The following is a 143,573-nucleotide window of genomic DNA, read 5'->3' as shown; positions in this document are numbered from 1 at the left end:
AGGAAGGGCCATTCAGAGACTGTCCCACCTGAGGATCCATCCCATATGCAGCTACCAAACCCAGTCACTATTGCTGATGCCGAGAAGTGCTTGCTGACAGGAGCCTGATATGGATGTCTCCTGAGAGGCTCTGCCAGAGCCTTATTGATACAGATTAAGATGCTTTCAGTTAACCACCAGACTGAGGACTGGGACCCCAATGGAGGAGCTAGAGAAAGGACTGAAGAAGCTGAAGGGGTTTGCAACCCCATAGGAATAACAATATCAACCAAACAGACCCCCCCCCCAGAGCTCCCAGGGACTAAACCACCAAGCAAAGAGTACACATGAGGGGACCCATGTTTCCAGCCTCATATGTAGCAGAGGATGGCATTGTCTGACATCAAGAGCAGGAGAAGCCCTTGGTCCTGCGAAGGCTCATTTCCCCAGTGTAGGGAATACCAGGGTTTTGAGGTGGGAGAAGAAGCATCCTAATAGAAGCAGGGGGAGGGGGAGAGGAGAGGAGGGAACCTGGAAAGGGGATAACATCTTTTTAAAGATGTATTTATTATATATAAGTACACCGCAGCTGTCTTCAGACACACCAGAAGAGGGCATCAGATCTCATTACAGATGGTTGTGAGCCACCATGTGGTTGTTGGGAATTGAACTCAGAACCTCTGGAAGAGCAGTCAGGGTGCTTAACCACTGAGCCATCTCTCCAGCAACATTTGAAATGTAAATACATAAACCATCCAATAAAAAAGTCTCTTAAAAGATAGGAATCAGGGGTTGGGGATTTAGCTCAGTGGTAGAGCGCTTGCCTAGCATGCACAAGGCCCTGGGTTCGGTCCCCAGCTCCAAAAAAAAGAAAAAAGAAAAAAAAAAGATAGGAATCAAACAAAAACAAAGCAAAACAGAAACCTGACTGGGAGATAGCTCGGCTGGCAAACTGCTTGTGGAAGCTGGGACACAGTGCAGGGGAGAAGGAGACCTGAGGCTCTCAGGGGCTTGGTAATTGGTGTGCTCCAGCTTTAGTGAGGAATCCCATTTTCTTCCTTCCTTCTTTCCTTCCTTCCTTCCTTCCTTCCTTCCTTTCTTTCTTTCTTTCTTTCTTTCTTCCTTTCTTTCTTTCTTTGTGGTCCATAATTTCTTTTCTTTTATTCTTCTCTCCTATATTACATACCAACTGCAGTTTCCCCTCCCTCCCTTCCTCCCAGCTCTTCTCCCTCCTCCTCTCTCCCTCAGATCCCCTCCTCTTCCTCCTCCTCCTGTTTTCCATCAAAAAGAGGAGGAGACAGAGGAGGAGGAGAAACTGGCCTCACGGGGATATCCATTGACAAACCCCTTGTATCAAAGAGGGACATGGCCACCCAGCAGGAAGAAAAAGGTCCCAAGCACAGGCAAGAAGGGTCAGAGATAGCTCCTACTCCCACTCTTGGGAGTGAGAGATCTCGTTCCGAAAAATAGGGTAAAATGTGATTAAGGAAAACACCTAACATTGGCCTTTGACCTCCACACACATGCACTCATGTGCACCCTTATACACACACACACATACGGACACACACACATATGGACACATACACAAATGAAGAGCAGTGATGTGTTGATGGTCAAGTTGAATTAGACACTTAGCATCTATCATAAAACTCTCCAGCTATGAAATAAGGACAGCCTGGGAGGAGGGGGTATATCATTAGCACTCTGGTGAGTATTGTTCAACTGTAGTGTTAGTCACTAATGTCGAATCCTCCAGAGAAGCAAGCACGGGCCAGTTTCAGTTCAAGATTTACCCCTATCAACCTGAAGCAGGTTTTCATTGAAGACCAAGGATGGGACTTCGCATTTCTCACTGACTGGCCAGGAGAGTGGTACCTGGATTGAGAACTCCATTTTTAGCACACATGGTACTGAAGATAATTGTAATTAAGACATTGTATGAGAGATGATTAAATGAGCTGGTGCCTTTTTTGGGGGAAGGTAAAAGGAGCAGCTTTGATACGGTGTAGCAAGGACTAGATGTGAAGCAGAGGGCTTAGTTTCTCCCCACCCCCCACCCCACCCCCCGGAGCAGAGGACCGAACCCAGGGCCTTGTGCTTTGCTACGCAAGCACTCTACCACTGAGCTAAATCCCCAACCCCAAGGCTTAGTTTCAAATGTGGTTTTGCCCTTATGGGCCATGCATTTTCATTTAAGCTTCCTTGTCTGTGAGGCAGAGGGAAGGCCTCATCTGCCAGCAAGAACACTCACTCACCCAGAGAAAGTAAGCTCCCCCATCCCTCGCACTGCATCGAACACACACCCAGCACACACCCCACACACTGCTCCTTCTCTCCCTCTCTGAAGGAGTGTCTGGGTGTCCTATACGTGAGTGCCCAACAACATCATGTTTTCCAAGGGCAGCCAAGATGATATCGCTGGATAGGTATTTTCCTTTTCCTTGGAGAAGACGGAACAGTGCTGAACTTGCGGAAGAGTCCAGGCAGGCACGGCAGCGCAATATCTACCTCTGAGATGTCTTTGAAGACAAGTGGGAAACCTTCCTAATATGTCTCCAGAGCATCTGCTCTCTATTCGTTTGATTCTCTGATTCTGTCACCCATCCTGAGACCAAAAGAAACAGAGCTTTTTAATTACCTTTTGTGGATGGGGCACTAAGAGCTGAACAGTGGGCCTTATGCGTGCTGGGGAAATGCATGCCACATGCTGAAATATATCCACAGATATCTTTTTTTAAAGACTTATTTATTTATTATATATGAGTACACTGTAGCTGTCTTCAGACACACCAGAAGAGGGCATCAGATCTCATTACAGATGGTTGTGAGCCACTATGTGGTTGCTGGAAATTGAACTCAGGTCCTCTGGAAGAGCAGTCAGTGCTCTTAACCGCTGAGCCGTCTCTCCAGCCCCACAGATACCTTTTGACTCTTTGTTTTGAAACAGGGGCTCTCTAAGTAGCTCACACAAGTCTTGAACTTGAGATCCTCCTGCCTCAGTCTCCTATGGAACTGAAATTATAGGCCTGTACCCCCAGGCCTGGTTCTTCTACAAAGCTTACCTAGAAACAAAACTGTCTCTTTGCTTAGATAGACGTGTACTCATCAAACATCACACGACACCACCTCAGTGATAGAAAGCAGGAAAAAAGGAGTCTATTTACAGTGAGACTTGGGCAACGTCTACGTCTTATGCAAGCCACCTACTGTTTCATTGATGAGCTCATTGCACGTTGTAGCTAATCAGTAAGAAGTACTTCCTGGGTGAGGATGATGCCCATCTGAAGACAATGAGGTGGGCAGGAGGGATACAGGGTACAGACGTCCGCAGTGAGGATGCCGTCTGCAGGACACAGGGAGGCACTGGCTTCAGCTAAGTGCAAATGCCATTCACCCTGAGCCTTCATCTCACGTTCTGGGAATCTTGAGGGGATGGCAACTGGGCTTTTCCAAATTGAAACAGTGACTTCTCTGGTGTGCTTGGTGCAGAGATTCTGTTCCCATCATTCTGTTCAGCAATGGCGATGATCTCGAGGTACACACAGCTTTGTACCGGAGAGAGGTAGCTAATGTCCCACAATCTGAATACCGCTTAAAGGGAATGTGTTCAGTGACTTACAGGGTTGCTCACCCACTCCTCCTTCCCTTCTTCCTCCTTCACTCTTTTTTTCTCTTTTTTTAAAGTACTTTGCTTGAGACAGAGTCTTACTATGTTGCAAGCTAGCCTGAAATTCACTCTGTAACTTACCCTGGCCTTGAACTCATGATCCTCCGGCTTCAGCTTCTTGGGTATTGTGATTATTAGTGTGCCCGGTTTATATGGTTTAAAAATAATCATTATGCCCAAACCATTAGATTTTTTTTTAATAAATTATTTCCAGGAGCCCCAAGAGCATAGAAAAAGGCAGAAAGCGTCTAATCTGCTTCGGCTATCCTGCATTTCCGTGTGTTTAGTCTCCTGGGAACCGTTTTCATTCCATCACCAGGCAAATAATAGTCCCACATGCACTGGGTGCCTGCCTTCAAACACTTGTAATTAAGTCAGGGGGGCGGATCATACACATCCAGAATGGAAAATGCTAGTGCAATCCTAGTGTGTAAAGCTGTTAAACATCACTGTGTTCCTGTTCACACCATGCAAATCTGATAGCAGCTGGCGGAGAAGGCCAGGCTCTTTGAAAGCCTTCCCCTAAACAGATTTCGGAATGCCCACGTAGGCGCACTGTGTCTGTGTCGAGACCGAGGCTGGTTATTGAAGCCATGGGGAGTGACAAAGCTGGGGTTCCAAGCCTCTAATTCTGAGCGCCCTACACAGGTATCTGCCCTGATTGTGAACACGTGTTCATCCTACCTGGTCTTTACCATGGTAACGCACGCAGGCCCCCAACCAAGAGGCAGGCTAGACTTCTCCTTTGGAACACTGGTAACACTTTTTTTTTTCTTTTCTTTTTTTCAGAGCTGGGACCGAACCCAGGGCCTTGCGCTTGCTAGGCAAGCGCTCTACCACTGAGCTAAATCCCCAACCCCCTGGTAACACTTTTACGTTGGCTTCGGTCTGTGCAAGACAGCCTATTTCTTCAGCAAATTCTTAGTTGACGTCTGCTACGTGGCAGACTACAATATGCCTCAGCAGACTTAGGAGACAGTGGTGAATGAGACCATCTTCCTTTTCATGGGAATCATATGTTAGTGCAGGGGAAAGACAATAAACAAATGCACATCCCTCAACACAAAACAGAGTCTTCCATGAGGGGCCCGTTCTCTGCAGAAAGAAGCACCCATGTGCACAGAGAATTAAACACTTCAAAATACCAGAACCCCCTGTACATTCACGCCTTGGTTAACCTAGACCAAGTCAGGAAAGAGAGTCTTAAAGAGATGTCTGATTAATTCTAATTAAAGGATGATTACTCAGACACAATGAGATACATTAAATGTTGGTAGACTGGACAGTAAACCGTCCAGAGCAACTTTCTTATTTAGGAGTCTCCTGGTCACCCCATTTGTATTAGCTTCTTGAATAACTCCGTTTTGAGAGGTGACAGAGGGTTAAGGCTATCCTCAAATAGAAATACCGCACCGTACATTATAGTCTAGGAATCTTTGAAGCCCTTAGTTGGTCTCTTCCTAGCAAATTACCATATGAGGTTTCTAGTAAAATGCAGGGAATCAGCAAGTAACTTTGACTACTTGGAAAACCTAGATTACCATGTCTGAGGAACAAAGTACACCTTCACTTGTCAAGGACAAGGACGATTTAGGATGAATAGACACAGGGTTATTCACAGAGATCCATTTCATCAGAATAGACACTTGCAGGAATCTGATTTAATTGCTCTAATTTTGGAGTACAAAATTCCCAGGAGAGTTTTTTTTTTAATCACGCAAAGATTTTTGCATAACATTCTAAGAAAATAATTGGGGTGTAATTTACATAATTAGTTGCTTATCCCCTTATTTTCTCACATCCTTGGATCCTCTTGAGACTCCGAGTAGCCTCAGCTTAATTGGTTAGGGCAGTGATAGATGTCAATATTTGTGTGTATGTCTGTCTGTGTGTATGTGTGTGTGTGTTTGTGTGTGTGTGTGTGTGTGTGTGTCTGTGTGTGTGTCTGTGTGTGAGAATCTGTATGTGTGTCTCTGTGTGTGTATGTGTGTGTGTGTGTTTGTGTGTCTGTGATTGTGTGTGTGTGTGTGTGTGTGTGTGTGTGTGTGTGTGTGTGTGTGTGTTTTAGGCTGCAGATCCAATTTAATATTTAGAAATATCTGTAGTACCTGCAAGAACCTCTGAAAAAAAAATAGGTACAGAGAATTACATAGAAGAGGTAGTTAAGATATGAGCAGAAAGGATTAAAATAAAAGACAAACTATACATCCCTTAACCTCATCACAGCAGTTGCCCTGAAGGGGTTGAAAGGCAGCTAGTTGTCTTCCCGGATGTCCTTTCCCATCCACAGATGGTGGAGAGGGACCTGAAGTGACTCAGCTTCTTAGGACACTTGAGTCAGACGTACAGTTGTTCTCTGAATAAGATCAAGGCAAGGACCCTGTGACGGTTTGTATATGCTTGGCCCAGGGAGTGCAGGATTAGAAGGTGTAGCCTTGTTGGAGTAGGTGTGTCACTGTGGGTGGAATCAGTCTTCCACCAGCAGCCTTCAGATGAAGACGTAGAACTCTCAGCTCTGCTGCACCATGCCTGCCTGGATGCTGCCATGTTCCTGCCTTGATGATAAGGGACTGAAACTCTGAACCTGTGTAAGCCAGTCCCAATTAAATGTTGTCCTTATAAGAGTTGCCTTGGTCATGGTGTCTGTTCACAGCAGTAAAACCCTAACTAAGACAGACCCCAAGTACATTTCCTGGGAAGCACGTGCCCAGAGGTAGGGCTAAGAACTTAGGAACAGCCTCAGACAGGAAGTGACTAGTATTAGACAGGAAGTGATGGCTAGGCTTGGATGCACAGTCTTGTAGTCTCAGCATTCATTCCAGAAGTTAAAAAAGGTGGAGAATTTGAAATCAACTTTGACTTTAAAGTGAGATTGACTCTAAAAAGAAAGGAAGGATCAGGTATGGTGGGCACCTAACTTTGATCCCAGCACTCAGAGAGGCAGAGGTAGGTAGATTTCTGTAAGTTCAAGGCCAGGCAGTGTGCAGAGTAAAGGTCAGTCAGTGTTACAGAGTGGGGCTCTGTCTCAGAACAAAATAAAACGTACAAATAAATAAAAGTTTAAAGAAAGGAAGGAAGAGAAATGGAAACCAGGGAGAGGAGGCACATTAGATGTTGCCAGTGCAGTTCTGAGGATGACAAAATCAGGTTCTATTTGAACACTGTGTCCTAAGTTGATGTTGTGGAGTAAGTCCAGCCATGGACATTTAGAATTTAACTTTTTATCCGTAGGACTCTTGACCACATAGGTGACCATAGGTGACCAGCCAGAATGGTCCAAATAGGCGCCATCAGAGGGAAAATCTTGCAGGTCTCATGTCATGATGCTATGCAGTGAGAATTTATAGGTATTTTTGACAGATCAATCATTTTGGAAGAGTGGAACAGCTCTGATTATTAGGCACCATTGGTTCATTCTATATGCTTAGGACTTCAAAGCAATATTACAATGACATTTCTTTAAATGGTTTTTTTTTTTTTTCCGGAGCTGGGGACCGAACCCAGGGCCTTGCGCTTCCTAGGCAAGCGCTCTAGCACTGAGCTAAATCCCCAACCCCTTCTTTAAATGTTTTAACTGTAAACTTGAGATTTTAAAAAAAATAATCTAGCTTTTCCTGGATTATGATTGTTAAAGTAAATTTGATCATCTGTTAAATCTCCTAGGTTAGAAACTGTTTTCGGCTCATAGTTTTCTGAAATTTGAAGTGATTTGAGGCTGACCCACTTCCCAAATTACTTCCTGATCTGTAAGTGTAAAAACGTAAAGATGTGGCTTCTTAAGGTATCAAGGAGTGTGGGAAGTATTCGGAACAACCAATGTGATATCTTACAGGCGGAATAAATTGTTGTTTTTAATTTGGTTGATTTTATTATGTATTACAAATCAGTTCAAACAACCACCTTAGAATTACAGTAACCACACCAGTGGGTCCTATTCATTGTGTCTAATGCTTGGCCAGTGTGTTTTTATTTAAAAAAAAAGATCCTTCATTACAATTATAGAAATAAATGTTCGACAGTCTCTAAAATATATTTTTCTAATTAAAGTCATTGCTTGAAGTACCCAAAGGAGTTAGACAGCCCTACAGTTTTTGTTATATGTCAAAACCATGAATAGTGTTGTGACTTAGATCTCTGCTCCATGCACATTCTCACATCAGAACTAAAGAAAGTAATGTTGGTAACAGAATTTCTAGAATCTGTACACAGTAAATCTATATACAGTAAACCTATATACAGTAAGGGTATCTATATATAGTAAAATTTTACAATTATTCTTAAGATATAAAAAGTCACCGAATAATTTTCTATTAGAGTTATCGTCAAAGTTAGACATTTCAGAATAAAGTATGCTTAGGGCTTTCCTGGAGTATCAAGAGAATCATCTGTCTGTTTCAGAGAATACAGAGGGCTACTGGGTGGGACAGAGCAGCATTTAACCAGAGCACAGTGATGCTATACATAGCCATCTGTTTGCCAAGGGGTGCTTGTTCTGTTGGACAAGTGCAACAGGCAATCAAGGTAGAAGGCTTGTGGGTAAGAGAACATCAAGGAAGGCAATGGGCTTAAGATATGTCCCTGTGTTTTAATGAGAATATTTAAAATGAACATTGTCATTAATGTCCGAATATGGGCACTGTCAGTCATCTCTGTAGTTCATAGCGTTAACTAAAGTACAAAGAATATTAGGCACCCTTATTATGTTAGTCACGTTACTTTCATAAGGTGAGGGGATAAATCCTTTACCCAGAGGCCATCTAGAATACTGAAAACACGGTTAAAAGGCAAATTAATCTTGATTTTTAAAGTGCTGTGTAATGGGTGTAGCTTTAGGAGAGACATAAGAAGATTTTGCATGTGTAGGGTGGTGCTTAATGACAACACTCCATCTCTGTGACAACTTGGAGTGCGGATGGTCCGCACTGGTGACTGTGCAAGGCGAAGAGTGGCTGGACGAGGCTCGTGTTGAAAATGGAAAGACTGGGACATACATGGCACAGGAAGTGAATCGATGACTTGGAGGATGCCATGAGTGCCTGGGAGAGAAACGCAAAGGTCACATCTGCCTTTCATTCCCAGGCTGCTGGAAGAAAGAATGGACAGGGGTAGAGAGCCCTAGTACCAAATCAAGAAGAGATGGCATGTGGGAGTTTAGGAAGGAGAGAACAGAAGGAACAAGGCAGTTGTTCTCTGTCTATCCATTCATTCAATATACCACCTCGTTCATAATAGAGCTAAAGTCAGCTATAATCGTACAAGCTTTAAACTGAGGGGGGAATTGGTAAAAAAAAAAAAAGAAAAATAAGCCCAGCAAATATGAAATCCAGATGTGGTGTTAGTATATAACTTTGCATTCTTAGATACTATTTTGTGAATACTGGGCTGATGGTGTGAATCTGGCACAGGACTGCTGAATGGCACATGCAGACCCAGAAGCACAAAACCCACCCTACACGATTAGGATTGAACACCGCCGCCCCTCCACCTTCCGCCGCGGACTCCGCCTTCCGCCGCCGCCTCCCCCGCTTCCCCCACCCCCCGCCTCCCTCCCCCCCCCACCTCCTCCCCTCCCCTCCTCCTCCTCCTCCTCCTCTTTTTCCTTCTTCTTTCTTGTTTTTTTGTTTGCTTACTTGCTTGCTTGTATTTTTTTGAGACAAGTTTTATTCTGTCAGTACGGACAGTACTGGGATTTGCTCTGTAAACCAGGCTGGCCTTGAATTTGAGATCTGCCTGCCTCTGCTTCCAGAGTGCTGGGATCAAAGGCCTGCGCCACCACACCCTGGATCCCTTTCATTTCTTAGTGGATTTCTTGTTTTGCTGGCTCACTCACTCTTCCTTCTCCTGCACTGAGAGGAAAAAAGAGAAAGAGAGAGAGAGAAATCGGGATATGAGTGAGGAGAATATTTTAGTGAGATTTTGGGGAAAGGGGTTTTGCGGGGACAGTACTGTTTTTGTGTTTTGAAACAAGTTTTTTTTTGTATCCTGGATGCATTATACTTGCTATATAGCCAGGAATAACCTTGAACTTATTATTATTTTGCCTCCTTCTTCCTCCCAAGTACTGAGATTACAGATGTGAGCCACCAGGCCCAATGCATGTAGCATCGTGAACCTCACAGATGCAAGATAACCACTAGGCCACATCCCCAGCCCCAAACATTGGTTTGGACAGACCATGATGAATGAAAGAAGCCAAAGAACAGCACCAGGCTTTTGACCATCACCGCTAATCCACGTCTTAGTGATGCTCCCCCTCACTGCTAATCCACGTCTTAGTGATACTCCTCCTCAGCTCTTGAGGAGAATGGCCAGGGTTGCTTCTGTTCAAAAATCTCAGCTTATTATTGGGATTTTTCTCCTTGGATGCAGACTCTGAGACCGGGATAAGACAGGCTGGGGCTTAGTGGTAGAAACATGAGGGAGTCACCTGTAGGGAAGGTGGACTCGTAATGTACCTTCCAGCTGTGTGCTACCAACACTACCAACACGAGCGGAGCACACACACCCTGTCCTGTGATTAGGCCAAAAGCACAGGGGTCCTTGAAACTTTGGAAGAGAATTTAATCTACTTGGATCTACTTGGAATAGCACACTGAGGGCTGACGGATCAGTGTGTGTTCACTGTTGATGTTACAGCATAAGAAGCCAAGCCAAGCCAAGCAAGAACTGTTAGGAGGGCTAACTTGAAACTTACTTCTGGGTAATCTTGATGCTGCTGGTCCTCCTAAGGCCCTTGTGGTCCCAAGTGGATGCTGTGTGTCTTAGGAAGTGGAGTATTGGGGAGATCCCTGGGAGGCAAGTCCTTGTCGGGAGGGACCCTGGCCTTTCCTCTTCTCCTGGCTTTGCCTTTAGTCGATGAGCTGAGTCATTTGCTATAGCACCACTCCAGCCATGATGGCCCAAAGAATGAGGCCCACTCCATCACGGAATGTGTAAAGGAAACCATAGTTGTGAGCCGTAGGAAACCTTTTCTTCTTTATAATTTAATTGACTCAAGCATTTTGTAACGATAACATGAAGTTAACAAATAGTTTCCACATTAATAAACATGAATAACTACATTCTTAAGAGAACTCCAAGAACATTCCAAGGACCTTGATTTCTTGCCATTCCCTGAGACATTCAGTTCTCTTGGACTCCTTACAACCGTGCATCTTCAAGAACTAGAATAGTTGTGATCCTGACGATGAAAAGAAATGTCGTGATATTCTCTGGCTCCAATATAAAAGGGAGATAAGAAAGTTTGGCTAAAGGTTGGAAGCCTAAGCTGTGGCACAGCCCCTGCAGCTGGACTTGCTACCAAGGGAGCTCATGTCTTATAGACCTTAAGACCAACGTGCCTTATGTGCTTCTACCAAGATGGACGGGGCTATGCAGAGGAAGATGAGAGGAAGGTACATCTAATATCCTAAGTGACCTACACGCTTCCCAAAGGGAAAACAAGGATCAACAGGGCTCTGAAGATGAACTATCCTCTCAAGAGCTTTAGAGATGCACACCACCTCCATAAGCTTCCTTCTACCTCAAGTTCTTCCTTCTACCGAAAAAAACAGGTCCTGTTGAGCATACAAGGAGTGGAGCTTACCGTCCTCCATCCATTCCACTGGAGGGAGGCTCCTGAACCATCTAGGGCGATTAAAATCCATTTCAGCAATGCAGGAGTAAGCCAGGAACTGACTCTGAGCACACTGGTACTACTCACAACTGTCAGGCCCTGACTTAAGCCTCTGGGTTCACATGGAAGGCCCTGTACTTGATCCTGAGGACTTGGGGTGCTGTAGGAGAGAGGCGGGATTGGAGAAAAGCAAGGAGACAATCTGACCAACAACTTGCTCACAATCCCAATATCTGCCTGCAGCACAGGCCCGAGAAGCCCCATGTTTGTGATTGCCACACCTGAACAGGGACCCTCAGGCACAGATGTAGGGGAATGTAGAGAGTCTCTTCAAAGGAAAGAAAATTGTTCTAAAAACCTGATAAGCACGATAAGAGCCATAGTGTTACTCCAGAAATGGGGGATGAATCCCGCCCTGTTTCTCAACGAGCTGGCTGAAGACTGAAGAAAACCGAGGTTGCCTCAGCTGCTCTCTGCTCTGTCGTCACCTTAGATCTACACCACAAACTCATATTTTCAGCTCTTTTTTTCTTTCTGGCATCTGCTTGAACCTTATCAACGATCAGGTTGGGATCTTTCTTTGAGGACCATCTGAGCTTTGTGCTTTGCGACTACTTTTCAGAGCGGTGGTTTGAGGCGCAAATCTTAGGTAAATACTTCGGAGAAACTAATTGGATCAATGGTCTGTCTTAAAAAATTGGCAAATGACAGAGCTAAAGAAAGTCAACGCAGCCTTTTGTTTTTAAAGCTACCTTTACGGCTAACTATAGATTTATCTGTATTGCTACATACGCCTCTGTCTTTACATTATTAGTTACAAGGCACCAAATTAGCTGACGAGTAAGTGGTCATATAAATTTGGTAAGCGGTCCAAATTCCTTTTAGTTCATAGTGTAAGTTTTAAGGCGGGCATCCTGTTTCCGGCAGCCTCTTCTAGGCCTGAATAAACGGAGTAAGGGCAAGGGGCAGAAAGAAGAGATTTAATAAATGTAGCCATGTTGGAGAAGCAAAGAGGTCTGATGGTCTCGGGTCTGCCTTGGGGACTGGGAAGCTTAGATCAAAACCAGCTTCAGAGACGTCCATAGCAGGGACTGTAACTCACGGTAGAAGAGACAACATAGGTGATTGGTTCAAATCCTGGCCCCGGGAGAAGAAAGCATAGAAAAGTTAAGAGTTCAGGGGTTGGGGATTTAGCTCAGTGGTAGAGCACTTGCCTAGAAAGTGCAAGGCCCTGGGTTCGGTCCCCAGCTCTGAAAAAAAGAAAGAAAAATAAATAAATAAACAAGAAAAGTTAAGGGTTCAAAAACAATGCTTCTAAACTTCCCCTGGGATGTGCTCAACTTAAATTTAAGTTCTTAATTTCACATAGAGAAATAAAATTAGAACAGTGGACAAGAGGCGTGCATAACTGGGCCGACATCTTGGTAAAACCTGGTTAATCGCTGTCTCGGTTCTGGTTCTTCGAGGTCGTCCAGTGTCAACCCTGTAGTCTGAAGGGACAGACTGGTTCTCGGATGACAGCTCCTGCCCAGGGTGTAGCTGAGGGTTTGGGGCTGCTTCCGTTGTTCTGGGATCTAAGACTGGGACAATGACATCTCTGGTTTAACGAGCTCATGTAAAGCAAGTAACCTGAAGGGATGGAAATGAACAGCAAGGTAGGGCAGAGATGTAAAACTTCAGTCCTGTTTGGGGTTTAAGAAATGTAGTGGGGCCTCATGAGACAACTGGGCCTATGTGGGTCCTGCCCACCAAGCCTGGGAAGCTCGCTGAGTCTGACCTGACTACTGGGGCCCACATGGTGGAAGGAGAGAATAACGCCCTTCAAGCTGTCCTCTGACTTCTACACATGTGCCATAGTGTGTGCATGTCCACACAAATGCACACACACACACACACACACACACACACACACATACACACATACATACACATACACACAAATGCACACACACACACACATACACACATACACACACATACACACATACACACACATACACACATACACACATATACACACACATACACATACACACATACACACACATACACACATACACACATATACACACACATACACATACACACATACACACACATACACACATACACACACATACACACATACACACACACATACACACACACACATACACATACACACATACACACACATACACACACACATACACACACATACATACACATACACACACACATACATATACATACACTCACACATACACACACACACACACACACACACACACACACACACTACCAAAGACAATGCAAACAATATTAAAATTCTCCCAAAGGTCAGATGTGGCCAGGTTAGATACTTATTTTGCCAGTCAGTCTTCTCTCAGCATCAGAAGGAAGCTTGTTCCAGACCCCCAGGGTTAACTTTTAAATTCAGCTTTTCAACAACAGGAGCCGAGTACCATCCAAAAGGCTCAGGGAAGAAATTACAGGTAAAGAACAAGCCCAAAGTGAGACCCTTAGCCCTGAGAGCATCTCCATCTCCAGTGAAAACTGGTACAGCCTGGGTTTCCTATTGAATAAATTCCCAGAGAGCCATCGAGGCTCCCCGGATAACTCTTGACATGGCAAAGCAAAAAGGAAAAAAGATGTTAAGTTCCATTCCAATCCTGGAGCTTTATTCTCTACCTTAATCGATAATCTAGGACGTGTGTGTGTGTGTGTGTGTGTGTGTGTGTGTGTGTGTGTAAGAGAGAGAGAGAGAGAGAGAGAGAGAGAGAGAGAGAACAGGAAATAATCTACGTGTGTATAGAAACAAGTGTTGATGAGAATGTCCCCCAAACCAAATGAGCTCTAGCCTTGAAGATTGCCCTGCACATAGCCTAGGAGCAAGGCACGACATTGGAAGTTCTCACTTAAAATCGAGAAGACATTCCTAGAGCCATGTTTTACTTCTCCACCAAAACTAGTTGGGTAGGATGCTTGCAAATTACGGCAACTTGGGATGGCAAGATGGCTCAGTAGCACAAAGGTGCTTGTCACCAAGTCCGGTGGTCTGAGTTTGCTCTTTTAAGTTGTCCTCTGATCTCCACATGAATGTCATGACATTTTTGCACGCATGTGTACACACACATAAATAAATGCAAAAAAAGTCGTAGTGGCTAAAGCCGCACTGGTTGATGCGCCTTGCCAAGGACATAAGTATCTTCAGGTGACATGTACAGGTTTTCAGGGTTGATAGAGGCTGGCCCCACCAAGATTTAAAAGAATTCTCCACAGCCTTAAGAACATCTCAAAGATGCGGCTGTTCACACCTGAAAACTGTAAAGTTCTAAAGACTTGAAATTTGTCTTCAAACAAAAAAACTGTATTTGTTAACTTAAAATACAAAGATGAGTCTTATTTATAAAACCACCTGCAGTATTAACCTTGCTGTATGTCTTGGTTTTCTTCTTTGGGGCGTGTTGGTGTAAAAGACAAGCAGTTATTACAATTTCACACTATTACCCTAAAAAGAAAAAAAGAAAGAAAAGATGTAGAGGCCAGTGGTTAGGGCTGGAGAGATGGCACTGCTCTTGCACACAGGTTCAGTTCTAAGCAGTCACATCAAGCAACTCAGCCATGACTCCAGAGGATCCAGCGTCCTCTCCTGACCCGTGTGGGAACTCACACCCACATGCACACCTCCCCCAACATGCATAATTTACAAACAAATTTTTAAAAGGTGTAATTTTTATTTTAAAAATACAGATGTGCATGCGTGCGTGCGTGCGTACATGGATGTGTGCGTGTGCATGTGTACATGACGGTAGCTATCCTGGTAGGCAGAAGAGAGTACAGACTCCCTTGGAGATGGAGGTAGAGGGTGTAAGGAGTCCAACATAGATGATGGGACCTGGACTTGGGTCCTCTCTAGGAGCCATATTCACTATTACCCCTCTCTATCCCCCTATTTACCTGTAAATCTATCCCATGGTCATGGCTTTCCTAGTGCTTGCCCCTTGGGAGGTTGTTGATCGGTGTAATCAATCTTTGGACCCTATCTCTCTAACCAACATCCTTACAGAATTTGTGTTCTAGAGTACAGAAGGGTCAGACTAAACTCCTGTGATACAGGGATTACAGCCATGCGGACGGAGGCGGCCAGGCAGGCCTTCTTCCTCATCTATACAGAACAGGGAGAGCCCTGTGGTTCCTCTCAAGCTGGGAGATATCCCTGAACATAAAGGCAGTGGTTATAAAATAACAACGGGTCATCACCCTTCAGCTCCCTGCCCCAAAAGATTTCCGGTTCCACGGCTCTCAGAAAGAGTTGAAATAGGCGAATAAGGTGGAGTGCAAGGTTCAAGATGCATTTTAGAAAGGCAGAAAAATGAGCACACAAAGGAAGCTTCCCGCCAAAGAAATGGGCTAGACACCTCAAGACAGGCTACGTAGACCAGTCTGGAGTCATTGGCACACGTTCAGTGGCACTGCATTTCCTGTAGGTGACTCACTGTGGACTTCACATAGAGAGCATGTATGAGAAAGTCTATACTGTACAAATGATCCCCAAACCTGCACCATGTGACAGGAATGTCCCCCTACTGTCCCTGACCCCTCACCCGCCCATGTGTGTACCCATGCTCTGTGCACTGAACTGCTAACGCACCTGTGCTTCATCCCACTCCCTCCCTCAGGGATAAGATCTCTCTTCACAAATCCTTCTGCGTTGCCTGCCTCTTTCTTCGTACCTCCATCCAGTCTGCTCCAGGAAACAAGAACCTGGAAATCCTAGTGGGTGCCCACGGAATCCTGACATTAAAGTAGTAATTTTCTGGTCAACAGAGATCTGGAGAGGAGGAGGGAGCGCACTATTACCCACAGGCTTGCTGGACGGACTTGAGCCAGGCAGCCTCTAACCTCCAGCGGGGGAATGATGGATTATAGCTCGCTTGGCAAGCTCCTTGCTTGCAGCTGGGCTCTGCGTGAGCTGTAACAGTCAGCAAAATTTGGAGTGGAAATATCCGGGTTGCTAATCGAAGTCAGATTCAGATGTTTGGACAGTCAGCAGAGCCAAGGCCAAGAGTTTTTATTCTCATGTTACTGAAGTAAAGGGGCTGACCAGCTTAACTCCTTGCGTGGACAGATGTCATACCCTCCTCTAGCAAATCTAAAGTTATCCTCAGTTACTGTTTCTGGTTTACCCCGACAGTCTAGAGTCAGCCGAAAGGAAAGCTTACACTGAGAAATTGCCTAAGGCAGATTAGCCTGAGGATCTGTCAGTCCAGGACTGTTTCATTTAGTAACTGATTCACAGGGCCCAGCCTACTATGGGCGGTACCATCCCTAGGCAGGTGGGCGTGAACTGCATAATAAAGCAAGCCAGGCATGGTCCTTGGAGTGAACAAACAAGCAGCATTCCTCATGGTGTCTGCTTCCAGTTCCTGCCTTGATTTCCCTTCATGTATTGTGACCTAGCCAAACAAACCCTTGTCCCCGCCCCCCAAGTTCCTCTTGCTCATGTTTGTTGCAGAAACAAAATGAAACTACAATATTCAACTAACAGACACGTGAGCAACCAAGATTCCATGATTCTAAAGGCTGTGGTATAGAACAAAATGTTAAATAATTATTATTATTAGTGGTGGTGGTGGTGGTGGTAGTAGTTTTGGGAGACACAGTCTCACTATGTAGTCCTGTCTATCCTGGAACTTGCTGTGTAACCAAGACTGGCCTCAAACTCACAGAGATTCACCTGGCTGCCTCCAGATTGCTGGGATTAAAGGCATGTCCCCCAACATGCCTGGCGAGAACAGATCGTTTAAATTGAAAATTTTAAAGACATAAAAAGTAGAAATAAAATTCCTGCAGGACTTCTAACTTTATGAAATGTATCTTCTTGATGACCTCAGCTGTGTAAATTCACTGGAAAGTGTTTTCTAAAGTAAACCACTTATTGCACCTGATATACAAAGCTTCAACTGTGAGTAACTAAGATACTGATTCAACTGGTCCAAGCGATAAGGGATGGTTATCGGAATTATCAGTGCATCTGTAAGGTTTCTTTGTGTCTAAAAGACATCAACAAGAATTCATGAGTTTCTCCACTCTCTACCACACTGTATCAATCACAGCTTCAGACTGACCCCTCTAGGGGCTGGAGAGATGGCTCAGAGGTTAAGATCACTGGCTTCTCTTCTAGAGGATCTAGGTTCAATCCCAGCACCCACAAGGCAGTTCACAATGATCTACAACACCAGTCTCAGGGAATCCAGCACCCTTTTCTGGCCCCCTGGGCACCAAGCATGCACGTGGCACAAACATAAATGCAGATTTACAAAAAACAATGTACAGGGCTGGAGAGATGGCTCAGTGGTTAAGAGCACTGACTGCTCTTCTAGAGGTCCTGAGTTCAATTCCCAGCAAGCACATGGTGGCTCACAATCATCTGTAATGGGATCTGATGCCCTCTTCTGGTGTGTCTCAAGACAGCTACAGTGTACTCATATATAAAACAAATCTTAAAAAAAAGAAACTGCACACAAAAATAAATACAAAAAAATCCCAGCATTCCCTGTCATTTAGTCATCACTGGTAATAAAGTCATTTCCTACTTTTTATTTACCTTAGGATCAAAGATGACATCTCAAAGCCACACAGCCACCCACTTCTTCATAACTCACTAATCAAGAAAGTGACTATGTCCACACTCAGACAACCTCAAAGTACATGGGACCAGTGCAGGGAGGGGTAACCACATCTCCCATGAAGAACTATAGCTATAATTTTATACAATGTCGAAGCCACAGATAGTTTTTGTCAAGACTCACTCCTTTGTTGCCGTTTTGAGGCACGGTCACAGGCTCTAGCCTAGGCACACACGCAGCTCACTCTGGACCCCAGGCTTGCATTCCCGGTACCCTTCTGTCTTAGTGAGGCTTTTGTTGCTGTGAAGAGGCACCGTGACCAAGGCAACTCTTATAAAGGCAAAAGTCGGGACTGGCTTACAGTTTCAGAGGTTTAGTCCATTATCATCATGGTGGGGAGCGCGGCAGCATGCAGGCAGACATGGTGCTGGAGGAGCTGAGAGTCCTACATGTTCATCTACAGGAAGCCAGGAGGCTCTCTTCTTTAAACAGCCAGGAGAATGCTCTTTTCTGTACTGGGCAGAGCTTGAGTACTTGGAGGAGACCTCAAAATCTGCCCCTATGGGGTTGGGGATTTAGCTCAGTGGTAGAGCGCTTGCCTAGGAAGCGCAAGGCCCTGGCTGGGTTCGGTCCCCAGCTCCGAAAAAAAGAACCAAAAAAAAAAAAATCTGCCCCTATGGTAACACACTTCCTCTAAAAAGTCTACACCTCCTCCAATGAGGCCACACCTCCTCCAATGAGGCCATACCTCCTCCAATGAGGCCACACCTCCTCCAATGAAGCCACACCTCCTCCAATGAAGCCACACCTCCTCCAATGAGGCCACACCTCCTCCAATGAGGCCACACCTCCTACTAGTGCCACTTCCTTGGGCCAAGAATATTCAATCCACCACACCTACTTCCTCCTCCCTTGTGTTAAGATTTTAGACATGAACCACCACTGCTGGCTAAGATTCACCCTTAAACCATCCTTGTAAAATTTTATTAGAGGGACTCATCTTTGCAGAGAGAATTCCTAGTATACTGCAGTAAAACCATATCCTTTGGACAGAGAATCTGTGTTTTCGTTTTAAATAGGTGATGTTGGCACAGATCAAAAATGGAAGGACAGGGGCTTTACTGACTGTGAACCATGGTTCTAGGTTAGCCTCGGGATGCAGTATTCACAAAGTGAAGTTGGAGAAGGAGAACTGAAGTCTGAGAGCTTGCAGATGAATGGGGGAAATGCATTTGAAAAGAAGTGAAGCCACCCAAGCCCTAGATGCACCATTGATAAAATTTCACAAATTCCAAAGAAGGATTTCACTGTGTGGAATCTTGTGGATGGAACAGAGTAAAACAGTTTTACTTATCTTTAGCTTCCACAGCAATGGCGTAGTTTGGTAATGCTACAGGTGTGTACTGTGTGACAAAACTTTTTTTTTTTTAAGGTTTATTTTATGTATGAGTACACTGTAGCTGTCTTCAGACACACCAGAAGAGGGCATCAGATCTTATTACAGATGGTTGTGAGTCACCATGTGGTTGCTGGGAATTGAATTCAGGAATTCTGGAAGAGCAGCCAGTGCTCTTAACCTCTGAGCCATCTCTCCAGCCCGTGACAAAACTTTTCCTGGGGGCATGCAACACACACATCTGCTCAAACTAGATAGGGAACTCACAACAGACCAAAGTACAGATACTGTTGGGGTGGAAATCATGGCTTGCATCTGGACAAACCACACCAGGTCAACATGGTTCCATGTGGAGAGGTTTACTGGGATAGTGGAGACTGGGGTGTAGGGGAAGGGGGAGAAAGAAAAGAGAGGAAGAGGGCAGAAAGGTCTGCCTTTTTATTTGAAATGTGACCTAACTGCTCCCAGGTGAAGGTGGGAGCTGAACCAAAAGTATGCTGGGAATGTATGGTCATTGCCATGGCAACAGATTCACAGGTGACCAGGTGATGTCATTGCTGGAGGCAAAAGCAGTTCTGACACCAACAGATAGCAAGCACAGTAGGGCAAAGGTCCGAGCTCATTTCCAAGTTTGAAAGCTCACCACAACCCACCAATGCCTGACCTCAAAACTCCACCAGTCCTTGAGTTCAAAAACTCAGCAATCGGGGTTGGGGATTTAGCTCAGTGGTAGAGCTCTTGCCTAGCAAGTGCAAGGCCCTGGGTTCAGTCCCCAGCTCCGGAAAGAAAAAAAAAAAAAAACAAAACTCAGCAATCCCTGAGCTCAAAAATCCCACCAATCTCTGAATCTGAAATTCTACCAATCCTTGGCTTTGCACTGAGATCCCACCAATCCCCACCCTGGAAATCCCCACCCTGGAAAGCTCCCCCCTACCCCAAGAATCCCTACATTAAGCCTGCCTCCTGTCTTGTTACCTGCTGCTTCTCATCCAAGCAGAGGCAAGCACTCTCTTGTGTCTCTCCCAATAAATCTCTCAGGTGAGGTTTGTTGTGCAGTATGACTTTGTGGCATTCCTTGGTTCCCAACTGCTAGGATACCTTTACCCTCAGAGCAGCAACACTTACACTGGGGAAACCTTTCCCCTTTAGAGCTGCAACACTTACAACTGCCAGAGTCCACATTGTTGAACCAATGAGTTTTCCTGGGGTTACTTACAGGAATATTGGTTAAGGGTTACTTACAGGAGCTGAAATGACTCAAAGACAGTTGCATCACGCAGGCCCACCCCAGCATGGCTAACAGCTTACAAAGTTGGGAAACCTGGAGCACGCAGCACATCCTGCTGGCAGCTCAAAAGGTTTCAGAGTGTCTTTTCCAAGGGGCTCCAGTCTTAATATATTCCTGGCAGCTCGGCTGGTTTCTGTTTCTTGCAGGCAGCTGGTCTGGTCTCAGAGTCTTCTTTGCAGCTTTTCTGCTCTCAGAATCCTCTTGGTAGCCCTCTCTTATATGAGAGGAACTCTCAGCTTTTAATGTTTACTGTGGTAGGGAGAGACCTAGTGAGTCCGCTCAGTTTTAGGGACTTCCTAAAACTATTTTGAGTTGTTGACCTATCTACTTAAGGAGCTTCCCTGCAGAAATGTTCCAGTCTTAGAGGAAACTATTATACAACAGTGTACCAGAAAAGCTCTGTAGAAGACTAGAGGCTTAGTGTCTTAGGGTTTTATTGCTGTGAAGAGATACCATGATCATGGGAACTCTTATTAAAAACAAAACAAAACATTTCACTGGGACTGACTTACAGTTTCAGAGGTTTAGTCCATTATCATCATGGCAGGAAGCATGCAATGTGCCCTCAGATATGGTGCTGAAGAAGGAGCTGAGAGTTCTACATCTTTATCTGCAGGCAGCAGAAGGAGACTGTGCCCACAGTGGGCCTGGATGTAGCTTGAGCTCAGCTTTAGCATAGGAAACCTCAAAGCCCACCACCCCACAGTGGCATACTGCTTCCAACAAGGCCACATCTACTCAAACAAGGCCACCCTCCTAATAGTTCCTCTTCCTATGAGTCAAGCATTCAAACACATGAGTCTATGGTGGCCATTCCTGTTCAGACCACCACACTAAGCCTGTAAAGTGCCTGCTGCACAAACATGAGGACCCTAGTTCAGGTCTCCAGCACACATTTAAAAATCAGGACGTACTCATATACATCTATAACTTCAACGCAGGGAGGCTGAGATAGGCAGATGCCCAAAGCTGACTGGTCAGCCAGTCTAGTCAATCTGGGAAACACTGGGATCTTCAAGAGACCCTGTCTCAAAAGATAAAGTAAAAAGTGACCACTTGGGCCTTTACACACATGCACACGTGCATACGCACATGCGGGTGCTAGTATGTGACTAATATGACCAGCCTGGGGTGGTACACTGAACATTCCAGGCTCCTAGCAGCCTTGCCAACAAAAGGAGGCAGACAGCAGTGACAAAGAGGAAGTATTAGAACTTCCCTAACAAGGGAGAGTCTTCCAGACGCTTCCTTTCTGCCTCCTTCCTTCCCCAGCCCATGGGGTGTGGCTTCCGGAGCCTCACCAGGGTCTAGAATCAGTCTTTCCTCTCCTGTTCCGGCCACTCCCTCTGCATGCTTTATAGCAACTGAGAGCAAGGGACTCCAGGGCCCATCCCAGAGCTGCCCAACTGGAGATAGTCTTGAGCTCCTACGAGGTCAAAGATTCCATCAGGGGTGAGACCTTGCTCTCTGCATGAAGAATAAACTGAAGGGGAAGCTTGGAGAGTTGGACAGGAAGCCAGCTGTGCAGTTGTCTAGGCTCTTCCTGCCACAAAGCAAGAGTATTGCAGACAGCGGTCTTCCCGGGCATTCTCTGACCCACAGTTTTCCTATGCCAGTATTCCCTTCACCCCCGTCTGTTACGTTGCAAGGTCTTAGATACTTTTGTTTTTAAGGGGAAAGGATGAAAGCCTTAAGACATTTACAAGATCCTATTTTTGGCACTGTATCAAATTCTGGGGGAGGATGGCCATGGAGACAGGGTGGGGTGAGTTCAAAACGTTTCTAACATGTTCTGGCTTTGGGCCCAACATTGTTGAAAACTGCTCAGAGGAGACCTAGAGCACTTGGATTTGGGGCTTTAAGACTATCTTTGTTTAGATGTTCAAATTTGTTTAAATAGTTTCTCAAACAGAAACAAGGAAAGAACTTATTCAGAATTTTTCCCCCATAAAACAAACCCTTTCCCAAGCCTGGCTGACCAAATCACTCCAACATACTCTTCTTATCTTTATCAACTGTTTATCCAAAACAAGTAAAAGATGCAAGGTTCAGCTGGGATTTGTATCCTCTAGGTTTTGAACGGGCACTAGCAATTTTGTTTGCTGTTACATTTTAAGTCCTTCATGTATCTTATCTCTTCTTTTTAATGATCCTTTTTTGGGAAAAGGAACAAGGTTCAGTATAAAGATCAGGCTAGCTTCAAGCTTGTAGTCTTCCTGCCTCAGCCTTCCAAGTGCTGGTATTGTACCCTGACCTCCAGCCTGGCTTTTGACAGTCCTTTGCCTTATATTATACCTGTTCCTCAAGTACAGGCAAGAAGCTGGAGGCTCAATTGCCTGAGGGAGCTGATGTAGCAGGGCGGGGGGGGGGGGGGTTCTTTCTTTCTTTCTTTTTTTAACAATCTATTTACTTTTCATTTTATTTTACATGTATTGGTGTTTGGCCTGCTGTATATCTGTGTGAGATGTCAGACCCTGGAGCTACAGACACTTGTGAGCTGCCATATGAGTGCTGGGAATTGAACTCAGGTCCTTTGGAAGAGCAGTCAGTGCTCTCAACCACTGAACCACTGAGTCATCTCTCCAGCCCAAAGGCAGGGATTCTTAAACTTCCCTGCTTGAAACCCTTTTCACTTGAGAAATTTTTACACGAATCTTGACATACACATAGATAAAGTAGTTAAAACCCAGAGCTGTATGGATTTGACATTTACATGCCGACGCATAAAGGCCAGATAACATTAAAAGTCTTTGTCTTCTGGAATGAGACCACTGTGTTGCTAGGAGAACAGAGAACTATAGGAAAAGCTCTGTTCATAACGCACAATAGTCTTAACTCTGAGCCCAATCGCTTCACTGGGCTCTCCTTAGTCTTGCCAGAATGACACATGCACAATACAAAGTACTCGAATCTGTTACTGTTGCCAAACATTGGGTGATCGCCAACTCAAGAAGCTGTGGTTTTAGATTTAAGGGCTGATGAGGCATGGAGCTGGGATGCAAGTGTGGGTGTCTCCTTCCAGCCTGGCAGTGTGCTCCAGGGAGAGTTTACCAGTCGGGGTACTGGTAGGGAAGAGACTGTTTCATACTGCTTGTGGTTCCCATGATACAAATATCCCACCATTGCTGATCTCCAGCCACTAACTTGATTGCACTGAACATTTCTTGTGAAGAAATGTTACCAAATGTACTCTTTCTGACATCAGCTGTGGCCAGCTCACCAAACTCACCTTGTATGTTCTATCAACTTGTCATCAAATACCCTGAGGAACCTGGCATACTTGTCTTGTCACTTGACCACTCCTCCTGCTACACTCATTCCCACACAGGTCCTTCCCAGAACACCGCTAGTGACAACCCATCCAGGCATCACCCTGGAGGTTTACATGGTGTTTCTACCTTGACTTGCCCATAACCACTTCAAGGAGACACTACTGCTTTCCTTACTTCATTAAAAGAGAACTTAGAGATCCAGAGAGTTTTTGGTGAAGGTCACACAGAATACAAGTGCCAGACTAGTGCTAGCCAAACGCTTGCACCTTGAAGGTGACCTTTAGAGAAGGCGCTGAGAAGTTAACAAAGACCGGAAAGAGGCAGTTTCAGTCAAGTACTTTGGGCAGATGTTGTTTCCCTATACGATACCAAACATTGGGTTCTTGTATTGGTGATGGCAAACACTGCAAACATCAGGATACTGGCTGTGTTTACATCTTTAAAACACCTGGACGGTCCATGAGTGTGTGGTACACACCTTTAATCCCAGCACTTGGGAAGCAGTCAGGCAGATATCGGAGTTTGAGACCACCATGGTCTACAGAGTGAGTTCCAGGGCAGCTAGGACTATATAGAGAAACCCTGTCTCAGTTAAAGCCAAACCAAGATCAAAACATAACCAAAACTCAAAATCAAACAAAATTTTAGACATTTTATTAAAGCAGTTCTGACAGAAAAACAGATGTCTAGAATTGAGTCCACGGTCAGCTACCAGAAGTTTCATCTCTGAAACTATATACTTTTGAGTCTGATGGTCAAAAAGAGATAAGCTGAATTTATTATTTCTTAATTAATTTTGAGACGGGGCTTCACTATGTAGCTCTGGCTGTCCTGGAACTCACTATGTAGACCACACTGACCTCACAGAAATCCCCCTGCCTCTGCCTCCTTACTACTGGGATTAAAAGCATGCACCAACATATCCAGCTTGCGAAAAGTATTTTTAGATTTTTTTATCTTATTTTATGTGTATGAATATTTGCATATGAATGTGTGCATCAACATCTGTGCCTGCTGTCTGTGGGAATCCAGAAGGGGGAGTCTCATCCACAGAAACGGGGGGAGGGGGTGTGGTTCTAAAACTACAAGTGTTCTTAATCGCTGAGCCACCTCTCCAACACCTATAACTACTTTTTAAACAAAATTCATGGGCCTTAAAAGCATGTCTAGGGGTTGGAGAACTAGTTAAAACAACCTGCCTCCAACCAATAACAAAATAAAAAAATAAGAAAAAGGAAGGAAAGAAGGAAGGAAGGCAGACAGACAGACAGACAAACAGGTGTGGTGGCCTGTGATTGAAATTCCAGTACTAAAAAGATAGACCTTGGGGACTCATTGGCAGCCAACAAGGCTATGAGCGCTAGGCCAGTGAGAGATCCTTTCTCAGAGAGGGGGAGGGGAGGGGCAGGGAAGCACAAATACAGTCACCCACCCCACCCACCCATACACACACTAAGAAAGGAAGGAAAAGCATGCCTGAGGTCTACAATAGAGGTGTGGTGGTGCATTCCTGTAGCCACAGAACTTGAGAGGTTAAACATGGAAGAAAAAGATTTTGAGGCTAGCCTGGGCTACATAGCAAGACCTTGTTTGTTTGTTTGTTAAAAAAAAAATGGTGGGGGAGGAAATGTGTCAACTAGTTGTTCCCACAGTGCTGAGAGGCCCTGAGTTGCTCATGGGCCTGGCACTCCTGTCCCTCTGCAGCCTTTGATCAAGTTGTTTCTTCTGTTTCTTCAGCTTTTTGATTTCTTCTGACTTTAAGGTTTCAACAGATGGACTAAATATTGCTCAGGCCCCTCTAAGGGGGTCCTCACCTAGCATGAAATTGGGCCCATCCAGAAACAGGTCCAAGGAAGTCTTTTCTCCTTCATAGCTATGCAGAAACCATGAGCACGCTTAAATGCTTTGCGAGAAATCAAATCCTCCTCATTCTGCTCTGACCAGAAAGAATGTCGAGAAAGAAGAGCCTGGTTCTGCTTCCCTGTGGATGCGATAAAGTCTGAGACTTGCAAAGGAGCTTAAGTAGAACAACTTGTGTTAGAAGAATTCTTGGGTGCACTTACTATAAACAAAGGGTCCTTGGCACGAACAGAGAACTGAACAGCTGCAGCTGCAAGAGATTTGCTTAGACAACCAAAACATTAAATACTCTTGAGACAGGAGATAGGGGGGGGGGGGGAGAGAGAGAGAGAGAGAGAGAGAGAGAGAGAGAGAGAGAGAGAGAGAGAGAGAGAGAAGAGGTCCATCTTTCTCATCTGTGTAGCCCTTCTAGGATTAAGTCTGCCTATCTATAGCTAAAAGAACACTAACCATGACTGGATTTTCCCTTTATATGTCTTTCAGTTAAGTAAACACCAGGGTCTAAGGTTAAGTCACTAGACATAAATCAAATAAATGAAAACGAGGACGCTGGTGGGACTTCAGCTCCCCTGAGGATATTATACAAGCTAGTGGGAGTGACTGATGCAGAAAGAATTGCCTTTTAATGAGATTACTGTGGGTCCACATTGGAATCAGCTTGCTTGATGTGGAAAAGCCAGGGAGGCCGGAACACAGCGTCATGTATTTCTTGGTCCTCTTGCTCACCCTCACGGTACTGCAGCCATCCAGACGGAGTTTCCTGAGGCATCACCATGAAATCAACAGGACTGTGTTTCATGTCTCCACAGAATTCAATTAATCATATGTTACTAAAATAACTGCCACATGCTCAAAGCATGAAGTGTGTAATTCCATCATTTAGTGGGACAATAAATGTACAATTAACTGTGCCTATCTCTGCATAAAAGGAACCTTTGAAAGCATGACTGGATTTTCCTTTTATTTCTTTCGGCTTAAGCAAACACAGAGGTCTAAGGTTAAGATTATGAGACGACAGTGGTAAATTTTGCCCCAGATTTTACTAGTATATACTAAAAGTACTGTCGCTGTTATTTTAGAACACGGAATTGTCAAATTATGACTTTTCAACTTAAAAATAGTAAATTTATGTTCGACTAGAAAATATAAATAAAATGTGAATAAAACATGGGATTCTCACAAGGTCACCAGAGGAAAAGGTAGATTGGATCTGTATGTTCTAATATAAAACACTATATGAAATTATTATGAAATGACCTTAAAATGTTCTCAATTAGTATATACAAAATGCCGGCATTAAAGAAAATACTTTTATAAGAAGTATACACTACCGTGCCTAGAGTGAGGGCTCAATGGTCAAGGGCACTTACTGCTGGTCCACAGGATCTAATTTCAGTTCTCAGCGACCACATGTCAGCTCACGACTGTCTGCACCTCCAGCTTCAAGTGGTCCAACTTCCTCTTCTGATCTCCAGGCGTACACGTGGTTCACACATACATGCATACAAGCATAACAATTATACACGTAAAAGGAAATAAATGATAAAATCTTTTTAAAGCATATGCTAGCATACAAAACACGAGAGGATATGTTAACAGTAGCTATAACCAGAAACTGAAGTGGTTATGGGAAACTTGTATTTTCTATAAAATATTTCTATAGCATGTTATCACTGGGTTATTGTCTTGCTTTTTGTTTGTTTGTTTGTATGGAGGGTAGGTTGGTTTTTTTTTGAGTTAGGATTTCTTTATGCAAACCTGGCTGTCCTAGAGCCAGCTCTGTAGACCAGGCTGGCCTGGAACTCGAAAAGATATACCTGCCTCTGCTTCTAGAGCGCTGGGATTAAAGGCCTGTGCCACCACTGCCTGGCTTTTATTTGATTACTTAGGAAAGTATCTCCTGAGCCAGCATGAACTCACTATTCAGCCCATGCTGGACTCAAACTCTGAATCCTTGGGCCTCAGCTGGCATTAAAGGCATGTGTCACCAATCTTGGCAATACATTATCTTTTTATTTTTAATAGCAAGCATGTATCATCTTTGATATAAAATAATCACTACGTCAAACATCTGGATGTAGAGATAAGTCATGTCGTCTCAACACCAAATAATGATGATTACAATTAGAACAATACAAGTTAAAATCATCATGTAACACTTGTTCTGTACCAATCATCATGGCTGCATGCCCGGGGGAGGGTAAAATAGTGATCACACCAAATGCTGGAGCAGATGCAGCCAGAGCAAGTCATTTACACATCACTGGAGGCTGCAAGGGGTACGGCCACTCAGAGGTTTGCAAGTGTTGTTAAAAAGTTACACATACACTTAGTGAACGACCCAGCAATTCCACTTCTAGGAAAAGACCGACACTTATTTTCACACAAAAATCACACGCTATTATTTTTTATTGATTTATTCACAGTCATTGCCATCTGGAGGCAGCACTTGGTCCCTCAATTGGTAAATGTATAGCCTTGACACCCTGGTGTGGTGCAACACTTGGCCTAAAGTACAATGCTCCGAGCACATTTACAACTCCGTGAATGAAGGCCAAAGGCATTATGCTAAGTAAAAGAAGCCTGATGTCAAGGACTCTGTTCTCATTTATATGATGTTGTGGGAAAAGCAACACTGCCTGAGGGTTAGAGAATACAATGTGATGGTGGAGTACGAGGAAAGTGGAAGCCTTAGAGAAGTCCTTAGGGATGGAACAGCTAGCTGTGTCTCTTGACTGTAGTATTGCTCACAGGTCTCTAAGCATCTGTCGCTCTCAGAGATCTGTCCATCAAAATGAGTACGGCTGTATACAAACCTAAAAATACTGATTCAAAAAGAAACATGCTATCAAAATACACTCCATTCACGTTTTCTCTTTAGAAATCTCTTCACAAGTGAGCTTTCATTCTGTCGTGCGGAGGATGGGATCCAGGGCCTTGAGCATGCTGGGAAAGCTCTGCTGACAGCTGTGCATGCTGGGAAAGCTCTGCTGACAGCTACATCGCCAGGCTCCTCGCACCTCTGAAGCTATCCGGTGGCCTTGCTATGTCCAGTCAAGAGAAGCAGCTTTGAAACTGGCAGTCGCTCTACTGAAACCAGGAGGATGACCGAAAGTCTGGGAGTTCATAGTTACAGTTTGGAAAACTCCATACGACTGCAGAGGCCAACACTTCATCAGGGAAACTAGTCACTTGTGAGTACACCCCACGTTCAAGCCCTCACAGCAACCAACTCTCCTTTCATACTGGAGGAACGCCTCACCTTGTTCAATCATGTCTGCCTTAAGTCTGTACAAACGCTAGATAAATAGGTGTGTTACAGCCAGGGCAAGGTGTCTCTCCTATGACGGGTTTCTGGACTGAACTCAGTGTATCTGTTTAAGCTCAAACACGTAACTCATAATGCTACACTAGGCAGTACTAGAGTATCTGAGATTAATCTCCTCGGTTGTAAACACTGTAAAGTTAACACTGTTGTGTACACACACACACACACACACACACACACACACACACACAATGTATATATGCAATAATACCATTATTATTATTGTTGTTGTTGTTGTTATTATTATTATTATTTATTATACTACAGTAAAACAAAAGCACTGCTTTGGGTTGCTTCTCTTTTAAGTTTATGTGGAGAATAGAGGAGCAGTAAGACTGAATCCAGAGCAAGAAAAAGGGGGGAGGAAGAAGGGGATCTAGGTAACAATACAGAAGCAATGGAAAAGGAAGAATAGGGTTGGGGGACCTCTGGGTGAAGCTGGAAGGCTAAACTTTGTTAGATCCATTTCTTTTCAGACTCTCTGAGGAAGGATCCTACTTTATGCACAGTATTGTTATTGAGTACTATTAAAGAGTCGGGCCTAAGAAATTAGGCCTTGCAAATAAGATGTATAAACAAGCAGCTCTGTGTAGATAAGCCTGGGTAGTGAGTATGGCATCTTAGACTTTCTTAATTAAGTGGCCATTTCACACAGCTACTCACTCAAGGTCCAGGACAATGGGAACTACAATTCCTAAGTGCTTCCTATTGCTCATGGTCTACCCTTGTAATAGACCACCTCTTTCTTCCTGCTGGGAGCCCAGCAGCTTCGAACCTCTCTTCTGTTTCTTTGAGTCTGTAATTATTTACCATGGCTGCCAAGTGCTTCAAGTGCCACTAAAAGGAGGTCTTTGTATTCCTAAAGAGCATAGTTTCTGTGCATCAACTACAGCCACTGACTACCTGGGTGGCTCTGAGCATGTCCCCTGACCTTCCCACTAGGTTGCTGATGCAGATCTGTCTACAATGTTGGAATAAATTATGTAAAATAATACACATTAAAGTGTGCATTAGAAATCATTAACTTGGATTTTTCTCCTGCCTGGGTTGTGGGACTGAGCCATCCCTAGACCCTTGGACTTCCATTTACAGCTTCTGATGATCATTGTTGGGGATTTGGACTATAGACTGTATCTTTCTAAAGCACTTTGATACTAAGATGTGAACAATAAAGGCAACACCTTACTGAAGGAGGGTATTTAAAGGAAGTGTTTCGAGAGCCCCTGGGCAGCACCCCACGAGCGAACCTGAGCCTCGGGACCACAGGTAAGACCAACTTTTCTGCTGCAAGAAAGCTGCCTGGTGAGCTTGGGACACACGGAAGCAGAATTCCTCTAGGACCAGGCACGTTCTGTGTTTACCGGAAGTCCCACACCCGCGGATCCCGGCCCGCAGCAGCTCTCTGCTCCCAGACCCGGTGAGAAAGAGACCCAACCACCTGGTCAGGTGGGCACTCCTGAGGCTGCAGAGCGGAAGAGACCACCAACACTGCTCACCCCTGCCCACACCCCTGGCCCAAGAGGAAACTGTATAAGGCCTCTGGGCTCCCGTGGGGGAGGGCCCAGGAGCAGCAGGACCCCTGCCTGAGACACCTCCGGAACCTGAAAGAAACAGACCAGATAAACAGTTCTCTGCACCCAAATCCCGTGGGAGGGAGAGCTAAACCTTCAGAGAGGCAGACAAGCCTGGGAAACCAGAAGAGACTGCTCCCTGCACACACATCTCGGACGCCAGAGGAAAAAGCCAAAGACCATCTGGAACCCTGGTGCACTGAAGCTCCCGGAAGGGGCGGCACAGGTCTTCCTGGTTGCTGCCGCTGCAGAGAGCCCGTGGGCAGCACCCCACGAGCGAACTTGAGCCTCAGGACCACAGGTAAGACCAAATTTTCTGCTGCAAGAAAGCTGCCTGGTGAACTCAAGACACAGGCCCACAGGAACAGCTGAAGACCTGTAGAGAGGAAAAACTACACGCCCGAAAGAAGAACACTCTGTCCCCATAACTGACTGAAAGAGAGGAAAACAGGTCTACAGCACTCCTGACACACAGGCTTATAGGACAGTCTAGCCACTGTCAGAAATAGCAGAACAAAGTAACACTAGAGATAATCTGATGGCGAGAGGCAAGCGCAGGAACCCAAGCAACAGAAACCAAGACTACATGGCAGCATCCGAGCCCAATTCTCCCATCAAAACAAACATGGAATATCCAAACACACCAGAAAAGCAAGATCTACTTTCAAAATCATTTTTGATAATGATGCTGGAGGACTTCAAGAAAGACGTGAAGAACTCCCTTAGAGAACAAGTAGAAGCCTACAGAGAGGAATCGCAAAAATGCCTGAAAGAATTCCAGGAAAACATAAATAAACTAGCAGAAGCCCATAGAGAGGAGACACAAAAATCCCTGAAAGAATTCCAGGAAAACACAATCAAACAGTTGAAGGAATTGAGGATGGAAATAGAAGCAATCAAGAAAGAACACAGGGAAACAGCCCTGGATATAGAAAACCAAAAGAAGAGACAAGGAGCTGTAGATACAAGCTTCTCCAACAGAATACAAGAGATGGAAGAGAGAATCTCAGGAGCAGAAGATTACACAGAGATCATTGACTCAACTGTCAAGGATAATGTAAAGCGGAAAAAGCTACTGGTCCAAAACATACAGGAAATCCAGGACTCAATGAGAAGATCAAACCTAAGGATAATAGGTATAGAAGAGAGTGAAGACTCCCAGCTCAAAGGACCAGTAAATATCTTCAACAAAATCATAGAAGAAAACTTCCCTAACCTAAAAAAAGAGATACCCATAGACATACAAGAAGCCTACAGAACTCCAAATAGATTGGACCAGAAAAGAAACACCTCCCGTCACATAATTGTCAAAACACCAAACGCACAAAATAAAGAAAGAATATTAAAAGCAGTAAGGGAAAAAGGTCAAGTAACATATAAAGGCAGACCCATCAGAATCACACCAGACTTCTCGCCAGAAACTATGAAGGCCAGAAGATCCTGGACTGATGTCATACAGACCCTAAGAGAACACAAATGCCAGCCCAGGTTACTGTATCCTGCAAAACTCTCAATTAAAATAGATGGAGAAACCAAGATATTCCATGACAAAACCAAATTTACACAATATCTTTCTACAAATCCAGCACTACAAAGGATAATAAATGGTAAAGCCCAACATAAGGAGGCAAGCTATACCCTAGAAGAAGCAAGAAACTAATCGTCTTGGCAACAAAACAAAGAGAATGAAAGCACACAAACATAACCTCACATCAAATATGAATATAACGGGAAGCAATAATCACTATTCCTTAATATCTCTCAATATCAATGGCCTCAACTCCCCAATAAAAAGACATAGATTAACAAACTGGATACGCAATGAGGACCCTGCATTCTGCTGCCTACAGGAAACACACCTCAGAGACAAAGACAGACACTACTCAGAGTGAAAGGCTGGAAAACAACTTTCCAAGCAAATGGTCAGAAGAAGCAAGCTGGAGTAGCCATTCTAATAACAAATAAAATCAATTTCCAACTAAAAGTCATCAAAAAAGATAAGGAGGGACACTTCATATTCATCAAAGGAAAAATCCACCAAGATGAACTCTCAATCCTAAATATCTATGCCCCAAATACAAGGGCACCTACATACGTAAAAGAAACCTTACTAAAGCTCAAAACACACATTGCACCTCACACAATAATAGTGGGAGATTTCAACACCCCACTTTCATCAATGGACAGATCATGGAAACAGAAATTAAACAGTGATGTCGACAGACTAAGAGAAGTCATGAGCCAAATGGACTTAACAGATATTTATAGAACATTCTATCCTAAAGCAAAAGGATATACCTTCTTCTCAGCTCCTCATGGTACTTTCTCCAAAATTGACCATATAATTGGTCAAAAAACGGGCCTCAACAGGTACAGAAAGATAGAAATAATCCCATGCGTGCTATCGGACCACCACGGCCTAAAACTGGTCTTCAATAACAATAAGGGAAGAATGCCCACATATACGTGGCAATTGAACAATGCTCTACTCAATGATAACCTGGTCAAGGAAGAAATAAAGAAAGAAATTAAAAACTTTTTAGAATTTAATGAAAATGAAGGTACAACATACCCAAACTTATGGGACACAATGAAAGCTGAGAGGAAAACTCATAGCGCTGAGTGCCTGCAGAAAGAAACAGGAAAGAGCATATGTCAGCAGCTTGACAGCACACCTAAAAGCTCTAGAACAAAAAGAAGCAAATACACCCAGGATGAGTAGAAGGCAGGAAATAATCAAACTCAGAGCTGAAATCAACCAAGTAGAAACAAAAAGGACCATAGAAAGAATCAACAGAACCAAAAGTTGGTTCTTTGAGAAAATCAACAAGATAGATAAACCCTTAGCCAGACTAACGAGAGGACACAGAGAGTGCGTCCAAATTAACAAAATCAGAAATGAAAAGGGAGACATAACTACAGATTCAGAGGAAATTCAAAAAATCATCAGATCTTACTATAAAAACCTATATTCAACAAAACTTGAAAATCTTCAGGAAATGGACAATTTCCTAGACAGATACCAGGTATCAAAGTTAAATCAGGAACAGATAAACCAGTTAAACAACCGCATAACTCCTAAGGAAATAGAAGCAGTCATTAAAGGTCTCCCAACCAAAAAGAGCCCAGGTCCAGACGGGTTTAGTGCAGAATTCTATCAAACCTTCATAGAAGACCTCATACCAATATTATCCAAACTATTCCACAAAATTGAAACAGGTGGAGCCCTACCGAATTCCTTCTACGAAGCCACAATTACACTTATACCTAAACCACACAAAGACACAACAAAGAAAGAGAACTTCAGACCAATTTCCCTTATGAATATCGACGCAAAAATACTCAATAAAATTCTGGCAAACCGAATTCAAGAGCACATCAAAACAATCATCCACCATGATCAAGTAGGCTTCATCCCAGGCATGCAGGGATGGTTTAATATACGGAAAACCATCAACGTGATCCATTATATAAACAAACTGAAAGAACATAACCACATGATCATTTCCTTAAATGCTGAGAAAGCATTTGACAAAATTCAACACCCCTTCATGATAAAAGTCCTGGAAAGAATAGGAATCCAAGGCCCATACCTAAACATAGTAAAAGCCATATACAGCAAACCAGTTGCTAACATTAAACTAAATGGAGAGAAACTTGAAGCAATCCCACTAAAATCCGGGACTAGACAAGGCTGCCCACTCTCTCCCTACTTATTCAATATAATTCTTGAAGTTCTAGCCAGAGCAATCAGACAACAAAAGGAGATCAAGGGGATACAGATCGGAAAAGAAGAAGTCAAAATATCACTATTTGCAGATGACATGATAGTATATTTAAGTGATCCCAAAAGTTCCACCAGAGAACTACTAAAGCTGATAAACAACTTCAGCAAAGTGGCTGGGTATAAAATTAACTCAAATAAATCAGTTGCCTTCCTCTATACAAAAGAGAAACAAGCCGAGAAAGAAATTAGGGAAACGACACCCTTCATAATAGACCCAAATAATATAAAGTACCTCGGTGTGACTTTAACCAAGCAAGTAAAAGATCTGTACAATAAGAACTTTAAGACACTGAGGAAAGAAATTGAAGAAGACCTCAGAAGATGGAAAGATATCCCATGCTCATGGATTGGCAGGATTAATATAGTAAAAATGGCCATTTTACCAAAAGCAATCTACAGATTCAATGCAATCCCCATCAAAATACCAATCCAATTCTTCAAAGAGTTAGACAGAACAATTTGCAAATTCATCTGGAATAACAAAAAACCCAGGATAGCTAAAGCTATCCTCAACAATAAAAGGACTTCAGGGGGAATCACTATCCCTGAACTCAAGCAGTATTACAGAGCAATAGTGATAAAAACTGCATGGTATTGGTACAGAGACAGACAGATAGACCAATGGAATAGAATTGAAGACCCAGAAATGAACGCACACACCTATGGTCACTTGATTTTTGACAAAGGAGCCAAAACCATCCAATGGAAAAAAGATAGCATTTTCAGCAAATGTGCTGGTTCAACTGGAGGTCAACATGTAGAAGAATGCAGATCGATCCATCCTTATCACCCTGTACAAAGCTTAAGTCCAAGTGGATCAAGGACCTCCACATCAAACCAGACACACTCAAACTAATAGAAGAAAAACTAGGGAAGCATCTGGAACACATGGGCACTGGAAAAAATTTCCTGGACAAAACACCAATGGCTTACGCTCTAAGATCAAGAATCGACAAATGGGATCTCATAAAACTGCAAAGCTTCTGTAAGGCAAAGGACACTGTGGTTAGGACAAAACGGCAACCAACAGATTGGGAAAAGATCTTTACCAATCCTACAACAGATAGAGGCCTTATATCTAAAATATACAAAGAACTCAAGAAGTTAGACCGCAGGGAAACAAATAACCCTATTAAAAAATGGGGTTCAGAGCTAAACAAAGAATTCACAGCTGAGGAATGACGAATGGCTGAGAAACACCTAAAGAAATGTTCAACATCTTTAGTCATAAGGGAAATGCAAATCAAAACAACCCTGAGATTTCACCTCACACCAGTGAGAATGGCTAAGATCAAAAACTCAGGTGACAGCAGATGTTGGCGAGGATATGGAGAAAGAGGAACACTCCTCCATTGTTGGTGGGATTGCAGACTGGTACAACCATTCTGGAAATCAGTCTGGAGGTTCCTCAGAAAATTGGACATTGAACTGCCTGAGGATCCAGCTATACTTCTCTTGGGCATATACCCAAAAGATTCCTCAATATACAATAGAGACACGTCCTCCACTATGTTCATCGCAGCCTTATTTATAATAGCCAGAAACTGGAAAGAACCCAGATGCCCTTCAACAGAGGAATGGATTCAGAAAATGTGGTACATCTACACAATGTAATAGCTATCAAAAACAACGAGTTTATGAAATTCGTAGGCAAATGGTTGGATCTGGAAAATATCATCCTGAGTGAGCTAACCCATTCACAGAAAGACATACATGGTATGCACTCATTGATAAGTGGCTATTAGCCCAAATGCTTGAATTACCCTAGATCCCTAGAACAAACGAAACTCAAGACGGATGATCAAAATGTGAATGCTTCACTCCTTTAAATGAGGAAAAAGAATACCCTTGGCAGGGAAGGGAGAGGCAAAGATTAAAACAGAGACTGAAGGAACACCCATTCAGAGCCTGCCCCACATATGACCCATACATATACAGCCACCCAATTAGAGAAGATGGACGAAGCAAAGAAGTGCAGGCCTACAGGAACCGGATGTAGATCGCTCCTGAGAGACACAGCCAGAATACAGCAAATACAGAGGCGAATGCCAGCAGCAAACCACTGAACTGAGAATAGGCCCCCGTTGAAGGAATCAGAGAAAGAACTGGAAGAGCTTGAAGGGGCTCGAGACCCCAAAAGTACAACAATGTCAAGCAACCAGAGCTTCCAGGGACTAAGCTACTACCTAAAGACTATACATGGACTGACCCTGGACTCTGACCCCATAGGTAGCAATGAATATCCTAGTAAGAGCACCAGTGGAAGGGGAAGCCCTGGGTCCTGCTAAGACTGAACCCCCAGTGAACTAGACTATGGGGGGAGGGCGGCAATGGGGGGAGGGTTGGGAGGGGAACACCCATAAGGAAAGGGAGGGGGGAGGGGGATGTTTGCCCGGAAACCGGGAAAGGGAATAACACTTGAAATGTATATAAGAAATACTCAAGTTAATAAAAAAATAATAAAGGAAAAAAAAAGAAATCATTAACTTGGCTGGTGGTGGTGGCACACACCTTTAATTTCAGCACTCAGGAGGCAGAGGCAGGTGACTCTCTGTTAGGTGGAGTCCAGCCTGGTCCACGGAAAGAGTTCCAGGGCAACCGGGGCTACACAGAGAGACTCTGAAAGAGAAAAGAATCCACTAACTCGGGGCTGGAGAGAGAATTCAGTAGTTATGAATACTTACTGCCCTTGCAGAGGACAGGGGTTGGTTTCCCAGAACCCACATACATGGCAGCTCATGGTTCTCTGTAACCACAGTTCCAGGGGTACAATTCTCTGTCTCTTCTGGCCTCTGAGGGCTCCAGGACTAAATGTGGTACACAGACATACATGTAGGCTAAAGACTCATGCATATAAAATAAAAAATAAATAAGTCATAAATCACAAACTCCTCTGCGAATACAAGGGTTGTGATAATTTCATAAGATTTTGAATGAGAATCTTTAGCAGAAGTATGTCTAAAGTTAGACAGCTGCTGGTGGGACGCCCTGAAACACTTTGGCTCTTAGAAAATGATTCAGGGTTTTCTTCATGCACATCTATGAAATGTGCCCAACTATGACATTTGGCCACTTTAAACTGCTTTCATGTACATAATCTCTACTTTTTGCCAAACTTGGATAGAGTATAGACCATCTGACCCCACACTGATCCTGCCCTCTGCCCTCTCTCCTCCCAGGCTATACAATTATTATTAGAAATAGGTATGTGGTGGTTTGAATATGCTTGGCCCAAGGGACATGGCACTATTAGGAGCTGTGGCCCTGTTATAGGAAATATATCACTGTGGAGGCAGAACTTTGAGATCTCATATATGCTCAAGTCTGGCCAGTGTGATCCAGATCCTCCTCACGGCTTTCTTTGGAAGACAGTCTCCTCCTGGTTGCCTTCAGAGCAAGCTGTAGAACTCTCAGTTCCTCCAGTTCCATGCCTGCCTGGATGCTGCCATGCTTTCTGCCACGATGATAAAGGACTGAACCTTTCAAACTGTAAGCCAGCCCCAAGTAAATGTTGGGCTTTATAAGAGTTGCCTTGGTCATGGCGTCTGTTCACAGCAGTGAAAACCCTAAGACAAGACATAAGGATGATGTCAAGCCCTCATCCCGATCACTAGAACAAGGTTACCTTCAAGCTAGGAGGAGGCTGAGAAACTCACAGTGAGTGGTGAGCAGCACCTGAACTCACAGAGACGGGGCCATGTGCACTTTGTGAGGAGGGCGGGTTTTCAGGATGAGATAGACATTGGGCCTGTATGACAGGAACGATGCTGAGGACTCACAGTTGCAGTGACTGTGAGGTAAGAAGAGGTGAGAAACCCTGCAGAAAGTAATTCTGTGGCCATCACTCGCGAATCCGTTACTGAACAGTTCTCTTGTGGAGAACTGGGAATGCTTCGGTGACTAAAGCAGGCAGAATCTATGTCTCCATGCGTTTAGGAACTGGGGCCCTTGTAAAGTAACTCGGCATCAATGAGATGGAAACTGGGAAGTCAAAATGTCATTTGCAGGGGGTGTTTGGGGACACAGGTGTTTCGGTAATATTAAAAAGGAACGTTTTCTATCAGTTCCTGCGAGCCGGATCCGATCACTCTGGCTGCTACTCTACGACAAGGTCCACAAGCCGCCCTCTCCCAGCGGTCTGCCTTTTAGATGCCCTCTCTCCACTCGATCCCCTAGGCGGTAGTTACTATGCCTGGCACACGCGCACGCACACGCACTCGCCTCATTCTGCAGGCCCTTGTGTGTTCTCACTCCACGTGGGAGGCAGAACCAGATCCGCACGCTCCAACTGCCTCTCAGCCATTTCTTTCATACACTGTCCTCTTTAGCCCAGTAAATCAAAGTCCCAGAACCTTGTAATTTAGCAATTAGATTTACATGTTGAATTCCCAATCCACATTACATCCACACGACAAAGTCACTGCCAGTTAATAAGATTTAAACCGCCCACCTACACAACACGAAATCGACCCAGTCCACCTGGATCTAGATCATCCTGCTCTGTGGTCTCCATCTTGATTTTCCTCGCTCCTCTTCCTTCTCCCTCCTTCCTAGACTTTCCCCGCCTACCCCTCCTTCTCATCCAATGATAGGCTACAGCTTATCCCGGACCCGCCTTGCTGCATAATGACATCACCTTACACACAGCAGTGCAACAGATATCAGCAGAATGCAGGAGAGGGATGGACTGGGGAAATAGGACGCTCAATGTTCAACACGATGATGTGAAGGGTCAACATCTAGTCCAAGTTCTGTCCTCAGACAGAACAAGGCCTACATTAAACTCCTGGGCTTGGCTATTTCTGTAGTTTTCTAATTTCTCAAAGCCTAGCTGAGGAGCCACCCATTTAGTTGAATGCTCACCTCATTCAATCATTAATGTTTAGGAGGGTTTCTTTTATCCTTTTACATCAATGTGGGAAAGTTCACCAACAGTAATAATGGTCTTGAATATAAGATCTGTTTGTCAAGTCCATTTTCCTCATGAAGAACTATTATAAAAATTGAGGACCGGCATGAAGGCTCAGCAAAAGGCTTTTGCCACAAAGCCTGATGACTTGAATTCAATGCCTGGATCACATATGGTAGAAGGAGCTACCACCCACAAGTTGGCCTCTGACCTCCGTGCCCATACGTGTATATACATACATACACATAAAAGTGTGATGGAGATTTGAAACGGAAAGCCTAACCAAATTAATCTTGATTCAGCCAAGGTACCTTTAGTGCAATCCAAGTTGCTGTATCTTCTGCTGACCTAACAATACAGAGGGGGAATGGAAAGAAACGGTGTTTTGTTTTGACTGTGCCTAAAACCTCAAGAGTGCCCAAGAGAAGGCAAGCCTGTAGGATGAATAAGGTCCTAGAGGGATAGTACCAAAGTATCACCACACAGTAGAGAACACATGTAGTCAGAAACTACTTAAACAGAATGTGTAAGTCCTCAACACACAGGACACAGTGGATGGTGCGTGGGGTGCAATTCTTAGGGGGCCTACAGTGTGTAAAATACTTGACACGGGTGTTATGCAACTGTCTGGGATTCACTGCTTCAGTTCTAGCTCTGGATTACCTCAGCAGACCTTTGTGGAGTTTTTTATCTATAGGGTAGCTCTTTACCTCATCATAACCTTATTATGCTTTGGGGTTTTGTTGGTTTGTTTTTTCCTCCCACTATTTAAAGTTGACCAGAAGAAAAGAGTTGTGTTGAGGCTAAGCTAGTTGGTCCAGTTTTCTTCTTGGAGGCAGGCTTCTGGACATCAAAATACCTGAATGGACCCCCTCACCTCTAGATCCCAATGAGGGCTTCTCAATAGAACCCAACTGAAATTCTCCAATTGTCTCTTCTCAAAGTTCAGGAAAAAACAGTAGTGCCATTTCAGACCTCTCATAGAGGGAGGGGCATGTGGCTGCCTTAGTATTCTGTCACTTGTGATTATTATAAAAAAAACAGATTTTTAAAGTCTATTAGTGTTTCACAGTGAGGAAAGTAACAGTTTGTAGCATCCTATAGTTTTATAGCTTTACATTGTGTGTTTCTTCCTTTTAGGAGAAACCCTACCCAGTACAAGCCATCACATGCACAGAATGACCAATGAGTGGGTTGGTTCTCCACAGTCCTTGGTGTAGAACTGAGTATAGTCATTTACATTCTCTTGTGTACGAGCTGCAAAAAGCTTATTTGTTTGAATACTCAGTCACCATGGAGTTGAATTGTTTGAGAAGGATTAGGAGGTGTGGCCTTTTGGAATAGGTATGGCCTTATTGGAGGAGGCATGTTATTGGAGGAGTGGGTTTTGAGGTTTCCAAGTCCAGTGTATCATTCTGGGCTATATTAGGATGTACAGCTCTCAGTTACTGCCCCAGCACCTTCCTGTTTGCTTCTGGCCATGATAACGTGTACTGATTTTCTAAAACTGTAAGCAAGCCCCCAATTAAATGCTTTCTTTTACAGGAGTTGCTTTAGTCATGGTGTCTCCTCATAGCAATACAATAGTGACTAAGACAGGGTTTATATGACTTACAATTTCAGGTAACAGTCCATTATTGTGGGAAAAATCATAGGAATTGCAGGAATGTGAGGCAGGTGGCTGAAAAATATTCACAGTCAAGAGTAAAGAGAGCATATATGCATGGATCCTTACTTGGAAGCTTTTTTTACTTCTATATATAGTTCAGGCCCCAACCTAGGGAATGGTGCTGCCCATAGTGGGCTAGGACTTCCTACTAAGCACTCAAACATATGCGCCTTTGGGAGCCATTCTCATTCAAACCACCACAACCCCTTCTTCCCTAAATTGCTTCTTGGCAGGGTATGTTATAACAGTAAGACAAATAAGACTAGAACAAAAAATGGTACCAAGAGTAAGATAGTTGCTGGGTGCTGAGATTAAAAAAAAAAATCAAGATATCTACCACCACACCACAACCAAAACATGCCTATAGTCCAACATGATCTAAACAATTCCTAATTAAGACTCTCTTCCCAGGTGATTCTAGATTGTTTAAAAATGACAGTCAAAAGTAGCCAACACGGGGTTGGGGATTTAGCTCAGTGGTAGAGCGTTTGCCTAGCAAGCGCAAGGCCCTGGGTTCGGTCCTCAGCTCCGAAAAAAAAAAATTAAAAGTAGCCAACACAATGACCAAAACAAAGAAGAAAAGCAGCCTTAGAATATAGCCCCCCTTTCCATCACTGAGAAAGTGATAACTCCCTACTGCCCAGGATAATCTCAGAGTGTACGATATGACATTCCACTACCAGTGAATGATACCATCTCAGTGGAACCCACTCTTCATTTAGTATTTTATGTTGTGGTATAATGTCTGATGCTCGTGCTTGGAGGAATTCTGAGAATTTTGAACTTTGCAGTCATTCTGGATGACTTACCACCCCAGTTCCTGCTGCCGGATTAATGAAGCATAGCTATGTTTATGCGTGAGGTTGCTTTTCAGGCCATTCAGATCCTCATTTAGCTACTGTTAGCTGTTGGAGCCTGAGCAAGCCACTTAAAATTTCAAAATCTCAATTTTCTTATCTCATATGATGTGATGAAGATTGCGAATCCATTCCAATGCCTATTTTGTAATAAATTTTTAATAAGTTATGACAACATCATCAACAAATCTAGACTGCAAGCTTTTAAAGGGCATGGTGTCATATTTTCTCAGTCTAAAGAATCCAGATATTTAAAGTCCTCTAATTTTATGAGGTATGTCCAGTTGAGAGCACATAATTCTGACTTCATGAAAATCGGGAACACAAGAACTGGCTGGCAGAATTAGAGGTTCAGCTGTTGCCCATGTTTTGAGGGAGGTCAGAGATGAGATAGCATGGGCTTGAATTTTGCTTTTCACTCTTGCTGAGTGGGTTCTTGGTTAAGTCGGTAATCCCTCTCCACTCTGTTTCTGTATCTGAAAATGGGTCACGTTCACTGGATGAACAAAACAGTGGAAAGAGTGCCCAGGCCGAGCCCGGTACGTTATAGATGGCTCAGTTAAGGCTTGCTATTGCTATCATTGACTTCAGGAACATCGTTCTGGCTCAAGTACCAAGTTCTAGAGGAAGTGCTAGTGGCCAGCAGGTCACATGTAACATTAACAGGTGATTTGATTTGGGGAAAAGCACAACATATCTAGGCAAACAGCACAAAGAAAGCCAAAGACAACTGGAAACATGGCTGCTTTCACTACCCAGTGGAGACAGCTCACACTGATGTTATATTTGGGCAGCCATGAGCTCTTTCTGCATCATCAGAAGTACACCAGCATTTATTTACAGAACACTGTGTTAGGGCAGCTGGGAAAGTCTTAAAGGAAATGAAAAGTAGAACCTCAGAGAAACAGAGTCTGAGGAGGGAAAGACATCTGTCTGGAGGACATAGAGACTGATAAAATATAGGTAAGTATAACTTGTGTGTGGGTTCGCCTGTTGTTTTGTTTTGTTTTGTTTTTTAACTCAAGTCCCATGTATTTCTAGTAACAATCATGAATGTAGCAAGAATGCAAAGAATCAGGGAGTGGATTATCCAGGAGAAAGTGTGGGAGTTAAGAAAGCCGTCCGAGTAGTATTTTTTCCTATTCATGTCAGCAAGGGTTTACTGAACAGCCCTGTGTAGCAGGTCTGTGCTGTGAAAAATAAGACAGAGAGATACTATGTATCTCTGACCACATTCCAATGACTATGCAAAGCCAGCCAGGAATACATTTGTAAAGCTTTCTCTTGTCCTGTGATCAGAGAAACAAGCATTCTTAAGTGACTACATAAGGTAGATAACAGAGCACAGAGACAGAGACAGACAGAGTGGGTCAAAGATATACCATGACATGAAACTACAGTTCAAACCCTGGAGCCTTTGGAAATGACAGACCTAACTAGAGTACTGGAGAGTTTAGAGGAAAGGCTGAGAAACATATGCCCAAGTATTAGACATGGAGAAAGAGCAGGTTCTTTGGAACATCTGCAGGTGGGAATGGCAAGGAGCAGCATCTGCTGAGGTATACCAGGATCCAGCTGTTTTTGTGGATGGGGTACTGGAGAGAAACAGTTCAGTATTCTGAGGATGTAAGGCTGGAAAGAACAGGATATATCAGAGGAGATACAGAACAGCATTAGCTTTCCAGGAAGGTGGGAAAGCTCCACCCAAGCATGTCAGACAAAGATATACCATAGATTTGTTTAAATTTTATGGACAGCGCAGGGTTAAGTGTAGAGTGTATTAATAAGGCATAGGAATTCCTACATGTAAGAAAATCTTACGCCAGCAGCGGTGTGTTTTCTCTCATAGTGAAGGGGTGGTGACAGGAGGGCAGTGACTGATTCAGGTACTCTGCTCTCTGCAGTTTGGCTTTGTCATGCTTTGCTCTCATAGAGGCCATTCTGCCATAAGACGATGGTTGGTTGAGCACAGGACCTTGCAATTGTGTTTAACGATACAAGAGTGGGATCTAAGCCAACAGGTCCTTTATCATCCATCATAAAGGCCCTTCCAGAGACCAACAGCCTCAGCAGATTTCTGCAAGTCAAGTAGATACCCTCTCCAATGGCCACCTTTGTAAGAGAAACTAAGCAAGCAGTAATTCTCCTTGTATAAAAGGTCTGGGCATGGGAAACTGGGAATAAACAACGAATAAGTTAAGCTACCATTTCTTCTACCACAGGGAGCAGGTGAGATACAATGAGGACCTGCAGCAGGCTAATGGTAACAATACATGCCTTTAGAAGAAACGTGGAATTTAGAAATTCTAGTTCTTGATGTGGAGTCAGGGGCCATCTCAGGCGAGGCTCGGCAAAGGGCTGGATGTAAGTTTGAAAGCCAAAGGCTCAGGGCTGGGTCTGAGACTATAGCGGGAGGAGGGGCCATTAGAAGAGTCTGGACACTCCAGGACGTCATGGAGCAGAAAGAGCATCAGGCCTCAGTAATGACATGCTTTTAGAGCAGAGGCAGAAGACGAAAACCTTAAGGGAGACTATAAGGAGATGACTGGAGAAGCCAGGGGGGCAGAGAATTTCTAGGAAGAGGCTCCAGAAAGGCCAGAAATACCAAAGAGGTCTAACAAGGTAAAAGACTGGAAATGGCATAGAGAATATGATTTCATAGCTGGTCTCGATCTGAGCCATCTATTGGTGGAGAAGGGACAGTCCATTTCCCTGTAGTGTAAAGGAAGGCAGCTGGCTAGGTTAAATTCCTTCTCAGCAGAGCCTCTAAAAATGCAGAGGAAGAAAATCAGTGCAATAGGAAGTAGAGAAAAACATTAATGGCTTGCCTGGGGTATAGTTAGAGGTTAGGAGAAATGCCAATAAGAAGGGAATGGTTGAAGACACAGAAGACTCTTGTAGGAAGGAGGAAAGGCATTCAGGCATCTCCCCTTATCCATGGCTTTGTATTTTATTGCCTTAGTTATTCATGGCCAACTACCTGCAGCCCCCAAACTTACAGAAATAAATAATGCATAGGTTTTTAATACGTCTTATTAAAGCATCTTGTTCTATTCTTTTTTTTTTTTGCTAATGCCTTTAGGGTTTACTTTTATTATGATTTTTAACTATGTGTAGGTGTGTGTGTCTGCGTGTCTCTGGTTTCCACATTCCCTGGAGTTAGAGTATCAGACAGTCCCGAGTTGCATGAAGTGGGTGCCCAGTACCAAACTCAGGGGCTCCGTGAGAGCAGCAAATTCTTTTAACTGCTGAGCAGTCTCCAGCCCCTTCAGCTGCACCTAATTAACAACTCAATGCTGTCCTAGGGGTGCATAGGAAAAGCCCTAACACACAGTTTCAGACATCCAAGGGATGTGTTCAGCAATGGAAGAGGAAGCAACTGTAATCATGGCTGCCGGACCAATTTTAGTTGTCTGTCAGAATGGGGGCCACCATTCCTAGCTTTGCTGCATTTAGAATCTGAACAGTATGAAGCTTTTGAGTCCCAAGAAAAGAAGAGGAAGGCTGTTGGGAAAGGATCTGAATGTCCACCACACCAGCTTTCTGTATTTAAAGTCATAGGAAACCTACATGCTCAGTAACACCGATGACAAGACTGCAAGACTCAGTCTTCATACACTGTACATTTTACATCAAATACTATCTTGCGCGTGGTATTGCTTAGGCTCAACATAATTCCACATGAGCCTCAGTCTGAGAAGACGTGCTAATTTGCCCTATTCTACTTTTTCACAGGCCATCACACCAACCTTGGAATATAGTTGGATAGCAAAGTTATGCAAAGAGTGCCTGAGTACTACAGAAGCTGGGCTACACAGAGAGTGTGTTCATCTGACTTTGCATGGTGCATGCTTGTCTGATGATCCAAGGAGCTTACACTTCTGGTCTATTCTTGGATCATGCTCCTCTGACTAACCATTGAGCATGCTCCTCTGACTAACCATTGAGCATGCTCATCTGACTAAACATTGAGCATGCTCATCTGACTGACCATGGAGCATGCTCATCTGACTAACCATTGAGCATGCTCCCCCGCCTATGCATGGAACGTGCTCTTGAGAACTTGCATCTATCTGCACACAGAGGAACAGATGTGCTTTCATTTTCCTAAGCAAAATAACAGGAAGTATCATCATTCTTGAGGTCACAGTATTCATAACAGGAATGTGTGGAGAGTCAAGTGAGATCTATTGGGAAGCATGGTGTCTGGTTCAGTCCCTATCTTGAGGGGGATAAAATAATCTCAGTTCTCAAATGGTGTCAGTCACCATAAGGACCCAACCCAAGAGGACTCAACACTTCTGTAGTCCCTTACAACTTGAGCTTGAAAGGGGCCTCTGCCTCTTCAGCCAGCTGGGCAGCTCCACGGAAATTCTATCCTTGCAAACGGAGCTATAGGTACCAGAGAAGCAGCTCTTCCCTCTGATTAGTGGAACAGCTATGACAGAAATTGTCTTTTCCCCAAGACACAAAGTGACATATTAAAGGAGGGGCCTCTCTTTTGGTGCCATGGGGTTATTTAAAAATAAATTAGAGTAAAAGCTCCAAAGAATGTCTGTGTAAGCACAGTTCTAATTCAGGGACACAAGACCGTTCACTTCAGCCATCTCTCTGCCGGATTCACTTCTTGATCCTCAGATTATGTAGGAATCAAATCCAGTACTATCTTTACTTTCAAAGTCAGTTTGCCTGTTTTGCTGGTAAATACATGGTATGTTAGAGCCTTGTACTTATGCTTCAGTTTCCAAACCTAATTGTGATCGTGGGCCGGTAAGGTCGAGGACCAGGTCATGAAAACCCTCATAGCTTACCCACCAGGGTAAGCTTGCAGGAATATTGCCGAATGAATGAGAGACTGATGAAAACTGGAGAACAGTAGTGGGTGGGTTGCTAAGCAGCCTGGTAAAGAGGATTACAAATTAGGTCCCATTAGTAGAAAAGGTGGGGTGGACAGTGAGAAAGACCGCTGTTCTGGGCCAGCAAAACTGGGTCCTAGTCCCAGGACGGCTTGCTTGGTTTCACTCATTCAACAAACACTCCTCGAGTTTCTAGGTATCTGACAGGGTCAGAATAAGGCGAAATTTCTTCTCCCCAAACATATTGAAGGTGTATAATTGGATCACAAGAGAGATGTGGGAAGAGATTGCAACTTGGTAAGTAAGCGTGGGGCATGTGCTGGGCAAGAGGCTTCTAAATCAAGTTGTTGTCCAGGAAAGCATTCTGAAGACTATTGCTTCATGCCTTGAGGGATACAAAGGGTCATTTGTAGACTGGTGGAAAAATTTGCCCACCACAGGGAAGGGGACTAGTGTTTGAGTTATTCTGCATCATGAAATGTAGGAGGTGGCATTTGACAGCTGGTAGCATAGCCAGAGGTGAATCTAACCTAAGTCACTTTGCAAAGTAAAAATGCCATTGAGTCAGTACAATTTGCAGTTGAAGGTAGAAGTCTAGAGACAAGACAAAACTGGGTTTAAAGATAAGCTTTGACATACACCAGTCACGTGACAGTAATCACTTAAAAAAAACCCAAAAAAACCAAACACTCTTCAAGCTTAGCTTCCTTAGCACAGTGTCCTCCTGATTTGGTTATCTATTGATGTCCAGCAACTCCTCTCAAATGAAATGCCTTAAGACAACACATATTTATTAGTTCTCAGGGTCATTACGAATTAAGGATGTGTTATGGCTTAACTGAGGCCCTTACTTCAAGGGTCTATCACATGGCTGCAACCAAAGTCAACCAGGGTTGTGATGCTATCTCAAAACTCCACAAGCTCATTTATAGGACTCTTGGCAGAGTTTGGTTTCTTGCTGGTTGGTGAACAGAGAGAGGCTGTCTGGAGTTCTTCACTATGTGTTGCCCTCCTAATGCAGTATATGGCTTCCTCAGAACCAGTGGACATAAGGTGTTGGCTGGCAAGACAAAAAGGCCACTGAAGTGAATTCTGATCACTGTGGCCCCATTCTGTTGGTCAGAATTCACAAGCTAGCCTACCCTTCCCAGTTTGGGGTGGGGGTGGGGGTGGGAGGTGGGGTAATGGGGGTTTATACAAGGGAGAGAACACTAGGAAATCAGGCTGTGGGGATTCCATCTTGGATTTCGGTTTGCCTCTAATTTGTAGGCTAGACCACCAGTCAACGTTAGTGCTATTGTTATGCTGAATGGAGGGATGTCGAGACAGAGGAGGAATATACGGTGGGTGGAAGGGTAACATAAGGTGACCTTGGACAAGTCAAATCACCTCCTGCCTCTGAGACACCATTTTGTCCTCAGCAAAATGTAAATACTTGGTCCCAGGGGAGAAAATCTGAGAAAAATGTATGTGCAAGCTTCAGTTTGTTTTCTGTAGGAGCAAACATAGCTCTCTCCAGCTTGCGGGGACAAACTGCTCCGGGCCTTTTCTGTTGTGTTAATTCTGAGTCTTTCAGTCTGGTATGTTCAAGGATTTTAGTATTTGGCCCTTTGGGTCTTTAGGAATTACATGGCTGGGATAAACACAAAGAGAAAGCTGGTTTGGGGAGTCCTTTAAAGTATCTCTAAGGCTTTTTCTTTTTAAAACTATCTTTGCTTCTAAGGAGCCCGTTGGGGGTGGCCCTAGCTGAGAGAAAACGGACTGTACGTGGGAAATTTCACGCTCCTGATAATAAAATGGTAATAAAATCTCATCCGGCTCCCGAGGCTTAGCAGAGGGGATGTTTATGGTGGAGGGGGTTCCCCAACACAGGCGCAGCTGCTTTCCAGGTTGTGAGGTTTTCCAGTCCTACAGGGCAGCTCGGGTTACTGACTCTGTGGCCTCCTGCTAGGGCAGTTCCTTTACTCCCAGGCTTTGGGAGAAAACACTCAAGTCGTCCCGCCCCGGCGCCTGGCAGCCTCACTCCAGGCTCCAATTCAAGGGGATCACACAAAGTGGGATTCACCGTCTGCCCAGGGAAGGCAAACAGCTGGGGAGGACATTTCAGAGGGTGGCAGTGTCCTACCAAAGGCTAGCCAGCGCTTGGGGATGGAACTTGGGAGTCAGCCTTTCACAAAGGCATGCTTCTCAGCAGGAAATGTGGGTGGGGCAGAGCAGTCCTGGGATAGAGACAAAGCTCCTTTGAATCTTTATCCGAGGGCCTGGCCTCTAGCGAGAGGGGTACTCTGGACCCCAGGGCAGGGAGCAAACTCCAGTGTGTAATCTCATTACCCTCCCTCGCTCTGCCAACCTAGCTCGCACAGTCGCTTGCAGCCTACAGCTGCCCGAGCGCCCAGGTCCCTCCAGCCCATGAGGTCACCTCCTGCAGCGTCGTAACCCATACTGGAGAGTTGTGGGTAGCCCAGGAGTAGTCCGGACAGCCCAGACCAGATCCCGCCAACAGCCTCACCTTCCCAGGCCGGCCGCTCCACCAAACTACAGCGGTCTTAGAAAAAACATAATGAAAACCATATGTAGTGGCCGCTGGCGAACTTTCTCAGAGTCGCTGATTGGTCAGTGGCCGAGAGCTGTAGCCAATCAGCGCGCTGGGCGGGCCCGCATTGCGGACCAGAGGTCCGAGTTGGAGTCTGGCGGGCAGTGTGGCCTGCAGAGACTCGCGGAGTGGAGGGCAGAGCCAAGGAGGAGTGAGCATGTCTTGGGACCCGACAGCCGGGCGGCTGGCACCGCCATCACCGCTATCGCTGCTCCTGGTGCTGGTGCTGCTGTCACGAGTCGGGGCTCTGCGTCCTGAAGAGCTCTTTCCTTACGGGGAGTCGTGGGGAGACCGACTGCTGCCGGAGGGTGACGATGAAAGCTCAGCGGCTGTGAAGCTAGCAGTACCTCTACGCTTCTACGATGCCCAGTTCAGCAACCTCTACGTAAGTTCAGCTCCCAGAGGTGCGCGGCTTGGTGCGGGGTGGGTGTGGAGCAACTAACCTCCATGTTTAACTGTCGTCCCCGCTGGGGACCAGGCTTAGCAGCGGCGCTGCAGCGTCTTGATCCCTACTGTGGAGGAATAAGGATCATTTCAAGGGAGAGCTGGAACCGTCCCCCCTCTACTTTGCCATCCTAGGCAGGAAGATGAAGTTGAGGAGGCTGGTGGGGTCTGCGTTTTAGGGGCGGTGGGAGGCTGTGCACGCAGGCGTAGCTATCTTCTTAAGGACGCGGCGCCCAAGGTGTGCAGGGGTGGAGAAAGATGAGCAGATGAGCGGGTTCGAGAGCGGCCGCACCTGTGGGTCGCAGTGCACTTGGGTGAGGTGGGAGCAGGACTGTCGCCGAAGTTGAGCTTGTTACCCTGGATGTGTCTCAGCCTGCAAAGAGGGGGAAGTCTTCTTGACTCGAGCAGAACTAGGACCGTAGGTGCGTTCGACTGGTGGCTGCCCTTGATACTTGAGCGACCACCACTATTTTGCCCTTTAAAAAAAATGTTTGTGTGGGGCGGGATTCACGTGTCCCCTCCTGCGTGTGAAGATCAGAGAACAACCAGTTTTTTTATTCCTAGAACTCAAGTCGTCAGCTTTAATGGCAAAGTGCCCTTACCTACTGAACTGTCTCACCGCCCTGTGGTCTTATTGTAGGTGGGCACCAACGGCATCATCTCCACCCAGGACTTCCCCAGGGAGACTCAATATGTAGATGATGATTTTCCTACTGACTTCCCAGCCATCGCCCCATTCCTGGCTGACATCGACACTAGTCACAGCAGGGGCCGGATCCTGTACCGCGAGGACACCTCCCAGGCTGTGCTGAGTCTGGCTGCCCGCTACGTGCGCACAGGCTTCCCGCTGACCGGGTCCAGCTTCACCCCTACCCACGCCTTCCTGGCCACCTGGGAGCACGTGGGCGCCTATGAGGAGGTCAGGCGCGGGGCTGCGCCATCCGGAGAGGTAAGCGAGGGATACCCTGCAGCTGAACAAACTGAAGGGATGGGTTTGAGCTGGAAGCTAAGGCATTGGCTAGGAGGCATTCCCTTGATCTGGCTTGAACCATCTGAAACCAGTGCTTAGGCAGCTTGTGAGTGAGGTCTATTGTCTCTGGGAGCATTCTAAGGCTCTGCAACTTGGCTAAGTTACCAAAGAAAATCGCTTAGTAAAATGAGGGACTAAGGTGCAGATACTAAAGACCCTGGGGAAACTTAAGGTACTTTACATTTTTTTTTTCTGGAGTCACCTATAAGTACACAACTATTTCTAATATGTTCATTAAAAAAATGAAAAATTCAGGAAATTTAAAAAGTAACAACCTCTTATTTTCCTACCACCGTTAATTTGGGGAGGGGGGAGTATGGGCTGGGCGTGTTGTCACTCGCCTTTAATCCCTGCAGAGGCAAGCTGATCTCTGTGAGTTCGAGGGGAGCCTGGTCTACAAAGTGAGTTCCAGGACAGAATACAGAGAAACCTTGTCTCGACAAACCAGAAATAACACATATATTTTTGTGTGTACATTTCTAGTTATTTCTTCAGCATATTGTTGCCGTTGACAACAGTGGGTCCACAGTGCCCATATTACTGTTTCACTTGCTCGTTCTGATGTATAGTATGCTCTGGTCAGTGTATTTTTGTAACATTTATTACAACTGTATAAGATCTCACCCTTCCTAGTGGTCATTAAGGTTGCTCCCGTGACTTTTTTTTTTTTACTATAATCAATACTATAAAACGCTTTTCAATGTTTTTATTTTATTCGTTTGTGTGTGTGTGTGTGTGTGTGTGTGTGTGTGTGTGTGTGTGTCTTTCTCTGTGTCTGCTGGTGTTGGTAGGGCCAGAAGAGGGCTTGGGCTCCCTGGAGGTGTTACATACAGGCAGTTGTGAACTGCTTGACTGACAATGGATACAGAGATTTGAGCTAGCATGCTGAAAGGACTACAAGGTGCTCCTAACTGCTGAGCCACCTCTTCAAAGGCAACACTTTTTAAAGTGTCAAAACACTGCACAGCCTTAGCTGACATCACAGGAGAGTGAGCAAGCATGCCATGAACTTCTTAGTAAGTTCCCTGTAGCTTTCTCCACATTGCCTTTGTAACAGTTTACATAGTTCTGTCTGCAGGAGCCCGCTTTGCAGTCTCCCTGGAGAAAACACCAACTCTGCTCTGGCTTTGGTCTTGGCAACATGTGAAGCGGGTATGGGTGGGTGAGGGTAAATGGCCTCATTCCTGGTGTAGGTAGAGACAGAGTCCTCTTGTGAAATTCCACCTGGGTGTAAAATGCCATAGACCTGGAGCAAATCTGTGTTTGCTTTAACTCCCCTAGTGCCTCTGAGCTACAGAAGTGATGTCTTGCCCATTGTCCCTGTCAGAAAAAGAAGAATTCGAGCAAGAAGCATTTGCACTGAGGCTCCGGGGTCTTGAGACTGCGGTGGGTCCCAAGTGTTTTAGTGTTTATTTGACATGAAGGTTACAGCCCCAGAGAGATGAGTTTACTACTTAGGATTCTCATTTCATTAGCAACATTTCATTAGCAACAGTCTTTGACAGTTTCCTTTTGGTGTCCGTGCATGCGGTACCTGTGTCTCTGTGTGTGTCTGTGCATGTGTGCGCACGTGCATGCACACACAGACATTCATGCATGGCTCACATTTGTGTGGAGATGCATGTGTGTGCAGAGCAGAGAAGAACTTGGAGTGTCATTCCTTAGGCACTATCCACCTTTTAAAAATTATTTATTTGTTCTGCGTACGTGTGCATGCTCTGACACTGTGGTAGTCACAGCACAACTTCAGAGTCAGCTGTCTGCTAATCTTCCTTCATGGGGTCTGGGAATTGAGCTCTGGTCATCAGGCTTCCGAGGTAAGTGCCTTTAACCTGCTGAGCACTCTGTCCAGCTCCCTTTCACATCATTTTCAGGCACACCTCCCTCTAACCCAGTACTCAGCAGCTAAGCCAGGATTGATTGCTGGGTGATGAGGCTCACGGAGCTGCCTTCCTTCCTATGGGACTACAGATCTGGGACTGACAGACACCTCGACTGTTTTTGTTCAGCGCATATTCTAGGGGTCAAACTCAGGTGCTTATGCTTGAATAGCAACTCCTCACACTGAACCATTTTCCCAGCTCTTCCTTCAATTTTGCAGTTCCAGGGCTTGAACACAAGTCCTCATGAAGGTTAGCCAAGTAAGTCCTTCATGAATGAGCAGCACCCATAGGCACAGTAATTCTTTCATTACACCTTCCAGGTACTTGTGAAGTCAGGAACAAGGCAGAAAACACTTGCAGCAGTGGTCTTGGGAGACACAAGCCCTCAGTCTTCATTTTCTTTTTTTTTTTTTCTTTTTTTCGGAGCTGGGGACCGAACCCAGGGCCTTGCGTTTCCTAGGCAAGCGCTCTACCACTAAGCTAAATCCCCAACCCTAGTCTTCATTTTCTAAGCTGTAGATTGACATGGTAGTGCTGACTTTTTAGGGTTGTCATGAGAATTAACTGAGGCGATGTTTTGTTCCTGACGTGTATTGATCTTGTGGTAGAACTCCTTTATGTAAGGACTTGGTTGTTTTATTTCATTTTATTCTCTGTGTGTGTGTGTGCATGTATGTGTACGTCTATGTTTCTGAGCTGCATATGAATATGTATGTCTATGTATGGTGTGTGTGTGTGTGTGTAAACTATGTTTATGTTGTATATGAAATTGTATGTCTGCATGTTCATGATATGTATGTGTGTCCGTATATGTGCATTATGTGTGTGTTTGTATATGTGTATGAAGATGTATGTGTCTGTGTATGGTATATGTGTATGATGTGTGTGTGTGCATGATGTGTGTGCTTGTGTGTGTCTGTATGGTGTGTTTATATGCATATGGTGTGTGCACGTTGTGTGTGAGTGTATGGTGTTTGTATGATATATGCATACTGCATTGAGGCCACTTGTGTGTGCATGATGTATATGTGGTGTGTGTGTATGGTATGTGTGTATGACAAGAATGGTATGTGGTTTTGTATGATTTATGTGTGCACACGGCAGGCTGCACATGCAGAGCTTGGGAGAAGAACCTCCCGGTACCAGTTCTCTCCTTTTACATGGGTTCCTGGAACTGAACTCGGATTTCAAGGCAAGGGATTTATTAACCTGTTGAGCCTCCTCTGGCCCTCTCTATAAGGACTTTTTAAATGGAGGGTTTTCCAAATCACTTTTTTTCCCTTTGTTTTTCTTATCTTTTTGTAGGGGAATTTGGTGGGGAAAATTCTGTAGCTTTCTTGTTTTTTAACTTTTCCAAACATCCATATTGTTCTTCATATATTGCCATAGGCTGAATGGGCTTCAGGACTTGTTCCATTCGATGAGGTTTTGAGCACAAGATGTGTTTTCAATTACTCCTGTGGAAGGCTCTTCTGAATACTTTGAAGGCCCTGGGATTGAGCTCTTGCTTTGATAGAATTTTTTTTTTTTAATTTTTGAGGTAGATTTTGGCACACACTAATCTCCTTTGCCTGGAGGATTTTGTGATTTCTACATAGTTTTCTTACATCTGGTGTAGTAATCTTAATATTAGTCACTGGAAACTTGACATCAGAGGAATAACGTCTTTACAGTGTGAAATGCTTCTGTTGCTCTTCATTCCCTCCGGGACGTTCACATTGGGAGTGACGGAGTGTTCTACCTGGCGTGCAAGAATGGCATGGTGCAACTGTATTTAAAAAAAATGAGCAAATAAAGTGTTTGTTCATTTAGTTAATCTGAGATTTCTTTTTTTTTAAAGATTTATTTATTTATATGTAAGTACATGTAGCTGACTTCAGACACACCAGAAGAGGGCATCAGATCTCATCACAGATGGTTGTGAGCCCCATGTGGTTGCTGGGAATTGAACTCAGGATCTCTGGAAGAGCAGTCAGTGCTCTTAACCACTGAGCCATCTCTCCAGCCCTAATCTGAGATTTCTTAAACTGTCGCTTCATAGAGCAAAGAGGTTATGGCTGGAAGATCTGAGTAATGATGGGTACCGTTGTTGTTGTTGTTGTTGTTGTTGCTGCTGCTGCTCTGTGTGTTTTTGGTGTCAGGGGAAGGCTGTTGTGTTCTCACTGGGGAGGAGGGTGTTATCTAGAACTGAGTTAGATAGTATGTCGAAGGTTTTTGTTGATGAGGAATTTCATTTGGGTTGGAAGGACCACAGGAATGGGAACTGAGTGTGAGTAGAGCTTGCCCTAGTCTGGGCTGCATCCTGGGAGAGGGATGGCAGCGTGGAAGTTGCTTCAGAAAAGGATGGAAACATTGTATCTGTAGTCAGGAAGCAGAGAACGATGGGTGTTGTTTCTAAGCTTTCTTTCTTCTTTGTATGCAGTGCAAGCCTGAGCCCAGGGAATGGTGGTGTCTATATTTAGGGTGGGTCTTCCCTCCTTAATTAATCTAATCAAGATACTTTATCAGAGACATGCCTGGTGACTGTTTCCTGGATGGTTGTAGATAGTGTCAGATTGACAGCTAATAGTATGCATCACAGCTGGTCCCTGGATGCTTTAACATGGAATGGTGGGTGTTGAGTTGGTGCAGAGGTGACAGTTGTTGATCAAGAACTTTGGATTTAGCTGGAGCTTTTAATTTATGGAGCTAGAGTCCACAGAAATGGTACATGTGTAATTTATCACATGTCAGTGAAGACAGAGAGGATCGAGAACAACTAGATATATGAAAATGGGTTGAAAAAAGCTGCTTAGGTGTCCTTGAAGACTACATATGAAGGAGGATGCACTATGCCATCGGGGAAGCATTAGGCATTCTCTTAACTCTGCAGTACCGGGGTGAATTTGGAACACCCCAAGCACATCAGTGTCCCCACGGGAATGGGGAAAGAATAACACACAAGTGGTGATTGGTGTTCACACCAAACATAGGAGGCAGGAATCAGTGGCCTTACACCTCCAGAGAATGTGTCCTTAAGGAAGACTGAGCATCGAACTTTGTCCCCTGGAAGGAATCATCCCATTTCTAACTGTGTTATCATTTCGGTAAGGCTGGATAGACAAATCCCTTGTTGTAAACATGGCATTCTGCTGGCTGATGTTTTACCCTTGTTGGATGGTATGTTTTAGTTGTCACCTGGCTCTGCCAGTGTCCTATCGACACTGGAAAGCCATGTTCTGTATCTAGAAAGAGCGTGGAGGCTCCTGTGTGGTTTCTGCAAAGGCTTCTGGTTTTCTGTCTGAACAGGAAACTGGAGACCATGCAGCTAGGCAACTCTGGCCTGATCCTCTTTGTACTGCTCCCCACCCTGTGGAGAGCCCTCTCCTCCCTGGCACTCTCTCTTCCTCTTTGGGGAGGTGGGAGGCCTTGACTCTTGTAACAGGGTTTGGCTGTGCATCTGAGGGCTTCCCTTCAGAACCTGTGTGGAGGGCTCTTGGAAAACTTGTCTCTGGGAATGTGAGGGCCTTTCCCTTTGGAAACGAGTCAGACAGAGGGTGTCTGTGAGGAGGGGCTCTTCAGGACCTTCAGTGGCCTCTTAGCCATTCTGTGCGGAAGTCTGTAACCCTGACAAGGGGTCTCTTGATGTGTGGGCAGTTTTCAAGCAGCTCAGCTCTTCTGGAATGTACTTTGGGATCATAAACTATATTTAAAGGAAGTTTTTGTTGATTTTTTTCCCTCTGGTATTTGCCTGTTTTAGTGGAGACGAGGAAATTAAAAACTTGCCATTTGAAATGAGTGCTTCTCCAAAAGCTGACACAGAAAAGACACAGAGCAAATAAGGCACTACATGTGCAGATCTCCAGGTTAAAAGCCAGGCTCTCCCATCACAGCCTCCTCACTTCTCCCCAGACCTCCTCCCCACCGCCTTCTGATCTCCACATGTAGACAGCCCTTATCATATGGAATTTCTCTAAATTTAGAACCTTGGTTCTCCCTTATCTTGTGATGTTGATTGTGGCCACCATACCAGGAGCCTCCACAGTTGGTTATTTAAGGATGGGATTATTAGTTCCGCTTTTTATCTCCTACTTGAACTTTGTTGTGACTGAAATAAAGCTTTGGCAGCCTCTGGCCCTACCCTTACTGATGATGGATGACGCATGTTCTGCGTGTACCTGAGTTGGAAACTTAGAGGTTTTGACCTTTCTGGGGAGGGTCAAGCCCCACTGCTCAGATAGTTGAGGACTACAGCTGCAACAAATGTAGCATGTGGGGACTGAATTCATGAACTTTTTTTTAAAAAAAACAAGGAAGGTAAGCAGACTCTTCCATTTAGAGAATACAGAGGAGTTACATTGTTTTTTTTTTTCTCGAAACCATCTTACTATCTGCATTTCTTTGCCTTATTACCCAAACCTCAAAGCTGTACTTTAGCATTACGTGTCAGAAAGGTAAAAGTAACATTTGAGATGTTCTAGAACAAGACAGAAAAAAACACAAGGACACATTCGTTCCTTGTATTGAGTTTTGAGGTTCTTGCTGTGTCAGTTTGTCTTGTTTAGCAAAATGAAGAGGAAATGATACCAATAAGTGATTTCTTTTCCTTCTTGTCATGCACCTTCTTTATAAAGCGAGTATTCGTAAGAGAAATGTCTCCCCAGTTCCCTATTAAATTGTAAAGCATATATGATCTAGTGAGAGAAGCCAACTACAGAGTCTAAGACAGTGGAGCCTCCCTTAACTAATTCTTTGGTGGAAGAAGGTGGTAATGGCAGAAAAGGTCCCTTTGAAACTCAGTAAATGAAATATCAGGGAGTAATTCCACAGTCACCCTGGTGTTAATTCAGACTCCAACTCTCATCTAGGTCTGCTTTGGCTCCCACAGTGTTTATCTTCATTCATTGGCTGCCACTGTGATGCTACCCTACCCCACTCTGATGTCCTGGACACTCTCCTTTTTCTGTGGCCTCTGCCACCATGCCTGTCCCCAGTCACTCTCCTAAAATTCCAGTCCTGGCTGTTTCTCTCTCCTATAATTCAGGCTCTTGGGGCATAGTTTTTTGGCTCCGTCTTGACTGCAGCATCAAACATAATGTGGTTTAGCGGGTACCCAACCCCGATGAATTAATATTCAGATGGGTTAGTAAGTGGAGGCCGAAGCCAAACCAGACAACCAACAGGAGCCAAATACATACTGGAAAACCAACATAGTGGGTGCTGAAGGATGGAAGGGGTTCCACAGGGAATCACAGTCCTCAACCCCCAGGAGGCAGTGCTTGCTGGTAAGGATTTTCTTGGTGCAGGGAAATATGGACACAGCATCAAAGCACTTAGTAGGAGTGGGGACCCTTAAACACTGTGTAGAGGGCTTAGTGGAGCTGAGCCTGGGAAGGGAGATTGGGTCAGAGCAGGTGTCCTGGAATGGCTTGTTTGGTAGAGTTCAGATGACTGTCTATTGCAGGGGATGAGCTGTTGGGTCTGGCTGGCTTCCACCATTAATCATTGCCCGATCTTAAGCAAGCCCCTGGGTCTCTTTCTTCATCTGCAATGTGACAAGATAACTCGTGTTGTAAAGAGATTGAAGAGGAAAGGGAGTTTGGCTGTGAGATCAGTAAGGAGGCCTTTTGATCAGCCGCTTCCTGACTGAGTGTTGCCTGCAGTAGGCATTGGGTGGATGTGTGGCTGGATGGATGCATAGATGGATAGATACACGGCTGGATGGATGCATGGCTGGCTGGCTGGATGCATGGCTGGATAGATGGATGGAGGCATGGCTGGATGCATGGCTGGATAGATGGATGGAGGCATGGCTGGATGCATGGCTGGATAGATGGATGGAGGCATGGCTGGATGCATGGCTGGATAGATGGATGGAGGCATGGCTGGATGCATGGCTGGATAGATGGATGGATGCATGTCTGGATGGATGCATAGATGGATGGATGCATGGATGAATAGATGGATGGATGCATAGATGGATGGATGCATGGATGGTTGGATGGATGATGCATTCATGGACAGATGCATGGGTGGGTACATGCATGGATGCTGATATGATATATGGATATGAAAGCCACTGAGACACAAGATAAAAACCAGGACTGAGGGTATAGGAATGAGCAAGTTAATTTTGTTCCTCGTCCAGACCTCTCAAAAGAGTTTGGACTGGAGAAGCTTGCAACCTTATCACTTTTAAATACACTGTTTCAACGTTATTTGCTGAGAATTTCATACATTGATACAGTATATTTCAGTATATCCACTTCACCCCCTGTATTTGTTCTAATAATCCCTTGAATACAGTGAAGCCTACTCATGGGTGAGGGGCCACCACTGCAGCATGGTCCACCACTAGGGACTTCACCCCTAAAGAAAACCCTCCCCTAGCAGTTCTCAACTGTCAGAATCTTCTCAGCTGCACGCAGGGTTTTCGGTGCTGGAATGTTGAGTGGTTTGCTCTTCTGCTGGTCGCCAGCTGCTGTGTTTGTGAGAGTTCAACAATCGTGTCATGAGCACAAGCCATTGTTTTGATCCCATTCCTTCCGACCTTTGGCTCTTAAACTCTTTCCACCTCTTTTCTTTCCAATATTCCCTGAGCCTTGAGGGAACTTGATACGGGTGGGAGCATCTGTGGCTGAGCTCTCCACAGAGAGTTCGTTCTCGGTACTTGGACTAGTTATGAATGTGTATTAACTACTGCCCACTGTACGAAGATGCTTCCCTGATGACCACCGAGAGCTGCGTTAATCTATGAGTTTGTAACTTGTATAGTTGATACTATATATCCATTTAACAAAATAGAACTTATGCTTCACTCCCAGGGCTTATGAGCCTCTCTGCCATAGTTTTGTGATCAGATTTACAATGCCAGGCAAAAGTTTCCTCTTGTAGAGCAGACCTTAAATCCACCCAGAAGGGGCTGGGGATTTAGCTCAGTGGTAGAGCGCTTACCTAGGAAGCGCAAGGCCCTGGGTTCGGTCCTCAGCTCCGGAAAAAAAAAAAATCCACCCAGAAAATGACTGGTGATCCTCATAACATTCCCGCCACTTAGGGCGCACCCTTGAGCACATCTTGCCAGGGCTTTTGTTAAGTACTGTATGCTCAGGAGTGCTTGCGAGTGCAGGTCTGTGTGATTTCTCCAAATTCTTTGATCTACACTTGTGGTGTCATCAGGTATAGGATCTTACCATCACATTCTGATGGGTAGCCCTGAACAATGAGAATTGACAACTCTGGTATCGCCTCTGTGACATCCTTGACAAACAACTTGAGAGTGAGGTGTCCTACACCTGGCTCTGGGCTTTTTGAGAACTTGTGGCCAATGGAAGGAGAATTACCCACCTTGTAAGCCAGTTCCCTTTAAATGTTTGTTGTAAGTTGGCAAGTAGCTTTTCATATGGCTTTTGTCTTTTAATATTCATGGATGTTTTACCTACTTGTATGTCTGTGCAAGGCTGTCAGAAGTCCTGGAACTGAAGTTACAAGCAGGTGTGAGCTATTATGGCTGAGTAGGTGCTGGGAATTGAACCCGGGACCTCCGGAAGAGCAGCCCATGCCCTTAAATGTCCGTCTCTCTGGCCCTTCATATGGTTTTTTCAAACATCCTTAGTGTTGGTTAGTTCTTCTTCATCCTCTTCCCTGCAATCCTAAAGATTTTAAACCAATGTTTTATTTATGCATTATTTAACTATTGATCTAAATTGGTAGAAGAGGTTTAAAATAATAACTCATACTTTACAAAATTATATTTGTAATTTGAAGAGGGGATTCTAAAGGAGATTATGTTCAAAACCAACTTGGGGAAATTCTAAAAAGGATCTGGGCTCTGGCCCCTTGGTGGAACACCTTGCCTGTGTTCTGTTTTTCTTCTTTTGTTTATTTGTTTGCTTAAGGATGTCTGCAATTCCTTTTTGTCCACAGCTGAACACTTTCCAGGCCGTTCTGGCATCCGATGAGTCTGATACCTACGCCCTCTTTCTCTATCCTGCCAATGGTCTTCAGTTCTTTGGAACTCGCCCCAAAGAGTCCTACAATGTCCAGCTGCAGCTTCCTGCCAGGGTGGGCTTCTGCCGAGGGGAAGCAGACGACCTGAAGAGAGAAGCGCTGTATTTCAGCCTGACTAACACTGAGCAGTCGGTGAAGAATCTCTACCAGTGAGTAATGTGGGGTCTGTGCCCGTGCTATGCACTGGAAGGACATTTAGGAGGGACACTATCTCTAGTGACCAGAAACCATTTGATAATAACCTTTGGTGGCTTCTAAGAAAGGTGCTGGCTCAAAACCAGGAGCTAAGCTGGACCCCTGGAGCTTCAGGCTATCCAAGATGTAAAAGATCCTTTCTTTTTCCTGCACTGTCAGTCAGGCATAGAAACCAGAACCAGCAGCAATCATATGTTTTTGCAGAACCACTGGGGCTTGCTATGAAAAACATTGTTCTTGGAGCTACATAAAAATATCCAGTAATAACTGCCTTGATGGAGGCTTTTCAGGTTAATGATTTCTGGAGAGGAGGCATCATGATTCAGTCTTTCAAACAGGTATTGTTAAGGATTAAATTATGAGTAATATAATTGGGGGGGGTGGATGAGGCTTTTAGACGTCTCAGGATTCTCCTGGCATCATCACCTGAAATCATGCTGATTGGTTTGCCCACAGTGTTGCCAGAGACAAATCCATTTCTTAGTCTCCCCAGAGGGGTTATTCTGCTCGTGCTGGGATAGGCTATTCTGCAGGTGTCTGTCCAGTTGGTGCTCCTGTGAGACCTATTGGCTTCAGGTGGGCTCTTTTGTCTTCATATTCTGTAATACGGGCTTAGCCCACAGTAGTTACTTTGTGGCCTCTCATAGTTGCTTCTCAGTCACACTGAATCCAGCTTGGTTACAGAAACACACTTTACATGCACCTGTTGTGCTTGTCAACTAGATCCCGGCCAGATAGAGTGACTGAGCAAAAATTTGTTGATCACTTTATTTGCAGAGCATTGTGATAAAACACTTGCAGATATTATCTTAATTAAAACTCACTCAACTTAAAGGCAATAAGTATAACTATCTTCCCAGTTTTACAAATAGTCTTACAGAAATTGCGGAAGGTGCTTATGTCAGACTTCAATGGCCGAGCCATAGTCAGTACAACTCTGAAGTACAGATACAGGGGTGATCTCTTATGCAGAGTAGATAAGGTGTTTCTTACTCAAAATTCATGTTACTTGGTTGTTCATATTTTGTTTCATTTTATCAGTCACTCTGGTCACAGCTCCCTCTGCCCCTCTCCAGCAATTCTGATATTTCTGGAAAGCATCAAAGGAGAGACAGTGAAGAACCTGAGTGGGTGGATGAGAGTGTGTGTGTGTGTGTGTGTGTGTGTGTGTGTGTGTGTGTGTGTGTACACGCGCGCGCGCGCGCGCGCACGCGCGTGCATTCATGTATGCAACACATGTGTATGAATGCCTTTATGTCCTAGTAGGGAAACACAAATTTCTCCTGATATGCTTTTTGCACACAAACACAGGCACACACACACACATGGGCACACACACGCACACACACAACTTCTTACAGCTATGCAGGTACCAATTCTCATTCTAATACTCTGTGATTCTTGGTCCTTCTTCCCAGATGCTGTTGGTGTCTAGGGTCTGTGCCTTTTAAAACTCATAGTATTTCAAGCACTCAGCCCTACTTTCAAGGGCTCTACATACAAGTGTCCTATCCTGTTCTGTGATCCATACCCGGTGTTGGTCTCCATCTCACCTGTTGTATAGTCTAGACTCTAGAACAGACTTAGCTATTGGCCTTCTATCCTTTCTCCTCTTACCTCTTCCCCTGTAGCTTAAAGACTCTCTTTCTCTAGGTTGCACCTAGAGCCCCTTGGAAGGAGGGCTGAGTGCTTGAAATACTACGATTTTTAAGACACAGGTGCGTGCCAAAAAGGAGCAGCATGAGACATGACCAGAGTGATTGACAGATTTGGTGTGTCTCACGCTTAATAAAATGAGACAAACTACAGACAATGGAATAACATAAAATGCAAGTCAGAATTATCCTACCACTACTCTGAGTGACAACTATGCTACCTCCCCTTTCAGCGTGGGCTTTGCCTCCCATTCAGTGTTTCCATACTTAACACTGTCTCCTAGGCTTCTTTCCTCCAGATTCTGTCAGTATCATTGTCTTAAGGGTTGAAACATTGCATCATACATGCCCAGCATTGAGGACAACATTTATGAACTAAAGTACCTCAGGATCATGGTCCTAGCTCCCTCTGGATGCTTTGCTGTACCCCTCCAAGGAGAAGAACATTTTCCTAGTCCTGGAATCTCTTCCTCCAACAGAGGTCATACATTACTCATGTTTGCAGGCCTCTTCTGAAACATATGCATATTCAGGTAGAGAAGAGAGTAGTTCCTGGGAAGGGATTACCCACAGGCAGGCCAGCATGACTGTCCTGTTTTGTGATACAGTTTTTCTTTCTAGGAGACAAATTCTATCCGTGAGCATTCCAAACGACCTCAGAGTGGAGGGTAAATTAACTGCTTAGATTCCCACCAGGCACTGTGGCAAACGCCAGGATATTGATTTATATCTCATTAGAAGGCATTTATTTAGCTCCACTCTTGCATGATTTGTATTTTCCTACTCTTTGAAGCTTTGAAGCTGTCCACTTCCAAACTCAAGAGGTTTCCCAGCTGCAATACCCCTGCTGTGGGATGGGCTGGGACTCCAGGTTCTCTTCTTACTGATTGGTTTCAGTTTTTAAAATTACGTTACTGTGTGGGAGTTGGGGGTTGGAGGCAGCTGGTGGGGAGGTGTCTGGGTCGGAATCCAGTTTGTCAGAGTTTGTGCTCTCCCCCTACCACGTGGATTCTGGGTATAGCTCTAAGCTCTTGTAGGTAAGTGGCTTTCCCTGCTAAGTCATTTTTTCAGCCTGGAGTTTTGTCTTCTGTGGTGTGTTTTATTTGCAACCCTAATTTCTGTAAGCACCAACTGAGGGCAAGAGTTGAAGCTCTGCTGGTAGAACATTGCCTTGCGGACACAAAGCCCAGAGTTTTGACCTTGGTGCCACACAAACAGGGTTTAGTATCACACCTGGTATCCCAGTGTTTGGGAGGTGCAGGCAGGAGGAATAGAAGCTCAAGGTTATCATCAGCTACATGAGACTGTGTCTCAAAAAAATGAAAAGAAACCTTAGCAATTGAATATAGCAAATCGCAGAAGGGACGAACACTGACCTGATTGGGGAGGAGAGGGTTTATTTGGTTTACTGTCCTGGGTCACACAGTGCATTAGGGGAGCCAAGGCAGGAACTAAGGCAAGACGGGAACCTGGAAGGAGGCAGGAACTGGAACAGAAGCCATGGAGGAACATTATTATTGGCTTGGTTCCTCTGTCTTACTCAGCCTGATTTCTTACACAACCAGAGATGGTACCCTAGGGTGATATCACCCATAGTGAACTGCTCTTCCTCCCCCCAATCATTAAGCAAGAAAACGCCCCTCCCCCAGACTTGCCTTCAGGCCTGTGTGATTGAGGCAATCTCTTCTCAGGTCTGCATCAGGGTGACAAAATCCAGCCAGTACAGCAGAGTATCATGGATACACTTGGGTACAGGTAGTGGCTAGTGGACAGTGCACAGAATGAGAGAGAGAAAGAGAATGAAGAAAACCTCAACTCTCTTCATTATTGCAGTAGAAACCTAGACTAGAATGATGAATATTTGCCCCAGTGAACAAAGATCTCATTATATGATTCAGTGGATCTTAATACCTCTTTTTAGCCATTCCCTCTTATTCTTCGTTGTTGACTTTTGAGGAAATCCCGTAGTGTGGGAGAATTTGAGCGTGGCATTTCGTGCAAACACAGGATCAGTATCATTGGCTAGGTCTAGCTTTCCAGAGCTTCTTAACCCCAGCTTTCTCTTAGGGTTAGGAGTCGTCTTACACATGGTGTCCTCTTCACAGTGTACCATCGACACAGAGATAGTAGGTCACTGAGCTGGCGAGAGTAGTGCCACATCCCAGCAGAAGATCTCGAGTTTCAGGATAGCTGGGACTATCTGGTGAGACTCCTCTGAGAAAAGAGATTCTTGGGAACTAAGAGGGGTTCATGGTCTACAGAGACAATGAAGATCTGTTCCCAGATACTGAGCCTCATTTTGATTATTACATTTGTATCTCACCTGTGTTGAACTTTTGCTCAAAAATTGCTTTAGACTTGGTCATTAAAAAGCACTGATAGATCTATCATCCTCTGTCATTAATACATTAGTCCATGTGAATCACAGTACACAGAGATGTTTGGAAGACAAAGTTTCTTGTTAGCATGAAATTCTTGCCCTGGCTTTGCCAACTTTTGGCTGTTTGATCTGAAGATTAGCTAACTCTAGAAACCAACTTTTTCCTCACTAAGATCTAGCACAGCTACCACCCCTGTCTTGCAGAGCACAGTGAAGACAGATGAGCACTGGTGTAGGCACGGCTTGTAGAAATCAGTACTATTTAAGCATTTTAGGAATTGTAAGCTTAAGTAAGCTTGAGTCCGATTTAAGTTTTCATTCACGTCGAGAAAGCATAAAATATTCTTGCATTCCATGTTTGCTCTCAAGACAGCCAGGTTTCTGACAGAATATTTGATTTGGGCTTCTGGAGCAGACATATAACCTGATGACTTAGTGTTCCACACACAGTGCCAGACAAAAGGCAGCTTATAACAAAGTTCCTGTATGGTATTTATCTCAGTCACTTAGAAGCTTTGCTTCTGTTTGACATAGCAGGGAAAATTCGACTTTGACCATTAGAGTCTTTTGATTTCAAACTAAATTCTGAAGGAGGATGAATGGGCTGGTTATAATCTGCTCTTTCCTCTGTTCTTAGACTAAGCAACCTGGGGATTCCTGGAGCGTGGGCCTTTCACATCGGCAGCAGGCTGGCCCTGGACAATGTCCGGCCAGCCACAGTTGGAGGTGACCATTCCACAGCCCGCTCCTCAGCGCTGGAGCACTCCTTCAACCATGCTGCAGCCCTGGAGAGCTATACTGAGGACAGTTTCGATTACTACAATGAGAATGAAGAGGATGTAGAATACCCACCCATTGAACCAGGGGAGGCCCTGGAAGGCCACAGCAGAATCGATGTGTCTTTCAATTCAGAGGTTAATCCCACGTCTCCAGATTCTGATCACGCTTCTCCTTTGCCACACCCAGCACCTGGTAACTGGCCATCCTACCGGGAAACAGAATCGGCTTCTTTGGACCCTCAAACCAAACAGGGGCCACCTGTGGGAGAGGTAGAGGTCCTGGATTTCAAGGACCCAGCAGAACTTTTGGATCAGACGGGCACCAGAACCCCAGCTCCTCCAGGGGCAGATGCAGCTTTCCTAACTCCAGGCAGGGAAGACCTTGGGAACAGAGACACCCAGTCCTATCCAGAGGCACGGCCAGTGCCTTCAGAGCCAGATGTTCCTGTCGCTCCTCTGGAAAGAGAAATCCTTCCTAATTACCCCGAGTCTGGTCACGTGCCACCCCTGAGTGGAGGGAGGTATGTGGTAGGACTGGAGGACCACGTGAGTTCTAAAGATCAAGGTAAGTGCATTGAAAAACTGGGCATTTGAGGTGTTGTTCAAAGAAAATATAGCAGAGTTGACAGACTAGGCATGGTCAGTCACCTGGGCCCATTCCTGTACCGGGCAGGCTGGGGCAGGCTGAGACTGAAAGATTGTCTAGGTTCAAGACTAGCCTGGGCCATATAGAGAATTCTAGGCCATCCTGGACTATACAGTGAACCTTTTCCAAAACAAAACAAAAAAACACAGCTGTGGTGTTCTTCTGAGTGAATAGGTGAAAAGTTTAGCAAGCAGATTGGAATTGATTTTTCCTCCTTGTGTTTTAAGGAGATAAATTCCCTTTGCCAAGTACATCTTGGCAGAAGAGTTCTTCTTGGAGCCTCCTGACCATTAATAATGTGTTCTAAAAAAAAAAAAAATTAGGCCTCATGGAGTGGGGAAAGAACTGTGCTGCTTGTGCCAGCTCTCCTCCCAAGTGTAAAGAAAAATTTCGGTTTGTAAGTTCAGAGAAGGTGAGCCATGTCGAGGCTCCATAGGCATTGCAGGACGGAGGGTACAGCCAGTGGTAGTGAGCTGTGCAGGCTTAGGCAAACATGTGGAAGAGCCTTAGGGAGAGAACATGGTAGACACCTGTGTCTGCTCTTATTTCTGGTTCTGGTCCCCACAGCTGTGGCCTTCGCCTCCCCCGAGCCTTATCCTCGTTCTGTGATTCACTAGCACTAATCATAGCTGGAGGAAGGAAGGCAGGGGAATGCCCAGAGGGGACAACTTTTCATCCACACTGATGGACTGGGAAACTGGCCCTAGCTTCATCCTCCCCCTCTCTTCCCCTCTCCCTGCTCAATGATCTCTGCCAGGAGGAAGGGTCAGAGGTCACAGCTCTCTCTGCACAACCTTTCAGCTTTACAGTTTTTCTGTCAGAGTTTTCACAAAAACATTAACCTAGCAAAGAGGACCTTCTGGTTCTGCTGGGGCATTTTCTGCAGGTTCAGGAGTTGTTTGGAGAAACAGTTCAGGAGGGAAGAAAACACTTTTTGTTTAACAGAGCATAGAGTAATAGTTAGGGTAGGACCGTTGTTGTCAAGTTTGAATCTTGGCCATGCTAAGGCAACTTATTTCACCCCCAAGTCTCTGATTTTCTTTTATTAACGTATTGCCAGGATTTAATCTTAGTATATGTTATGTCATGAACACTTGCATTAGTCAGTTCTTTAGAAGAAAATAATGGCCACCGTTACTAATCTTTAGAGGACTTAAAACATAGGAAACTTTGGAGGTGGGGGGGGGGTGAACTGCTAGGCTGGAAAACAGAGAAACTGAAAACAGAAAGTCTCATTAAAAAGCTTTTGCCTCCTGGCTCTTTTTCTCCTTGATGAAGTTTGGTGAGCAGTTGTTTCTATAAAGCCTAAGGCGTGGACTTCTTTTTAAAGGTTCTAGAAGTTTCAGATTCTTCTAACAACCTCCAAAAATATTCAGTGTGAGTTCTTTCTATCTAAAGAGATTTAAAGGCACGAATCAAAAGTTTCCTCAAAGGGATTTTGTGTTACAGATGTGTTTCTGAGTGGCCTTTTGTTGGGGGTTTTATTTTCCTGGCCCAGGAAGAGCACACAGTTACTGGAAAGTGGGTGTATGTACAGTTGTCTGCAACCTGAGGAGCGGGCTGTAAACTCACTTAAAACCTTCTGAGAGTTTTCTTTTGCAACTCAGTCATGGTTCTTGAAGCGTGAACTTTGTAGATGACAATGTGTCACAGTGTCAAAGGTTGTGCGTGGCTGTTGAAGAGCTCAGAAAGGCCTGAAATGGAATCAGTCACTGGGAACTGAGGGTAACAGCATAACCTAGGAGGGGCATGAACTGTGGTATTTAATCAGCTGCCAAATGTAGTCAATGCTGACATCTAAATGCCAGAATGTTTACGAAAAAGACATTCAGGGGGAGATTGTCCAACTGGAAGCTTTTAAGTCTTAGAGGAATACTTTTAAATTTTACTTAAATATTTATGTGTGTTCATGTGTACAAGTTCATGTGTGGGAAAGCCTAGCACTTAGGAAAAGAATGTTGTGTGAGCTGTGTGAAGCATAGAAACACGTAATTGTTATTATTTATGTTCAGAGGAAACACTGGTGTCCCAGAGGTTTATCCAGCAGCTGTGGGCTTACTCTGGGTAGCTGGTGACATGGGGGTAACTGAGACCTTCTAGTTCCAGCTCAGGGTAGGACATCCACGGCTTCTGGTAGTGGATGGACTTGAGCTCCCCCACAGCTCTGTTGCGTAGTTTGAAGACAGATGCTGTTAGAACCTTATTCTCTGAATAGAGAGCACCCTTCCCGATAAATTTTAACTTCCCCTTTAAGCATATAGGATTTGGTTTGCTGAGTCAGGGAATTTTGACTAATAATTTTGTTAAAGGCTCAGAAAATTTCTTTTTAGTATTGTTTTCATTAGGGTGTGTGTGTGTGTGTGTGTGTGTGTGTGTGTGTGCATGCATGCGTGCATGTGCAGGTGCACTTGGGTGGAGGAGAGAGGACAACCTTGAGTGTCACCGTGTCACCTTAGGGATGCCATCTACATGGTCTCCTGCTGGCTTAGAATTTACTTGCCACATAGTCTAGACTGGTGGCCAGAAAGTCCTAGGGAACTCACTACCTCTCTTGGTTTTGTCTTTTTGTTTTTGTTTTTGTTTTTTGTTGTTTTCAACATGAGTTCTGGGAATCCACCTCCGGTCCTAATGGTTGCAAAGCAAGTCCTTTACTGGTTGACCCACCTCCTCAATCCTATAGATTATGTATTTATGTATTTATTTACTTTTGAGATGGGGTCTCACTGTAGCCCTAGCTTTCCTGGAACCTGCAGTGTAGACTGGGCTATCCTCAGACCCACAGAGATCCACCTGCTTTTGTCTTCTGAGTATCGGGATTAAAGGTGCGTACCACCGGGCCTGTCCACTTACAAGCCTTTTTTCTTTTTTTATCATATCCAGATTCTTTTCAAATTACGTCTGCACATATAAACTCCAGCCTTTTATCCTTTGCTTAACTGCTGTCATAACTCACAGAGCCAGCAGTGAGCCAGCAGTACAGCAGACGTGTGAGCCTCCTTTCTCTGAGGCGACTTACGTTTTCCAGTAGTTTGTTGTCAAGCCAAGAAATTACCCAAGCACCGGCATGCTTCCTTTGAGTGACTGAGGGGAACATTTCCTTGAGCTGCGTTGTGAAGTCTGGTACTCTAAGCAGGAACTTTGCTTTAGATTCTGTTATCTTGGTTTATGCTCGCAATTAGCTGGAAGGAGTTAATAGCATTAGCCTTCCTGGTAGACGGCTGGAAATGGGTAGTATCTTGCTGGGTAAAGGGGCAGACATGCTCACACTAAGGTCATCGAAGGGCTACAGCTGTGTTGGTGGCTGCGGTCAGAGGAGTCTTACTGAAGGAGGGATGCTTGAGGGATCTAAATCCAAGGCATTAAAGGGGGGAGAATAAGAACATTCTGGAAGGTAGGTACAGAGGTAGAAATGGAACCAGGGTAAGGGGGAGTTAAGGAGTTGCCAGAGACGCTAAAGCTGGTAGGGACCGGAGACTGCCTGTGTTGGCAGACAGGCACTAACTGGTTTTGGGGTACTCTTGACCCTGCTGAGGCTCTTCTGCATGAAACTCAGTATGATTGCCTTCGGCAATGTGAACTAGAAGGGCGGGCACCTGGGAATCTGCCCTGCAGTGAAAACATTGATTCTTGTTCCTAAGGGAGCTGTCAGTGTTGTTAAAGGCAAAAGTTACCCAAGCTGCTGTGGGGCAGGTGCAGAAAACCCCGTGTTCTCCTGTGATGTTCACTATGGAACCTCCTTGCCTCCCGAGCTTGCACTCTGTGAGAAGGCAGGCCAACAGCTGAAGACAAGTGCTGCAGCCTTTGGGGGAAAGAAAGATTGACAGATGGGTCAGAGCAAGTCCAGAGGAGAATTTCTATTTTTGTTAAAAACTCCCAATTAGGAGAAGGCTCAAGAACCCTGGCAGCACCCTTGCCTTGTCTTGTATAGATTCGTACCCCATTCTTCTTTCTATTAAGGATATGAGAAGAGTTTTTTTTTTTTGTTGTTGTTGTTTTGTTTTGTTTTGTTTTTTAAAAAAACAGTAAGAAAAAACAAAAACCCCCAAGTTGCCCTTTGCAGCTGTCTGACCTTAGGTGTCAAGTGTATGGCAAGTTGAGCTCATTGAACCTGGCAGCCTCTGCCCATCGCCCGCCCAGGCTTGGCTGTGTAGCATTTTAGCCTTCTATAGTACGTGGACGCAGCAGCACAGATTCCTGGCATTCCCATAGAGATCTAGGAAGTGATGGGTTTAAGGTGGGCCTCAGGATTAGTCTTTTTACAATCATCTCAGTGTTCCTATCATGCTAACCCTCCCTGTGAAGGCGCCATGCTGAGGGTGGGCTTTACATCAAGTCTCCTGAGGAAACCCTCAGCAGCTGTCAAGGCTGCCAATCACCCAGAAGCCTACCCTCCACACAGTTTGAGGAGGGCCGCCGCTTCACCCACGTGAAGACTTGCCCACGCTAAGGCTTGTCTCGCACTCTGTCCCCTTTCTCACACCTCACATTGTCTCTTCTGCCTCCTAGACACCTTCTTTCCCGTGCTCTTCCTTAGCACCTTACTACCAAGGCCCCAGCCCTCTGAGGTCGGCCATGTTTGTTTACAGGCTGCTGCCCAGGAGAACACAAGCTTCAGAGCAACTGTCTGCCTGACTTAGTGTTTAGTAAATACTTGTTCAACGATTGTACGAACGAAAGAAAGAAAATCTCTTGAGGTGTTTGCTTTTGCTGGCACATTTCCATTTTAGGCGTAAGGTGTGCGGGTGTATGTGCGGGAGGGGATGGATGAGGGTTTACACGAAGCACAGCTTCCTTAACCCAGGGCTGCCACGTGACTGGGAAGGGTGTGCGCTTGACTCAAGTTCCACTCCCAAAATACAAATTTCCATAAAAAGCTGAGGAGGGTCTCGAGTTAGCTTCCCAATAATGAGTTCAGTCATTGTGGTTTGGAGTTGGGAGTCTGCCGTACTATAGCCTTTATAAGGAAGCCTCATCATGTTTTGTTTTTAATTTATATCCACACCAGAAGAGGCATCGAATCCCATTACAGATGGTTGTGAGCCACCATGTGGTTGCTGGGAATCGAACTCAGGACCTCTGGAAGAGCAGTCAGTGCTCTTAACCTCTGAGCCCTCTCTCCAGCCTTTATCATGTTTTCATCCTGGTGTCTTAGTAACTTAAACCCCTTCCCTGGGACTGAGAGATGGTCACCATGCCTGATGACCCAGGATCTATGATGGAGAGATTGCGTGTGTGTGCGTGTGCATGCGTGCGTGTGCGTGCGTGCGTGCGTGCGTGCGTGTGTGTGTGTGTGTGTGTGTGTGTGTGTGTTTCGTGGGTGCATGCATCTGTGAGCTGATTCTCCTGGTCTTTGACCAGCAGACACAAAGACAAATACACATACACTAAATAAGTATTAAAATAGCCCCTTTGCATGTAGAGTCTCGTGTGAGCGACTGGACAGCGTCTGTGATTCATGCAATGACCGTGTCTAGTGTTTTAGTTGAATTTAACCAACTCTCTGTCTCTGGTCCCCTCTACATCTCACTCTTCATTTCCTGATAAGGCTTGAAGTAGGGACTGGAGCAATACAGTCTTCACAGAATAACAGGAACAGCAAAATCCATCTGTCCCTCCTTCGATTTGCAAGCCACGCCGTGCGTGAAACCTGTTTTCTTTTTAGCAAACGTTACTGGAAAATGTCACTCCTGTCCACCTGCATCGGGTTGCCTTTGTGCCCTCGTGCCAGAAGAGAGGTGAAGAGGCTGACTCTGGCTGTGTGTGCTGGGGACTTCTGAGGCAGGTGACGCTTGCCTGTAGTCTCACAGAGCCGCTGAAAGTGGCCCAGCTTGTGACCTTCCGAAGTGGCACCTGTGCTGACTCAGGAGCACACCTGTACACGTGCACCTGAGCCGAGGAACTCTGCCCTTTGACAGCCTGTGTTACACTCACAGCCTTCTATTCACCTGCTGTTAGTTGAGATAAGGGGCTTTGTTTAGTGACAAAGAGCAGCTCAGTATGCAGGAGGCCCCAGGATCTACCCCAAATCAATCTCAGCTCTCTCTCTCTCTCTCTCTCTCTCTCTCTCTCTTTCTCTCTCTCTCTCCCCCTCTCTCCCTCTCTCCCTCTCTCCCTCTCTCCCTCTCTCCCTCTCTCCCTCTCCCTCTCCCTCTCTCCCTCTTTCCCTCTCTCCCTCTCTCCCTCTCTTCCTCTCTCACATACACACACACTCACTTGCTCAACCCCCAATTCCTAAACCAATAACAGTAAGTAGTTCTCTCCGTAGAAAGCCTGTGATATCCTTGTCACGATCCATTCTGCCCTTTTTTGCAGTAAGTTTTGTCATTTTTCTATTTTTTTTTAAAAGTTAATGCCCATCACTTTCTTGTTAAGAGAAAAGTTGAATTCTGACTCATCTTCTATCTCTGTCAAGCGGGATCACTCAGGCGAATCACTGGCTCCCTCTGACAGCTCGGCTTTTCTCTTCAGCCAAGGTGTTCTGACCTGATGACCCCTCAGCTTGCTGCTTCTCAGGGACCTATACTTCCCAGGGCTTATGCTGCTGTCAGGACTTCTCAATAAGTATTTAACGTTTAATGCCTGTGTTTGGGAATGTGCACATGAGTGTAGGTGCAAAAGTAGGCCAGAAGAGGGCAGTAGACCCTGTGGAACTGGAGTTACTGGTGATTGTGAAGCCAGCCATGGGAGTGCTGGGAACCGAACTTGGGTCCTTACTGCTCCTCACTGCTGAGCCATCTGCAGTCCTCTTTGCCACTTCTTACCTGGGTGTTTTTTCCCAACATGCTGCAAACACCCTTAGTGTTAGTTGGATGCCCCTGGGGAGTAGTAAGGATCTGGAACCTTCAGAGTTCAGACCCAGCTGCTTGCTACTCTTGTGACTTCTTCGGGTGAGTCACCTTAACCCTTTGCTTCCCTTTCTTTATCTGGAAAACAGATTAAAAGTAGTACTTGCTCCCCCTGGCCCTGGTGCAAATGGAGGGTTAATGTTAAAGCTGGTGGTCTGTGTCAAGCCCGTTTAAGTGTTAGCTCTGTAATCATTGTGTTTGCTGACGCAGGTGTTTGTCCCGGCTACATTGTTACACATCGGGAGCTAGATGTCTCTCAGTGTTTGGGTTTTTGTTCTCCCTGGGAATACTCTCAGTAAATATTGAGTGTTGAATTTCGTCCACCCCAGCCTGTTTCCTTGTTTTCAGACAAAGCCCTGAGAGGCCACCACAGCCTGTTTTGTTCCTTTAAGTGGCCAAAGCTGACATGCAGGCCAGTATCAGTGGCTAGAGTGCATTGAAACTCTTTGCCCTTCCTGCTTGATGCATATTCTCCAGGTGTCTCTAGTCTATTCTGCCTCCTGGTGGCCGAGCTTGGGATTGGGGATTGCCTAGCATCCTACCTGTGAACACATCCAGGCACACTTTGGCCATTTCTTCTCTAGAGGAAAACATAACTGGCATTGATTCCAGGCTCCTCTCATTCTTCCTCCCTCCGTTCCTTCTCCCTCTTGCACAAACACCTCTCCTTACTGGGTATTTGTGAGATTTGGGGAATTAAGCTTACTCTGGTTCAGAGTGGCTTTGTGGAGATTCTGTGACTATGGAGTAGGTTGTTTCTATTGCGTGAAAATCCTACTCATGCCGGAAAGGACAAGGCCTGCACAGACCTGGAGCTCCTTAACACTGCTCCTTGGTCCTCTCTTCCCTGCCCAGTCCTGCATTTGATGTCAGGTGTGTGCACACCCTTCAAGCTTGAGTCATAAACAACTACTAGTATTTGGCCTTTTTTTTTAACCTCACCAAATAGTGATTTCATGAAGCTCACTCTAATGCGCTCTTAAGGTTTGCCTGCCTGCAGGGCTGTTCTCAGGCCTCAATGATGCAGCCCCACAGCTCACCGGCGGTTGTAAAAAGACCCAGTTGGCTGCCCTGATCTGAGCTGCCTGCCAGAAAATAGAAAGTTAATTCCTCAGGCTGAATGTTATCCCTCCCTGTCTTTGCAGCATCAAATCTATTTGTTTACTACAGTCCAAGCTGACTTCACGGAGCACTTGTGATGTCTGGGGAAGCGTGGTGGTAACGATGCTGGAATCCTTTGACCCTTCTAAGGCTTCTCTGTTTTATTCTGCAGTCTTCACTTACAATGGCGCCAACCGGGAAACCTGTGAACACAGCCACGGCCAGTGCTCCCGGCATGCCTTCTGCACCGACTACACCACTGGCTTTTGCTGCCACTGCCAGTCTAGGTTTTATGGAAACGGGAGGCACTGCGTGCCAGAAGGTGATTGATAGGCCAGGGTGGCTGTGCGTTCGTTGTTGACAACTGCCTGTTTCTGGTTACACTGTGGGTTCTGCCTTACGTCTCTGCTGCCTGAATCCCAGCACCAGTGACTTGCGAGTGTTCAGGGGGTGATGGAGTGATAAGATAGGTTTGAGAAGACTTGAAATGTTTCCATTTTGCCCTCTTTCTAACTTGGTAGAGCTAAAGGGGAGGGTAAAGAAGGGGAACGGAAGATAGACAGGACTGGGTCACACACAAGTGAAGAATTGTTCATCCGAGGGACTTGTTAAACTCAGTGTGGCCCATGCCTGTAAATGTTAACACCGCCGAAACAGAGAGCAGGAGGGTGGAGAGTTGAAGGCTAGCCTGGAGTTCACGTGAATCCTCAGTTGGCATCCTTAGAGAACTGATTTCAAGAAAACCAAAGTTAATGGTGATAATGATAATAAATGGAAAAAGCAGTGAGGCGTGAGGCGTGGGCGTGAGAGTGAGCTGTGCACGTCTGTCCCCAGCGTGCTGATGCCCAAGGCTGAAAGGCCTGCTTTTGTCTTTCAGGGGCGCCTCACCGAGTGAATGGGAAGGTGAGTGGCCATCTCCAAGTGGGCCACATGCCTGTGCACTTCACGGATGTGGATCTACACGCTTACATCGTGAGCAATGACGGCAGAGCCTACACTGCCATCAGTCAGATCCCGCAGCCCGCAGCCCAGGCCCTCCTCCCTGTCCTGCCCATCGGAGGCCTGTTTGGCTGGCTCTTTGCTTTGGAGAAGCCAGGCTCTGAGAATGGCTTCAGCCTCACAGGTGAGCAGAGCTCAGGTCTGGCAAACAGGGATTCAAAAGCCGTCCCCAGGCAGCCTCTGCAGATGATATGTCCATGACAGGTGAATTCCTACTTATAAGTATCAAGTTAACATTCTCTGTTAATACGCTAGATTTTAAAGAGAATGGGGCAGGGAGGATTAAGAGTCTTTTGAGACCTTTGAGAGATAGGAGGGTCTGCAGCTTCTAGAACTGAGCCGGGGCACGCCATACCCTCCTTAGGCACCATGTTCGACAGAGACTGGAGAGAGGACATGCACACTCCTGACAGCCATTTGAACCCACATCTCTTACGGGATAGGCAGGTGCCCTATCGCCCAAGCCCCAGCCAGGCCTCAGAATGACTCAAGAGTTCCTGTCAGCCACTTGCTGAGTTTCTGTCTCCTGCAGGAGCTACCTTTGTCCATGATGTGGAAGTCACTTTTCACCCTGGAGAGGAGAGAGTTCGTATCACTCAAACCGCCGAGGGGCTTGACCCAGAGAACTATCTGAGCCTTAACACCAACATCGAAGGCCAGGTGCCCTTTATCCCAGCAAATTTCACAGCCCACATTGCTCCGTACCAAGAGTTCTATCATCACAGAGACTCAGGTATGTGTGAGTTTCTGCAGCTGTAAAATGGCCGTGGTGCGGGCCTCACAAGACAGTGACAAGGGTTAGGTTAGATGAATGGTTACATGGAATGTCCCAGACTGCATGGGACACAAAGTGAGGTTGATATAATTCCGTTCTTATTGATGTGTATATATGATCAGAGTCCTGACTTCTTATACAAGAATGTCAATGTATTTGCACATTGCTTTCTGATAGTAGTAACTGATAAGATATTTCCCTCTCGGCATGGATTGTATTGACTGTTAGAATGTATGATTATAGCCGTTTCAGCTGACGATTTTAGTTTGAGAGTCACAGAAAGATGCTTCCCAGCATTCTGAAACAAAGCCGAGATTTGGAGTCAACATGACTCGAATGACATCTTGGGTTTGCCATTTAAAGAATCATTGGAAAGTCTATTTTCTCATTTTTAGCATAAGAATAAAGACATATTTTCTGCTGTTGATAAGTTGCATACGGTGCAATTCGCTCTACAAAGCATGTCCAGTCTGCTCTGTCTCAGGGTAGCTATGAATATAGCCCAACACATTTGCAGATGGTAGTGTCATGTCAGAACGTCAGAGAGCTGGGCACACCTCAGCACAGTATTAGCCGTGTGCAGGATGCTCCAGTCGTCACGATTGTCACTGTGCAGTTGGTGTGTCTTGAGTAGCACCTGTTCTGTACCCCCGGCTTCTAGCATGCGAGCTGGGTACGTGGAAAAAGCTGGAATGCAGACCTTCACTGTGTTCAGAATGTACTGGGGCCAGTCCTGGTGCAGCTCCCAAGAGGAACGGCCTTTTGCTTTGCCTTTCCCTAAGCCTTGATGGTTTACCGAAGCGTAAAGCTACTGGGGCAGGGTGAGAGGTTATTTCCTTTACGCCTCAAATCTTGAGAGATATGGAGCTGGCTGGCTTTGAGTTCCAGTCAGAGATCTACCACATCCCAGGCTATTCACCTAAACTCAGTGGTCTCTGCACACACGGCCACTGCCTGCCTTGTGTGGCTGAGGAGCACACAGCCCTCAGCTCACACACACCGGGACATCATGACGCTGGTTTCTAGTGTGCGATGACAACTGCAGCACTTGTAGTCCCTTCTTCTCCTCAGCAGTGGGGCTTCACATCCACTCAGATTCCTAAGGTTCCAGGTCTTTCCTTGCAAGCTTTCTGTAGAAGCCGATGGGAGCTCTTGGGGAAACCTGCTCCCAGGAACCGGGTAGGAAACTGTAGAAAAATGCACCAAACATGAACACTTATGTTTTCACTATTTCAAAATCTTAACCGGTTTGCCTGTGAAACGTTCGTTACAGTCGTGACATCCTCCAGCTCCCGAAGTTTCTCCCTCATTTCTGGTTCTATCAACCAAACTCGGTCCTACCGCATCGACCAGAACATCACTTACAAGGCGTGCAGTCATGCCCCCAGACACCTGGCCGTCCCTGCCACCCAGCAGCTGACTGTGGACCGGGCCTTTGCTTTGTACAGTGAGGAGGAGGGCGTGCTGAGGTTTGCCGTGACCAATCAGATTGGCCCTGTCGAAGGTATGTAAAAAAAAAAAAATCGTATCCTTTCTTAGAAGCCTTAAAATAGGTCTGGGGTGAGTGAAGTTTGGTAAGTGCCAGAGAGAAAAGTCAAAGAGGCTGTCCTGGCCTGCACGTGTAGACAGGCAGATATACAACAGGGAGAACACAGTCCCCGCCAGAGGTCACACACATGTATAGAGCATGAATCTGTAGGCTGGGTGGTACCAGCCAGGCTTTTCCCCTAGTGCTGGGGGCATGGACAGAGGCAGGTCCCTGGAGCTCATTGGCTGGCCAGCATAGCGGAATCAGTGAGCGGTGAGAATTGCTGTGGGCAGAAGCTCTTGCTCTTGATCCTCCCCAAGTTCAAACCCTGGATCCCAAGAGAGTTGTCCTCTGACCTCTACACATGCACTGTGGTTTGCACATGCCTACCATGGCATGAGAGTCTCTGCATGTGTACGTTCACAGTAAATGTTTAAAATTTAAGATGAAGATTAATAATCATGGAAGACGCTCATACTGACCACCTCTGGCCTCCACATGTGCATGCATGCAGACACATAAACATACCACACACACACACACACACACACACACACACACACAAATAGACACACACAGGTAAGTGACAATATGTTCCAGGTTCATTCATTAGCAGATGTAATATTGATTTGGTATTACTTCCCAAATTGTTTTATTGATCTACCCAGTCTCTATCAGAAACCATCTGACTTATTTGCAGAAACAAGCAAACTGATTCTAAAACAGGCATTCCAGGAACCCATAGTAGCTAATATGATCATCTTGGATCAACTTCCAAATGCAAACGAATGAAGTAGGGCCCCTGTCTCACCTCACACATAAACAAAACCCGACTCAGAGTGGATCAAAGACTAAATGGGAGGACTAAACTTTTGCATTTACCAAAGGCCATCTCCAGATAGCTATACTATTTGGGGAGGTTCCAGAAACTAGGAGATGGGCACTAGCAGAAGTAGATCATGGGGTCATGACCTCATGGTTCCTATCTTATCCTATCACCATTGTGATCGCCTTACCATAGTCAGAAGCAACAGAGTCATTCTGTACACTGAAACCCAAGCCAGAATAAATCTGTTCGTTTCTGAATTTCTTTCTGTATTTTGAGGCAGTGATGTTAACACTAACATAGCAACATTCTTCATAACAGCCAACAGGTAAAAGCACCTAGATGACCGTCAGCTGATGCACATACAAAATCTAAGCCCACACAGTAGAGTTAATACTCAGCCATGAAAAGGAATAGAGTACTTATATGTGCTACAGTGTGGGTGGCGTGTGACAGCATTGCGCTAAGTGAAAGAAGCCAGTGACGGGGACAGCATGTACGTTAATGCCCACACACAAGCAACCCAGAGAGTTATAAAGTAGATTGATGGACAAGAGGGTATACACCAAGGATAGTCACGTAGGGGTGCAGGCTTCCTTCCGAGAGTGGTGAACATCCTAGGAATTGATCATTGGTGGTTGTGCAGCCCCGACTGAGGTGAAGTCATTGTTTTGCCCTTCAAGTGAGTTGATTGTGCGTCACGGGTATTGGATCTCAACCGAGGGAAATTGTGGAAGCAAACTCTGTGGTTCACATTTCACTGGGCCTTAGCCCCTCCTGGCAGATAGGAACGTTCTGTGGCCATCAGCAGCAGAACACGGCAGAACCTTATGTGGCAGCCAGTCTCAGTTGGCTGCAGACTGGGTGACTCCAGCCCCGCAGCCCTGGAGAAGGGAGAATTGTAGAGGTGATGGTAAAGTAAGAGCAGTGATGGGCAGGGTGGAGAGGAGGATGGCGGAGAGGAGCTGGGTCTTCTAGGTCTGTGAAGCCACGGTGCACCCCGACTCTGATGGTGGGTCTGATATTCTTATGCACATGTTATTCAAAACCTGACTGCTTGCACGAAGTGAGTGTGTGCCTGTGTGTGCATGTGCGTGTGTGTGTGTGTGTGCACGTGTGCGTGCGTGCGTGCGTACGTACGTGCGCATGCATGTGCATGTGTGTGCACCAACCCCCATCCCCCGGGAGGCCAGAGACATCAGATCTAATGAAGTTTCTGGCAGCCGACGTGGGTGTTGGGAACCTAACTCCAGTCCTCTGGAAGAGAGGGCAGCAAGGGCTTTTAACCACTGAGCCATTTCTCCAGTGTAAGCCCTATTATTGTTAAATTGTATTCATTTTATTGATTTTTAAGATGAATATACAAAGTGATAGGTTTCGTTATGGCTTTTCATACAGATTTGTGTTTGGGCTTACCTTTTTCTCCTATATTACCTTTTCTTGTTTCTCAGCCTTGCTGCCCCCTTTATCCCTTGCTTTTGCCAAGAGTGGACCCCGTTCTTTCATGACTGTGTATTCTGTTACTCTGTCTCCTTTTAAACCTCTTCCCCTCTCACGGCACTCTTTCTAGTTCTATGGCCGCCCATATGCTCACCTATCTAGAAATTAGAACGTAGACTTTTTATGAGAAGAAGCAGTGTGGTGATCCGTTTTCCTGCAGATGTCACTGTTTCTGTTTTCTCGATGACTGACTGAAAGTACGTTGTCTGTGTGTACCACGTGTTTTCTAGCCGTCGTCTGTGATGTGGGCATCTGTATTGCCTCCATTTCCTTGCTGTTGTGACCAGTGCAGAATTAAACATGTGTGCGCGGGCTCTTTCTCTGGCAGGACTTAGTGTCCTCTGGAGTGACACCGCATGAGATCCGTGGACTTTAGTCACCGGTACTGCAACAGCCATGCACACTAATGATAGAGGAGCTGTGTGGCCAAGGTTGGAGAGATGAGGCTAGGAAAACGCTCTTAGCAATTTTTCTGTAAACCTGCTTGTTCCTCAGAGGCTGCCTGTTTTACAAAAACATGACCTAGAGAAGCTAAGATGGGCCTGCAAAATCTAGAAAGTCCACAAAGAATTGAGGTGACATTTCAATTCTTTAAACTAATACATTGTGCTTTCCCCCTGGAGCAAGAGGTGCGTGACGAGAAAGGACCTGTCTCTCTCAGTCACTGTTGACCCTGTGAGCCCAGAGGCAGTGGCACCTGTGAGAGGTGACTGAGCAGATCTGTGTGAGAGTACTGGGTATTGGGGGTGTTGCCTCGGCAACGCATTAGCTAAAGAGGAAGGTGTCAGGACCTTGGATGAAAGAAACCCGAGTTTGTTAGTTTGGTTGCTTTGGGCAAAAGAATCCACACATTGGGCAGCCAGAGATGGCATCATAACGTAGTAAATCCATTCGTGGAGAGGCAGCTTGAATTAGAGCAGCGTGTAAAGGAAGAAGGAAGACTCCAGTTACATTCCATGAGGGGAAAGATTAAAAAAAAAAACACCCGTGTCACACAAACCACCTCTTCTCACACAGATGCCTAGCCCTGCCCTTTCCTAGTGGAGAGATCTGATCTGTGAGGAAGAACCCTCCATGCCGTAGAATCCCGTGGACCCATTTAGGAAAGTGGTTTTCCTGTCTTTGGAAATACCTTTGGGTCTCTTCTTACCAAATCGAGAGCAAGCTAGCAAAACGTACCAGTCGCTAATTAGTCTTGTGAGCCTCTTTCCCACCCAAGTACTATTTAAAAAATAGTGTGGTGTGTTTCCGAGTACTGTCCTGAGCAGCTCACATGGGTCAGCTTATACCCACAGCAAGCTCTACTCAACGGGTGCGTTGTTATTTCTTTATAGATGTAGAGGTGGAACGGTTTGGAAGGCAGCCGGTAAGTGGCAGGCTAGGACTCAAACCCTGGCTCTGGGCACACAGCCCACACTTGCCCCACAGAGTGCAGCTGTACCACATGGACTCGGTCAGCTTCACAACAGCCTCATGGTGTAGCCCCAGAACCCATGGAAGGTAGGCTTTAACATTCTGAGGTTGAACCATGCTTCACACCCTTTCTCCCCTCTCGTCGCACAGGAACCCTTCCAGAGGGGGTGTCCATCGGTCTGGAAGGCATGCCAGGTCGCATAACCAATGCGGCTCTATGTTATAGCAGTAATATTATGGGAGGTCTGCCCCCACTCTATCCCATTTACCTTCTGAGTACATACGGAGACATCAGATTTTGTTGACAAGCTGAAGGCACTGTTGGGCAGGTTCTGAGCTACTCTAATCCGACTCGTCTATCAGTAACCAGATAAACGCCCGTTACTTGCCAACTGAGTCGTGCTGTGCTCTGTGTCTGTTCTCAGGGTGAGCTTCTCTTGGCCATGTGTTTATGGGTCCATCATGCCTCACGGCAACCTTCTCCTTCCCTTCTCCTTTGTCCTTCTCATGGTCCCCACATGAGATCACTTAGTCCAAAGTCTTGCTTTCCTCTCTCCTCTGCCCAGTCACAGGCTCTAGCTTTTTATGACCCAGTTGGAGGTTATTGGGGAGCATTCTTCACAGCACATGTCAGCACAGTGCCCGTGTCCAGACCGTAGCCTAATCTTGGGGCACAGAACTCAGCGTCTGAATACACAGCGTACAAGACCAACTCCAACACTGTGCGGCTTTGCAAGATGCAGATGCTGCTGTTTCCGGGTGAGGAAGAGAAGCCTGTGGCCCTTGCTGCCCTCCAACCACAGGCCTTTGTCTCAGGCATTTGTTTGTCATATTGTCACAGAACAGACCATGCTGCTCAGCCCCCCTCACCAGGGGTCTCTGGGAGACATTTGGGCAGGAAGCAATTCAGCCGAAGCCCAGTGGCGGCTCCTTTAAGGAAACCGTTCTTCTCTTTCTAAGTCAGTCAGTGAGTTCCAGCTCTTCCATAAGGGCATCACTAGTTTAAGCAGTCATTGGCTGCTGTCCTTGGCTTACTGTGAGAGGAGAGAGCCAGCAGGCTCAGAAATTACGAACAGTGAAGTGGTTTTAGGAACGTTTTTCTCAAGATGTCACTGGACACTATACTTAGTGGCTGCGTGCAGAAGGGCTCACTGAAGTAGCTGGCTTTTCTGAAAAGAAAAAATTTTTTTAATGCGTAGCAGGGAGATAGGCTCTGACAAACTCGTGCACTCATTAATCCTTCCTGGAATTCGCTGTGGTCAAATTTGGGTGCTGGGAAGGGCTGCCTAAGAAGGCTAAGCACTGGTATTTATAAATTAAAGTATTCTGAAGATGACTATTCCCTTTGGAAGATATTCTAAAATGAGGAAATAATTGTGGGGAGAGGGAGGTTCTTGTCTTGTATGGGCCTGGTGCGAGGCTGTGACCCTGTTCTTAGTTAAAATCTGGCGGAGACTGGTTTCAGGAACCCTGTCTGCATGCCCACATTAACTGAGCACTGCTGGGTTCTTGTCCCTTGGCAAACAGGTCCAGAAGAAGGCATTAGCAGGATGGCTGGCGGGCGTTTTTTTATTTGGTCTGGCAAGAGATTCCCTCGTGTTAGCCAACGTTGAGGTGAACTGAGGATAGATCCATAGCCAACCTCGTACTCAGGCCCCAATTGGGGAACTGAAAATGAATGTTCTGCCGTGGGGATGCACTGTGCTGTTTCTTATGGAGTATTAGGAAGCGGATGTACCTCAGCCCTGGCATTTCACGTTGCAGCAGACTGTTGAAGCAAACCAGAAGAGTCTCACTTGGGCATCAGGACAGGGGAAGTACCAGGGAGACAGCGAGAGTCCTGAAGGATTCAGGGGAAGCCGACCCTCTGAAGGAGGCTGTGGTAACGAGCCCTTGGGGTAACCTGCAGCTACTTTGGACAGGTCTCAGCTGTAGAAGGTGGTCAGGGAGTCACGGGTGAGATAGAAGTGACAGAGAATCCTGGTGCAGCAGAGTGGCAGGCACAGGTCCTGCTAAGGTGTGTGTACAGATACCATTGTACAGGTAAGAGGTGAGGTGTCCTGGGGTGTGTACAAACTTGCCCTCCAACACAGGGTTCAGACACAGACTTAGGAGGCAGAGGCCCCTGCTGTTATATGGTGCACGGAGTAGTGTTGATAGCAGAAGTGGCTCAGTACTGAGACGGACAGTTGTACACGGGGCTCCTGAAGCTCTCTGTGTCCAAGATTACAATTCCACAGAGGGAGGCAAAGCAAACACCTCCGATAAGGACAGAGAGAAGGGAGGAGCACACAGTCCCTCAGGATAGCCGGACGAGCCTGAGACATATCTTATGCCTCATTTTAAAGAGCAAACCCAAGAGGTACAAACCATGTCATTTGGATTCCGCACAGAGGAGTCGAAGGGAGTCACTGGGCATCTGAATCTGAATGCCGTCCTTGTTGTCCGTGCCTTTGGGTTAGGCAGGTAACTTTAAAAGGTTCCTCTGGTGATGGCTGCAGCAGAGTGGTGGGCGGCCTGGGCCCTGGCCTGGGGCTGTTTGAGTTTTTATCTCCTGTCCCTGCCTGTTACTTCTCCTGACTGTAACCTTGGGCAAGTTACTTGCCTGTGTGCCGCATAGAGAAGGAAGGTCAGCCGTTGATGCCGTCTGCTGTCTGCACGTGTGATCGTGTGGGTTAAATGGGGTTGGATGTTGAGAGTTCTGAACACTGAGGAGATGGCTCAGGGAATGTCAACTACAACTTGTGCGACACTCTCTAGAAGTCACTTAGAGATGGATTCGTGAGACTTGGGAAGCGTAGGCAATGGGAAACCATTTCTATTTATTCGGTTGTATCTTTTCAAAGAAAGTTTGGGGGCCCTGAAGATGACCCAAGATGGCTCGGTGGGTAAAGGAGCTTCCCATATGAACTAGTTTGCTTTCCATTGCTCTTGATTAACTCCATGACCAGAACCAATTTGGGGAGGGAAAGGTTTACTTCATTTTCTAGATTACAGCCCATCGTGAGTGGAAGTCGTGGCAGGAGCTCATGACAGGAGCGGGAGGTAGGAACTGAAGCAGAAGTCATGGAGAAGTGTTTGTTCCTCTTGGCCTGCTCAGTTTGCTTTCTTAAACACCTGCCCAGGGGTGGTACCCTCACCTGGGTCCTCTCACATCCATCATTAATCAAGAAAATGGTCCACAGAGTGGCCTATAGGCCAGTCTAATGGAGGAGGCGTATTCTCAAATGAGCGAGATGGCCTTAGTGTGTGTCAAGTTGATAAAAATCTAACCAGCGACCAGAGGGCAAGTCCTGAAACCCACGTAAGTGTGGAAGGAGTGAGCACACCCTACGAAGTGTACTCGGATGTCTACACATACACTGGGCATTGGAGTGTGCATACCTGTGTGCACATACACAAAATTACACATATATGTATATTAATTTTCAAAATGACTTATTCTGAATTTATCCTCCTGATAGAGATAGCTGATAATAGAGAAACATTCACATCTCTATCAGATAAGGAAGTGGCAGTGGTAGTAGAAACTGTGTGTCTGTCTGTGTGTCAGTCAGTCTTGTGCATGCAAGGCCCGTTTGGATGACTTCCTGCCACGCCTCGTGTTTCTGACCATCAACACGCTAGCACTCCTCAGCTATCACACATATGAACCCTTGATCTAGGAATCTTACTGAAGTTGAGATTCTGATGGGGACAGAGCCTGCCTGTGAGGTTTTAGATTTAATCCAAACAGTGAGATTGAAGGAGAGGCTGACAGACTCAGAGCCTGAACTTTGGAGTTTGAATCTGTGCCAACATACACACTTGCTGACTCTGGCTTCATGGAATCCATCTCACGTCTCCTGCTTACCTTCCTTATGGGAATAGAAGTCTAGCACAGAGTCATCCCGAGAGCCCAGGAGATGCTAGAGGCTTTCCCGCTTCACTTTAGCTTTGAATTGGTAACCTAGCAAAGACTCCATCCCCTTCCTCTCTCCCCCGTTCTCTCTGTGACAGCTGCTCTGCCTTTTTCTGTTCCCTGTGCATAGTGGACTCGGCCCCTACTGCAGTGAATCCTTGCTATGACGGGAGCCACACCTGTGACACAACAGCAAGGTGCCACCCGGGGACGGGTGTGGACTACACCTGCGAGTGCACGCCCGGGTTCCAGGGTGACGGACGGAGCTGTGTGGGTGAGAGACATGTTCCCTGTTTCTGTCGCATAGCCCTGATTTTCACCTTGGTCTTTCCTGCGTCGCAGTCTGTGGGAGACAAGAACCTGTGGCCGTCCTCTGGCAATGATTTTAGTCTCCGTAAATCTGAATGTTGTTATGTGAAAGCTGAGGCAGAGTCTGGCTAGGTTTTGGGAAGATAATTTGAAGGTGGGCATTTGGGTTAGAGCTATAGAAAGAAACCGTGTTGTGAAAATATAATTGTTTCACGTTTTAAAAGAATTTCTAAAGTGTTCAAAAACCATCTCCCTGATGACTTAACTGGAAATATTTGAAAGGGTTTTTCCTTGTTCCTCTGGTGAACGGCTGCTTGGGTTTTTGCCCGTTTTTCAGAACTCTGCGATTTCTACGTTTTCCATTCACCAGCCATTTAGCTGGCAAAAATTCCCACTCAGCCTTGGAGTGCTGGGAAAATGAAGCCATCAGACCTTCGTTTCTGGAACACTCTTGTCTCGTCAGTGCTTTCTGTTCTCGTTTTTTGCCTAGATGTTAATGAGTGTGCCACTGGCTTCCATCGCTGCGGCCCCAATTCTGTGTGTGTCAACTTGGTGGGGAGCTACAGGTGCGAGTGCCGCAGCGGCTATGAATTCGCAGATGACCGGCACACTTGTGTCTGTGAGTACCGGAATCCCGTTTCCCTTCGGCTAGGAGGCTGCTGAATCCCACCTTTTGATCTGCGTACGTCTCTACTGAGCCCGCTGTACAGCAGCACTAACGCGTGGCTTTCCTGAAATACGGAACAGCTCTCTGCTTCGGTTCAACTCAGCCCTGTCACAGTGACACACATCGCCATTGGGTTTTCCCCGTCTAGGTACTGTAGTGAGTTACTGGAAGATGTTCTCAGTTGGGGTTCCTGGCCTGGTCACATGACCGGACAGCGACTGGTAACACCCCCAGCTCTAGACAGAATTCGTGTTGAAAAGTGCTTGTCTCACATGCGGAGCCAAAGACCCCATCCACAATAAATATACCCTCTACGAATGGATCTGAAAGACCTAGAATTCCAAATTTACCCCACCGATGGGGCTAACTGGTAATAGAGAAATACACATCTCAGTCGCCAATGAGTTGACAGAGTAACAGTGGTATTAGGAACTGTGTGGGCTGTCTGTCTGTCTGTCTGTCTGTCTGTCTGTCTGTCACATGCGCGCAGTACTCTGGAGAATTACAAGCTATGACCTGGATATGTTTTGGTGACTTAATGTCATGTCTGATTTTTTTTTTTTTATTCTTTTTTTCGGAGCTGGGGACCGAACCCAGGGCCTTGCACTTGCTAGGCAAGTGCTCTACCACTGAGCTAAATCCCCAACCCTCATGTCTGATATTTTAAACTCAAGCACACTAGCACATCTCAACTCTGAGCTAGGAAATCTTGCTAAATCTTGCTAAAATTGAGGTTCTTACTGAATCCCCTGAGACCCCGCATCCACAGGTGTGCTGCTGCCGTTAGTCTGTGGGTGCCGTTAGTCTGTGGGTGCACGTGCAGGCAGGCAGGCATGCATGCACGCACGCACGCACGCACGCACGCACGCACACACACACACACACACACGTTTAAACTCTCACTTTCTTTTCAGTGATCGCCCCACCTCCCAACCCTTGCCTGGATGGCAGTCACACCTGTGCCCCTGAGGGGCAGGCCCGGTGCATTCACCATGGAGGCAGTTCGTTCAGCTGTGCCTGCCTGCCCGGCTTTGTTGGCACCGGGCACCAGTGTTCTGGTGAGTACCTGTGGGTAAGTCTTGAGGACTCTGCATGGTCCCTTTAGGTATACATCCCCATAGAGATACAGTTTCTCCCCTCCTGTGACTTAGACAGCCTTGAGATTACTGAAAGAGAGCAGGCATCTTCAGAATCAGAAAGGGAGCCCAAGGGTGGTCTTCCGGCACTGGACTAATGGACACCCGTGGTTGTCCTGTAGTGTTGGTATCAGCCTGGGAGCCTTCTGTTCTTTGAAGCTAGTGTAGGCTAGAGGGATTCATGCTTAACAGTTCTAAGTTCTTCCACCTTCCTCAAACACCTGGTTTGATGGGCTGCTATGTTGGTTAACGTGGTTGTTTGTCTGGTTGGTTGGTTGGTTGGTTGGTTGGTTGGTGACAGAGTCTAGTTTCTCTGTGTAGTCCTAGATGGCTTGAAACTCAGAGAGAGACACTTGTTTCTGCCTCAAGGATCAAAGGGGAACGCCATCAGACCTGGCGGCGTTTATTATGAACTTGACCTGACCTAGATTTATCTGGAAGAGAGAGGTTCAACTGAGACACTGCCTCAATGTGCTTTGCCTGTGGGCATTCTCTTGATTCCTAATTGATATGAGGGGGGGGGCACTCTTCCGGGGATGTACTCCGGGGCAGTGTGAGAGAGCTAGGTAAGCTCTCGCCTGAGAGCGAGCCATTGATCCACAGCATTGATCCGTCATGGTCTCTGCTCCAGTTCCTGTCTGGAGTTACTATCACCGATTGTGGTCTGGAAGTGCCAGCAGTAAACTTTCCTAAACTGCGTTGGGTACGTGTTTCATCTCAGCAACAGAAAAGCAAAGCTAGAACAAGGATTGGGGTGAAGGGGCATGCTGTTGACATTGGTCACGAGGGCCCAGGGAGTTCCAGGACTGTCCTAGCACATTATCTTGGAAGGCCCAGGCAGGAGGTGGCAAAGGAGAAAAGATTACCTTTTAGATTTTTATTTTCAAAGGAGGCCCTTTCCCACTTCAAATGCTGTCCAGCCTTTATTTTCTCATGGAATTCTCTTACGGTAGCTGAGTGTTGTCACGTACTGCAGACGATTTAAAAGCTTCCCTGAGTAACCTTTACATTGATGCATTCTTCAGTTCTCTAAACGGTCACGCTATTGGGTATGAATCTGATCTTCAAACAACCTCACAAGGCCCCATATGTTCCCCATGGGTCAGGAGTCTGGGCATGATTCAGTAGGTGCTAAATCTTAGGATCTCTGGTAAGGCTTAAGACACGAGCCACCACTTAGCATGGACAGATATCAGGACTGTTGGACACAGAGCTTCCGTTCTGTCATAGCATGCTGTGCCCTTTCGTTTCTCGTCATGTGGGCCTCTCACGAGTGAGACAAGGCTGTTTGAGTCACAAGACAGCTTGCTTTATTATGGCCTGCCAGCAAGAGGGAAGTCATCGTTTCAAAGGTGCTTGCAGCGTTGTTCTACAGTATTTGTTCTGATCGTATATGTCTCTCGGGAGAGGCTTGATAGAAATAATGCATATCGTGAGTCGGGGGTCACTGAGGTCCATCTTGGAGGCTCCCCAGCAAACCACAGCCATGTTTTGTAACCATCCTAAAGATTCCAAATGGTAGTCTATGATAAGCATGGAAGTCACTTACAGAATAAACCTACAACATGTTAGATATACGCACGCATTCTTATTTAGAGATGTTTCATGGTGCTCACGTCTGGGAGCAAAGACAGCTGTGTGTTTTGGGAGCCGTGCAGTCTGCAGGCACACATTTTTTTTTTTTCTCCATCAGATGAAAAGAGGATGTGTGTGCGTTTTCCTCCAGCCACGCTTAGCTGGGAACCAGGCGCCCTGGAAAGGCGCCCTTGGATTCCACCTCTCAGTCTGGTTGAAGTCACTAGCAGGACGCTTGGATTCGAAAAGAGTCAAGTCTTCTCCACCTTCCCTCCAACTGGAGCAGTTTCCAGCCTGTACTAGTGTGAGCTGGTTGGGTCCCAGGCATGTTGTTAAGAGTCTGGGTGACTTTACAGGAAGAACAGACTGTCTTGGAGTTTCAGGTCTGAGCGAAGGAAGCCGGGGTAGAGAGGGTCTGTTACATTTTTGTTGGGGAGGCAGATGAATGGCACAGACATTGTTCTCAGGATTTCTGTGCTCAGAGACACTGAGTAAAGCACGGACAAGAGGGTGTGGACATAGAAGGAACAGTTTGCCACTACCACAGCCTTATTACAGGTCCCAAGGGAGATGTCCCCATGCCACACAAACACGAACAGCAGACATTTATGTGTGATTGGACAGTTAGGGAGCAGAGAGAAGGCAAGGCCATGTGGACCAAAGGTGGATAGTTTAAAGGCTAATCAGCACCAGAGAATTCAAACAACGAAGGCAAGTCAGTCATTCAGTGGTCAAAGTTGCTTCCAGATGCTTCTGTTCAGAACGAGGGCAGGAAGGGATGAGATCCAAATGGAAGGTTCCAGACATGTTTTTCTAACAGATTCCTTAGTTTAATGGATGAATGGTGGAGGTGTCTATTGTGCTGGAATCTCCCTGCCTTTTTTTCTGTTGCCTTTGTGACAAGGGACTGTCCTGTTCCTCTCAGTCCTCCTGTCCTGACCTGAGTCTTCCATCAGCCCCTGAACATCATCCTGCCCACCAGTCAATTGTTACTGGCATCCTTGTCTCAGTGGGGATTAAAGAGAGAGCTCCCGCCTTGAGAAGAGGCCAAAGTCCTTCCCCATCTTCTCTCCGGACACTTTCCCGTCCTGTGACATGAACTCTGACTCCCTGCAAACCCCATGGTGTTTGTGCTCCAGAAGAGGTGCGAAGCCAGCTCTGAGCTCAGGCCCTGGATCCACTGACTGGCCTTTGGCTGTCCATCATGGAGGCCCTCCAAGATGGAGTTGGATTGCAATTCTGGGAGACTATGGTTCTCCAGCTGTGTGTGTGTGTGTGCGTGTGTGTGTGTGCGTGCGCGTGTGATGTAGTAAACTTCTTCAAAGGTTTTTTTTTTTTTTTCCTGCTTTCTGGTCATTCCTGACAACTACTGTCTGCTGTAACCATGGCATTCTTGAGGTGTAACAATGGGAGAGTGACCGATTCAGGTTTGGTCAGAATCCCTAGGTAAGGGTTTTAATAACGACAGAGATTTGGCAACCTTGGGGAATCCCCTCTCCCTTAGTTTAAAAAGAAAAAATAGCCTAAGAAAGGGCTCCCTGGGGTTCTGCAGTCGGCTGTATGGTCAGGAATTCCTGCTTCCTGCCATTGCTTGGGGTTCCTGTCGCCACTGGAAGTACTTATAGGGTATGTTCTGTCACAGCTGGAATTTCCTGAAATTGGCTGGAAGTTCATTTTTATAGCTTTAGCTCCTCCATCAGTTTTACAGCGTCTAGGCCCAGTCAGCTCCCCACACAGTTGTGCCCCGGGGCTGGCCTCCGAAGAGACAGGATATGCTACCAGGGTACAAATGACAGTTCTTTAGTAACAGAGGTACTGTCTAGGATGCTCATTAAACACCTCCCGTCTTAATCTTGGGAGGCGAAGATGACCAGAAAAGGCCGTTTGCTTGCCCAGGGAGAGCCACTCTGGGTAGAATTAAGCTTGCTCTGTTGAGCATTCAGGGGTTTTTGGACTCAAAGCAGATGCTCCCGAGATGAGTAAAGGGCTTCCTGTCCAGGGAACGGGCGGAATGCCTGGGTATGAGCCTGGGTATGAGGAACAGTGGCCGCCAGCCAAGAAAACTCCTGAGCTGTAGGAGGAGAATGTAGGAGAATGGGGGCTTGGGAGAGTCTGTCCCTGATCCCATTCAGATCTGACCCCGGTTATAAAGTTCACTTTCCAAGCTGGTGTGTGCCTGCCATGGCCATACAAAATAGGCCAGCTCCTTTTCCTGCTCTGGGTCTCCCGCCATCACCCTGTCCAGTGTTTGTGGGTTTTGTTGTTGTTGGTTTGGTTTGGTTTTCCCCTCACACTTCTGTTTTCTTCCGTGGGTATGACTCATGCTTTGTTTTGTTTTTAGTCAAGCTGGAGATCTGGAAGTCAAGCCTTTTGTTTGCCCTCTTTTTCCTCTGGAAGGTTTCCTCCCTCCCCCACCCCCCCCCAGCTTACCTTTTCCCCTGGCATCAGCTTTTCCGCTGCAGAGAGTTCTGGGGGTGTGGGGGTGACTCTTGACATAACATGGGCCAGCTTTACAGCTTTAATAAGTAAAATAAAAGGCACATCAGTTGGCTTTTGCTCAAGCTGCTCATCTTGTACAATTATGTAACTCCTCCGGAAGCTCTTGCAGAGTGTGGGGGCCTGGGCTGCTTATCTATGGCCAGTAAGTTCAGGCTCTCGTGTGCGTGTGTTGTTCCAAAAGTGCCAGTGACGTTCTTCTCTTCGTACAAGTGAAAAGTACGTTTCTGTAAAGCTGTCCCCGGTTGGAGGTTTTAGACAGCAGTCTGATCAGGCAAGGCCGAAGGTCCTTCTAAACTGGAAATGTATTTGGGGCCTCATCTGACACCTGTCCCTCCGCAGGAGCATAAAAGGAGTGGATGCCAAGCGAGGAAGGAAAAACTATTGTTTCCTGTATTTATCCTATTTTTGTAATATCACCAACAGGAAATTAATGATTTACAGTTTAGGTTAATAGTTGAAAGGAAATAACTTCTGGAATTCGCAGTAGTGAAAAAACACCCCGGAAGTTCACAGCGGGCTATTTTCCTGTGAGTACCTATGCTCAGATTAGATTAGATTTCTACACGAGCGTTCATCTTGTTTGTTAGCTCAGGTGTTCCCGATTTGTTTCTGTCTCAGTTGAAGTAACAATTACTGTGAGGAAACACTTACCAGAAGCCACTTTCAGAGGAAAGGGTTTATTTCCCTCACAGTTCCATATAACAGTTCATTATCAAAAGCAGTGAGGGCAGGACCTCATGCAGAGGTCAAGGAGGGGTGCTGCTTCCTGGCTTGCTGCCCCCATGGCTTCCTCAGACTGCTTTCTTACAGATCCCAAGACGAACAGCCCAAGGATGGCACCATCCCACCCATAATGGTCTGGATCCTCCCCCAATTGATCACTATTAAGAAAATACCCTTTGGGCTGGAGAGATGGCTCAGTGGTTGAGAGCACTGGCTGCTCTTCCAGAGGTCCTGAGTTCAATTCCCAGCAACCACGTGGTGGCTCACAGCCATCTGTAATGAGATCTGATGCCCTCTTCTGGTGTCTGAAGACAGTGACAGTGTATTCACATACATAAAGAGGCATTTTCTCAGTGGAGGCTCCCACCTCTTTTATTGTCTCTGACTTGTGTTGAGTTGACATGACTGCTAGTACGTGGTTTGTTTTTTTTTTTTGGGTGGGGGGATGTTTGGTTGTTGTTTTCTGTTACGCTTTACTGTTCAACATCACCTCAGACTCAGGGAGGTTCTAAAGCTGATAACTTACTGAGCTGTATGCACGTTGACCATGTAGTCACACAGCCGTTTGTGATGAAGTCATGCTCTTCCTTCCTTTCCTCACCTTTCTGTGTCCGTCCTTGACCTCTGCAGATGTTGACGAATGTGCGGAAAACAGATGTCATGGGGCAGCCATCTGTTACAATACCCCCGGGTCCTTCTCCTGCCGGTGCCAGCCTGGGTACCACGGGGACGGGTTTCACTGCGCCTCTGGTAAGTATGGAAGACCTGATTAAGCTCAGGGATTTCCCAGCTCTTTCCCTCATAGTTTCCTCCCTGCTCAAGACGGAACCTGGTCTGAGGCCCGGAATGGGGGCTTTCCAAGCTCTGCATTCTCCTCAGTAGCCTCTTGACGGCCACTTACTGCTGGTTGCGTTGTGAGCTTGCAGTTCTGCCATTCACCCCGTGGCTGCTCTGGTTCTACCGCCTGAGTGATCTACTTTGCTGAGTGGTGTTTGGAAAGACCATCGAGGAGGAGCTTACTCAGTAGGAGCCTCCTGTACTAAGGAGCCAGAAGTCAGCGCACGTGGCGACTGCTTCTGTAGAGCTTGGCCAGCATACAGTAATGTGCCTGCTATTGCCCTGGGCTTCTCAGACTTAGACTCTGGGTCCCAAAGAGTGGATGGAATTAACCTGTCATCTCCAGAGTCTCCCAGAATGCTGGGAAGTTTATTCTTCATTTTGCCCAGATGTCAGTAGGTCCCCAAGGCTGAGGGGCAAACTGGGCTAGCTCATGTTTATATTCATGTAGGGATGTACGGGGAAATGGAGGGAAATCATAACAACTAGATGGATGGTACCAAAGCCAAAATAAGAACTCAGGAGTCTAAAATGTTAGTGTCTTACTAAACAGTAACTGAGAAACCTCAGTGTCATGGTAACTTCGAATTGCACGGAAGAAATGCTCTCTACAGAAGACTTTATGGGGAACTGGCTAGTGAGGACGGGTGGTGTATTTCTCCTTCATGTCTCCCTCAGACACAGTTCCAGAAGATTCCATCTCAGGACTGAAACCCTGTGAATACCAGCAGCGCTATGCCCAGGCACAGCATGCCCACGCTGGGTCACGGATCCACATCCCCCAGTGCGACGACCAGGGAAACTTTGTGCCGCTGCAGTGCCATGGCAGCACTGGCTTCTGCTGGTGTGTGGACCAAAATGGCCATGAAGTCCCTGGCACCCAGACTCCACCTGGCTCCACTCCGCCCCACTGTGGACCACCTCCAGGTGAGCCCCCTGCCCCCAAGAAATAACTTATGCCTGCTTGGGCCTAGAGTCAAGGAACAGAATGGCTTTGGCAGTAGGCAGCTCTGCAGAGTGGGTCTGACTGGCTACTGTTTTTTTCATAGCTTTCTTTTCCTCCAAAGAACACTCAGATGACATAGACACACCCATGTGCATGTTAATGTCATAGGACATATAGATACATAGGTGACATGTGGGGTCCTTTATGCATCGGACTCCGGCTGCATAGATCCTTGCCAAGTTGTGACTGGAAGCTAAGTGTCTGAGTCAGGCTGTGGCCCACTGGGAGAGGCTCGAGAGAGCTAACGAGTTTTCCCTGCATGGCGTTTTATCCAAAAGCGAGACTTCTTTCAAGAAAACCGTGTAGAAAGCAGTCTGAAGGCTGTGCTAGTGTTAGCTGGTAAATTAGGTATGAAACTCGGAGCGGATCCATCTTCCTTCTAATCCAATGACCCATCCCTTCCCAGCCAATCCCGTGTGGTCTTGGGAAGGCCTCCTTTCCACAGCTGCTTTCAGAGGAAGTGTAGGAATCCATCCATCTGATCTGAGGTGCTCATGGCAGACATGGCCGCCTTCTTCAGACATGGCCGCCTTCTTCCTGCCATGGAGCTAGGGCATGATGGGCAGAGCCTCGCCAGCAGTGTGAGCCGCTTATACACTGAGCAGCTTTCCCGCCTCTTACTGACTTATTCCGGATCGGGCAACACATGCTGCTGCTTCAGCCCAAACACTTCCTGATCTGGGAGCTAGATTATAAAATAGAAAAATAATCATAAAAAAATCTACAAGCCACTGATCTCAGCTTTTAATATGTGAGGGAAACTGAGCCGGACAGTTTCCAGCAGTTAGTTTTAATTCTTTAGCTTTCGTAACTTTAGTGTTTCTAAGATTCGTGTGGATAAAAGTTAGGGACCTGGATCTGGGAAGAGTTGTGGGAGGGAGAGTGAACGTGATCAAAATAGATTGTACAAAACTCTTCAAAACAAAAAATCCTGAAGATTCACATAAGTAAACTGGGGTGGTCCCCAGAAACGAGTGACTCTTGGGGGTGTTCCATTGGAATGGGCTGTTGGTGGACTTCTCAGTGCACCCCACTGTGAGGTATCTGGTGGGTATTTGAGGGGGAAGCCTGTCCTGGAACCCGGAACCCTTTGGGCTGAACAGGGCGGAGTCCTGCCTTTGTCTCCTTTGTTTCCTATTGGCTCATGAGCTGAGGCAGCCCGAGGGTCAGACACTTCCCAAAGCTGAGTCTTGATTGAACTTGCTGAGTTCGAGATCGGGGACTTTATTGGTATCTCCCCTCCAGCCTAGTTGTGATGCCCCCAGCTTTGTTCTTTGAAGTGATGGAAGGTTTTCAGCAGAAGAATGAACTAATAAGTAAGATCCTGGGTTTTGAACGCACCACTGTGCCTGTTGGCTGAGCGCACTGGATTGGTGGAGTGAAGGCATGGGAAGGTGGGAACAGCAAAGCCAGCCAAAAGGCTGTTGCCATGGTCTCCGGGTAAGATGATGCCTTGGGTTTAAATGCCCCACGGTAGCTGCTGGATGAGTATACACTGGTTTGGTGATAAACAGTGGAAGCAAAAAAGCCAGCCAGACTGTTGTCATGATTCTAGTGTGAGAGAATTCATGTAATCAGGGTGACATACGGGAGAAGTAGCAAGAAGTCAAGACAGTTTATGGCTTTTGTTTGCTTGTTTGTTATTGTTGTTTTGTTTTGGTTTGTTTTGGTATGTTTTTGAGACAAGGTCTCACTATGTAGCCCTAGCTGGAACTCACTATGTAGACTAGGCTGGCCTCGAACTCACAGAGATAGACCTGCCTCTTGCTTCTTGAGTGCTGTATTAAGGTCATGCACTATTAATCACGTCCACCTCTAGTCAGAATGCTTTTGGAGGTAAATTTGATGAGATTTTTTTGACCTGAGATGTGGGGAGTGAGAGAAAGGGGCCCTCAGGTGATTTCCTCTGAGCAGTGGGAAACGCAGGTGCTGGAAATGCATTTAGTGGAGGAAAGGGCACGAGGAGCCAGTTTGGGAGAAAGCAGGAGGCTGACTTGTGCTTCTGTGCCAGAGTTCCTATATGCGTAGCAAGGAGATAATTGGCTGTGTGATTCTGCAGAGCACAGGCTTTGCGGTGCAGCAGTGAAAACAGAACCAGAGACGCCTTTAGCTGTGCTCTGCGGGCTATCAGTGAAGACGTGATTTCAAGAGCCTGTGTAGATCTGATCCCATGTGTAGGGCAGAGCCTCCATGGCCCTCAAGCTGCAGCTATGGCAGATGGGGGTCGGCGGAGGGACTGGCAGACGTCAGAAGCCAGCAGGTCCTTCTTTAATCATGGCATGAACCAGAAGCCCGAGGGTCTGAGGAGGGTTGGGCCTGTGGCGTACTAGAGCAAAAACAGGACGGTGTTGTGGCAGAAAACTAGAGCTCGGAGGAAAGGTTCAGCTTTGAGGTAGTTCCAGCAATATGGCGGCAGTGAATTCTCGAAATCGGATAGTCCAAGAAGCAGTTCCCTGATGCTCAGTGCCACCTCTGCTGGGCCGCATACAGTACCCCGTCACTCTTGCTCCTTGTGACTGGCCAGTAAAACCGAGGGCTGCCTACAGCTCAGCGTGGTCTTCAGCCTCTTTTTCTAGGACACTTAGGTCAGCTTCTGATGACTCTCTTAGCAAGAGCTTGAGAGAAGTGGGAAGGCGTTGCTTTAAGGTGTCATATGAGTCAGTGGGTCTTCAGAGAGTCTGAACCATGCTGTGTCATCAGAGGAGCCCTGGGCACATGACCAAATGTCCACATGCATCTCCACTGGCCTGAGTGAGGTGTATGGGTGAGCTGTCCCCTTGTTCTTGTCTGATGTGGCTGGGCCTCCGTGCGGCAGGTCCTCCTGGCCGTGGGAGATAGGAACTTCAAGGAACATCAGGGCGATTTCTTTCCTGGGTTTCCACAGAGAATTTCTGAGAACACATGTGCTTCCTTGCCTTGTGTCCACGGGCATGGCTAAAACTTCGTGACTGGACAGAGGAAAAGGAAGGCCGGGAAAGCACGAGTTGGGACCTGGAACTGTACAGATCTTGGTGGGTCATCCAGAGTTTTGTTTCCCCGTCTTAGAGCCCACCCAGAGGCCTCGGACAGTCTGTGAGCGCTGGAGGGAAAGCCTGCTGGAACACTACGGGGGCACACCCAGGGACGACCAGTATGTGCCCCAGTGTGACGACCTGGGCCACTTCATCCCCCTGCAGTGTCACGGGAAGAGTGATTTCTGTTGGTGTGTGGACAAGGATGGCAGAGAACTTCCAGGCACCCGCTCCCAGCCAGGCACCATGCCTGCATGTAAGCAAGGACGGCCCAGGCGCTCCCTTCAGTCACTGAGGCGTTTCTGTTGGGGCTTCACTTCCTGAGGTGGGCAGAGAAGGGAGGAAAAGGATTACCCAGTCTGAGGGATGAAGTCACCTCATCCATGTGCTCGGTATCTCAGGATCCCAGTATGGACGTAACGTTGGCTTTGCCACTCGTAGTCCCTGCTATAAAAACAGCTAATCTCGAGCCAGAGTGATGACTGTTCTGTCCCCCCTAGCCCTGGGTGAAAGGGGACAGTGCCTCCCTGGGGTCCCAGCGACATTTGGCTGCTGTACCATATCCTAAAACTCTGCACTTGGTTTAGAGGATAGCTGTCTTTATCTCCTGAGTAAATGGCAGAAATTTGAATAAAAATCTTGGGGCTGGGGATTTAGCTCAGTGGTAGAGCGCTTACCTAGGAAGCGCAAGGCCCTGGGTTCGGTCCCCAGCTCCGAAAAAAAAAAGAAAAGAAAAAAAAAAAAAACTTTAAAAACAAAACCTTAGCAACCAGGATTTCTTTGAAATATGTTCCATGAAGGACTGGGTAATTTTGGAGGGTCTCGTGTGCACAAGTAACTTTCCTTCCTCTCCTTACCTTCCCACAAACAGGCATACCCACTGTCGCCCCACCCGTGGTCCGGCCCACACCCCGGCCTGATGTGACTCCTCCGGCTGTGGGCACCTTCCTGCTCTATGCCCAGGGCCAGCAGATCGGTCACTTGCCCCTCAATGGCAGCAGGCTTCAGAAGGATGCAGCCAGGACCCTGCTGTCACTACATGTAAACTGGGTTTCTCCAGGGGGGCTGGGCTCCATGGGGAGTGTGGTCTTGGGATGAGGGTGAGCCTGCAGGCTGGGCTTGTGGTTGTGGGCCTGGGGGAACTGCACTTTGTGGTTTCCAGGGGGAAGTGCAGTGCAGGGGACCCTGGCATGCTTCTGGGCTTCCGTCTGCTTTAGTGGGGCTTAGTTGGTGGAAACCATGTCTGGCCCATTCTAGCCGCTGTACCCTGAGAGCGTCACGGGAGTGCAGATAGCCAATGAATTTCAGAGCTGTTGTCTGTTTGTGGGAAGATCATTGTCACCTCAGGTTCCTGGGGGGGTTCTGTTCAGGTCGAAGACATTTGGAAGTCAAAACAAAAACAAAGACAAAAACCCCAGGAGGTGGTCATTCGAGGCCAGCAGGGATTAGAAATGAGGACGGGCTCGTCAGACTGTGGCTTTCATTTTGACTCACTTCTTTCCTAGCCTGGTCTCTTGTGCCGCTTGGGGGAATGTGTGCTGCCCATGCACCCCACCCTGCCCTGTCTCCCAGCTCAGCCCCTGGGTATGCGCTTATCTCTGAGCTAGCAAGACACTTCCAGGTGGAAGGAGGGGTTTCTTCTCTGAAGTGGGGACAAGAGAGACGGCAGCAGCTAAAATGGAAGCTGGTCTGGCCCTCTTGTCTTCAGTATACACTGAGCAGACTTCTCATACAGGGCAGAGATCTGTTTACCTCTGTTAATGAACTACTGTTCCCAAGGAGGCAGCAGAGCAGCCAGTGCATGATGAAAAGTTGGTCTTTTTCTTCAAGATTCAAGGCTCCATCCCCGAGCCCTTTATAAGTTTCCCCATACTAACCGCCTTGTGTTCTAGACACAACAGATGGCTTGATTGCCTTCCTGAACACGTCTAAAGGCAAGGAGACGGTGGATAGAGTAGAACTGAAGGAGAAGGGGGGGTTACAGGCACACTTTAGGGAATGTTAACTAAAATGTGACCTTCACACTCAGAAGCTTGGCTTGTGAATCCCATGAGTCGCCGGGCTCATTGCCGCCTGTATGAATGTGTGCTCTTGCCTCAGATGGGGGCCTTTTAAGTTTAATTTTCAAATAAAAGTACCATTGACCTTAGGTTCCCCCATATAAATGCCAGCTTTTCTACAGGAGCCAAATTCTTCATACAGTGTCTCGTGGTGACTACTTTAGGCCAAACCCTGGCAGTGGGGACTGGTGTGGCCTGTGTTGAATTCCATGTCTGCTGGGGGTTTTCACAGCAAGAAACTGGAAAGAAGCCCTGTGTGGAGGAATATCACAGATTCAGGGTTCTGAATAAGACTGTCATTCATCAGGAAGGAAAGGGAGAGACTGTGCCACCAGCCAAAGGCCGGTGACCACGGCCCTCCCAAATTGTTAAATTACAGGTTCTCTTGTATACCACACAACTGAATACTTATACTAAGAGCCAGGGGCCATTACACCTTGGGGTGGGGAGGATTTCACTCCATTCACCCAGTAGGGAAAATTTCGTTGGCACGTGTTGTCAGATTTAGAAAGGCTCTTTGAGAAGGTGCCAGTAACACTTGGAAGCATTCGTCTTTTGCACCATTAAATATTAAGGGCTTACTTAGTGGGACGCTCCTCTCATCAGTGAAAGGTCTGACTTTTCTCATAAAGTGACCGTTTTCACCGCACTAATAGTGCTGGGGGAGCTTACTGACTGGAGGTCGCCATTGGGACTCTTTATAAACCTCTTACTGATTGCTGTGTTGGGGTAAATGAAAGCATGGAGGTTAAATGACTGAGCCTGGCTCACTCTCTGTCACTGCCTCAGACCACCACAGTGCAGGTCATTCTCAGTAGTGCAGTAGTGAAGCCATGAACTTAGGGTTGGGGATTCGGGAAGTCCTAATCCTGATATCACCATTGGTCCTTAGGGCTCCATAGTCGTGGGGATTGACTATGACTGCCGGGAGAGGATGGTCTACTGGACAGACGTTGCCGGGAGGACCATCAGCCGTGCCAGCTTGGAGGCAGGAGCCGAACCCGAGACCATCATTACCTCAGGTTGGCAGCTTCTTCCCATGGATACCCCGCGGTACCTTTTATTTTACTGCATTGCCTGTTTCCTCCCGGTTTCTCCTGCTCTCATCTAAAGAGAAGGTTAAATTCTGCGCAGATTATTTCTAAGCTCCACAAGCCTTGTCCATCTGCAAACATGCATTTATATGGGACAAACAGAAAGGTGGTTTTAGGTCGAGATGAACTTCCCACAAAGGAGTGGTTCGCAGTAGGACTTCAGGGCTGGCAGGTTACAGCCTGTCCCTAGCAACACAAATGCCAGGTGCCATCGGGGCAGCAAGGTCCGGCACAGGAGAGACTGGATATGGTTGAAAAGGTGATAGAAGATCCATTCCTCTTAGTCTTCCTTCGTTCTGGGGACGAAGGCCTCTGTGCTCCGATTCTGTAAGCCGTTCAGCAGATACGGAACTTGAGTTCACCTTTTACGCTGGCCAGTGCTCTCCTGTCTTACCTTTATTTCCAGGTCTGATAAGCCCAGAAGGACTTGCCATCGACCACTTCCGGAGAACGATGTACTGGACAGACAGCGGCCTGGATAAGATAGAGCGGGCTGGACTGGACGGTTCCGAGCGTAAGGTCCTCTTCCACACAGATCTGGTGAATCCACGAGCTATCACTGTGGATCCAATCCGAGGGTGAGCTGGCTTGCGCCCTTCTCTCCTTTCACCTGTGCATCTGTTTTGGAGCCCAAGGCTCTTCTATGTGGCATAGAAAGGTCTAGGTAGACCAGAATAGAAACTCAAATACAGTAGTTCAGATATGTTGAGACGCTGTTTGGTGTCAAGCATTCTTATAGGCAAAATCAGGGTTGTTTTTAAATTTTATTTTGTTTTTAGGAACTTACACTGTATGAGGCAGGACGTAAGATGACATTCAGTAGGAGTGTTAGTTAGCCTGGGATAGAATGTGTCACGCCAAGAATCCAGGCTCCATCATGGGAGGGTCCAGAGCTGCCTGGATCGTGACCATTAGGCAAGGCCTTGGAAAATGATGGGTATACAGGAGGGAGCAGTTTCCTTCAACAGTACCTCGAGCACAGAAACCACAGAGGGGTTTCTATTTGCTTGTTTTTGTTTGTTCTGGATAGAGTGTACAAAAATCCAGATAAAAATGTTCTCTCTGTGACAACTACCAAGGCTGTCACCTGGGGTGTCCCAACCTGGGTCAGGGGTCCCCAGGATTATCAAGACGCAGCTTCCACAAACACAGTTGCAGAGAAGCCCTTCAAGGCAGAAAGATGGTTTGGACTCCAGTTCTTCACATGAAGGTTCCTTATCTGCAGGACTAACTAACCCTTAGGGCTCCTCTTTGATAGTTCTTGGTACTTCGTCTGACAGGGCAGGGACTGAACAGTGGCGCCTTGTTTGGTCATTAGGCTCCAAGATCTAGAATCTAGAGGACAATGTCACTTGAGCCTTCACGGAGGGTTGGCCACTCATCTCCAAGGATACTGCTCACTGAGTGGATCTCAGCCTGCCACAAAGTGGAAACTGCTCTCTCTTCCTGCCACCCACGAGGAGTGATGCCCGCAGCAGAGGAAACTCCGCTTCTCTCCTTTCTGTGGGGTTCTCTGTGGCTCAACCAACAAATAGCTCTAGCTCTCATGGAACTCTCACTGTTCTTGCTCTGTAGTAACCCTGCATCCATGTGTATAACTTCCAGTTAATGAGATCCCGCTTTCTGAGGATGTGTGCATTAGGTCAGAGTGCTTCTGTCCAGGTCATTGTCAGGTATAGGATAGCTAAGTTTCCCTTTCAACACTGTGTTTTCCCAGGAAACTCTCCGTCTATCCCTCGGTCCCACCTAGTTCTTTATAATAGGTCTCATAGCTTCTACCGCAAGACTGTTTTTAACAAATACATTTCTTTGGATTCTAGGCCCAAGCTCTAATTAATTAAATTATTTCCACAAATTAAAGGTTTCTGGGCAACTGCATCAGGTGTGTGAGAAGCAAGGATGTAGACAGTTAGCAGATAATGACTTCCCACACAGTTATGATTGTCAGAAAGCCATGGCAGCCTAAGACAGCATTGTCACTGTGAGTGAGGTATCTAGATGAGGTAATGTCAAGAAACAGCAACCAAGGTAGCGAGCGGTGGCCAGGCAAGGCCAGCGTGATCCAGACTTTCTGAGAAAGAAGGTCGCTGGCCACTGGGCAAAAGGTAGCTTGCTGTATAAAATCCAGCTTCGTATAAAATCCATGCTAAACAAAAACCCCACTACTAATCTGTATCCTCCAACCCCTGCACAGTTGTTCATAACAATCTTAAAACTTGTCCACAGCAACTTGTACTGGACAGACTGGAATAGAGAAGCTCCTAAAATTGAAACATCATCTTTAGATGGTGAAAACAGAAGAATTCTGATCAACAAAGATATTGGATTACCCAATGGATTGACCTTTGACCCCTTCTCCAAACTTCTCTGCTGGGCAGATGCAGGTAATACTGGTGATGTGGAAAAGCTAAGCCTGCCTTACGGCAAGCAACGTGAGCACTATTGGGATGTCACTGCAAACCAAGTCTTGCCCAGCTTTTCCATCTGTTGGTCTAAATTTCTGTCAGTACAGAACATACCAGATCTGTAAGCTTTAAAAGGACATTTTACAGTGATTCTTACAGTAAAATTTCCAGGGCTCAGGGAGGCAGCTGGACTGTGTAGCATGTCTGCCCTGACCCCTGACCCCACCTGGAAACTTTTAGATTTGAAGTACTGGCTGCTGTTGACCCTTGGACTATGTAAGACTCTCATTACTTGGTGTGCTGTGATCCTTTTGACAAATGCTGTGAGAGGATGTCTTCCTTCAGGAATGCATTTGGTTAACACGGGGGCTGTCTATGCTGTGGTGTGCTGTGCATTACCAAAAAATCTTAAAGATTGTGTGTGTGTATCTCATTCTACTAAACAAAGTTAGTTTTCAAATTTATGAAATATGTAGCTGGCTGAATATTACATTTTAAAAGGATATATGAAATTCAGTCTTCATAAATATGAAATTTGAAAATTCTTGAAAAATTTAATGTATTACCATGTAAAAATAACCAGTACCATTTTCTTTTTCTTCTACCAAGAATTTATAAGTTTATAAGTATTTTGGCCAGTCCGATGTCTAGACTTAAAATTATAAAAATACTTATCTTTAATGTCATCCTTGGAAAGACACTGATAGAGTTCAATATATTAGATTTTTCCACAAAAAGATTGAAGTTTGAACCTCAAAACCAGAGTTCCGCCATGCCAGGTGGAGATGAATCCTAGGGCAAGACTTAGATGCTAACGTGAACTGCAGTGGGCATATAGTGCCCCGTGTTTAAATTCTCTCTGTTCCCTTGAGAAACACCCTGGCACCTCATTGTTAGCAGTGGTTTGCTTGGGGCATGAAAGGAACTCATTTTCTCTCTTTGATGTCTTAAAAGGAACCAAAAAACTGGAGTGTACACTACCTGATGGAACTGGACGCCGCGTCATCCAAAACCACCTCAATTACCCCTTCAGTGTTGTCAGTTACGCGGATCACTTCTACCACACGGACTGGCGGAGGTAAGCACGCTGCAGCAGCCCCGAAGGGCGGTGCGTTCTGGAGAACATGCCCCGAAGGGCAGTGCATTCTGACAGTCGGCAGCCTTGGCTGGAAGCCCTGTTGGACTTTTGTCCATTAGTAGACACAGGTCTTGCAAGGGTAACAACTTGCAATCATCCCTGTATTTTACCTCAAGTTTAATGGTGTTGCTAGTGGGCAACATGTACATTGAAGATATTTTGGTAATAAGCTATTTAATGAGAAGCATTTATTTAAGTAAGGTCTTAGAGAATCTGTAGTGTTAAGCGGTACAAACATCAATAAGCAGGACATGGTGGGGCATGCCTTTAACCAGCACTAGAGAGGCTGAGGCAGGAGGATCTGTTGAGTTTGAGGCAGGCCTGGTCTACAGAGCCAGGACTAAAAACAGGAATCCTGTTGAAAAAAATATCAGTAATCATCATCATCATCATCATCTAAGAACACTTCAAAACAGAACAAAGGCGCACTTCTGAATTTGTCTCTTTGTCCTACAATCTTCAGTACTTGAATGGACACCATGGGCCTAGCCAGAATCAGGAACTGATTTAACCACTGGTTCCTACGGCCACGGAACATTAAGTACATCCTGTGTGCTAACCCAGGGTTTTGACTTAGAGGAACAATAGTTTGCCTTTCCTGTAGGTGATGTTGGTGGAGCTACATCCAGGATCACTGGTATAGACACACTGAGTCAAAAATCATTCAACCGAATTGTTTCTGAAACTTTACCTTGAGACTGACCACCCATGAATCTTCCTTTACCAGGGATGGTGTTATATCAGTGAGTAAAGACAGTGGCCAGCTTACTGATGAGTATCTTCCTGAACAGCGCTCTCACCTCTATGGCATCACTGCAGTCTATCCCTACTGTCCAACAGGTGGGTCCGTCGAAGGGCATCACCGGGCTTCCTTCCTTGGACCAGCGGGTAGAGGGGGGCTGTGGTAACTCTCACACTGCCTTCCTTAACCAGTGAAACACTCACTGCTGTCCATTCTCCCACAGGAAGAAAGTGAACATTAAATGTACAGGAGGATTTCAAGTTTACAAGAACCTAAGAACATTGCTACGAAGGCAAAGAGTGAAGGAGGAATTGGCCATTATGAGCTCTTGGCACACAAAACGAGCATTTTCAGTGGAGTGAGACTCAAGTCTATCTTGTGAAATGTATACCTCAATCCTGACTACTGTATTTTTAAAAACAAAGGTTATCACAAGTTTCAGATAGAATGTTATATAAACAATCAGCTAGAGCAGACACCAAGTCTGACTTTTGTTTGCCACGGATTCTACCTGGCCAAGAAAAGTGAAGCAAACGAATGTTATGAAAACTTATTCCTAAAGCTCAGAGACCCCTGTCCAGCAGACCATGGGGTTGACCCAGCCTATTTATACTGCCCGGTGAAGTCCTCAGACTGTATTTATACTAAAGGTGCTAGAATGATTCCCCAAGTGCCTCTGCAGAAGCATCCCTCAAAAGTATTCTGTATAAAACACCAAAGACTGCAGCAGTTCTTAAATTTTCTATATAACTCCAATAAAATATTTTAAAGCTTTCTGTGGTCTAAATATCTATATTAAGGGTTGGGATGAGTCTCTAACCATAAAGGATGCACAATAATCATAGAAACGGAATACACTAATTCAAAGCAAAGCACAACAAAGCCTTTTACTTCCCCAACTTTATTAAAGAAAAAAAGCAGTGGTGGTAAATCTCTAGGACATGGTCAATCTCCTGGGACTCCTCCCTTCAAAGTGTGACATTTGATTTCCAAGCACATGCTGGTGTGACAGTTCCCATCACTAAGGTGAGAAGCTGAAACCCTCATGTGCTCATCTCCCAACTTTCCCCAGTCTGTGGTCTGTCTTTGGATCAGCAATGATGGCCTGAACGGCTACTATGGCTTCATTAATTTTCGTCTGTAGCTCTCTGAGCTCTTCTATGTGTAGCAACCGCAGGATCTGAGCAGCTTCATTAAGAACTGCATCTGTCACAAGACAAGAACAGTGCATCTGTATGTATGGTTTCTGTGCTTCCAGCCACCCACTTGCACCTCACTACACCAAGCCCCTCAAAATAGCTTGACTTCAACAAAATGACTTACCGCCTGTGTCAAAGCCAAGAATATGTTTGTCTAAAGCAACAGGTAAGCCCTTAAAAAAAAAAAAAAAGACTATTTAGTTAAGGGTCACTTTTCTCATTTGGAACTAAAGACCAGCGGGCTGTTTGGTTTAGGGACTATCAGGATTTAGCTTGTGATGCTCTTCAAATGAACCAGAGACATCAGAGCCATCCAACCTTTTAAGTCAAGCCCGTAGAGACCTTATTGCAAAAGCACTTGATGTGGCTAAGGAGGAGGGCTGGTGGGTAAGCAAGTGCTGTGCATATTAGATTACAAATGGAACTACAGTACAAATGTATCTAAAACAATCTTTTCAGCCTGCTTGTTTACTAGGTCATATGTAAATGTTTATTATAGAAGTTACTTTCAGTCAGGATGATACCAGACTGTACACTCTGCACAATAACTACCTAACACAGAAAGGAGACCAGGAGATAATCAGCCAGTGCTAAGTTCTAGCCTCATCTACTAATATGCTCCCCACGGCTCTCACAGGGCTATAGCTTAGATGCACGGGTATGCAGAGAACAAAGTGGAGGACACTTGTAGCTGAGTGGCTTTATCTGATGTCCTGGCACCACAGACTCGGGTTCTTTTTGTCTGCCAATAGACCACCAAGGAATACTTATCCCTGACATCCACCTTATCCCTCAGTCAGGGATGCTACGAAGAACAGTAATCTGAAGTAATCTGAAGTTACTAACTGCAGCAACGAAACACTAGATTCCACTCTGCAAACAGAAGCAGAGAGCTCTGGCTCAGCACTGCCTCCAAACCAAAGACATCACTTCGGTGAATGAATGACTATTATGCCAGAACAATTTGCTGCTTGTTCTGTATGTGGGTGAAATAAGCTGACCTTTGATCCAATTCCCAGTGGCCAATTCATACGTAATTAAGCCAGTAAGAACCTTGGTAGAAAGCAGAGCGTGTCTCAGAGGTGCCCACGCTGCAGTGCCCTGGCATCAGCAGCCTTCATTACTACTGGGACTTACTAAAGGGGTCAGAGGACAAAGGGCATTGGAGGACTTGAGGGAGAGGGAAGAAGGAGGGGCCAGAGTCCTCAGAGTCCCAAAGGACATCACTTCAACATCTGTGTGGTAAGAAGGGACCATTATTGAGAACTGCAGCTGCTCCTTCTTACCCAAGAACATTCTCTGCATTGTGGCTTTGGGGAGATTTAATTTTTCCTGAATTTCATTTTTTTTACCCTCAGAGCCTGGGCTGGCTTTGAAATTAGAGACCTCCTGCCTCCTAGTAGTAGGATTAAACGCTTGTCTCTCTACACCTGGCATTTTCAGAGATCTGTATTGATGGCATGGTCTAAAATAATCCCAATGGTACTCTTCAAGGGGAGGTGGCCATGACATACTGAGGAAAGGGAGATAAATTTAAGTGTGTTCTGCCGCCTTCTACCATGTATCCAACAATCCATATTTCACAAGGCAAAATCCCTTGGCCTTGCCTCCATTTCCAGACTGAATGGACTAGTAGTCTCTAGAATGTGAAATGTGTCAAACATGAAATTCACTGCTCACCCGTTTGTCTGAACCTCAGCTATTGAATACACTGAGTTACTTAAAATTCAACTCACACATAAGTCAGCTATTTTTTTTCCTTCTGTTCTAACAGAATGGGCATCTTTTTTATGGGGCGCGCGCGTGTGTGTGTGTGTGTGTGTGTGTGTGTGTGTGTGTGTGTGTGTGTGTGTGTGTGTGTGTGTGTGTGTGTGTGTGTCTATGTAGTCCTGGCTATTCTAGAACTATGTATACCAGCTGGCCTTAAGAGATCTGCCTACCTCTGATTCTAGAATGCTGGGATTAAAGGTGTGAGCCACCATACCCAGCCCAGAGTGTGTAAATAACAAGTTTAAATGCATGTAACACCAGCAGGAACTTCCATTGACTGGCTTAGAACTAGAAACACACATACCTCTTTCATTTGATTTGCTTTAGCAACTGCATCCTGTGTTAGCCGTTCCTGAACCAAAATTCGAATTGCCTAGGAAACCCAATAAAGACCAAGCTTACTATTTTGGCAAATCACTAAGACACAAATGTCTACTCCTGCCCTAAGATTGGACCCAAGCTCTATGCACACAAAGCAAGCACTCTACCACTGAGCTACATCAGCCCTTAATATGCTAACTTTTGTGCCTGGCAAGTCTAAAATATCCTCCATACAGTACCATGATTATGTGAACACCTAACAGGATAATTACATATGTAGACCTAGGACTTTACAAAGCTTTTTGATATAGCTACTGTACGTGCAAGTACTCCTTCTGGGCTTCAAAGTTTTGTAAAAGTAACCCCAAATATACTGCATTATCTGGTTTCTTCTATCTTAGTTTATGACTGAAACTGACATGGGGCTGTCCCTAGGAAATATTTGCATACTAGATTGAGCAAAAAATAAAACTTTGAAACAGCCAAATTTCACTAACAACAACTTGATATCTTTGGCATCCAAGTTGGGTGAGAAAAATCCATCTGAATTCAACATGAATATTCTATTAAGCTAAGAACACTACTTCTGTTGTTAAAACTGTCCATGTAACCCTGGCAATTCTACTAAGAAGGTTAAATTATAACCCCTTCTGGGTAGAGGAAGTTTATTCAATTTATCACGCAGTAGTTGACATAAGCGTCACTGGAGATCTGCAACAGCCTTTATCTAACAGTCTCCACGGCTACTGTCTGCATCCTCCTGCCCCACCCCTGCACATTCACAGCACACAGTTTAGGAAATGTTTTCCTTTCTCAAAATGTTCTTTCAGAGAGCTGTTCCTTGCTGTAGAGGTATAAATTGCATGGTTTATCTAGAAAGGAAAGATGCTGAAGAAGAGAGCATTTGTTTGCTAAAGAGGTTTTGGTGTGTGGCTAAATTCACCGTTAGGGATTTGGCATTTCCCCTTCCTTAACAGGTTCAACTCTCAGCAGACTGAGTGGAGCTGGCTCTGTCACTCTCTGTCTTGGATGTTCATGACCTTCTAGATCTGCTTCCTAGTAACATCTTTTCTCTGGGTGTGAGGTGTATACATGATCATGCAAACCTGTGCGTATGGGTGTGTGCACAAGGGGTGTGAAGATGGAAGGTTGGCACTGAATGTCTACCTAGTTGCTTTCCACCTTTTCTCAAATTAGCCCTTCTCTGCAGAATTAGGTATTTGTCAAAAATAAAACGAAGGCCGTGATGAGAATGAGACGGCTCACGCTGACTTGGCCGGCTAGCTGGCCAGCATGCTCAGGGTCCCAAGTCTCTGCCTCCCAGCACTGGGGTAGAGCTGTCACTCTGCTTGGTTTTCTATGTGGGCGTTGAGTTCCAAACCAGGTACCACCTAACACTTCACCAGCTGAGCCAGCTCCCTCGGCCCTGTTGTGCTGGTCTTAGTACTTCTCAGCATGATATTAATAGGATGAGTGAAGTTTTACCTCTGTAAGACAGAACACACTGGTGCACACAGTTAATGCTCAGATGCCAGCTTACTGCTGGACAGTGTGAAACAGAGAAAATAAGGACGCACGTGCTCTCGGTCCCACAGTCTTCTCAATTTCTATTCATCACCCCATTATAAACGTAAGTAAAGAGATAGCATAGAGAAAAGTGAAGACTTTTCTACACGTGCAGTTTCTGTCAAGAATAAAACGGGCAGCTTACCTTCAGCATTACCAAGTAGTCATCGTGACGCTGAATCTGAAGGAGGTTAGCCAGAGCCATGACACCCGCCTTAAAATCAGGATTGTTTACTGTAAAAGATTAAAAGTGAATAAGCAAAATCCAGCTCTACAAACATCATAATTGCTTATCTGAACATATGAGCTTACAGAAGTAGCAACTTTCTAGGACTGAGTCATCTTTGGTCTTCTGCTGCATTCGAGGAAAGGAAAAAAGCAAGCACAGCATGTCTACAGTCAGGAGAAAGCCTCTTACTAATTGCACCAGCCACATGGGGGGACTTCATCAATGGCTACCTTAACTCACAGTATGCTTGCCTTGGAGCAGTCTGCAAAGCCCACCTACGGACACTTTTTAATGTTTCTTCCCAAAGCTGTGGATTTTAATACAGATGCATTCAATGGATGGTTTTCCTAGCACTTTCCTGTGCACAGTGGCTCTGGAGTACGCAAGCTCATTCCCTCTGAAGAATAGATTACTGCAGGTCACAATGACTTAGTCAGTGAACACCTACTTAACATACTACACTGTAGCTAATTCCCATAATCTTCAGGCTTTAAAAGGAAATCACTAAAAGGGCATGTGGGACTTGTAATAATGAAACATTTAACATTTGTTATATTGCCAGGAAGGTGACCAGTGAGTGTCACAATGAACAAGACATCAAAATCCAAATTACTTGAAGCAAAAAAACCACCAGTGCTTTTAACATTCAAATATTCTGTGTTGAGGGGATGGGGAGAAGGAAAGCTCACTGCACCTGACAGTCTCCAACAGGAGAGGCTGTTGTGCACTCGTGCCAGGCACTCACGGCCGGCCTTCCACAGGCGGAGAGCAGCTACAGGACCAAGGCTGTCACCTGTGAGCGTCACACTCACCGTCCAGGTTGATCAATGGCTCCGAGTTTTTAGCTGCGTTGTCAGCGTTTTTCCTGTTGTCAGGCACTGAGTCCTTGTACTTTTCAGCTATAAAAAACAAGCAACAGGGTAGAGTAACTGCAACTTAAGATTAAGATGAATATTGCATATTTACTGAATTTAGTTTAGTCCGATTATGACATCCACTCAAAATTATACTTCACTACACAAAAACTTAAAAAAAGATAATGTAAATTTCTGATTAAGCTGAAATGCTTACTGGAACACTTGACACAAGGTTCTGAGATAAGGTTTGATGGACCACAGGCTGGCCCTGACTTTGACCCTCCTCCTCCTCCTCTACTTCCCCACTGTTTGGATTACAGCATAAACGTCCCTAAAAATAACTCAACATCTGAAGATTAGGAAATACATTCTTCTAGAACTTCCTTGTAAATGTGGGAGTGAAGAACAGGTGCAAAGAGGGGCGCATGGCAGACGGAGGGCGGGCAGCACACAGGTATGTGTCACCCAGGGATTAGACAGCAGCATGGTGGCAACACATCCCAATCCCAGTTACAGACACAAGCAGGAGGATCACGAGTCACACGCCTGCCTGAGCTACAAACCAAATCCAGGGACAATGGGCAGCTTGTCAAAAACCTGTCTCAGGTTTTAAATAGAAGAGAGAAGTTAAGAAAGTATTGGGCAGACACTAAAAAAGTTTCCTCCCAATCTTTTCAGTATGTAAAATACTGTTTTCAATACAAAGATCAAAATATCTTAAAATGTTTATCATACACAGATTTAAAATACCATGAAAATTAAAAACTTTGAAGGTGTATTGTTTTCACTTGAAAAATATTTTAAAGTAATGAATAAACTTAACGCCAAAAATGGCTTCTCAGATCTTGGTATAAGAAAACTCTCTACTGTTAGAATTTTTCTATCAATCCAAACTTTTAAAAAGTAGTGAAATTTGAATCAGACTTTAATAACATTAAGTAACTGGAATATGAATAAAAGTTTTCTTAAATAATGGAAGGGCACACAAAAATTCTCAAAGATTTCAACAAATTTAAGTTGTTGAACAGCAAGAACGCCAGCGCCTCCTGCAGGCTAAGGCCAGTACTGCTGCCGTAATCAGCTCAGCCTGTTCCTGCAGTGCTGAAACTGCACACTAACAAAGCACGCTCGCTGTCTGGTTGAGACTTGTAGTACACTCTTCACACTATGATCTTTCAACTTTCCTTTTCACAATGTAAAAATTCCCCATTTCACACACAGGCTTTTACTGAAGCCACACTACTGAGAAATGAATGCATATGTGAATGCTGTGCTGAGATACACATCAACAACCCTGCAGGTCCGTGTAAGACTTGAGAGAAGACAAGGAGGACGGCCAGGACTCCACCTGGGAGCATCTGAAGATCAGCCTTGAGAAGGGCCAGGATCCCAGGATACTCTGTTGCAAATAACCTCCCACAGGGCTGCTGCCAGCACAGAGCAGGAAACAGAAAGAACTGCTAAGGCCCAGACCATCAGCAAGGCTGGGGTCACAGGCTTTCCACCATGGAAAGCAAGCTCAGGGCTGGTGCTTAGGTGTTTTTATGAGAATGAGAAAGAGACAATGCTTTAGATTAGAAGATGCAACCAGACCCGGTCTTTCGAAAGAAGCTTCATTCTAAAGCACATTTCAGAAACTTAGCCAGAGGACATGCAGCTGAGAACAGGAGGTGGCACTGCCCCTTACTAGAAGGTGACAAGAGCTGAAGCAGGGCAGCAGCAGAAGCAGGAACAGGACAGAGACTAATGGTAATAGATGGGTGGGGCAGAGGGAAGCTACACACATCAGACAGGTTCAGGAGCACACGCCTAGGATTGAAAGTGACAGCACCATGAAGGAACACACACACAGACCCTGGATGGAAGGGAAGCGTGGTGAGTCCAGTGAGAGGAAGCAGTGTGGTGAGTCACCTTTTCCACGGGCACCAAATTCAAAAGCTTCCGATAACAGAAGAACATCAATAGCTAAAGAGGATTAAACGTAACACATACATGTAGGCCTATGCTGTCTTAGTGTGCACTGGCATTAGACACCCCGGAATGTTTCTATCTCCTGTGAAAGAGCTGCTGTATCCAATGCTCCAAACCCCATGGGCTCTGAGGCTGGCAGCAGCGTCAATGGCTAAGCTGCAGACTGTGGAAGCTGGCAAATTAACCAAGTAATGCTCCTTGTTAAGGTATTCTATCAACCTTTTTCAGAAACAACTTCCAAATTCTAAAAGAAAAATATAAGCATCAAAGACAAAATAAAGTTCACTCTACTTTTTGTAATAAAATAAACCAAAAGTAAAATATAAGACAAAAACCCTCTTCCACAACCTTCTTTCTCATCTTAAAAAGCCACCCACGACATGAAAGTAAGGATGGGCTGGAGAGGCATCTCGGTGGGAAAGCCCTGGCCAGGACCTGGACTAGGCTCCCAGTACACGGCAGGGCCAGTTGTCACTGTTGTAGCTAGCTCCAGCAGAGCCGATGTCCTTTCCTGGCCTACAGTAGAAGGCATACGATACACACACAACTGGAAATAAGAGTCTTGGGAGAAGCCTCTGAGCCCACACCCACCCTGCATTCTGCATAGAACATACCGTTGTCTCCATATTCAAGCCTAACAGCTAAGCCAAGGAGCCAGTCAATGGCTTCTTGCCGGTCCTGGATCTTGAAAGGACAGTTAACATCTCTGAGATACTGTGAAGGGAAGGAGGGGAAAATCTATTTCATTATCACGTAGCCACAAAACACAGAACAGCAGACCGACAGAGGCCTCAGTTTGGAGCTTTGAGAATTTCTTCCAGGCTGATCCTGAACCCCATATATCCAGGACTGGCCTGGAGCTCCTGATTCTCTCACCTTCACCTTCCTGACGCAGGATTTCAGGTGCACCACATCTTCCATTATCAAACCTTTGATGTAATTATACAGCTCAGAGGAAAATGCTTAAAACTACCATTTTAAGGAAAACAATGAAATATTCCCTTTTAAAAATGTTTGTACTTGGAGATCCCAGGTAGGACGACAAGATATAAGGATAATCTCATTTAGATAAGGACACTGCAGTCTAGAACAATCTATGTTAATTACCACATAGATGTTTCCAAAGATACTGTAAACAACATTTCTGACAGTTTCTGTGTGACTTACGGCTTGTTTATGTTACTATTCGTTTGGGGCTTTTTTTTTTTTTTTTTTTGGTTCTTTTTTTCGAAGCTGGGGACCGAACCCAGGGCCTTGCGCTTCCTAGGTAAGTGCTCTACCACTGAGCTAAATCCCCAGCCCGTTTGGGGCTTTTAAACAAGCAATGGTCTCTAATCTCTGCATACTCTTTCATTTGGACCTTTTACGTGGAGGAGCGGCTGCAGAGGCCAAATGAGCCAACAGAAAACACTAGCACTGCATTTTAACATCTTTAAAAGCCCACTGAAAACTGAAAAAAGTCTAAGGGTATAAACAAAGATAAACCACTAGAAGTATTTGCAGTGGTGAGCAGCACATAGGCCTTGTTATGGGTAAACATTACGGGAACAGGCACATCTGAGTATATGGCTCATGAGTGAGAACACAAAGAGACAGCTCCCACTGTCATTCCCACTTGTTGACACTGCTGTAATGACATAATGTGATTTTTATCGAGTTTGGAAACAATTCTTCCTGAAAAAATATTACTAACATTAAAATAAATCAATGTGAAATTCTAGTCACAAAAACATTTCTATGAAATACAGGGCCATCTGTACCTTACCTATAAGAATGAATATGACAGTTTCAAGTTTCCAGGCCCGCCATTTATGTCTCTTAAGGAGTAGTGTGATGGTTTGAATGACAAGGGCCCCCCATGGCTCATATATTTGAATGTCTGGTCCACAGTGGGTGGAACTGGTTTGGGAAGGATTAGGAGATTGTTGGAGGAGGTGTGTCACTGAGGGGGGCTTTTGAAACCCACATCTTCTTACTTCCCACAATTCCCAGTTAGCGCTGACTCCTACTGGCAGATAGGGATGTGTGTTCTCAGCTCTGACTCCAGTGATGCCTGCCTGCCTGCCTGCCACACTTCGCACACGATGGTGTGCTGTCCCAAAGTACATGCTTTCTTGTATAAGTTGCTTTAGTCATGGTTTCTCTTTATAGCAATAGAAATGTAACTAAAACAAGCACTCAAAGGAATATTGCTACACTTTTGTATCTAACCTTAACTAAAGCTCTGAGAGATGAGCTGTGCTCTTCTGGCCTTTGTGGATACACACACACACACACACACACACACACACACACACACAAATTATGCAGACAATCCTATTAAGGAATGCCGTGCCACCTAGAAAATGTTTAATCTAAATGCTGAAAGCTTGTTAGGATAAGATAATTTGCTTTAAAAATCCAAACAGCGAATTTTGAATCCATGAAAGGAGCTTTATTCATATTGATCACTATTATAGCTTAAAAGAATATAGGAATTTTCAACTCCACCTCATTCAACCTTTACAAGAGTTCTCTGCGCTTCCTTTTACTTCCTGATTCCTTACCTTTTCAAAGAACTTGGGCCAGTCACTGCTGTGGATGTTTCTCAAGTTACCTCTGTCTTCAATCTTGTAGTGTCTGATCTTCTGGTCTTCAAGCCAAACGATAAAGTTTCTAAACTCTGTTTCATCTGCAACGAAACGTCACGTATCAAGTCACTAGAAGCCCTCGAGATCCTTGGTGGCTTTCTAACCTGCAAACACTACGTTAACTGACCCCAAGAGAAGTAAGCAAGAGCTCAAAGTTCAGACTGTAGAGTCATAGGTCATTGCAATACACTCAGATTCTGTATGAGCCTCAGAAAACAGGCTTTGAGTATTAAATGAATTAAACACGCGTGGAACAGTGTTTCCTATGTTTTATTAGTACTCTGGTTCCTTTAGAGTTTAGGGGGACTGGGCATGTAAAAACTTTGAAGCAAGCGAATAGAGTAAAATAAACAAGGAATAAACGATTAAAACATACTAAATACAGGGTACTGTTACCAGGATGCATTTGCTTCCTTAAATTTTCTCCCAAAATCATCAGGAAAGATCCTCATTTTACACGCCAGAGAACTGAGGACTCAAACCCCAATTTCGGCTCTACCACCACCCACCAATCCTTGACTAAAAAGCCAAGTACAAAACCAGAACAGACACTGATATGCTCTAGAGACCAAACGCTGCTACCCCACTTCTACCTGTGCGTCCAGTACGGAGGAATGAGGCCCTGATCCCCGCCTCGCTCCCAGTCTCCCACGGGCCGGCAGGACTTCGGTATTTTTTTTTTTCTGAACCGTTCCACCTCCCTGGCAGCCGACCACTAACTTTCGGTGTGCCCCAAAGGGCATCCCCAGTCCCCTCCCCTACCCTGCTGCCCCAGCAGGTGCCCGCTGAGCCGCCTCGGGGCCGGGAAGCGTGCCGAACGCCGCCGGGCAGCGGCCGCCGTGTTTGGGTCCTGGTTCAGGCGGGCTGGGGAGGCGCCGACGCCGAACCCCGCGGCCGCCACCCACCTTTGCAGTTGAAGCCTGTGGGGTTGTGGTAATCCAGGGCCGTGAGCTTGCGTCGGAACATGGTCCCCGCTGCTCGCGCTGGCCGCCCGGGCCTCCGCCGGGACAGGAGAAGCGAGGTGAGGCGGGCGGCGCAGGCACCGGCGACGCGGCGAGGGGGCGGGGCGATGACCGACGCTCCGGACGGACGGCAGACGGAGCCAATCGCGGCTTAGAAACGCCCTCAGCCCGTAAGAACTCGCCAATCACCGCTACTGCTGAGGAGGCGGGGCCACGTCGGGGCACGTCGACGCTCAAATAAACTTTATTGTCAGCTTCCTATTTGTACAATGGACCGAAAGCAAGGCGGAAGCCGAGATTAGTGGATCTAACTCCTTTTCTTGCTACAGTAGGCAAAACCAAAACCCCAAACCAAACCAAATAAACAAACAAACAAAAAAATGTCTGTACGCTTTCTTCTATCGGCTATAGCTCTTATTGACTCTGAGTTGCCGCTTAATATTTTGAACGTATTAATTTCCCCTCTTTGAACTCAGGTAAAGAAAGGTGCCTGCAGGATATTCTTTTGGACTAGTTGAAGTGATGCAGATTACATACAACGCCTATGCAATATTTCAGTGTGTCGCCAAAAAGTGAAGTTAAAACCTGGGAACTGGCCTTTCCTTCTCACAAAACTCTCAGTCATTAACTAAAGTGGGCCACTAACTCCTGCCATCTCTAGCATTCTTTCTTGCCTTTGGTGATCTAGCTCCCCACTCTGTAACTGATTATCTAAAGCGCCCATTTAAAACTTTCTTCTTATCTTTTAGCAAACTGTCCATGCTTGTTCTGAATTGCATGTTCCCAGGTTTTGGGCCTCTTATCCAACTTTGCAAAAGCAAAAGCTATAGTGCAGAGTCTCTTTTCACGGGTCAAGAGAAAGGAGGAGCTGGTTGCTAATGTGGATGGTCCTTTATTTTAATTGATAGATCAAGTTATATGATCATTCCAATACTGCTCATGTCCCTTCCCACAGTGTAACTGGCTTTAATCACACATGCAGGCATGTGATAGTAAATAGGAGATTCTTCTTAAAAGGTTATTAGAGTATGTAATTTCCTCTTACTTGTGCCTACACCTCAAACCAGTTCAGGCTAGCTTGACCCTTCTAATCTTTATACCCCATGCATTGGGAATATACTTGAGTAAAGACTGTTTAAGTGTGATTGTGAAGAAACATTATTTAGAGGTGGAAGTACATATAATCTGGGTTGGTTAAGGGAGGTCTGAGGTGTCAGGTAAATTGGACAATAGTTTGTGGGGTGTGGGTGCATGTGTGCGTGTGTGTGTATATGTGTGTGTTTGTGTGCATGTGCACATGCATGTGTATGTGTATGTGTGCGTGTGCACGTGCATGTAGGTGTGCATGTGTGTTACAGGTGGAGGAACAAGGCTGTCAAGTGCACTGTTCTAAGAGGGCGTATGTGAATAACTCAGAAACAAATTGGGGGTCTAAGCTAACCTCTCTCCTATGCTCCCCTCCATGGTTACCCATTGAGCTCTAAGACAATCAAGGATTCTTTCTGAATTTAAGATCCTTCCCATTCCCATTGCAAATTGTTTTCCAGATACAAGAGAGCAGCGATGAGCAAGACAGACCGGCTGTCTACTTTGATTCTCTTTAAAAGGCCAAAAAGGGTGGGAGGAGGGGGAACAAAAAAGAGAAACTGTGGCTTGAACCTAGTGAGGAGTTCCTGCACAGTCAAAATGATAACTTATTTTGCTGGAAGCAGATGTGCAAAGGCAAGAAATGAACAACAATGGGGCCGAGAGGGAAACACTTATGGAAGCTGGAGGGAGGCGGTGACAGCTGGCAAGACTGTGGACAAAGGCAGGCGCCTGATCAGAGAGGCCTTTCATGGCAAACTGAGGGGCGCCGTTGAAGCTCTTGGAGCTAAGCCAACTATACATTTCATTTTAGTTCAGGAGCGGGTAATTAAACACTGTTTGCATCTGTGGGGCATACAAATGAAGAAGCCGTAGTGTCTAATTTCAGGCAGTTTAAATGTAATAATCAACACAGATGCTTAGATTAGAGGCTTCTAGTCTGGAGCCAGAAAGTGACACGTGCATAATGAGAAGCTTTGAATGTGACACAAGGCCCGAGTGCAGTTTTAACAGGGCTCTCAGAGACAATTTATATTTTCCCAATTAAGTTGCATACTGAGTGAATCAAGAAAAGCAGGACAGGTGCTGGAGAGATGGCTCAGCAGTTAAGAGCACTGACTGCTCTTCCAGAGGTCCTGAGTTCAAATCCCAGCAACCACATGGTGGTTCATACCCATCTGTAATGGAATCTGATGCCCTCTTCTGGTGTGTCTGAAGACAGCTACAGAAAGAGAGAGAGAGAGAGAAAGGAAGGAAGGAAGGAAGAAAGGAAGGAGGGAAGGAAGAGAGAAGCAGGTCAAGGGGTTTTGTAATCAACACTACAGTTCACTTTAATTGAATAATTCATGAAATTTTAGCCAAAAAAGAAAAAAAACTCCTTGAAGAAAAAATAACAAACATTTTCACATGGTAATAAATAGTACATTTCTTTTTATTAAAAAAAAAAGATTCACTTTTCATGTGTACTGTGTGAGCCTGTGTGAGTTTAAATATGTCACATGCACGCAAGAGTCTGCGAAGGCCAGAGAAGGGCATGGGGTCCTTTGGAATGGAAGTTACAGGCGTTGTGAGCTTCTGTGTGGGTGCTGGGAACTGAACTCACATCCTCAGCAAGAGCAGCACACTGTGTAAAAACATAAAAAATAAAAAGGGGTATCTGCTGGATACCTTAATTCTCAGTCAGCAAAGCCTCTCACCCGCTCTGCTCCATCCCATATCACACTGCCGAAGGCCTCTCTCTGAGCCTGGCAGCAATCTCTCTACCTATCTAGTTCCCAAGGCAGGTTTCCATGCCAGAAACACACATCCCAACTCCAGACCAACCACCGCACACTTTCTTACACTTAAATCGCTACATGAAAGAACACACAACACAATTACCTTTGGCCCAATTGATAAGATATAATTGCCCACCTAAACATACAAAGCCCAATACACATCCATCCCTTAAAAACAATCAAAACAACCTGTAAAGGTACAGCAGGGAATCTTAACATCACCTGCCATGCTATCCTACCACAGCTTCTCTCCCTGTCCCTCCTGTCTCTTCCTCCTTTCCGTTCCCATCTCCTCCTCTTCCTTCAAACGTCTCTCCTGCCCATCCTTCCTTCTCATCCAATGACAGGACTCCTTCTATCCTGTACCTGCCCCTCACCTGTGACATCATCCCACAGCAGCAAGTGTTCTCAACTGTTTAGCCATCTCTCCATCCCCATAGTACATTTCTTAAAAGGACACGGTTTGTGCCATTAGTGTTCTGAAACTGACACTTTAGAACTAAGCTCTAAGTTGTTGGCTTCTGGTGTATTCCTGTTTCAAGTTTCCACACTGGCTGCTAATTGAGCCTGCAGCTGGTCCTCAGGCCCGGCCACTGCAGGGGAGAGGACACCAGAGGAAGATTCATACAGAATGCTGAAGGGAATGAAGTTAGTCATAGAGGGACCCATAACACTATACATATGTAATATTTTATCTTTAAAGTATGATGTCTTTTTACTTCTTCTAAATTTGAAGGAACCTTGGTCACTGTTCTACTGCTGTGAAGAGACACCATGACCAAGACAACTCTTGTAAAAGAAAGAGATTAATGTAGGCTTGTTTACAGTTTCAGAGGAGTTGGACAGAGAGACACTGGGCCTGGCTTGGGTTTTTGAAACCTCAAAGCCCACCCTCAGCAACACCCCTCTTTTAAGTTAAGAGCACACACTCCACTCTTTCCAAACAGCTAATCAAACCTGGGACTTAAACATGCGGATGTAGGAGCCTATGGAGAGGGGGTGGGGGACCATTTCATTCAAACCACCGCAGGGTGTTTGAAATAGAAGGTATACAGCCTTACTTCTAAAGACCAAACCCACAGGAAATAAAATGGGGAAACGTTTTATTATCGAATGACCTGAACCCCAACCAGTGGTTGATTGAGAGTTTCACAAGTCCCTCACCCATCCACTGAATTATTCATCCTTGCATGACTGCTGTGAGTCAGGAAGTCTTCTGGGCCCTTTGGAGGTCTCTGTGAAGTTATGAACAACAAACTCTACAGTTGAGAAGCTTTCTATCTATTGAGGGAAGACAAACATATAAACATGCATATGCAAATTATTTATTATGCTCCCTAAGTACTATGGGAAGTCACAAGAGAAGGAAGCTAAATGGGCGAGGACAGTGAATTGGGGGTGGGAGGAGACTTGGTGTCACTAGCTGTTTGGGGCAGAGGGGTCCGTCTGGGTAGGGCTTCACTGAGAAGGTGAAATGTAAAGAAAGACTTGCAGGAGCTAAGGGGTTGGTTAGCCATATGGTTAACCCTATGGTTGGTTGCATGCGATTCCAATCTCGACATTTTTTTTAAAGATTTATTCATTTATTATATATGAGTGCACTGTGCATGTCTTCAGACACACCAGAAGAGGGCATCAGACCTCATTTATAGATGGTTGTGAGCCACCATGTGTTTGCTGGGATTTGATCTCAGGATCTCCGGGAGAGCAGTCCGTGCTCTTAACCACTGAGCCATCTCTCCAGCCCCGATCTCGGCGTTTCTAAACAAAGCTCTATATGAACACAGACCTGTCCGCTTGCTTATTGGTTGCCTTGACTGCATCAGAGAAGAAGTTGAATAGATGCCATGTATAAGGCTCACAAAATCTAAAGTATCTTCAAGGTATGTGGGGTTGAGTCTCATGGGGCTGGCAATATCAGCATCATTAAAGACAACTCATATAGGTAAGGTAACCATCAGAGACACAAATTTCACATTTCTGAAGCTTGTTAAATTCTTTCTTTTCTTTCTTTTCTTTCTTCCCTCCCTTTTTCCCTCCTTCCCTCCCTCTCTCCTTTCTTCCTTCCTTTTTTGGACAGGAATTTACTATGTAGACAAAGCTGGCCTGGAACTCACAGAGATGCCTCTGCCTCTGCCTCTGCCTCTGCCTCTGCCTCTGCCTCTGCCTCTGCCTCTGCCTCTGCCTCTGCCTCTGCCCCTGCCCCTGCCCCTGCCCCTGCCTCTGCCCCTGCCCCTGCCCCTGCCCCTGCCCCTGCCCCTGCCCCTGCCCCTGCCCCTGCCCCTGCCCCTGCCCCTGCCTCTGCCTCTGCATGCTAGGATTAAAGGTGTACACCACTATGCTCTGCTTAACCTGTCATTTTTTAAAGATTTATTTATTTTTATTTATATGAGTACACTGTAGCTATCTTCAGAACACTAGAAGAGGGCATCCAATCTTTCTACAGATGGTTGTGAGCCACCATGTGGTTGCTGGGAATTGAACTCAGGACCTCTGGAAGAGCAGTCAGTGCTCTTAACCACTGAGCCATCTCTCCTTTCTAAAGCCACCAAGTTCACTACATCTTTGTTCAGTTATCCTTCAGAGAGCGAGCAAAACAAGTTGGTGAAATTTAGAGACATCCACAACAGCCTCCAATAGTGCGCACAATGATTTACATCCTGATAAATGTTGCCAATTGCATAACTTAGGAACTCAGATTTCTCTTAACTTGTGTGCTGCAGAGAGGCCCCTCTCCTTCAGGGAATCTGAGCATCTTCATCTCCTTCTGAGACCCTTTCTGTTGCATCTGAAGGGACTCCAAGAAACGGAAGAACATCTAAGTAGAACTACATTTTATTGTGGAAACGGAATATTCATGACTAAGAATTCTCGTCACACAAGAAGCACAAGCCATCCATCACCTACATGCGATTCTACAGAAGAAAAAAAGACGCATGACGGAGACTAGCCATTCCTGAAAATGTCTTGTGTGGAGCCACAGCTTTGCACATATGTGAGCCCATAACTCCCTTCAGTGACCGAGTCAGTCACACTGGAAATCCTCCTGAGCCGAGGACATAACCCAGAGAGGTTTCAAACAAATGGTCCACAGAACCAGTGGGACTCCACGTGGGGTCAGAATACGACAGTGGAGAAGCTACAAATGGAGACAATAGCGCTGGTGAAAGGGAGCTCATGTGTGGCAGCTGAGGGATCGAGTATGGGACCTGTGAGTCTGAGGTGATGGTAGCTGTAGTCCAGCGTTCCCGCGGAGAGGTCAGGAATGGACACGAGTGAAGGGGCGAGAACAGAGATGCCCCACTAGGAAGCTGTGGTTGCAACTGTTTGGACGTGCTCCACATCAGAGCAGGGAGAGGACGGAGGGCTGAGCACGTGGCTTGGAGGACGGTGTCCAAGTGGAGTGTGGAAAGATACGGCTGGAAGTACAAGGTATATGTAGTCTCCCAGGAAAATGGAGAAGGCCCGGAAGGCAGAGTTGAAGGCTCAGAAATGGAGGTGGATGTTTCACGGATAAATTTCTATGAAGCCTTCCCAAATATCAAGGAAACCACTTCTGAAGAAGCAAAAGCAAGCAATGAATGACAGAGAGGTGACCACATCCCATAAGCCTGACTAACACGCAGCCAGCCTTCTCCAGCCTGTTTTGCACACCTCCTGTGTATATTCCTGTTATTTCTCCCCCTTTCCCCTAGCCCTGTCAAGGAGCTCCTTAGTCAGGTTCCCTAGGAGACTTGCAAAGGTTCGGCTATTTCTCTTTGTTTTGAATTCTGAGACCCTGCCTTTCTCCCAGAGGTTAGCAGTTAGGTAGGGGAAGCTACTGCTCATTAACGGTCCAGCTCCCCAGAGAACCTCTGGTTAGCCCACCAAAGGCAGGATTCTGACAGCTGAGTTTGCAATGAGGCTTCCTAGGACTGCTCCCTGTGAACCCATGCTGCGAGCTTCCCAGGGACAGTGAACCCCTGCCGTTCTGCCCTGGCTCTTAGACCTGTGGACAGTGAGTGCAAGTGAGTATGGGTATATGCATGTGTGAGAGGCATGTGAAGGTCAGAGGTTGAAGGTCAGAGGTTGGTGTCCCATATCTTCCTCAGTCACCTCCCATCTTAATTTCTGAGGCAGTCTTTCACTGGTCCAAGCTTCGGATTTCAGACCTTTTAGACGTTTTAAATATTTGCATCTTCCTGTTTCAATACATGCCTTGTACCCACAGCCCGAGGTTAAAGTGCACAGTGTCTTTAGAACATCTGTGTTTTTACTGCCACCTGCTCTGTGAGGCTAGGTACTGAGTCTCCCAGTAGCGTGATGTCAAGTTAGCGTTCCAAAAGTTTCAAATGTTTGAGCATTTCAGGTTTTATTTGTGTGTCTGCTTTTCAGTTAGAGATTCCCAACCCACAGTGAGAGGAAACACCAAGGAGGCCCCGGGTGTCATGGGCTTGATTCAGTGTTCAGCAGACAGTCAATGAAGGCTGGCAAACTGTGACTTGAATTGTGATATCCTCACAGAGGAGAATGGAGCTCATAGAGACTGGAAAGTGGTTTAGGAGGCTGGCTGTGGTAGGTGAGGGTCAGGGAGGATGTGAGCTTTGCGCATCAGGTAGAGAAGCTTGATGCATGCAGGTGTGTGTGTGTGCGTGCGTGTGCATCTGTTGTGTATGTCTGTGTCTCTGTGTGTGTGTGTGTGCGTGTGCATCTGTGTGTGTCTCTGTGTGAGTGCGCATGTGTGTGTGTATGTCTGTGTGTGTGTATGTGCATCTGTGTGTGCCTCTGTGTGCGTGTGTGTGTGTGTGTGTGCGCATCTGTATGTGTGTGCATGTGCATTTGTGTGTGTCTCTGTGTGAGTGTGTGTGTGTGCGTATGTGTGTGCATCTGTGTGTGTGTGTGTGTGTGTGTGCATGTGTTTCACACCTCTTTGTTGCCAGTACTCCTAGATGGATGTGTATGTGTTCTCCTTCACGCCTCTCTCTTCTCAACATTCTTAGATGTGGACAACTATTTGGATAATGTTTCTTTCTTTCTCTCTCTCTCTTTCTTTCCTTTTTCCTTTTCTTTTTTCTTTCCTTCTTTCTTTTTTTTTTGTTATCATGCTTATCCTCCACGCAGTTCTAGAAACGTCACAGCTCTTTCCATGCTGCTTTGTCTAGGAGCATCCTTCTTTATCCTCTTCCTGGCTATGCTGGACCCCATGGCCAACCCTCACCTGTTATGACCACTCTTTACTTGGGCTGTTATACTCCTTCCTGATACTACCTGCCCGTGCTAGACACTTTCCCATGTGACACCCACACAATGCCTTATGGGTAGTGTCATGATTCAGTCTAACTGACAACTTGACACAATCTAAAATCCCCTAGGAAGAACCTCTCAGTGAGCAGTGGTCCGGATCAGGGTTCCCTTGACTACATTGTCTTGACTACGTTACTGGATGTGAAGTCTCTCCCACTGTGGGCAGAAGCATTTCAGGGCTGGTTCCTCGTCCTGTAGGAGATGTCTAAACTCACTCGAATATTTCTTGTTCAACGAAGAAGCAAGGTTGCCATTGAGTTTAATTCTGAATTCTACTCTTCAAATCGTCACTAATTTAGCCATAAGACTGCCAGAGAGGAGCTTCCTTCCCAAGTTGCTTAAGTCATGGCCTTATCATAGTCATGGAAACCCGAAGTCAGTGTCTAAGGACCTTCAGGTCTGCAGCCATCTACGCCCTTCTAGTTTCATTTTGTATCATCTCATCTTAACATTGAGTAATAGAGGTAGGACATGTGGGACCGTGCTGCCAGACAGACATAAGAACTGGTAAGGTTGAATGAATTCAAACCCAGGGGTGGAGGGAGATCTCTGAGATTTGACAGCAGGAGTGGAGCCATTCCCTCCTTCGGTGTGTCTGCACTTGTTCTGAAACCCATAAGCACAACTCTACACTGAGGACCATGGCACTCAGTCATGGAGCACCACACCTGGAGTTCTCCATGCCAACAGTGTATCTAGACAGACTTAAGTCTGCAGCCAATGAGCTTCCCTTCCTGGATATGCCTTCTCCCCAAAGGTATTTAATCCCTGGTTCATCCTATAGAAAGGGTAGGCATTCACATCCACCATAGAAATAAGAAAGATGGGGCTGGGGATTTAGCTCAGTGGTAGAGCGCTTACCTAGGAAGCGCAAGGCCCTGGGTTCAGTCCCCAGCTCCGAAAAAAAGAACCAAAAAAAAAAAAAAAAAAAAAAAGAAAGAAATAAGCAAGATGAACAAGCAAAGATCGTCTCAGAGGCTTCTCCATTAAGGATCACCGCGGGGAAGGCTTTCGACTAGAGAGCCATGCCTAAGACTCCGAGGAAGGCTTTCTCCCCTTCAGTCCCTCCCATACTCTTGGCCTTCATTCCCAGTCAGACCATATTCCACTCAGCCTGTGCTCAGCCTCCCCCTATCCGCTTGTGTGCAGGCTCCCGAGGGAAGGGGGAAGATAGACGGTGGATTCCTGTTTTGAGAATCAAGGCCTCCTTCTTATTTTTTTATGGTATGCTTTAGTCTGGATAGGAACTCAGGCCTGAGGTACTCTAACCCATTGAGCTACACCCCAATTATTCTCACCCTCACTTTATTTGCATATTTAACTAATATTACTAATTTGTGTAGCTCAAATCTTCCTATACTCACTTTTTTAAAGTTTTATTTTCTTTTTTTTTTGAGACTGTTTCACCATGTATCCCCTAGCTGGCACACAGCTCTATATGTAGATTGGGCTGGCCTTGAACTTACAGAGACTTGCCTGCCTGTCTCCCAAGTATTTTGGGCTTAAAAGCATGCACCACCACACCTAGCTATGTCTACATTTTATCTACATGAGTACTTGATATGTTTGTTTAAATTAGCTCTCTTTTATTTACACCTACTAAACCTGTATGCCAAATAGTACTCTCAAAGTTCCGATTTTTACACAGCTAATACTTTGCACAGAATCTGAAGATACAGCTGACATTAGATTCCGCTGTGTTACAATGGTTCTCAATCTGTGGGTCCAAACCCTTTAGCTCCAAAAAAAAAATGTTTACATTATGGTTTGCAATGGTAGCAAAGTTACAGTTACGAAGTAGCAAAGAAAGTAACTTTTTGGTAAGGGGTCATGGCAACATGAGGAGCCTATTAAAGAGTCGCACCATTGGGAAGGTTGGGAACCACTGGCAATGGTGTGAACTTTCTCTTTCGCAGGTGTCAGAAATCCATGGTACATGGAGCAGCTGCCTCAGAACTGCCAGGAGCCCATCAGAACCACACATTTTCAAGCTGGGTGTGGTGACATACCCCTGCAATCCCAGCACACAGGAGGCTGAGGCGGAAGGCGTGTGAGCTTAATGTTAGCTTGGGCAGCAAAACCCAGTCTGAAAAAACAAAGTGAAGAAGTACCCACTCCCCAGCCTCTACCACACCTCAGGCTTGCTGACTGGAACCCTGGCCACAGGCTGGAGGATGGCTACCACAAGCAGGGTGACCTTCCCGCTGAGATGACTAAGGTAACGCTATCCTGTTCTGCCTCCATTTTGTGTGTGCTTAGACAGTTCTCAGCCCTTTACACTTCTTCCCACAAAAGCCACGTCTACCTTGGCAGCATGTTTGAGATCTCTGTGGCCTTGACTATGGTCCAGAGGTGTTAGAATAATTGGCCAGTTATGTCTAAAATACCTACTATGCTCTGCCAGGAGTAAATGTTTCAAGGTTACTCTGAGCCTCATCTAACTAATGTATGTGTGTGGATTTTGCTTTTAAAAACTCTGTACCAAGAATCTTTTCAAAGGTTCACACCCCTCTTTGATCTGGCCATTAATAAAAAGAACTTAAAATTATTGTCTTAACCATTATGGTTGCCAATAAGTATTTCTTGTGGATCATAACATCGGAGGCCACGTGAGATTTCCCACCCTCTGCTCCATGAGACTGACCTTCCTAGTGCAGGAGAGGCTGCAGGGAAGGCGTCTCCTCCAGAGAATTCCAGGGCTCACGGCTCTCATAGAGTCTGGAGAGGTCCGGAGTGACTGCTGTGTTCCCAGAACCAAAGGAAAAAAAAAGAGTCCTTCTATCACTGGTAGGAGGTGAGTCTGAATACTGAATTCTGGGTAAGGAGGATGAGACCCCACGGAAACTTCTGGATAAAAGAGATAGGACCCGAAGAGGGTGGTCTCTTCAGGATAAGACGGATGGATATTTAAGGCCCTAGTCCTGGTTTAGGAAGACAATTTTCTATAGGGAATTCTTTCCTAGTCCTCCTTCCTTACTAAATTGGAACGTCGATAGTGGGGACTCTGAGTTCTGCCTCTCATGAGAGATCTGGTTTCAGTTTTTCTTGAATGGATGGTTGGCTGGCCAACGTGTGGATGGTTGAATGCATAAAAGGCCAAGTTTGACCCAGAGAGTTGATTGAACGTGTGACAGGCCAATTTGGGTTTGGGAGTTGTTTAATTGATTTCTTGATTTCGCTATTGGTGTTTTTGTTTGCCCAATTGGTTAAAATTCTGCTGCTTTTCCCGTATTCTGTCAGTAGGTGGCACCCTCTGCCGTTATTAGCTGCTTGTCTTTTGATTTGCACCCCAGTGTTTCTCTCACCCGGGGGCCCTACAGTTGGGGGTCTGTCCCCATTCTTGGCCTGCTTCACGTGACAACGTCCCCGGGACCTGGGCAGGCTGGATTCTGTGTGGGCTCCCGCGAGGGTGAGGGATGGAGCCTTCCGCTCTTCTGGGCTCTGCGTGGAGCCTGGACCTGGGCGGGTAGCCTTGGTGCTACCGCGCGGGGCGGCGGCTGCTCCCTTCGCCTACAGCCCTGCCGGCTTTCGTAGGAACCTTTTGGCTTCCCAGCTTGAGGGCTCACCATGTCCCATACTTAACTCACGTACCAGCCTCTCTTTTTCTGTCACATAAGATGCTGCTCCCTCCAGAAGCAGGGGGGCAGTGGTTTAAAAGAAGGGTGTCACCCTTTCCTTGGTCCCAGAGGCCCTTTTTCTAATAAGCACCCCTCCAACTCTCTCATGGAATCTGTCCTTTGTGCCCGTTTCTCTACCTGGGATGATGTTTGTCAGTAATTCCTTCTGACCGGTTATTTCAAAGGAAAGGGAGTACACAGGCAGAGATCTGAATCGAGGTAAAGGGAGGCTTTTTTTTTTTTTTTTTTTGCTGCTGGTATGGATGCTTTTAAAAGCTACTCGATTTGAGGCAGTGTTTCCATCCAAATGCCCCAATTGGGACCCCACTACGTATGCAGGCTGTGGACACTTGTCACCAGAATCTTATTACTAGAATTCAGGGTGCAGCTTGCAACCTCTAATTTGTGTAAAACTAAACTTCCGAGGTTCTTCCAGGTCCAGAAAAGTCTCCTGGGGGGCATTTCTTGAGGACGGGGGTGGGGAGGGGGAAGCCTTCAGATCTTACATCTCTTTTGATTAAATAGCTCCGAAAAAATGCGAGACCATTAAGTTTGATTTTTGTCACTCTATCGGCTCTGGACATCCGTAAGAAAATCCCCAAAAATCTAGAGGGCTTCTCAGGGATGAATACCTCTCAGTTCATCAAGGTACCCCAAGAAGTTAATAACTGAGACTCTATAGGACAGGCACGATGCCTTGCTGCTGCTGAGGTAGATGCTTGAAGACAAGCGAGGTTTATGCCGACTGCGTTCCAGTCAGCTCACTCTGCGTCCTACGGCTCATCTGTACTGTTTGTATCCAAGGGAATAATCCTCAAACGAATAAACAAACTTGCCAATACAGGGAGCCACGGGCACAGTCAAGGACAATCACCTCACACCTAAACAGGTGACAGTCCTTTGTGGTGGTCTCAGGCTGCTCTTTCCCTCTCCTAAACAGAGGTACTCTTTGAAAACCAGGCACCACTGTATAAAGATATGCCATATTTGTGCTCAGCATACATCTTGGTACCTAATAGCTGTTTTGCCCTGACTCACGTTCCTAGAAGATAAACTCTTGGGAACCCTGACTCCTTGACCCCCCCACCCAGAAATGAACAGCCATGATCATCTGCTTGTTATGAAATGATTAACTGCTCATTTCGGTTTTTATAACCTGCTCATGTAGACATTCAAGGACTATTCTGAAGTCATCTTGACCATATAATCTTGGCAGGAAGGAAAAGCTCTTCTGGGTTTCATCTTTAAAAGACCTTCCTTTACCTGCCTCCGGGTAGCATGTCTCTGATTTGGGCCAAAGACTATGGGTGACCCTGCTAGTGGCTTTAATAAATTTGATGAATTAAAATCTGAATTGAGCCTAGGGATCTTTTCTGAGTGTTCTGGAACTCCATGACACCATTATCACCTTTACTCTTTAAGAAACTCAAATTTCCTTTACCCCTGCCTGCCAACTCAGCTTAACTGTTCTCTGTCTGAAGAATATCTTCTAGTTCTCCCAGATGCAGAAACAAATCCAGACCCAGGGACCCTGCTCCAGGATTTGCAACAACAATTCCCTAAGATGCAGGCTGAGAAAAGTCCTCCTGGCATAGCACTGCACCACCTAGCAGTTCTGGTGAGTCCCTTCCTACAGCCACATCAATGGGGGTCTGGCGATACCTCTGGAACCAAAAAGCTCTACATCTCAAGAGGCTGTGTGAAGGTAACTCTCTTACCCCATGGCAGTTAGCTGGGACTCCGCCTTTCCTGCCTGTGCATAAACCAGGGACCTCAGGTTATCACCCAGTTCAGGATCTCAAGGAAGCAAATAAATGGACAGAAACCAGCCTCTTACAGCTCCAAATCTTAGCAGATCACCAGATCTATACAGGCTGGGCTTTAAGAATGCTTACCTCTCTATTTCTTTGGTAACAGTTAGCTAGCCCTTGTTTGCCTTTGAAAGATCAGATCCAATGTATAATGAGCCTATCCAATGAGATCCAATGTATAACGAGCCTATCCAATGAGATCCAATGTATAATGAGACTATCCAATGAGATCCAATGTATAATGAGCCTGTCCAATGAGATCCAAGGTATAATGAGACTATCCAATGAGATCCAAGGTATAATGAGACTAGCCAGCCAACATGGACCAACTACCCGAAGAGTTCAAAATTCCCCTACACTCTTTGGGGGAGGCATAACAAAAAGACTTAACAGGATTTCGGGTGTCCCAGTGCAGTTCGACTCTGCTCCAGTATGTAGATTATATTTTATTGACAGGAGGCGAACACTGCCGTATGTTTGAAAGTCATAACGAACTTGCTCCAACGGCCCCAGACATTTCATCTCCAAGAAGGAGGCTCACTCCGCCAAACTATCTAGCACAAGGTCACTCAAGGTAGGAGAACTGTCAGTACCACCCGGAAGGAATCCATGTCCCCCAAACCAAGAAGCAAGTAAGAGAGTTCCCGGGCACATTAGATATTTCAGGCTCTGTATTCCTGAGTTAGATGAAACAGACAGCCATCTGTTTCTTTTGACAGTGATAGGAAAATGTCTCCTTTGGTAGTGGGAACTGGTTTTCTTTGGACCTACATTCCAGGCTTTCGTTAATGATAAAGGATGTTATAGTCTTCTCTGTAGCTGCTTCTTAGCCAAACTAGGTCGTCATGGCCAGGCCCAGAAAGGCTGGAATGGACAAAGGCCTGGAGTAGGGCAGGGTACATCTGGTTTGCTGTCTAGGTTTGGATGGACCATCTGAGGCTGATGAAGTATGGGTAGCTTTGGAACAGGTCTGGAGTGCCGGACCAAAGCTGGAGCTCACGATGGTAGGAGATTTTGTCAGAGCCTCTAGCTTACTTCACGTCTAGGGCTTGCTAGTTTTGGAGGACCACCTGAAGCTGGTATGTTTGGAGCCGTTTGAGTCATTAGTCGACTGCAAATCCACTAGAACAATTATATAGACTAGGAATAGAAGTTAATGATTAGAGACTTAAGCAAAAATTCTATCTACATTTGGAATTTTTAGGTCCATTATCCCAGTAGTTGTGGGAGTGGAGGAGTCCTGAGACCAGGGGAAAGAGACAGAGAGATCCTATCGCTGGGATAGGCGGGTGGGGAAACTTAAGTTATACTAATCCGGGGCCCATTTGACCCATGAGAAGTGGAGCTGAGTCTTATGACTCCCACGATTCCCTGAAGCTTACACGATATTTTTTTAGTTTACAATGAGATATGTCTTAGATATATTAGCATTACCGCTGTTTGTAATCTGTACTAAAATCCACATTGTAGGAAAATCAGCTAACAGGCTCTGTAAGACAGCCAGAGTAGACTCACACCTTTGAGTCATAGCAAAAGCTACAGCTTTGGGTTAAAACCATGAACATTTTTTCCCCGTTTTCCAGAGAGGTAGATATATATAGAGAGTGTACAGAGATGTTTTAGCCCAATGAGAAGCACCCTTAAATCTACATTTAGGGGGTTGGGGATTTGGCTCAGTGGTAGAGCACTTGCCTAGCAAGCGCAAGGCCCTGGGTTTGGTCCCCAGCTCCGAAAAAAAAAAGAAAAAAAAGTCTACATTTAGAAGACAACCTAAGGAAAATTAAAATCTTGAGTTCGTGACTGAATAGTAAGGAGTCAGTGCTCTACCAGCCTACCAGAACTCCACACCCCCGCCCCATGTTAAAACTCTGAGCTTCTGAAGTCTTAGTAAAACAATAGCATAGAAGGGAGAAAGAAATCGGAAATATTTTCTGTAGGGCGCCCTCCAGTGGTGAACAACGGTACTGCACATGTGCAGGTTTTTGCACCGGTGTCAGTTGGCCGTTAATATGCTAATGAGGGGCGGTACCATGCTTAGTGAGGTGATTCATTCTCCGCCAATCCCTGGAGGACAAGTAGTGGGGTGATAGTGGGATGATCCGTGCCCCACCAATCCCTGAGAGATTATTAGCATACTGTTGTGTATATAAGGCTCGTGGTCCCCTGTCCCTGTTCAAGAGAGCTGTACAGTAAAGGCTTGATCGCAGAAGAATCCTGTTGCCTCGCGTCGTTCTTACTGGCGAGATGTTGGGCGCGCGACAATTTTCTATTTCTCATGTACCTTGAACCCTTTTCTTGGACCTTTACAATTTGCATTTACATACTTTAAGTCATTTTCTTAGACCCTCAGGAACTTACTTAAGTGTCCATATCCTCAGAGCATACTCCTCAAAACACTTCCTTACCCCCCTCAGAACATGTATAGACTTTTAACCTTTATTATTTCGTCATTTATCCGGGACACAAAGAGCTGTTACAGAGAACAGTCATTGCAAGGCAAGTTCTTTTTAAATAAAGGAACAGTGAAAAGTTACATCTGAAACCTGTTTATCCTTTAACATGAAGCCCTTTAGCATGACAAACCTGCCAGCCGTTCTCAGCAGGACATCTGGCAGCTCCAGAAACAGCAAGGCCTGATGTCTACGCAGGAAATAAACTATGGTGACTGCAGCCCTGGGGGAAGGAGCTGGTTACCTGCTGCTGTTAAACCGAAAGATCTCAGCCATGCCATTGGAGGTCTGAGAAGAAGAAATTATGGCGGGAAGTCTAATCCAAAAGGCCCTCGTATCAGTTAAAATGGCAGAGACTTGTCCATTACCTAGAAAGTCACCTCCCCTCCCTCCAGGTTCCAGTGGTGCTCCATTGGGGGACAGAGGTCCCAGGACAGCAGCAGTCTTTGTCTGCCAGGCCCGGAAGATCTGAGAGGCTTTCTAGTGGAGAAGGGACTTGGGAGATGACCTCACCTTGCCTAGGCAAAGCGGGGGTGATCAACTTTCCAGTGTCCTGCTGGGTCCTGGTGGCCAATAAGGCATTTGAGGCAGTTTCACACAGTGGTTAGTGTTACCATAATCCTGGTGGAGCCATTGCGCTCCCTTCTTTGGAGTCTTCAGGGTCACTGCTAGGAGCTGGGGTTCAGTAAGCTTTTTTTCATTAAACATTTAAAATGCAGTATCCAGTAGATCTATATGAAGTTTGACAACCAGTATTTATTAAGTATATATGAGCTAAACATACTTTATTTTTACTTGCTTTAGGTATAACCCGGAAGGCTAAATCAAAGCTCGTTCCTGAGAATGAATTATAATTGTACTTAGCATGATTACAAGCATAATTTTGAGTACATTAAAGAATGTGATCATTTATAAGATGACTGAATATTAACTTCCGTATCCTGATCATCCTTAATAGTTTATAAGAAGTTAGCAGCTTTAACAAGATTAGGATTTTACAGCTTTATCCATGTTAAGTTTTAGCCTCAGAAATTATAATATTTTGAATGGAAGGTCTCTTAGTATCAAAATGAAACATGTCGTAAATGTAGCCCATAGAGAGACTGGAAAATTTAAAAACTATAATGTAACTTATAGAGAGATTGGAAACCTTGTTTCTTGTTTGTTTGTTTGTTTGTTTGTTTTCTTTTTCGGAGCCGGGAACCAAACCCAGGGCCTTGAGCTTGCTAGGCAAGCGCTCTACCACTGAGCTAAATGCCCAACCCCCGTTTGTTTTTATTCCTTTATAGTACACCATTACAGACTATTATACTTTCTTGTGTGACTCAGTTTACCCAGATAGTAAAAGCTTAACGAAGTGAGCAAAGACAAAGAGGCTGGACATACGTCTTAATTTCAGTTACCATTAATCTGAGTACACAGAACTTAGCGACTTATGAACCTTGTTTATTAATATATTTTACTTGTTAAACATATATTTTTTTTATTTAAAATTTTCGGGAAAAAATCATCATATAAAAATTGATCCTAATCCAAAATATCTTGGGGGTCTGTTGCTGTCTCCTTAGTTTAAAAAGATGACCAGAATTGACTTCAAAGTTACATATAAATGTGCAATAGCAAATTATGACTACCTATGCGTAGATTTTTAATTATTAACCTTTTTTGTTACAAGCTTTAAGCTGAATTTTTCACTTGGATTTTTATAGGTCCTCCCTGCCCCCACCTTGCAATGGCCTTACAGATCCTGAGAGAAAGTTTGCATTTTAGCAAGAGTTTGGATGACTATTATCTTGAATGAAGGAACAATTTTTGTAAGCGAGAGCCAAGAAAGGGACGGAGTTAGAGATGACGCTCCTGTGTGACGTTTCTGAAAAAACATTTAAATAAAACTGCTGTATATCTTTAGATGTTGACGTCCCTGCACTGAAAAAGTTGATACCCCAAGTAATTTTTTTCTATAGATCCATACCTTTGGATTCCTCCTGCTCTCTCTGCGGTTAATTGTCCTTCGGGACCCCTGTGGTGGAGTTAGGGACAGGCTGGAAGAAGCTGAGGAGGAGGGTGACCCCATAGGAAGACCAGCAGTCTCCATTAACCTGGACACCTGAGCTCTCTCAGATACTGAGCCGCCAACCAGGCAGCCTACAGGAGCTGGTCCAAGGCCCCTGACACATGTATAGCAGAGGACTGCCTGAGCTGGCCTCAGTGAGAGAAGATGCACCTAACCATCGAGAGACTTGAGGCCCCAGGGAGTGAGGAGGCTGGCAGGATGGGCTGAGGTGGGGGTGAGGGGGTTGTGGGGTGAGGGGTGGAGGATGAGGGGGTTAGGTGGGGTGGAGGGGTGGGGACATTTTTTTTTGGACATGAGGACGGGGGTGGGGGTAGGGATAGAGGAATGAAGGAATGGGATGAGGAACTGTTGGAAGGTGGACCGGGAGGGGGATAATGATTGGACTGTACAAAAAAAGATTAAAGATAGTAAATGAGAGAGAGAGAGAGAGAGAGAGGAAAAGGAAGGAAGGGAGGGAGGGAGGGAGGGAGGGGAAGGGAAGGGAGGGAGGGGAAGGGAAGGGAAGGGAAGGAAAGGAAAGGAAAGGAAAGAAGGAAAGGAGAAAGGAAAGGAGAAAGGAAAGGAGAAAGGAAAGGAGAAAGGAAAGGAGAAAGGAAAGGAGAAAGGAAAGGAGAAAGGAAAGGAGAAAGGAAAGGAGAAAGGAAAGGAGAAAGGAAAGGAGAAAGGAAAGGAGAAAAGGAAAGAAAAGAAAAAAGAAAAGAAAAGAAAAGAAGAAAAGAAAAGAAGAAAAGAAAATGTACTTCTGAGAACTGGCCAGTAGAGGGAGCTTGTAAGAAAACATTTCTGTCTAGGAGCTGGAAAATTCCCACCGAGGAGACTCCGTGACTTTAATTATTGTAATTAATGGTAAATTCAAGCAGACTTCCACGGGACACAAACCAGGACAGCCACAAATCGACGGAGGTGCCAAGTGCAGGAAGCACAATGGAGAACCTTCCCAAAACGCTATTCAAGCTTAGGGTTCCCCACCTCGTTCCCCTTACATAATTCAAAAATCTGTGGGATTTAGGACGTGCAATGTTTAGGCTCTTCAGAGTGATCTAGGCTTCCTGAAAAATTATTCCCAAGTAGAAAGACACTGTTGGCTGGGAGTTGTGAAGAAGCTGCTGTTCTCTAGCTTTTAGCTTTCTTGCAACTTGAAGACAGGTAGCAAGAACGTGGTGTCAATGGGTGAAGCTGTATTCTAAGGAAAACACAGAAACTGAAATTTGAATGCCAAGTAATTTCCATATGTCAAAACTTCTCTTTAATACATATTTTTAATTCTATCTATCTATCTATCTATCTATCTATCTATCTATCTATCTATCTATCTATCTATGTTATTATTGCACACAGGCTTTCTCTGTGTAGCCCTGGGTGGCCTAGAGCTCACTCTGTAGACCAGGCTGTCCTCGAACTCAGAGATCTGAGTACCTATGGCCCCTTGGGCACTGGCATAAAGGCATGTACCACCATTGCCCTGTTCTTTTGATAATTTTTAGTCATTAAAGTAAAAGCATTCTTAGCTTGTATACTACAAACACCAGGTGAACTTGGATATGGCTTTGGTTTGTAAACTCCTGGCCTAAGCCAACACTTAGCCCAACCTCCGAACTTCATCTGTAAGGTCTGTGTTTCTCTTCAAGCATACCTGTATAAATATTCTCTTCCTGGGCCCATGGAGAGATAGGCACCTCAAAAACAAACAAGCAAACAAACAAACAAACAAACGATACCCCCAAAACAACAACAACAATAAATTTAACAAACAAATAAAAATCAAATAAACAAACAAAAAAACCCCCACATTTCTTTGAGTACTCTAGAAAGAGAGGCAGATGGATCTTTGTGAGTTGGAGGCCAGCCTGTCTACATAGTGAGTTCCAGGACAGTTAGGGCTGTGTAGAGAGATCCTGTCTCAAAGAACAAAACAAAGGATCAAAAAGAAAAAAAATCTCTTTAAGGTACCACTGTGTATGGCTGAGCAGAGATAGCTGTAAGAAACTAGAGCTGAGGAGCGGGAGAGATGACTCATTGCTCCTTCAGAAGAGCTAGGGTTCAGCTCCCAGTACCCGTGTGGCAACACACAACCCTTTGTAACTCCAGTTCCAAGGAGATCTGACACACGCTTCTGGCGTCTGCAAACACTGCATACACATGATTCACACTCGTATGTGCAGGCAAAACACTCATGTATAGAGTTTGAGTAAATGAAAACTGGGACCCAGGTCGGGATTAATAGAACTGTGATTCTCAGAGAAGGCAGAGATAACTGCTACCCTGGCATGAATAGCGACTGTAGGATGTGCTTCTGGTGTGACAGGCCCTCTGGTGTCCTGGTGCAGAACTAAGGGAGGAAGAGAAGATACTGTTTGAGGCACTGGGATTTGAACCCAAACCAAGCCTTACTGATGGAGGTTTTATGCGAGTGACTCAACATCCCTAGCTCATTTCTCACACTGCAAGGGAAGACACTCCTATGAGGCTTTATGGAGGCTGTCAAGAACTCAAAGCATAGTATAGGTACATTAGAAACTTTCACTCTAAGTACCTGACAGAAACCATGGAAAGCAGGAAGGACCTATTTCTGCTCATGGCTGCAGAAAATGGAGCCCATAGTATGCTATGTTGGTTCTGCGGCCAGCTAGAGGAAGCACGTTCCAGCAGTTTCTTGCTTCTTGGTGGGCAGGAAGCAGAAAGCCAGTCTAGATAGAAACAGGTATAGCCTTCAAAGACAGACTTCCCCGCTCCACCGGTTTTCCAGTTTTCCAAAGTGCTGTCACTTAATAGGGACCAACTGTTCAACCATGAGTCTGTTGGGGTATTTCATATTAAAGTCTTCAATTAGGCACTTAATTCATGCTAAATTTTAGTATCAGGAGATGGAGGGATACCCCCAAGAAATGCCCATGTATGAGAACCAGGAGAGGAGCTGTGGATTAGAACAAAACCAGAAGCTCTTAAGATAGAGAGTATACCAAGTACCGGCTCTCTCTCTCTCTCTCTCTCTCTCTCTCTCTCTCTCTCTCTCTCTCCCTTTCTCTCACTCTGCCTGTCTGTCTCTCTCTGTCTCTCTGTCTCTGTCTCTCTGTCTCTGTCTCTCTGTCTCTGTCTCTCTCAAATCTCTGTCTCTCTCTCCTTCCCTCCCTCCCTCCCTCCCTCCTTCTCTCTGGTTTATAACTGGAGGGGAAATCCTAGGTTTTAATTCAAAACAGTCCAGGTAGGAGTGCCTAACCTTTGATGGCGACAGCCCCATTGTCAACTATAAACATCACACATAACTATGCAGTTTGCTTGCAAACAGGTAAATCATAAAAATCCTTACAGTGCTTTAAGCGAGCTTGTCATTTTGTGTTGAGCCTTAGTCATCACTCTCCTTGAGGGCATGAGGCCCACGGGGCCATGGGTTGTACATGCATGGCTTCCGGATTGCCTAGTTCTGACTGTGGGAGCTTTGTCCTTGCCTTTAAGCTATTCGCCAGCCTCTGATGTAGGCCACTGATGACGAGGTGAAACGGCTCTTGCTCTAACTGTACAACTGAATTCTGCCCCCAAAGAAGCTCGGCTGATTGTTTCCTCTTTCTGAACAAAGCCAGGTTTGCATCCCTTTGCAGATTTATCAGTATTCCAAACCCATGAATGTCTTGGCCTTCGGACTTCCATTTTGAACTCATTATAATATCTGATTGATTCGCTTATTAATAATGAGTTAAATAAAATCTTTGATATGTGTTCTTTCAACACTTTTATGTCAGTCATGATTTTTTTTTTTTGGCATGGAAAATTAGCCCTTAATTTCCTGCTTGATTATGAACTCGAAATCAGAAATGTTTTTCCTAGAAAGCCTTTAACGGCATCTTAGGAGACAGTCCGTTTCCCTCTTTCTCCTTTAATCATCTTCTCTTTTAGCTGGGCATAATGGTGCGTTGCCTTTAATCCCAGCAGCACTCAGGAGGCAGAGGCACAGGGATCTCTGTGAGTTCAGGGCAGCCAGAGCTACACAGTGAGATCCTGTGTCTTAGTTTGGGTTTTATTGCTTTGGAGAGACACCATGACCATGAAAACGCCTATAGAGGGGAACATTTCGTTGGGACTGGCTTACAGTTCCAGGTAATCATAATGAGTCTATTATCATCTGAGTGGGACACATGGCAGCATCCAGGAGGTGCTAGTGGAGCTGAGAGGTCGCCATCTTGACCCACGGGACACAGAAGGGGACTGTGTGTCACGATGGGCATAGCTTGACTATAGAAGACCTCAAGGCCTTCCTCCACAGTGACATATTTTCTCCAACAAGGTGACAACTACTCCAAGAAGGCCATACCTCCTAATGGTGCCACTCCCTATCGCCAAGCATTCAAACACATGAGTCTATGGAGTTTGAAGTCATAACATAATGCAAAATGCATTTAGTCCAACTTCAAAAGTCCCCATAGTCTATCACAGTCTCAACAATGTTTAAAGGTCCAAAGTTCAAAGTCTCTTCTGGGATCCATGCAATCTCTTAAATGTAGTCCCCTATAAAGTCAAAATAGAGACAGATCACAGCCTTCCAACATAGAATGGCACATTCCAGAGGTAGGGAAAGGAGCATAGTGAAGAAACACTGGAGCAAGGCAAGAGTAAAACATCGGCTGGCAAACTCCAAACTCTTTTATCTCCTTGGCTGATGTCAAAGTGCTCTTTAGATCTCCGACTCTTTTCAGCTTTGTTGACTACACACCTCTCTCTCTTTTCTGGTTCCACCCCCCTGTTAGCAGCTTTCCTTGTTAAGTATCCCATGGCTCTGGCATCTCTCATCTCTTGGGGTCTCCAAAGCCATCCAGGTTTCACCTTCACAGCCTCACTCCATACAGAGGGACCCCACACAGGGATAACCATGCATGCCTGGCCTTGGTGACTGTCCTTAGTTTCAGAAGGAGATTCCACAACCCCTTTCTTCTATCCTTGACTTTCAAGCAAGAACCACGTGGCCGAAGCTGCCAAGTTCTGCTACTTGCTGGGGCTGGAACACGGCCCCCCCATTCAATTACATCTCCAGCCAAAATATGACAAGAATGATCTCTGGGCAACAAACTAAAATTCTTCACCCCTGAAACTTCTTGAGCCAGGTCCCCGCAGTTCAAATCACCCTCAGGACAGCTTTCTTCCATGCTTCTGCTCCTTTCCAAATCCAAAATCCCAAAATTCACATTCCTTCAAAACAAAAGCCTGGCCAGGCCCGTCATGGCAATACCCTAGTTCCTGGTACCAACTTCTGTCTTACGGTTTTATTGGTGTGAAGCAACACCATCCTATAAAGGAAAACACTGAACTGAGGCTGGCTTACAGAGTCAGAGGTTTAGTCCATTATCATCACAGCAGGAATCATGGCAGCATCCGATAGGAAGATATGGTGCTAGAGGAGTTGAGAGTTCTGCATCTTGATCTGCAGGATGCAGAAGCCTGTTCCAGACTGGGCATAGCTTGAGCATAGGAGACCTCAAAGCCCACCTTCATAGGGACACACTTCATCCAACAGGGACACACCCACTCCAACAAGGCCACACCCACTCCAACAAGGCCACACCCACTCCAACAAGGCCATGACTCCCAAACATACCACTCCTTGTGGACCATGCCTTAAAACACACCAGTCTAAGGTGGCCATACCTATTCAAACCACCACATTCTAGCTTGTTTTTTTTTTTAAATCTTCTCTTTCTACTTATATCTGCTTGTGACTCTTCCTCCGAACAGTTCAAGTACTTTGAATGATGCTTAAATTTCCATCCACAAAAGAGAGCCAGATGAGACAGCATTCCCCGAATAGCAATCAGCTCTCCTCGACTTTCATGTTTCTTTCATGTTTAAAAATTCCTGACCGTGGGGTTGGGGATTTAGCTCAGTGGTAGAGCGCTTGCCTAGAAAGCGCAAGGCCCTGGGTTCGGTTCTCAGCTCCGAAAAAAAGAAAAGAAAAAAAAAATTCCTGACCGCCAGTGATTAGGACTTTGGTTTATGTGAATTGTATCTATCTATCACCACTCACCAAATTAGAGACTAAACCAATATATTTTGAAATATTTGTGTTTACCAGGCAGGATGACTCACACCTGTAATGCTAACCCTTAGCTGAAGTGAGCAGATAATAGCCATGAACGCGAAGTCGGTCTTAGCTACATAGCAGGCTATAAGGTGAGACTTAAAAACATACATACAGTAAATGAACATAAATTGCGTTGCGTTAATTCATTGAAAATAACAACAGCAAACCATTTCATGTTAGCAATTTTTTAATATAAAAGATTACACTTTCCAGGACAAAGCTATGCTAAGAAGATGGACCTCATTACCCTGTAGCTTCTCAAACTTCTCACTCTGTGAGGTGATGAAAGGAAAAGTAACACTCAAGGACTATTACTAATTCATCCTCTACCTTGGAGATCCCCCAGAGGGGCCTCTGGGACCCGATAGAGCTCCTGGAGCACTCTGTGAGAACTGACATTATAAAATAAACTCGAACCTCCTACAGATGGGGCCAGTGGCATTTCGGTGGTGGATGTGCCGGTGCACTGTGCTAGTCTCCATCTGAGAATGCCGGTTTGCTTTCGCAAGCTTTCTGGGACAGCTTTTCCTTGTATGTGCGCATGCGGAGGAATGCATGCATGCGCAGCAGCATCTGTTGATCTGTGCTGTGCTTCAGATCCAAGTTTGCGTGGGCTTTCACGTGTTCTTGGCATTTGGACCGAAAAGGGATGGAGATTGGGGTAGAAATGAACACCCCTTGTCTTAGCTTTCTCTGAGGTTCCGATGAGGATTACAGCTATATGGGTAAAATTCTAGTCTTGCTTTTCTTCCAAAACTTTGTTCCAATCATGGCTGGAGGCAAAAAAAGTCCCAGAAACCTCCATTGCCAGTGGTATGTCTCTGCTTCTGACCCACTGACAGTTGCTGGGCTTAGTTGACACAGCATCTGTTAGAACAGCAGTTGGAAAAGGAAGAATTCTTTCTCCCCTTCTGAAAGTCTTAAAGAAATAATCACACCTTGAACCATCCCTGATGTAATCAATATTGATTCTCCTGACACAGGCTCCATGAGACCAAGAAATATTCTCTGTGCCAGGTAAACCTGACAGCTTCTGCCGACACTGTCTAGGCACCACGTCAACTCAGTGAAGAGGGGGTTTAAATGTTGACTTACAACGCTGAAGTCTTCATGCCAGAGAGGTAATCAAGAGGTTTGATGTTCACAGATTGTGTATCTTAGAACAGCACAGCCAGAACTTCCCTTAAAACCTAATTTACACTCTAGGGTAGAAATTAAGAACAAAGTCTTTGAAATCAGGACGGGTCTACATAGGCATCCATCACTGGTCTGCTAATTGGGAGAATGCCAATCTTTTGAAACCTCACATTCTTTATCTACAAAAACAGGATGAATTTGTTTGGGTTCTTGCTAGGTCAAGGCCTGAGTCAGTGGGTTGATTGCAGGGAGCTTGGTGGGTGGATGTGCTAAGAATGACCACAGCAGGAAACATGTAGGAAGAGGAAGGGAGGTATGGGGCTGGAGGGATGCTCTCAGCCATGAGACACTATCTTCCGACAGAGAATGCAGGTTCGGTTTTCAGCACTTACGTTAGACACAACTGTTTGTGACTCCAGCTCCAGAGTATCCAACACCCTTTGGGGCAGGGCCTCTACATATATGTATATATGTATGCATGTATGTATATATGTATGTATGCATACGTGCATGTATATGTATGCATGTTTGTATAGATGTATTTATGCATACGTGCATGTATATGTGTGCATGTATGTATATATGTATGCATACATGCATGTATATATGTATGCATACATGCATGTATATATGTATGCATGCATGTATATATGTATGTATGCATACATGCATGTATATGTGTGCATGTATGTATATATGTATGTATTTATGTATATATGTATATAGCATATATACATAAACATAATACATATATACATAATTAAAATAGTAATAAATTAAAATTAAATGAGAAAAGGAGGCAGGTTGAAGGAGCAGGAGTCGCTGAAGTGAGCTATTGAGCTGGTTTCCGTTGGAGATGACTGGGGCAAGCCAGTTAGGAACTCTCAGGCCAGCTGTAGAAACTGCATCCAGAATGATCCCTCTGGAGGGTGGAGCATCAGACATTGCCCCAGACTTGCCTCCCTCATTGGCTGAGAGCTGCCTCGAGAGGGAGGGAGAGAGAGGAGGGGTAGAGGGGACAGGGAGGGCACCAGTTTCCTCTGGGAAAGCGTAGCCTGCTGAGAGCATCCCGCTGCAGCTGCTTCTGAAGTCAGAAGTGGGTCATGCATGTGTTAGGAGGCAGGAAAGGTATCTGCTTCAGGAGACACATGATGCTCTCTGAATTGTTGTGGGGACTGATTGGCTTACCATGTACAAAGCGCGGGGCCTCGCGCCTCATGTCCAGTTAAGTGCTTAGTGCGTGCTTGCTTTACTGTCGCCGCTAGTGCTCTTGTCATTGATTATTATCGTTGTACCTCGCTAAGTGGCAGGCAGGTTAGAGGGCTAACATGGGCTAGAGGTTTCCAGGAAGGACAGAATCTGCAGCCTATAAGGCTTGCTGTGACCTCTGACCAAGTAGGCCAATTATGGATTGTTGCTGGATAGCTGTCCGTTGGGGGGGGACACCTATAATACCTCATGTTAATGCTAGGTAAGGAGTCACTATACTGTATTATTTAGGGACTAGGGACAAGGGAGAAAAATCATGGCATGCTCAATACAGATGAAGATTGTTTTCTAAATAGTTTCTGCCCATAAATGAATATTAACTTTCTCTTCTTATTTTTTTTTAGTTACATTGTCAAATTTTGAATACAAGGATAAAATATGCCCAGTTGTCTGGGGTTGGAAAGCAAGCTACCATTGCTACAGAATAGCATATGACAGGACTCTCTGCTGTGACAGAAATATTCCGGATCTGTTTCATTCACTATGGTAACTGCTGGCTGAGTGTGGCTACTGGACACTTAACATGTGATCGGCTTATGTGAGGAGCTGAACATTAATATTACTGAAATCTACAGCTAGCTTTGAATAGTCACGCACGGGCAGAATAGAGGGCGATCAGCCAGTGATCTCAGTGATCTTAATCGGAGAAGGAGTCCCCTCCCTCAGGCCTAAGCTGTCTCTGGTCACTGACCCTGCAGAAGTCTACAAGCCTTTAAGTATCATCGCTGAAATAAAGGATTGATAGATGCCCAGCCCATGGCACAGGAGCATGGATCTCACTCAGATTGGTCAGGAGAGAAGGGCAAGACCTCCATTCAGCTTTGGACCATTGTTCTGTGTGGAGAACTTCATTTTCAGTGGCCGTAAGGCTGGAGGAGTAAAGGGAGGTTTCTATAAAGGGTATCCCTGACTCCCGAGATGGTTATAGTTTCCCAGAGAGACAAGATTCTCATGTGGTAGGCTATTAACGTCAACATCACCCCCTCTGGTCCAGAACCCGCCTCTGCTGTCCTTCCAGCTTCCTGTGTTCTTGGGAACCCGCAATTGACTTTTATTTTCTCTGTTAACCCACAAACTCCATTCTGTCCACTCTGACACAGCACCTCAAATACTGCAAAATACCATTTGTTTGGAGGTAAAGGGTGAA

The 143,573-nt window shown here is 45.6% G+C and overlaps 2 protein-coding genes and 2 long non-coding RNA genes across 8 annotated transcripts in view; 2 read left to right on the top strand and 2 right to left on the bottom strand.

Annotated features, from left to right (window-relative positions):
* Positions 1-26,288: 26,288 nt before the first annotated feature.
* LOC102555049 (uncharacterized) lies at positions 26,289-38,921 on the bottom strand. Its single transcript, XR_015638621.1, has 3 exons — positions 38,828-38,921; positions 27,062-27,155; positions 26,289-26,451 (listed from the first exon to the last, which is right to left on the bottom strand). It is a non-coding gene; the product is annotated as an uncharacterized LOC102555049 (long non-coding RNA).
* A 10,474-nt stretch (positions 38,922-49,395) lies between these two features.
* Nid2 (nidogen 2) lies at positions 49,396-105,123 on the top strand. Its single transcript, NM_001012005.2, has 21 exons — positions 49,396-49,646; positions 50,346-50,654; positions 60,521-60,753; positions 65,472-66,178; positions 74,378-74,527; positions 75,083-75,328; positions 75,737-75,937; positions 77,253-77,483; positions 85,278-85,421; positions 85,947-86,075; positions 87,038-87,181; positions 92,687-92,806; positions 93,572-93,820; positions 96,945-97,166; positions 97,782-97,951; positions 99,863-99,992; positions 100,471-100,642; positions 102,291-102,448; positions 103,424-103,547; positions 104,335-104,447; positions 104,573-105,123. The coding sequence occupies exons 1-21, from the start codon at positions 49,419-49,421 to the stop codon at positions 104,581-104,583; spliced, it is 4,191 nt and encodes a 1,396-aa protein (NP_001012005.2). The 5' UTR covers positions 49,396-49,418; the 3' UTR covers positions 104,584-105,123.
* A 108-nt stretch (positions 105,124-105,231) lies between these two features.
* Rtraf (RNA transcription, translation and transport factor) lies at positions 105,232-115,963 on the bottom strand. Of its 2 annotated transcripts, NM_001395114.1 has the most exons (8): positions 115,798-115,963; positions 114,809-114,933; positions 112,877-112,976; positions 110,247-110,333; positions 109,351-109,439; positions 107,623-107,691; positions 105,673-105,721; positions 105,232-105,555 (listed from the first exon to the last, which is right to left on the bottom strand). In NM_001395114.1, exons 1-8 carry the CDS (start codon positions 115,856-115,858, stop codon positions 105,401-105,403), a joined length of 735 nt encoding a protein of 244 aa, NP_001382043.1. In that variant the 5' UTR covers positions 115,859-115,963; the 3' UTR covers positions 105,232-105,400. The 2 variants fall into 2 exon arrangements, with proteins under 2 accessions (NP_001382043.1, XP_087441623.1); XM_087585497.1 differs by lacking the exon at positions 107,623-107,691 and having other exon boundaries at positions 105,235-105,555; positions 115,798-115,910.
* A 13,779-nt stretch (positions 115,964-129,742) lies between these two features.
* The window catches only part of LOC102554918 (uncharacterized), a 13,980-nt gene continuing 149 nt past the window's right edge, over positions 129,743-143,573 (top strand). The window contains exons 1-4 of one of the 4 annotated variants that reach the window (XR_015638617.1): positions 129,743-130,003; positions 140,012-140,109; positions 141,004-141,141; positions 142,771-143,573. The exon at positions 142,771-143,573 is cut by the window's right edge and continues 149 nt beyond it. This is a non-coding gene — a long non-coding RNA (uncharacterized LOC102554918). Of the gene's footprint in view, positions 130,004-131,604; positions 131,926-140,011; positions 140,110-140,565; positions 140,746-141,003; positions 141,142-142,770 lie in introns of those variants that run through there. The other 3 variants (XR_015638619.1, XR_015638620.1, XR_015638618.1) reach the window with 3 other exon arrangements.

Source organism: Rattus norvegicus, chromosome 15 (assembly GCF_021556685.1).
Source record: "Rattus norvegicus strain SHRSP/BbbUtx chromosome 15, alternate assembly SHRSP_T2T, whole genome shotgun sequence".
NCBI lineage: Eukaryota > Metazoa > Chordata > Mammalia > Rodentia > Muridae > Rattus > Rattus norvegicus.
Note: the sequence above shows the minus strand (reverse complement) of the source record. Positions and strands in the feature narration are given on the sequence as shown.

Bases quoted from the DNA above. Each gene is read 5' to 3' on its own strand.
- Nid2 (NM_001012005.2), top strand. From the start codon at position 49,419: ATGTCTTGGGACCCGACAGCCGGGCGGCTGGCACCGCCATCACCGCTA. The intron at 75,329-75,736 runs GTGAGCAGAGCT...TGTCTCCTGCAG, and splicing joins GAATGGCTTCAGCCTCACAG to GAGCTACCTTTGTCCATGAT. The intron at 97,167-97,781 runs GTAAGCAAGGAC...TCCCACAAACAG, and splicing joins GCCAGGCACCATGCCTGCAT to GCATACCCACTGTCGCCCCA.
- Rtraf (NM_001395114.1), bottom strand. From the start codon at position 115,858: ATGTTCCGACGCAAGCTCACGGCCCTGGATTACCACAACCCCACAGGC. The intron at 109,440-110,246 runs GTGAGTGTGACG...AATCTTTTACAG, and splicing joins GCCATTGATCAACCTGGACG to TAAACAATCCTGATTTTAAG. The intron at 105,556-105,672 runs GTAAGTCATTTT...GTCTTGTGACAG, and splicing joins TCTTGGCTTTGACACAGGCG to ATGCAGTTCTTAATGAAGCT.